The following is a 104,046-nucleotide window of genomic DNA, read 5'->3' on the forward strand; positions in this document are numbered from 1 at the left end:
TTAACTTCTAAGACCTGCATCCTCCAATATTAAGCTGACATGCTGTGATGTTACTGACTCATAGGTCAGAATCGTGTTAAGCCTATATCATTCTTTTTTTTTACATTTTGAATTGTTGATGACCTATTCATGTGAGCTACAGCTCTATTTTTGAAAATATTCATTGAAGAAATGTGATAGTCATTGACATGCTACATAGATTTGTAATATTAACTATAAATTTGGCCTGTTATTGAAACAACTGGATTTAGATCAGATTGAAAACATTCTCTTAAACATCATGCAAATCTAATTAATCTCAAAGCAAACAAATTTCAACGACTTGAAATGGCATCGTTGTGGATGAACATTGGTTTCTACCACTAATAGTAGCTTGTTATAGGATACTGTACCTGTCAATTGCAACTAACATGAATTCATGTCTTGGGGCAAGGTGACATGACATGAAATGACACCGCAGTGGGTGAACATGGAGAAAGACCAACAGTGCAATTGTCACCATGTTTGATACCTTCTCATAATTGTCAATGCTATATGTGTTATCAGCCTCCATGTAAGAAACTATTTTACCAATCGATAATTGATATGTCATCTTAATTGACAGGAATTATAGAACAATGTTACCAAGGATACGTTAGATCACGGGGTAATTTGAAAAGCATTATGACATCAGCCCATTATGACGTAACTCAAAATGTGTATTTCTGCAAAGCACTGTCAGAGCCTTTGAACTTGGAATACACCATGATGCGGCCACATGTATTGTTGTTTAAATGTATAACCATGTATGTAATCTGAAACAAAGTGACATGTAAGAAACCATTTGATTCACTAGATAATCAGCAAAATTACTTCTGAGACATAAAGAATATTCCAAAATACATCCGTATTTGCGCAGAAAAAGTGAGAAGGAGAATCTTTCAATTGCAACAACAAAACTGTGGCTTTATTTATAAGAAATAACATAACAGTATGATGCATGAGGCTTTGCATACAGCACAATCATAAATAGCATCAACAATAACAATAAAATGTCATTTAGAAAGATGTTTGTATTTAATATATATATATAACTTGAAGCAGAACCTCATCAAAATCAAGATCTGTGTGCTTGCGACTGCAAGGGTGTGGATACTGAACGACCTTTCGCAAACTATGACTGACCAATGAAATGACCAACAAGATGTCAACATTAGCCAATCAGAAAGCAGCTTTCTTTAGCTTTACGGCACTAGTTTAAAACTGGTAACTTCCATTCAAGACTACACTTTGAAAACTATTTTGACAAATTTCTTGATTAAAAATTTTATAACTCATAAAAAGAACATTTTGGAAAATCTAATAGATGACAAAGATTGTATAACAGTACTTCCTAGAAGCTATGGAAAGTCTCTTCCTTTTCAAATGATGTCCCATTGGAGTGAGAGATCAACGGTGATTTTGATGCAATTAGTTGTACAGCCCATAACTCATTTTGAATAGCCGGTGTAAACCTTTTCCAGGTTGAATGATTAGAAAACATATTCCGACTGTTGTTGTTTGTTGTTTAACGCCGCACTTAGCAATATTCCAGCTATATGATGGCGGTCTGTAAATGATCTCGTCTGGACCAGACAATCCAGTGATTAATATCATGAGCATCGATCCACCCAATTGGGAAACGTTGACTTGCATTAACCAAGTAAGCAGGCCTGACCACCAAATCCTGTTAGTCACCTCTTATGACAAGCATAGTCGCCTTTTACGGCAGGCATGGATTGCTGAAGACCTATTCTACCCCTGATCTTCTCAGTTTGGTAATTAACGTTTTGATTGGTCGGATGAAAGGTCATTCTGACATGACCTGTATTGGAATGTACTCAGATCTTTGTTTTGTGGTAGCGAGAGCTCAGATCTGATTTTGCTTGAAGCAGATCCACCAATAGTCCCCTGAATGCCCCAAATATTGCATAAAAAAAACAGTTGACAAAAATTATCATTCACCAAAGACATATGCTGGTTTTGTTTTCAACCAGTTGATAAACAAATTTGGGAGTGTATTATGTACTCCTGAAACAATGTAATCTAATTTACTAGCCAGTTGGGTAGACAAACATCTTGCAAGGATCAAATTTCATGGATGCTGACATCACTTCCCAATCAGACCAATAGATTTGAATATTTGGTTTTTGTTTAATGCCGCACTTAGCAATATTCCAGCCACATGACGGTGGTCTGCAAATAATCGAGTCTGGACCAGACAATCCATTAATTGACATCATGAGCATGGATCTAGACAACTGGGATTCGATGACATGCATCAACCAAGTCAGCGAGCCTAACCACCCAATCCCATTAGTCGTCGAGCATAGTCGACTCTTAAGGCAATCATGGGTTGCTGAAGACCTAGTCTAATCCGGTTCTTCATGGGTGATATCCTACTAGAATATCTATTTATTTAATATGATGGATAATCAAGGATGCTCTGGTATTATTTTGATTATTCACAGTAATCATCAGATTCTGTAAGTACAAGCTCCTCAATGAGAAAATGCTTGTAATCCCTTTGTTGCACATGGGCAAAGTGGCCCGTGAAGATCAGGGGTAGAGTATACCTTCAGCAACCCATGTCTGCCGTAAAAGGTGACTATGCTTGTCGTAAGATGACCAAACGGGATCGGGTGGTCATGCTCACTGACTTGGTTGAAGCATGTCATCGATCCCAATTGTGTGGATCGATGCTCACGTTGACTCGATTTCTTACAGACCTCTTTCACGTAGCTGGAATATTGCTGAGTGCGACACTGAACAACAAACAAACATCTAAACATGGGCACAGTTATTAATACTTTGACTTATTCACAAAATGTATTCTGTAACACTGCAAATGCATGAGGGCAGTTTTTACTTCATGTCCAGTCTGTGACAAAAACATTTGAGTCTTCAAGTCCAAACTCAGTTTTAAGTATCATTTTCAGAAGTTTGTAATATTATTTGGAACTTATTTGGCTTTGCCTACTTGATCGAACAGAACAATACTAGAAATGTTCAGTGTATGTTCGCAGACATATTTAAGTCTGTGCTTACTCTGGCTGCAGTCTTGTATCTATAGTCACAGACTGCATATCTACCAAACATGCTTATCAGCATAGTTGTTTAGTTTGATTACGTAAGCACTGTATAACATTGTCATCCATCTGGGTATCACAAAGTCTTCGCTTCCCAGCTCTTCTCATGGGCGGTGCTGTTCTCTGAAAATATATAGTAGTATCTTTTCATGAAAAAAACAACACATTCTGGAAGATATCATATTTCACTGGATTGGATTCTTCACATCCATGCAATTTGTGAAGAAAATTGTCATGATCATCCTGGCTCCATGGTAAAATATACTCCTAAAATTGTGGGTTTCACCGAAGTGGTAAACGTCTAAGACCTGCATCACTTCGGGCTTTCCTCCCACATTAAGCTGACACGCCGCGAAACAACTGTTAAAAGCGGCGTTAAACCTAACTCACTCACTCACTCCTAAAATCCATAATATGAAACTATTTGTATGTCATCGAGACTGCAGCATTGATATTTCATATTTATGTAGCACTTTCTTTTAAGCATGACCATGCTTTTGTGTCACATCTATTAATTTGGAAACAGGATTTAAACTCTATATCATACAGGTACACATATCTTGTTACTCCTAATTTCTTAATGGCTTGTTAAGTGTCAGATAAAGCATGACTCAGAGGTTGTGCTTGGTGATGTAAGACCAAAGGCGAGAATGGGGAGGCTGTCGGCATATCCCCTGATCACAGAAAATGGACAATATGAGCAGAAAAGAAATTAATAGTTGGTTTGTTCCCTTCTACAGACCCTCCGTCTAATCTGTGTGGAAATCCAAAGCTGTTCCCCAATTTCAGCTTGACAGATGGACCCTTTGTGATTGGTATACACAGACTGAAGGTCATTCCATGATAGCTGCATCATACCAAAAGACATTAAAGGTGGTACATGTTGTTACCCTGCCTGGGAGCTTGTCATTACAACAGTGACAGGCCAGTCAGTAAACTGTGTGGGGTATTCATGTTATACTGTGGCATGTCATCTCCATGGACTAGTATTAGGAGAATGATGAAAGTCACAAGCAGTTACAAGCAGCCACACAGGAGCTGTAAACATCCCCAAAACTTTACTCACCAAACTGTGTTGATATGTCCAGAATGTTGGGTTGTTGTGTTTACTGTCAGCGTTGATGGTTGGTGTACTCAGTATATCATAGATTGGTAGTTGTTGATTTCTTGCAAATGTCTCTAATCCGCCTATGCACAAAGTACAGGAATAAAACAAGACCATAAAGTGTAGTAAGAAGTATACTTGTGTTAAAGTGATGAGACAGGATGGTATTGTTAGGTAGAGTTGGATGCCTTGAAGGTTTTAGCAATACTATTATAATCAAAAGACACTCTTATTCTTTAAGATGAGGATCATTGTGAAATTAATCCTTAATTTCAATCACTGGGTAGGTGTCATGTAAGTCATAATTTGTTTACCTGAACTATAATGTCTTAATTCACTGTCCCTCCCCTACCAAACTAACCTGTGTTAAAATGCAGGTTCATGTCTGGTGTTTGCTTGTCACATTTGATTCTCCTCCTCACCACCACTTCAGTAATAGACAATGATGGAGACGAGTCACGGCTCTCATTTGACTGAAATAGCAAGTCATAATATCAATGCAATAGTGATATGACTGTGGGTTCGAATTCCGGTTTGCCTCGATTATGTTTCGAGCTTTGTCAGCACCATACCTGTGCTCGTGGGTTTCACCGAAGTGGTTAACATCTGAGACCTGCATCACTTGCGGCTTTCCTCCCACATTAAGCTGACACGCAGTGATATAACTGGAATATGGTAAAAGCGGTGTTAAACCCAACTCACTCACTCACTCTTGTGTGTGCTGAGCTTAACACCTGAAAACCTTTCTACCTATTTTAGCAAACATATTTGAGTTTAAAATCAATGCTAAAGTATCTTTAGTTAATCAACTAAAGAAAACTTGTACATACGTTGTACTTATCTGGCGCATTAAAATCAAATTGGTAGTATTTCAGACATATTTTGGAACCATGGACTGACCGCCAACCGTCTACCTGGGATGTGGCCACACCACATTTCCATTTTCCAGTGTATCCTCTGTCAAGCAGAGCTCTGCACACTCTCATCCAGATGGTGCTGAAGCCTTCTATTTTATCATTTATCATCCTCTCGGCAGCTTGGAATAATCAGTAATTGCCTGCATCTTCACCGAAGATGTGGTTCTCGGGGAAGTCCTCAACCAAGTCCTCTTCTAGAAACCTGTGTCATGGTTATGCATGGTGTCCCCAACTCTGCCATCATCGTCAGCATGATCCAGCAGTTCATGCAATCAACGCAAGATATATCACCTTCAATCAAGGCCATGATGGATCAGTGTTTGTAAAAAAATGTCTGACAATATATCCACCTTGCAATGATAGGTCGTGTCTTTCAACACATATATCTTTGGACCATGTCTCTCTCCGACATATGGATTGTAATCAACTTTGGTTGCTTGATCTCATCAGTATGAGCCATGCTTGTCCCTGCATAACAAGACTCCTCCTTGCCAGTTTAATGGGTAATTACCACAAGCAAACCAACAGAAGAATATCCAAAATGCAGCGGGAACTTGTGCCGCCGGGGTCAGACATGAAACACAATGCCTACCCTCAGCCAAGGCCATCCGTTACATCTTGTCTTGCATGGGATTAACAGGACTATAGCAGTCTGGCAGGGATACTTCTCCACACGACCGTGGCTCATGCATGCTTGAATAGCAACAACAGGCTAGAGACATGGTGGCTATGAATCTCGACTCTGATCTTGCGCCGATTGCCAGAGGAGGAAGTGTCTGTTGGTTTACACATTTTTGAAATTGATAAAGGAAATTATCATCTGCTGCCAAACTTACAGCCACCTACAGCACCTGAAACGTCACACACTACAGGCCTGAATGCCCAGAGTTCACCGACACATCGCCCATGGCTCCTACATTCAACACTCTGCCTTGGCCTTCATGTACTGACAAAGTCATTTGTCATTACTCACGCTAAGACAGATGAAAAATTATTGCTGCCTCTCATCAACTGCATGATAGACACTACTCAAGTAGTATAGGTAATGGTGATTCTGGACCACTTCCACTAGAGCTAGATTTATATACCTATACCACCCCTACAGGGGGAATTTTTTATGTGTAAACGCTGATGCGATTTAACAATAGTCATAATTCGTATCAAAAGAAACATCAATATGAATTAATAATGAATAAAATTTACCATAGCCCACGAGGATATTGGAAAGGTATAGGAGCAATAAATAAATTAGCCACCGCGGCTAAGGTATCTAAAGATGTGGCCAAGGATTGGTTAAAGAAACAAGCGATGTGGCAAATATACTTCCCAGCATCGTGTTATATACCGAGGAAGAAGTTTGATATTTTTACAAATGAAGTTCATCAGGCTGACCTCACGTTTCTTCCCCACGATAAGGTAAAACGCAAAACGTATAAATATGCTTTAACCGTAGTGGATGTGGCTAGTCGATACAAAGAGGCTGAGCCATTAACCTCGAAAGATTCAACAGAAGTAGCTAATGCACTGAGTCGCATACATAAACGCGGACCACTAAAATGGCCTAAGCTATTTCAAGTAGATCCTGGTCGCGAGTTTATGGGATCGGTAACTAAACTATTAACAAAGCACGATGTCGAAATCAGGCGTGGTGAAAAAGAGGCCCACCGTAGTCAAGCTATCGTTGAAAGATTTAATCAGACATTAGCGGAACGTTTGTTTGGCTATCAGTATGGGATCGAAATGAAATCGGAACGATTGAGATCAACTGAATGGGTGACACGATTGTCAGCTGTTGTATCAGCGCTGAATAATGAAGTAACGAGATTAATCGGGAAGAAACCATCCGATGTGATTAAAATGAAATCCGTGATTTCCGAATCTTCAGCACCGAGGAGAGGCAAAAAACGAAAACTTCAGGATAGAGTAAGCGTAAGATATTTATACCAGCCCGGTGAACTCGAAGGAGGCCTACGTTGCCAAACCGATCAGATTTGGTCCCTTAAGACATATAACATTAGTCAATTGGTTATGAAAGAAGGAGAGCCTATTCTTTATTATCTTAAAGATGGACTGGGCAGGGCATTTGTACGAGAAGAGTTGCTCATAGTTCCCGACGATACTGTATTACCACCCTAAATAACCATAAGCATGGGTAGTTACACCATCCTTATCAATCCATCTCTTTGTATCTAAGGGGGATAATGATGTCTTGTTCATTCTTAATCCATATATCCTATGATTGTAACTTCTTAAAGAGTTCATCTCGTGTTTGAATGTTCTACCCTTGAATAATTCTTCTTTATACTGTTCGTGTTTGATATGCTTTTTTACCACATACTTCTTAACACCCTTAGCTTTTCTTATCTCTCCATTATCAGACTTCTTTATAGAATACATCTTAGGTCTTAATCCGACATTCTCCGCTGTAGGAGTCCCAGCACATACATCCTTCATCTTACCTAACACCATTTTATTTACTACGCTGTGCAGTGGATTATCTTTTGGGTAATCGCTCGTGTCGTACATATCTATTTTTTCTGCTAATCTTTATACACATCCTCGGTTTGTATTTCCATCAACAAAGAATCTGTGTCGGTATATAACACCTCACATCTATCGATGTACTGCTTCTTAAGTTCGTTGTAATACCGAATATCTTGCTTCTGTTAAAAGCCGGACGGGCTATAAGTTTCCTGAGTCTTTCTTCCTCATTAGATCTGACTAATTTAACATCAACACACTTCCTTAGATTCTCCATAGTTTTACCAAATACTGAGTTATTTATGCGCTTATATAGATTCTTTTCAAAATCGCTGGTAGCTATCTTTCTTAAATCTGTGTTCAGCCTTATATAGGGCTCCATCCAAGGACTTTGATCAAACTTTAGAACTCTGTGTATTTTCTTTAGTTTCATACCTGACAATAGATATAACTGATTTCTGTAGTGAACTATATATTTTGTCTTATCCATCAGATTTGGTACGAGTTTTTCTACGTTAGCTAACCTTGTATTACCCATCAAGGAGTGTTGATATTCCAACATCCAATCTTTATTCACCATTAATATCTCAGGAGCTAGCGGATAACTGTTATGATCTTTATGTAACGAATTTGGATATTCCAAGTCAACTTCTAGTATGTATCCTTTATCGGTATCTGAGGGGATATCATCGACCCACTCAAAACCACCCGTGGGTAAAGCTTGACTCACAGCCCATCCGTACAAACTGTTGGCGTCGAGATATAATATATGCGTATCGGGTTTACTCGGATCATATCCTTCCACAAATGTATTATTAGCCTTAGAATACCTTTTCGCTACCATCGATATACCACCTCTTAATCCTTTCTTATAAACAAGTGCATATCCTAATCGGTGAGTAGTTTTAGTTCTAAGCCGGTCTTCTTACACAATGCATCCCACGATAGTCCGGGACTGGAATAGTATCATGCCGGGACCAAGCCGTATTGTTTTAAACATGTCTTTCTAAATATCTCAAATATATCGGCGAGTAACAGTACATCGGTTTTTAAGTACAGATTGTGATAATCGCCTAAATTCTTACAACCTAATTTATCCCACACCGTCAGAGCGTGTTCATAATCGGCATCTGTTATTTTAGATTCTGTTAAGTTACTACAGAATGATTCAAGGGACGGTAATTTAGTTTCATTGAATCTAGACCAATCATCCATATATTCGTAAGGATATACACCTTTTCTAAGCAACAAATGACGGCACCTATCGGTATATTGATTTGTTATCGCAAAGTCATCGGAATTGTTCGCATTAGCTAAATTGTCCAGGGAAGATAACAGAAACTGTAAGGAGTGGATGAACCTAAGCCCATTACTTTGCTTTAGTCTGGCTTTCCCATCCTTGTCTGTATAATGTATAGTTTTAGTCAACGAGAACGATACATATTTTCCCATATTATTAGGAATACACGTTAAGCCGCCGTCGGTCTTTGAGATAGCTTGCATAATGAGATGTGAATCGTATCCTCGGAAGTTATGAAACACAACGGGGATGGGTATTGTTTGAGAATTCATTTTTAGTTTCAAGTTACACTGGTTATGCGCAGCTCCCTGATAATTACTCGTGACGTGGCAATGATCTCTTACGGAATCCCCATTCAGGGGTTTATTACAAACATGACAACTCGTTGACTTCTTATAGGCCCTCCAATCATCCCTCGTCATACACATTGGTTTCTTATGCGATAAATTTTCCCTGATTATTCTCTCTTCATTTTGTAGATATTCTAGGAACTTTCCCGCTGCATCGGGACCTTTGTAAATCACGGGCGTGTTTGTTTTCCCATCATACCTTACAACTATATATCCAAACCCACAAGGAATATGTTCTGGAGTTTTATACGTAAAACTATCTTGATTATCTTGATTGCTACGGTTGGTTTTTTCTATAGGTTTGATAAGCGCTTCGAAGTCGGCGTAAATTACGTACGGTACTGGTATTTGATTACAATAATGTTCAAATTTTAATATATTTTTCCCCTCTTTGGCATATTGATCCTGATAGCAGTCTGTCCAACACCTCTACAGTCTTCTTTATGCGCTTCTAACAGATCTTGTTTGCTGTACCAATGCAGGCATCTTTCACAGAAATATTTCTTTCCTGCATGTTTTGTTTGATCGCATAATAGTCTGCTTAAACTCTTTATCCATGTATAATGATATTTACCATCTTTTTCGATCAGAAATGAATTGATTCTGGGAATACGTTGCGGAGCGGAGCTTATCCTGTGTACAACAATTCCTTCATAAGAATGTCCGAAAACATTTATAGCTAACTTATTTTGCTTTTCCACCTTATCAATTTGTGAGATTGGTGTAGGTTCGTCTGTACCATCAAGGTTTAGTCCATCGTTTTGGGGATCGCTCGAAGGTCTATCCGGATGTTTGTCTACGAGGAACAATGCAGATCTCATCATCATTCTTAAACAGTCATCGGATTTATTTTTTACATTAATTATGGCTTTTTGTCTTTTTATAATACAGGGGTAAATCTATATAAGATCCACCTTAGAAAGCCATATAATTTGCTATATCTAAACATAAACTATCGATTTTATCCACACCCCAACCCGAACCTCTATTAGTCCAGCGTTCTAAAGTTTCCTGTATCCTCTGAATTGATGTATCTAATGATGGGTTTATAGTATTGGATTCGGTTATAACTTCTTGATTGCTACGGAAATATGGTTTGGTATATTCGGTGCTATCGTCTGCACTACTTTTACTCAATGACATTTTAATCGTCAGCTGGTATTTTATACTATGTAAATCATCTAATTCCTTGTTAATTTTGCTTGATATCATAGGCTTAACATCATTAACTCTTTCAACACCAATCAACCAGAAGTGTTTACTGCTGGGACACCGAGTTCCCAGAGACTCTTGTGTGATAGATGAAGCCAACATTTATCAAAGAAAATATCTGCTTGTTAAATATATTTGCTACTACATGTTATACACCATTTGAAAGGTCTGATCCTATGGTTTATAAATATGAAAATTATGTTTTTCACATCATTTAAAATAATGCATTTACAACTTACAGCTGTGATACCAAGCTCGTATTTGATAATTTTCACAAGTTGGCGAAAGATTTTTGTTAAATCGTGTTATTTTGAACATTTTAAGCAGGAAATCACGATATATATTAAAAATATGGAACTTCGTGAATGTATCGTGCTAGGTTACGAGCTGTGACAAAGATTTTTCATGCATATATTTTTGCATTAAACATCGTGTCCGAGCCGAGAATTCAAGGCGACGAAAGCCGAGATGTCATTTGACTTACATTACATGCGATCGCACGAAAAGATGGAAATAATAACTTAGATGTAATTTTGATTACTTTTAGATATATTTTTGTTGATTTTATTTATTACTTTGTATAATATATTTAAAGATTTGTTTAAAACGTCTTTATTTTGGTCTTTGACATGTTCGATGTGGACCCGTTGTTGAAATGTGTGTCCGAGAATTTTATTTTCAATAACATCGCGGGAAATAGTGAATAATTTTTTAATTCATCGATAAAATATGATAAATTGAAATGGAATACGTATTTCAGACATTGTGAAATGTGATAGATTTAATAAATGAATGATATCACAGGTAGGTCCATAAAAATATATACTGTTTTGACGTGACTACGGTGTCTGGGGTCTCGATGCTTCTTGGCCGGATAACCGGCCTGCGGTGTTGAAAGAGTTACCATCCATGTTGGAATTAATATCCATCTTCCAACCTCTTAGATATTTACCAACGCCGGCGGATATGGGTACATATTTTAACTCATTATTTTTTTCAACATCGTCAACTGATTTATTATCAACATCATCAGGTTGATTATTATCTAGTAAAGCGATCAATTCAGCTTTTCTCATTCGAGAATAACCTCTCAGCCCACTGTTTTTTGCCAAAGCTTTCAGCTCTCTGACAACATAAGTCATTGTGATATATAAATACATGTGAACTAATGTCTAATTGGTTTGAATTCTACCCAATCTATTTATCTCATTTCGGTAAGCCTTTTTCCTGTGCTAGCGACTGATTTACGACATCCATTGTCTGAAGAACATTTGATTGCAAAGGCTCATTACCCTGGAGCCATGACATCTATATGCCTTGAAACACTTAATTGCTGTTATTTATTAGATGCTAATCCTATTTGTTAATCCCCATTTTTGTGTACATCGACCGTCTGCCATCCTGAACAGGATGTGCAAGTATGTCACTGATGATTTACTGTTTACATTTATATTTATTACTTACTAAATGTCAGGTGACCTTGGCTATATAAGCCTTGGTCCAGAGAAATTAAGGAGAAGAGAAGGGGTTTGACTCTCTTACCAAGCAGACCTCTCTCCCACAGCCCAGAGTGTGTACCGACTCTCTGTGGCACCCTCAGTTATTTTCTAAGTATATTGAAAATTGTTAATTGTTCTTGTAAATAAAATTGTGATTAGTCTCCTGTGACTCTGGCTCTTTGCTGACTAATTCCCCAAGAAAACCAGCACCTCATTTGAAAGGTATTGTTCACCCAGAACAGTTCCATGATATTCCTCTCATAAATAATTTGAAACCATTTCTTGTCAGCACCTAGACTCTTACATAAACAGTAACTACCTTTGACCCCAATCCCACATACAGAACACGAATAATTAATGTGCCCTTTTATAATTGCAATGGAATGGATTCCACAAAAATCCGACATACAGCTCTTTCCAAAAATTTGTGATTGGCCCAAGCGTGTGAATTTACATCTTGATGTGCCTCTCACCATTGTGATAAATACACAATTCTAGTATCATTTGTCTCAATGCATGTCATCAGCTTCCACTGGTGAGTCATAGCTGTCAGCAGTCAGGGTGACATGGCTGATAAGACTCGCCCTAACTAGGTCATGGTTTATGCGTAGTTATTGTGTAGCTATAAATAGCGATGACTGATAACCTAAACATTATGAATACTATCTCGCAGGTTTTTTGTTCCTCCGATGGTGTATAAAACTGACTTATTGTTGGTCACTGTATTGGGTCAAGTTTTTTTCCATAAACGAGGAAGTATTCGTGCAGGGCAAATTCAACATCCTTAAATGTTTCAATTGAATGTCCTTGCTTACGCAGTTCTTCATTAATGAAATCTAATCTTAATATCCCCTGTCTGGTCCATTGTGACTGGGCTGCTTCGAGTTGTTCTAATGCTTTATTATGTCGTTTACGCTCCTCTTCAACTTCTTTAGCGTTTGATTCACGCAGAGTAGAAAATAAAAATTACTCCCCGAAAAAGCTAGAGCATTAACAACAGCTCCACCGACCATCATCGCAATTGATGCCATGTTTATATGAATATAATATATTCAAATGTTTAATTACTTCATTATGTCTTCCGGGATAAGCCCTTGTTTGATGAGCATATCTTTTGTTGCCATAGCCAATCCAATATCGAGAATCACCATACCGATATCATGACCATTAAAATCTAGCTTTTGTGGTGTGGCTTAAGCAATCATTTTAACTATAAGGGCATAGCCAATGGCCAAGCCGCTGACCACTGCTGAATGATACGTTGCGTTAACCAACATTTTACTGTCTGTAACTGGAGTAATCATCCTTCTCATAGCATTATATGGGGGCTAACCTCTAATTGAACTTGTTGTTGTGTAATCGGGGGTGACGTTTTCTCTTCTCCTGTCTTATAAAACAACCATACCACCGCTATAGCAACAACTCCTACTAGTGCCCAAGTTTTAATTGGACGACTATGTTCAATATTTGAATTATGCATTAGTTTCGCTTTCCTCACCAGTCAGCCCTTTCTATCGGCGGCGATTTTTTTTTGGTTCTTCGCCACTCTGGCTTGTGGTATTTCCTCATTCACAATCTGTTGTGCATTCTCGTTCACTTGTTCCACAATCTGTGGTTGCATCACTTGAGTCTCCATTATTATTAAGTGGGCACGTATGTTTAAATTGACCATACCTAGCTGTTATTAAAGCTGTGGTGAGTGGAGCTAAGAACATTCTGTATCTATGATGAAACTCAAAGCTCACTGAGCTTATAGCGTGTTCGATGAATGGGTCTTTCTCGAGAGATTCGCAGAAATACGGGCGATGTTCTGCAGGGATAGGAAGAAACGTACTAGCTACGACTGTGTATAGTTGTAACATAGCGGACCCTATTGTTTTAGTCATGGTAGCTCCCAGTCTAGACTCGTAACGCGCGTACAGTTTTTTTATTTCTTTGTCGGTCCTGTTATCATATTTTTCGATGGTATAATTTTCCCCAAAATATTTGGAACATTTTCCACCGGCTGTCAAAGGGGCGAGTCTTTCTCTATGTTTATCTAAAGATTTATCTACATCTTGATCTGGTTCTTTGAGCATTTGTACAAAGAGTTCGTCCCATTCCATAATGTAATACCTAAAGAGATATTTAAGTCCAACATAATATAATATGGCATATCCAATACAGCCCGTAGCAATAAAATGTTGCGAAAGAATGAGGATTTCAAGCCACATTATGTCATAATACCGCTAATGTTCAATTTATCGTATTTTTGCTATATTTGCTATATTTTTGCTACATTTTTGCTACATTTCCTAAGCAATGGCATAAGCAGCTGGTTGATCGATTTTTAATACGAGTTTAAAATGCTTCGTTGAAGCTAACAGTTTTCTGACTTTATCTCGTTCGAGCTTGGTATAAATAACATCATTTTCACGTAAACATTCCTCAAATGAATCTCGGTCTTTGCAATGAAACAGGGCTACCCATTTGGTCTGCTCTCTGAGATCTTTCAGGACAGAGTTGTATTTTTGAGTAAGTACCCAAACGCTATGCTGAGTATGTCGACCGGAGAATGCTAAATATGAAAGCATATCTTTCTTTTTGGTTAGTTTTCGTGACATACTCGTAAACAGTCGTAAACGATTGCCCAGATCAACTTTGTACACACCATCGACATTCATTATCCAATCTCTCGATAGGTATGTTTCATTAACGCTTATAGTCGGGCACAGAATAATAATATGATCGAAAACGTCCCGATAATGACTTTCTAAAATATCTAGAATGAAAGCTCTTTTTCCACAACCCGTTTGCCCGCAGATGATAGCGCAGGGCGGTTCTTTAGGTAAAAGATTATTATTAGATTGCATACACGATTCGTCCATTCTGTATATTAAGCTGCGCATCCATAATCACGTACAAATATATGTTTAATTTACCAGCCGATTCCTGGAGCTTCGTTATCTGTATAGTGACACCCTCGCTGGCATTTTCTATTCTCCTCCCACTGCCATGTAGTTGGTCATCGTCCGTGGTTCGCATGTCGAGCCATAGCGCATACTTCGTGGTATTCACTCATCGATACACCCCCGAGAGACAGATCTTTCACGACCGCGTTAACTTCTGGGCTTCGTTTTATAGAAGGGAGTTTTTTAATCTCATTCCATTGTTGTTACGCTAGCATTCCTTGACTATATAGTTGATTAGGAATGCCCTCGATAGTCAATTCTACTTTTGTAATCTTGGGATTGTTGAACTTCTCGGTATTTCTTTTAAATGCATCGGAGGGGTCCTCGAACAACATTAAAATACCCTTCAACAATCTCGTGGGGACGTTTAGATTGATATTCCATGTCATATCTTTTTTGTTTCTTGTGATCTTTCGATGTTGAAGCAAGCGGTCGTATAAAATGGCTAAACTTCAGATATACTGGTTACGAATTTGTCTGGCTAATTCGGGATCTGTTATCATATCATACTCCAGCGAGATATTGTCAATGGAATAGCTAGCATCTTCAGCAGCTCTGATTACTCTACCATAGCCATTAAAAACTCTACCATAGCCATGAGTTCGTATTCTAACCTATCACCTAGGGATGCTTGATAAAAGGGCATGTGGGAATCTAGTAATTCAAAGTCTAGTGGAATATAGAATCGGTTACCTAATGCGCCGGCAACAGCGAGATCTTTTACGACGGTATTATCACCATTCTCAGCACCCACACGCAGTTTCAATGTGTTCTTATTACAAATACCTTGGTACTGTAAGTTTTCCCGCTCTTTATCCGTTCTCCAGAGATCCATGTAACAATAGTATACATCGCTATCGTCGATACTCAATACCTCATTACCGCTTATTTTAATCGTGATTTTCTTAACGATAGCACGACCTATGTTCTGAACAGGCTCCCTGTTAACGTCGGCAGCAGTCAAACTAATCGTAAATGCTAGTCGGACAGTTCCCGGAACTAACACATCGTGTGTGCCGAGATTAGGAAAGAGAACCAGAAGCATTTGATTCTGATCGATGGTACTCGGGTTATTAGTTATAGTTACAGACTGACTAATTGCTCTGCCCCCTAATGGATCTCAAAGCTCTACATTGTGGATTTAACTTGCGTCCCTATTGCGAAGACATTGTTATATTGAAATTATGTAACCTTATGTTTAATATAAAAATGGATGATTAATCTAGATGATTTTAAAAACCCTAGTACAATCGAAGTGGGTACTGATGAAACCAGCTTTGGTGGCATAAATCTTAACGATGAACTTTTACAATCAACCGTTAATGATTATTATGATGCCTTTAAAGATGTTAGCCCAATTGGTCGTGACAATTCAAAGTTTACGATAGATAGTAAAGGAATATTGCGACTGAGTGGCACTCCAGATATTGATCTTATGAATTCTCGTACTCGTAAGCCCCTAGCCTTGTCTATGATAGCCAGTAAACACGGCATCAACATTGTTCGTAATGAATTAGGTTTTGTAGACTACTCACGAGAAACACTTTCTGCTAAGACTGCTATGGTTCTTCGGACTGTGCATGCTGAACTCGGTACCATAGATAATTTGGAAGAAAGCTCGAAGCTGGCCTCGGATGGACTCGGAGAAATCTTGGATACCTACTACGATAATTCCACGGTCAGTGTACCATCCTCAGAGTTCAGTATTTGGGAATTACGAGGTCTTGACAAGGCAATGCAAACAATGCGGGGAGAACTCATCAATAATATAGCCAAGTTATCCGAACTCGACAAGCATATAGCTTATGAGAAAACAAAACTTGAACAGGTGGGTGATGAATTCAGTAGACGTCGCGTTGCAGAAAGATTGCATAACTTAGAAGATGAAAGATCGGCCCGCCTAGAGGCTGCTTCCAGTAATAGAAAGGCCCTTCGTTCACAAATCAGTTGAATTCGAGAAACTATCGATCAAGTACTCAACAATGACACTACACTGGCCGATAAAATTAAAACATTGTTTAGAGAACAGGGGATAACCATTGCCCGTATTTTAACTGCATTGGGATTTATTATATTGACTTTAACTCTCGCGTTAACCGGTGGTACAGGTGGTACAGGTGGTGGTACACCGCCTAGTGATAGGGTGGTATAAAAGAGTGGATAAAAAAGCATTTAAAAGCATTAGGTTCAGCACTGGGAAAGCTCGCTGGGAAAGCCGTGTATGCACTTCCCGGTATAATAGGGAGTGTTGTTTCCTGGCTCTTGAATTTATTAGCTAAGACCACCACTTGGCTTATTCAAAACTTGTGGGCACTGATCGTAGCAATTGCAGGGCTGTTGTACGTATCCGCTAAAGACTATTTACCCACCTACTATAAGCACTGTTTTTTCATCGATATGTTGTTGATTTTTAGCTGCAATATGTGGTGGCATTTGTGGTTGTGCGTTAGAAGATGGTTGTGGTGTCTGTGGCTTGACTATTCCCGTTTTGCCTGTGTTTGTTTGCGTTATTAATTTGGTATTAATATCTGAATTTATACCTGTTTTTTGTTGATCGGTAGCAATAACAATTTTATTATTATAACCTATCACTTGACCGATCTTAAGTTCCATATTACTCGGAGACATGTATACTCCCGGCGCATAAACGTAGTCTACTTTGGATTGAGCGTACTGTAATACATCTTGATAACGTTTATAGAAGATGGTATGTCATTTGGTGAATTAATAGCATCCTCCACGTTTGCAACAAACTGTTTATGTGCATCGAGCGCTGTCCCAGAACCACCGATGATTCCCGTTCGTGTTTGCGATTGTGCACCGAGAATTGCCCATACATAAGTTCTTATTGATTCATTAACTCTTACAACTCCTGGATTAGTAAAATTATTTTCTGTTTTATCATTAAGAAATTCATTCCAAGCATTTCCAGGTGGTTGCTCAACCTTTTGGACAGTGAAAGCAACACCACCCTTAAAGTTCATACGATCATCTCTCCACTCGTTACTCGCGAGAGCAAAGCTCGGAAGAAGCCGACCCCTTTTCAGTAAATTATCGCTGACTTCTTTAACAGAGTGTGTACCAGCGTACGGAATACCTAGACCATGGTTAACTCCACTCAGACGCCAATCTTTACTCGTAGAAACATTAAATTCCTGACAAATATGTTCGAATGCCCACCTATTGTACGGATTATTTGATGCATTCCATGCTCGATCCTGCGGTAATGGGGCAATAATTTCTTTAAGTATACTTCTAATTTGATAGTACACGTGAAATGATAAAACAGACTTATTTAGTTCAAATCCTTGGGCATAAAGAGATACACCACATCCCGTTGTTGCACACCCTATGGCAAAGTTTAACTGATTCTGCAAAAATTGCATCGGATTGTGAAACCATTTTATCACTAGCTGCCGTGAACCTGTATTTTTCAAAGATATCAGGGAATTAAACAAAACAATTAGCACCAGAGGCACTTATAATATTCAACTAGAAAGTCCTTCAACTCTACTCAGAGCTGTTCCAGTCAAAGATGTAAAATACAATAGCGGTAGAACGGAATCTTTCTCATCAGTACAATATAAAAAATTAAAGCGTGGTATTATTTCAGACCTCAAAATTTCTGTATTAGATGTAAAACATCAACCTGTACATATAGGATACTTGAGTGTAACACTCCATATTATAAATAATGGTTGATTCATCAGGCCCTGGAACGCTCAGACAATGTAATACAATTTGTGCTTTCCGATATCGGAGACACAGAAGGATTTGGTAAACCCGGTACCAATGGTAAGTTATACGCCTTACACTTACAAGATAATGTATACAAGCGGAAAGAAGTTACATTCACAGGTAACCTAGGAGATTTAACCGATGTCGACGTTATTAGACTCCATAAAAACACTTCGTATAATATTACTCTCAACGATGATAATAAATGGACTATGGTCGAAGCAAACATCGAGTGGCTATTGAATATCGTCATTAACCCACCGTATGTGATGATGGGTAAGGCACATAATTTAACTAAGATAATAAATAGTGGGATCGTACTTGGGGCTTATATCCCGTCAAAACGAAAAAATGTGTTAGTCACCCCCCTGCCAGAAAACCCAGGTCATATGTTATATAGTTGTCCGGCATAAAAAAATGTTAGTTTAAATTTGGTTACTGAATTCAATGATATTAAACAGAACTTGAGTGCAATACCTAATCTTTCTACGCTTATTATTGAAGTCTTGTTTGGAGATGCACCAGAAGATGCCTTCGAAATATTACCAGGTCTATCGATTAAATGGCTAAAGAAACACCAACATCAACGTTGCAGTATTATTCATATTGGAGCATCACCCGTTGCAACCCTTGAGGGGGTCCAAATTATGACAGCATTTTTCTTACTAAGATTTTCATGCCATATAATATACATTTGATAAGGTTGATGTATACTCTCAAAACATTTAAGCAAGACCAATTAAAGACTATTATATGATATAATAATAATATGGATTTGTATCCAGCGCTCGATGAAGTTGATGATTTCGATTACATCAAATAAGCGACATAAAACATCGAATAGAGAAGGAGAGGGAGTTGAGACTTGGATCGTATAAAAAGTATCGCAGAGCCGTGAATGCTCTCGACGGAGTTGACACCGCGCTTGTAACGGCTAGCATGGGACTTGGTGTAGCCGATGTTGGTTTATTATCAACTATAATCGCTGCACCTATTGTACTTGGCATGCAAACAGCTGCCGCAGTCTCAGGACTGGCAGGAATAGCGATAAAATTCATTTCTCGTAGGTTGCAAAAGAAAGCATTAAAACACGATAATATTCGGATACTCGCTGAAGCAAAGTTGAACAGCATTGAGGATCATATTTCAACAGCAATGGCTGATTGTAAGATATCTGAAGAGGAGTTTCGTTTAGTGTTGTCAGAACTCACCAAATACAATGCAATGAAGCAGTGGTATTAGTAACGAAGACGAGGAAAAAAAGTTCATAGAACAGGGGAGACAACAATTAATCCGTGTCAAAACCAACATTTAGAAGAATGCTTACATAAATATATAATAATGGATTTATGCTCAGGGACAAAATTATCAAATGGAGAGAATTACCACAAGGTATATATTATATCATAATCAGTGATATCAAACCAACCAAATACGGTCATCAATTGTTTCTTTCCAATTACCAAGAAGAGTATATAGTCTGGTCTCCTAGTAAAATGAACGAAGAACTTAGTAAAAATGTTGAATAAATAATAGAAAATATTTTCTTTAAAATTTAGTTTAATCTCATGACAATCGTTAAACGCATCATCATTTACACATAAAAAATTCCCCCTGTAGTGGTGGTATAGGTATATTAATCTGGCTCCAGTGGAAGTGGTCCAGAATCACCATTACCTATACTACTACTCACAACTTGCCGTTCAATAACCAGCTATTGACGATGACTTCTTCAGCCTTCTACCACAATGAGTATCTCTATGACATAATTCAAGGAGATGGAGAGTGTCAACTGTGTTGTAGTACTAAATCAGCCATGCCAATCATGTCCTCTACAAGGACGCGTCCTGAGCGGGATTGGGGACTCACATGGATGGATAACAGGGGATCACAACAGGCATCTTCACATCAACTATCTGGAAATGTTGATGATTTACCACTAATTCAACGCATGGACAGACACGTCGGTACTGGATGCTATGGACAACACCCTAGTAGTATCAAACCTCCTACAATAAGCGGGAAATAAATAAAAATGTTTGCTGAAAGAGAGTTTACATTTATTGGGCTCCCCAGACTTGATCGATTTCAGATTAGAAGCCCGCCACATACCTGGCAAACTCAAAGAATCGATGGATTGTTGTCCTGAAAAAACAATGTTAAATCGACGGAGTGGTATCTATATCACAAAGTCTTCAACAGGATAACCACAACAGACCCACAGATGGGGAGTGCCACACATGGATGTAACTATCCCCATTGTGGCGAGATTTCTTCCCCATCTCCGACAGGAGAAGAATTTTCATCAGCTCCATGAGCTTTGGCCAATCAAATGATGGACACCCATCCCATCCTGAATCGACTCATTTCAAATGGAGAATATCAAAATGACACATACGTACCCAAAGCGGAACTTGTCAATCAAGCTGTCAGCATTAATGGACACACCTTACGAGTTTATGCATAAAGAGACTCTACTACAGACTACAGTGTCACAGCTACGTGCAACTGACTTATCTTTCCTCACTCACACACCAGACTGCGGATTTGAGAAGAATCACCTTGTAATCATGACCAGGAATTCATTGCCAAGATTCAGTCTGTGGTGAGAGGTCCGCAAGGACACTGGCAATACTCCATCCCTGCCCTGCATAAGAAGTTGTCAACAACACTGGATGTGACATCAATGCAACCGGAAGTAACATCATAGAAAGAAGTGATGTCAATATCACCTATAGAAAATTTATTAGAAATGGAATCAACGTTGACACATCCGGAAGTGATGTCACAAGACCCAGAAATGAATTCACAGTCTGGAAGTGGTGTCATAAGAAAGCCAACATACTGGTATTTACAGTGCAAGTATCAGGCCCCGATAATCAGGGTATGGTGCATTTTCCCACCTAACCCTCTGGTGAATTCTGGCTATAATGTAATAGAGGTGAGGCATTCAAAGGAATGATCAAACCACAGTTTAATATCATTGTGTAAAATTCTAAGAATACTACCTCTATTATGTCAGGAAGTAGTCCCTCCCACCTTCCAACAATATCTGCATCTAGTGGATGTAGATTTAGGAAAGAAGTGATGTTGCGTGTGCTGATTTTTTGTGTGTGATGTTAACTAATTACTAGAAAACTGGCTATGATGTAATATAGTTAGCATTTTCACAAGTCCACAAAAGTGATCAGAGTTGCCAGATACCAAATGGAAATAGTGATACTTCACAAGGAAAAGGCACTAGTTCTTCCTGAATTTTAACAGTATTGGACAAGGGGATTTATGTGGCAGTCATGTTGAAACAAATGTTGAACAATTTCAGGTGTCGTCATTGCTGGAAACAAGCATATGAAGTATCAGTTTCATTTTTCCATAGGTTTCTAATTGGAAGTTTACAGAGCCTAGAGCACATTTTAAGGGGAATTTAGGAGCAAGATCAAAATGAAAAGGTTGAAATAAGGTCAAAACTTAAAATATTACACAAAAATGGGACATGTGTTGAGCCTCACTACTTACTATACTTGCAATCAGCAGCTTTAGCTAGTAGTCCTAACACTAGTCTACAGATGATGCCTGTGCCAGATGACAGACATGCAGGTCATGATAAAAGCTCACTTGACTTTCAGTAGGGTTCCAATCCTAACTATGTCAGTACTTAATTTCAATACTTCTAGAAAGTCAGGGCTATGTGACAGTCAAAGGTCACAGCCAGATAAAAAATCAAAATATGCCACTACACTAGAACTGAATAGAAATAGTCCACACAACAGCTGTTGAGTTGGCATAGACATGCTTTCAAAGGCCTGGAGAACGGATGATGTTACAATCAAAATTTGCAGACTGTTATCCTGTGACTAGTACTGTAATATTTTAGTTGGACTAGTTATCATACATGTCTCCTAACCTGGAATCTGAATGACAAGCTCTCACATATCTTGCATTTGCGTCAATATGATTCAAAGTTCATGCAAAACAGGAAATTATGACATGTTTGTCGGTCAGAAAGTATTATGGAGCTAATTGTTATGTTTGTACAGTTGTAGATGTCTTTATAAATTAATGTAATAAAAAACAGTTAATCTGATACAAACTGGTTTCAGTAAAACAAGTAAACGGTACAGGATTTTTCAAACAGTGACTTCCTCAGTTGTTAGCACTTTGCACTGATCACAATACTCACATCTATGCAAGGTGATGTCAGAGGCCTTGGAAATGTGACAGTTTGGCTAAAAATAAAAAAATATATATTGCCTTCATTGAATGACTTTCATAAACAATTGCTAACAAAATCTTCAGCAAACCTTCACATTGTTAGTCTGTACTCATAAAGTTTCTTTTTCAAAAAAGCAAAGTCAGAGTACCCTCACTATCCTTATTACTTAGGTATGAGGTTATTAAAATATATCAAACCTTGTGTCCATGGTCATCAGTTCATTTTTGTGAGAGGTGAACCGATAACTTTGTGTCCTACTGCCAACGAAAGGTTTCTTGGTAGCTCTAGTTCTGTCTCCAATGTCTTCATCTCTAAATTCATACACTGATACATTCTTTTTCGGAGAATTTACAGATGGTGCTGTATGCCTATTTGATGTCAAGGTCGTGTCGTTTAATGAAATTGCTTTTGATGTTGAGGTTGGTCCTGGTGTTGTCACTGAAACTTTTCCTCTGGATGCAGCTGTTTTTGGCATGCTTTTATTAGCTTGTTGATTGATCACTAAATTCCTCTGCCTCAGTACTCTGCCTTGAACAGGTTCAGAAGATGGTGCAAGTTCAGATGTCAGAGGTTTGGATTTCTCAGCTTTTGCAAATTTGGACCTCTTCTTCTTCCTTTTATTTGTCTTCTTTTTTTCAATATGTGTGACAGTTTCAGTTACTATTGCCTCTGTCTGTTGATTTTCAGCATGTAATAGGTTTGAAATAAGTTGAGTTTCATTTCTTAGAGGTTGAACAGTGGCAACTGGGGAGAATGTTGATTTTGAAAAGAAAGATCTGGAATTTAGCTTCTTGTAGTTTGCTGTTAGAGGGGATACAATTGCTGATTCACGTACTGGTAATGATCCATTTGCTTCACATCTTCCAAACACAACAGTGGATTTAGGAAAGCCACAGGCCTCATTTGTACTCTTTCTATCCAGACCATCATACTTGTTTGTGTTTGGTCCTTTGTCCCATCTGAACCTTCTCCCAACATCCGTTTGTACGTTCAACTCTTTATTCTTTTGTTCTCGCTGTTTTACCTGTTCTGCAGTCCTAAGTTGTTGTAACTCCTTTACATGGTTCTCATGCAAACATTCCACCTGCTTCTTGAAATCTTCATGGTATTGACCCATCTTATCCTCAAACTGGGGAAGAGACAAGAAGCTACTGAACTGATCATGCTTACACTCTGAATCTTTAATGTCTTGCACTGCACTCTCAAGCTGCTGCTCTTGTACTTTCAACTGCTTGTTAAACTGAGTTTCAACAAATCTCTCCACTGATTCCCAGTGCTTTTTGAAAAGAGCCTGTATCTCTTTCCTTTGCAGTCCTTGATCTCGGGGATGATATGAGACTTCTGTTGGCCTATCGATAAGCCTGGATATGTGACTTTCTAGCTCTTCATTCTGTTGCTCTTGTGCCATCTTCAGCTGTTCCAAGATATCTTGCAGACAACTACTCTCCTTTTTCCTGATGTCTTTGCGTAAGTTGGAAACTTCTATCATCAATCTGAAACATCGTGCATATACTGTTTCAGTTTGATCCATTTCCTAGAAAAGTTTCTATTTCATAACCATATTCTAGTCAAAAGACTATCTATATTATTTCAGCAAAAATTCAAAATGTTTTTAGTTTTCAATATGTATCAGCACAAATTGTAATATCATTCCTTGAGGAATATTGAGCCCCCTTATGGCAGGGAATATCAACAAAAGTCTTTTTCTTTCGATATCCGTTGCAGTCTCTAGAAAAAAAAGAATTTTTTGTATCTTCTACAACTGCACATTTTTTAAACAAATCAAGGACTAATTATGATTCTTTACATTCATCCACATATGATTTTTTCTAGTGGTTAGATCCCCTGACCGCATCATCTAAAAGATGTTGAAAGATGGTACTTGTAGTTACCCTGTCCGGTGCTCAGCATAAAGGATAAAACAAAAGACTGACTATACGCAGCCACACACACATGTGTATGCCTGCTGCTGTGTAAATGCATTTATATTGAATGTGACATTAAACCCATTTGAAATACCTTTCAAAGCAACATTAAACCAATCGCAACATTAAACCTACCCACTCACTCAAACCAGTTTCACCTCAACTCTATAAGCTTGCATTAATGTTTACTATAAATGCAGAATATCATAAGGGACTACACCTTTTTTCTGTGTCTTTGACCTGAGTCTGATGAGCCTTCTTGAGGTCGGAGTAGAGTTTCTGCTGTTGCTCTAGCTGTTGTTTCTGCTCATGGATCTGTTGAGTGTACTGCTCATGGTTGTCACGTGTAGTCTCCAACAGCTCTGACAGTTTCTCATCCACTTTCTGATGGGGAGGTAGTAATTCTTTTTGCAGGGCACACACAATCTTATTTGGCTTATCTTTCTCCTGGTCATCAATAATCTTCTCCAAAGATTGAATCTTGGCATCTCTCTGTAGACAAATCATGAATAGGTTTGAATCATAAATTAATGGTTCCTTGTTATCTAGTGATATGAAAGATACATTGATTGCATTATCATAACATTGTATTTTTGTAAAATTAGTGTTGAAAGATTCTGGCTAATATCTGTAATACATCTGCTACTCTGGAGGCAGCAGATATTCTATTATCAAGGTCCATTATGGTAACTGCCATAGATCTTTCTCCTTCAGTATACTTAATCAATTCAAAGTATTCAACTACATGTATTTTGTTATATATTTTGTTCAATCTGAAATGGATCAGGTACTAGCTACCACAACTTTAAATCCACTATTCAAAATAGATTTACAACAGAGAATTACATAGAGATACAACTTTTACCATGGCTAGATCTCTTTCCAAATCATGCATCCTGCATGAATTACTGTCTTTCTCCTGAATAGCATTAAGAATCTTATCTTGGTGTTTGCACAGGTCATCTAAGACTATAAACAGAACACATAGTAATTTTATTTGTCATCAAGAAGTGTATTATGAAACTGTTTCAGCCATTCACAATGTCCACACAATCCAATACATTACACAGATTACATACAGTGAGATTCAAACATGAAGGAAGACATGAATAGCAGACTCACTTAGCATAATGTTTTTCATGAGTCACAGCCTGAAAATTCTTAGGAATTTCAACATCATAGACGTAATAGTTCTGAAATATGTTACTATCTCACCACCAAAGCTCTACAACTGGTGTGGATTTTTTTGGTCGTTTAGCAATTGTATCTGTTAACAAAACTACCAGGTACAAATAAATGCTTCATTGTGTTGCATACTTCAATGCAACAAAAACCTTTTGATGGTAGTGGGAGTAATTCCTTTCCCTACTGTTCATTGATAGAAGGAGGTGCAATACTCACATGACGTTATGATTTGTTGTAGATTCTGTTCAGATTGATCTGCAGTGTGTTCCAATTTTTCTCGTACAGCACATAAAGTCAGTCTTACCTGCAAATGTATATACATCTGATGACATCTTGCAATTTCAAGAAATTTTGGAACTGCTTACATATACATATTTTTCCTTGGAATAGCATAATAATTCTGCCCTCTTTCAGGATGGAAACGTTTTATCACAGGTTTGCCATATATTATCCATTAAGTCCACAATTTATTAACAGCGTTAGAAAATAAGTGGCATCCCATGGTTTTGCTGCTGTGTTTTTATGGGGTGACCTCACTTTGCTAGCAGGATTTGTCGTGAAATCAATGAGAACAAACCATTTGAATTTATGGACCCCCTAAATCTTTCAATATTAGGGCTATGACAAGAACCCCTTGGCTTGACTTTCATGCAAAATTTAGAACACTGATAAATGTATTAACTCTCAACATGCTGTGATAAACAGCACATTAACATTAGAGCAGAAACTCCAGTGTTTCTCATTAACAGAAGCTAAGACATGTTTCAGAACAGCTTGTCAAACCTCTTTGGAGCAATCTTGAACAGTATTCACCACTTGTTGTAGGAAGTCCCTGCAAGTGTGCATGTGAATTGTTAGAAGACTTTAATTTCATAAAAATCATTTGTGTTGAGTCTTAATGTTTTCTATGAAATTGTTGTGAAAAAAACCCCAATGGGGGCAAAATAGACCACTTGGCATAGAAAGAGCAAATGTTGGTAAACAATAAAAACATCAACATAAACTCATAAGTTTGATTGTTCTTGCATTCATATGTTGTAAATAATCTTTTTGTGTCTATAATGATGCCTGACCTTGAAGTAAAATACTCATTTTCACTCACATAAAGAAATATTCATCTAAAATTTGTTTTCTTCTTTCTTTTCATCGAAAAAATATCTGACATATTTCAGTGTCAGAAACTAACCGTTTTAGTCCACTAGTCCCTATAATGATAACATAAAACCCTTAAAAAGGGCATTTTTCTACAAGTCCTTATGATACTTTAGCTGTTGGACAGTTTGGCAAGGACTATAGGACTAGTTTCTAATGCTGATAATTTGTTATGATGCCTTGAGTTTTTACAGTCATGCAATAGCAATGTATGTATGGAACTTCCCAAACTATCAAAAGGCACCAGTTCACCACTAGACCTTTCTATGTGCCAAGTTTGCTGAAGAAATATTGTATGTTTTTCAAGATCTGCTCCAGAAACTAGCACTACCCCCATTTTCAGGTGAAGTCAAAATCGTTGCCATAGAAACTCGAAAAATAAATTTAAACAAAATCCCAAAGTATCAAAAGGCCCAGTTCACCACAAGGCCCTGATTTACGGTCGAAGTCAAATTTGTTGTAATGCCAACTTATATGTATATTCTTTTTAAATCCTAAACTATCAAAAGTCACAAGTCCACCACCATGTGCCAGTTTGGTGAATAAATATTGCACCTTTTCCAAGATTTGATCCGGAAACAAGCACTTCCCCCTTGGAATCTTGACAAATAAATCCCAAGCTATCAAAAGTCACCAGTTCATCTCAATGTACCAAGTTTGGTGAAGGCAAATTGTATAGTTTTCAAGAACTGTTTCAGAATCGAGCACACCTGCTGTTTTCAAAGTAAATGTTGTTGCTATGGAAACGCAAAAAATGTTTTTGTAAAACTTCTTCAACTACAGTGTATCGCTGTTACCAAGGCAAGTATATTGAAAGTTTTTGCTTTACTGTTTTGGTCTACTGTCTTAAGTATTAATAAAATACATGGATCCAGAAAACAGCTAACTTGGTTAATTTGGGTACCCACAGGACTACCCAGAATCTTGCTTAATCATGATATATTGTTGAATGACAATAATTCACTATGACTATAGTTACACTACAAGTCACTTATATATGCATTTCTTTCTGACTATGCGCATATTTGATATTAACATTTCATATGAGTTTAGATGAACTTACGAATGGCTGAAAAATGTTCACAACACATAAAGTACCTTTCATCTCTCTCCTTGGCCCTTGTTTTGTTTATCTGTAGCTGCTGAATACCAAAGTTAGATTTGGTCTGCACAGGTCTGCTGGTGGTCACAGTGCTAGTGCTGGTATTTTGTTTGCTTGCAGGCACCTGCTTGAATGCAGCAGTGGCTTTGTTTTTCCACTTATCATACAGAGTGGGTTTCCTGCTGTGGGTACCATGCATCATCTGCAAGCAAAAAGTTACAAATTCTTGCTTTGTGTATCCTAGAATGAGATTTTCCTTTTCTTGTAAAACTGTCTTTCAGTAATGTTACAGTAACGATGTTGTGTTCGAAATTAAACAGTCTACTTGTCTGGCAATAGTACAATACAGAAAGAAATATTTGAACTTGCAGGAAAGAATTGTTTGAACTTACAAGGAAGATTAATTTCATTTTTATTTTAATGTCCTTTGTATGCGGAAGATACGGATGCGGAAGAAATACACAAGATAAATGAAAATTGTCTACAACTGTATAGAATTGCCCATAACTGATCCTAAAAGGCACCCTGTACATACTTCTTGTTAAACTGTCACTGTACTATTGGCCTCATGGCCCGAAAATATGAATAAAATGTCAGTCTGTTTGTCTGGTACTATGCATCATTGCATGCATAAATAAGTTACATATGCATTTTTTGTGTCCTTGTGCAGAATGATATGTTCCTTCTTATGTGAACAGTTTTTCTGTTATGTAACAGTGATGATGTCATGTTCGAAATTAAATAGTCCACTTATCTGAGAATAGTACAATACAAAAAGAACTTGCGACATTTCCTTGTGAATTACCACTTTTACTTTAAGGCAGATCTAAACTAAACAACAGATCTTTTTTTTCTTAATGTAGTGTAGTAATTTGCTTTTCTAGAACTGGACAAAGAACCATGCCAGTTTTGGGTGTACATATCTTTTAAGGTCTGTGTCAAACGGGAGAAGAAATGCTGTGGCATATCTACATGTTGCTGAATAGACTGAGTATATGTCACAACTTGGAATTCCAAGCTTGAAATACTGTAGTGGAAACAAAACTCAAGGACCTAAGATCACCTAAGGACCACCTGTAATTTTTTTATTTACTGCCACAAGGATCCGAAGCTCACCTTAATATTTCTGGAATATTTGCAATGAGTTAATGACAATATCACAAAATTTGTAAAAGAAGATAGAAAACATGGTTTAGAGTTCAAAACACTCACAAACAGAGCAATTGTTTGTCTGTTAGCAATTGTATCTGTCAACAAAACTACCAGGTACATATAAATCTTTCATAGTGTTTTCATTGGTTGTTGTCACCAAAACGCAGGAAAAGAACCAATCTCAAAAACATCTTATTTCTCGAGTAAAGCATGAATACAGCGAGGTGTCATTAGTTCTTCATTCAGATATTGGGTATAAAGTTAAGGTATTCAAAGGCAACCTGAATTATCACTGTAAACTCAGCAATGTTTGGATGTCCCCCCATTGTGAATACAAGACTGTGCCAGTGACGTACCAGAGACTGTTATGTCCAGGGCAACGTGTTTACTGTTACCACAGCCAGGGAAGGCTCAAGAACAGCAGCTACAATCTTGGGTCAACAAGAAATCAAAAGCACCAATGATGTATGCCTTTGACTTAGTAGCATTGTATTACATGCCCCATGTCCTTATGTAGGCCTGATTATGACCAAAAGGAACCACACTGCCTGTCAAATAATGGTTGCTAAGGCACAGACATTGGTTATGTCGATGCTGGCATGGAGTTCTCTTCTCTAATAAGTCCAGATTTCTGAGACAGTATGTTGTCCTCTGTTTCTGGCAACATCAAGATATGCATACATACCAACAGGACAAAGCCAGAGCACACAGCAGGTGCTTCTATGGACTTCATACCTGTTATGGCATGGCCTACATCACCCATCGAACACTTGTGGAATTACCTTGGACAGTGCATTGCAAGTCAATCTCAAATCGGCAATGTTGGAGAGCTCAACCATGCCCAGCAACGTGAGTGGTGTAGTATACCACAGGACGTTATCCAGAGACTGATTGTTTTGTGGCATGCATTGCATGCAGAACTGTTCCTACCTGATCCTGACTTTGTCTTTTGACTTGTGTTTCATTTACAGTTCAACAGAATTGTGCACTTTGCAATACAGTTTAGCAAAACTAACTTTTAGCTAAGTTATCTGAGTGATTGTATGACTTGTGCAAAAATATAATTTGGTTTTGTGTCAATTTCGCTTTTTGCCTCTGGTTTATTTTCAATGCAGGTAAGCTAACATAAATATCTGTATTATAATTCTCATTATGAATATTTGACACATTCCTTGTTCTCCCTATGATAACGTGCCGAGCCCATTGTATTGACATAATGTCCAATCATAAGAGATCGGTATAGACCAAAAGGAAATGATTCGAGCTCAGTCAAAAATAGATACTGTGCTGACAGACAGACAGATTATTTATTAGAATATTCAATAAAAATACACATATTTCAAACAGAAATATAATGTATAAGGCAGTCTAACAGTGTAGGCTACAGTCTACCCAGTGGACTATATAACAAAAATAAATACCTCATTCTGTGAGCCACTGGATAACTGTTGAGTAAACATATCCTGTGTGCTGACTTGTGAGAACTCTTGTTGTGAATATGGAAGTTGAGAATACTGCTGTGACTCATATGACAGTTCACAGGTATCCTGTCGTTCACTGCTGAAACATTAACCAAGGTACCAGTAACCACACATCTTCCCGAGGCAAGAGAGTTCACTGACTTTAGAAGTCCAGTTTCCACCATTGCTGAACTAGGCTGGAATTACTGGACTTGATTGCAGCGCCACCAATAGCTATTACCAGTTATGTCCCTTCTAAGCCTCTACCTATGGACCAATCAGATTCCACCGCTCGTTTCACTTGCATTTGCTTCACACAAAATAGTGGCGCCCAGTCAGGAAGATCGGATTGAGAATCAAGATCTATACTGTGATAAAACGGGTCTCACATTGCGAAATGCATCAAATCACATGAGTACCTTGATTAAAAACATGAAAAGATTTGGAAAAAATCTGCTGACAACAAGTTGGCGGTGCACATGCAAATCCTGCAATTGATCGAAATCTGCACGACAATTTACGAATTGGATTTTGATTTTGGCGCACGATTTTAATTGGACTATGCATAGACTCGTTAGTCCAGCCAAAGTGTAACTCCATAATACCAGCCTAGTTCGGCAAGGGTGGAAACACAGTTACAGAAGCTTACATGACCACAATGATATAATGATGAAAAGAAAATTTTAAGGGTTTTGCTATGTTAACATCATAAGGACCAGTGGAAAACTGTTAGTTTCTAATGCTGTTGTGGGAGGAGAGCCTGAAGTGATGCTGGTTTTATCACTTTGGTAAAACCCAAGAGCACAAGTATAGTGCTGACAGATCTAGATACATAATCAGGGTGAACCTGGATTTGAACCGAAGACTATAGGTTTTTGGCGTGCCCCAGGGACGCAAGTCTGCACAACAAAGTGCAGTTACAGTTAAAATTAAGAACACAAGAGACAGTTGAATTTTCAACACAAAATTAGGACAAATGTCCTTCCCCACTTTCTGCGAGTTGCCTGTGAGGGGTTGAGAACGCTGTGTGGTATGATCAAGGTAAGGGCATATGGAAACAGGAAGCCATTTGCTTTCACTTTGTGAATAAAGCTGAAGGTTGAAATGTCAGAACTTAGGATCACCTTAGGCCTAAGTTTGTTTTGTGGCCCCAGGCTTCCGTTCCACAAAGCGACTGTCGTAGGTCAATGTAAGTCTTTGTACAAAGATCGCTTTGTGGAACATGGCCAAGGAAATTGGTGCACACAACACCCATGTCCAGCCCACAGATGTTCAATTGGGTTGAGAAAAGGATCTTTAACTAATCAAGGCAGTACTCAGATGATCTTATTCAGAAAAAATATTCAGTGACACACAAGCTTTGTGTGGGCAGGTGGGCATTATCCATCTTCCCGGGGCAAGTGAGTTAACTGACAATAAAAGTCCAGTTTCCACCGTTGCCGAACTAGGCTGGTATTATGGAGTTACATTTTGGCGGGACTAACAAGTCTATGCATAGTCCAAACAAAATCGCGCACAGAAATCAAAATCCGTTTCGTAAAGTGTCATGTAGATTTCGGTCGAGTGCAGGATTTGCAAAGCATGTGCACCGCTAACTCGTTGTCAAGAGATATTTTCTAAATCTTTTCATGCTTTTAATCAAGGTGCTCACTTGATTTGATGCACTTCGTAATGTAAGACTCGTTTTATCAAAATATAGATCTTGATTATCAATCAGATCGTCTTGACTGGGCGCCACCATTTTGTGTGAAGCAAATGCAAGTGATACGAGAGGTTGAATCTGATTGGTCCATAGGAGAGGCATAGAAAGGACATAACTCGTAAGAGCCACTGGTGGCGCTACGACCGAGCCCAGGAATTCCAGCCTAGTTTGGCTGGAGGGTGGAAACTGGACTTTTAAAGTCAGATAACGCTCTTGCCTCGGGAAGATGGGCATTATCATGTTGGAATTTAAACTGATGATCAGTCATACATGCAAAGGGTAGCAAGACTGGCATCAAAACCTCATCACCATAATGAACACCTGAATGAAGTCTGTCCTATTGCTGGAGGGGTGATCCCAGCCCACGTCACCATAAAGGCCAGGTTGTGCTATGGTACACTGCTGGTAGCTAAAAGACAATCTGCAAATATCACAAAGCCGAGATTTGTCACTGAACATGCTGCGCATCCTCTTTATCCCCAGAGCTAGCATTTCGGTAAATATACAGTAACCCCTGGATCCATTTCCATGTTTCTTGCAATCTCAAATTACCTTCCCTTGATTTCCATATGCCAGTTTATGGGTACGCTGCTAGGTCTAACGTACCAATCAGAATGTGAGTTACAAAACCTCAATGTTGGGATGGCCAGTCTGATTGATTATGATCGAGTTTGCGAGAAATTCAACATTGAAAAACTGACTGACACTCAAAAGAAAGCCCTAAAAAATCTTTTGATGGAAAGGATGTTTTCATGGCCATTAAAACTGGCAGTTGCAATGGTTTCTTGATAATACAAGTAACCTCCCTAATACCATATTCCTTTCCCTTATGTCAACGTTTGATTGGTCAGTAATATGTCAGTGAATTCAAGGGTGGGTCATTGAACTACTTGCATGGAACCAGGGGTTAGTGTAGGTTTACTGAAATAGTGGATGCCAATAACGCAATTGCCTGCTGCTATGCCCACTGCATCTTGGAGTGATTCGCTGTGCGATGACTTTATTATCCTGGAGCTTTCAATAGATTGCGAAACAGTTCAATTATTTAATTACTTGTGGTTGATGGCTCTAAGCTCAGCATTTTTGCATGATGACTTTTCTTTAATATACTGAACTGCAAAAGAAACATCACCATGGATAGATCTATCAGAAGCCTTATTTGTCCAAACACTGTAAACATACTTTGAGACATAATAAAAAGATGAAACTTGGCAAAACTGATCAAGGTTGAAATTAAAGTGTCAAATGTTCTTTAAGTGAAACACAATACTAGTCGACCCTCTGTGCAAGACCAATTCCACCCCACACCATGATGCTCAGACCACCCCACGAGTCTCTCTCAACAACACAAGCATCCGAATAACATTCCCACAGCATCGCCAGACTCTCTGCCATCTGCTGTTGAGATACAGTAACGGCTCTCGTCTGAGAAGAGGACTCTTCTCCACTGCTGGTGGTGCCAATGCTGTTGCTATGTTGCCTACTGAAGATGGTCCCGGCGAAGACGTAGTGTCAGAATGGGTCCTCGGTGTGGCCTGTGACAGTGGAGGTGTCTGCTCGTCAATCGTCAACACATGATGTCCTCACTAATGTGTTGCTGGTGTGTCCCCGTGGTCTGTCAAGCAATTTCCGCAGCAGTAACAAAGCGACCTTGAAGATGCTGTTGCACAATCTGATGATCCTGATGTCGGGTGGTGACCCTTGGTCTTCCATGTGGTCAGTAATCTGTAGTGCTGGTGGTCTGGTACCGTTGCTGGAGCCTGTATATGGTCCTTACGTTGACTTGAAATGCATTGGCTACTTGCCCGGCGATTTGTTCAGCTTGCAATCGTCCAAGGGCTTGGTGTCGCTGATTTCTTGTCAATCTTGGCATTTGATAGCAATTCAATAACAAATAAATGTTATCCGATCTGGGTAATACATGTGCATTTCAATTTGCACAGAACTCACGAGCATCAGGTTACCATGGCAGTTGCCCTGATGCGTTTGGGCGATCGGTTTTATTGTCATCTGCTTTGTTTTTTTATCATCAAATTTCAATGTTCCTGACTAGGTAATGTCAAATTTTAGAAACTTTGACAAAATTACCCAGATATTTAAATGACAACTTTTCATGCAATGTTACTTGGGGTGATGTTTCTTTTGCAGTTCAGTATAGTTTGAGGCCTAATTTGATAATCTTCAAGGTTTGTTGATTTTGTTTATGTCTACAATTGGCTATATATTCCATAAACTTGAAATCACAAAATGAAAAATCTTGTCTTGGATATTACCTGAAACTGTCTGACAATAACTCTCTTGTTGACACAACATTTTGAAACATTCTGATCAGCAGTAGGTCTATGTGGTGTCTGAATAGAAATGCAAGTAAGATTAATAAACAAACAAACTGATGAACAAATCATTCAATATACATAATCTAATCAAAAGGCCATAATTAATTATTAGATTTTCAATCTTGCCTTGCCTGCTGGCATCACACATGAAATCACATTTGTACCTACAGACATGGGTGGTGGAGTAGCTTAGTGGTTTTATACTGTGTGAAGGCCATTTCTCCTGTCCCCTGCCATGATATTTCTGGAATATTGTTAAAAGCGGCGCAAACCCATACTTATTCATTCACTCACATACAAAGTAAATCACCATGTGTTGCCTGGTTTGTTCACTTGATAAACTACACCACATATACAGTGTCACCCAATTTTAAAGTTCGTTAAAAAAATATAAATATATTTTTTAAATTTCACCTGCTTACATATTTCGAAACTTTGGATGAACATTTAATAATTAACTTTGTTTGTTTGCCGCACTCACCAATATTCCATCTATATGATCTAAATAATCAAGTCTTGACCAAACAATTGCAGAGGTAGATTTAACAACAAATTCATGTATAGCCAGCTGGTCTTGCTCCTTTCAAAAGTTACTGGCCCTTCTCCAAACTAACTAGCCCAAAACTAAATGTTACGGGCAATGACTGAGTTTCCTGGTCCCTGAAAATTTAAGAACTCCTCACCCTTAAAATGTCATTTCCTGCAGCCTGAGATTAAATCATGGCTTCCAACTGCTTCATTTTGTGGCAATTTTAGGAGCAAATAAGTATGTTCTTGTACAGAACATTACAAAATGGCCGTCGGTTGTGTCATTCTACTGAGATGATCTTTGAGCCAATCATCCCCCCTAAATATTTTCTCATCAAAATTATGTGATACCCAAACAGTGTCCAATCAAAAAAATTAAAGATGAACAGAGAAAGGGTGAAATTTTGCCAGCCAGACGGGCCAACTACTTTGTTTCAGCAAGCCTTTCATAATTTTAACTGGCCATGGGCCAACAGACCTGCAGTTAAATCGACCCCTGCAACTGGGATCCAATGACATGCATCAACCAAGTCAATGAGCCTGACCTCCCGATCCTGTTAGTCAGTCTCCTCTTATGACAAGCATAGTTGTCTTTCATAGTTGCTGAAGATCTATTCTAACCCAGATCTTCACAGGTTAATAATATTAACTGATGTTTTTTTAACAGACCCAATTTTTAAAAAATGTGCCACAGTTCTCTTGCTCTCAGATACTTTCAAAATGAGCTGATTGTTATGTTGTGAAACCTTAGTGAAGTGTTCCCGTGTAATGTGATCTGATTGATATGAGTGGACAGAATAATCTCAGTGTGTTATTAATATTGCTATCTGGAAACAAACCTTCGTTCAGAGTATCACCATAACATTGGTACAGAAATATCTGAGATCTATGAATATTATTAACAATAGCCCCAATGAGTGCAGATTGTGGCACATGAAAGTAACTTTCCTGTCATGTTTGACTCACAAGTTCCAGCTTGATCATCATGATTAAGGCCTATTCTTAAATTTTCCTTTCATTTTCAATTCTAAGAAAAATATTTATGCTTAATCTGAATGCCATGATTTAGGTGGTGCTGAATTAATATCCTGTCATCATACCAGATTTCTGAGCCTTTATATTTTTTAGAAGATATGATATTGGATCTACATTGGATGACACTGGAATATGACAAGAAACAAACCTTAGTCTAGGTTTCTAGATCTATAGGCTCGCCTATCAGATTCTATTTCACGTTTCAGTGTGCAGCAAACATTTTGAACTTTATATTTGTCATTTGTAATGCATGTCAAGTTCATTCACAATGATATAGTTAGCCTTAATGTCTCTGACTAATTCTAAGTGCTTCTATGATTAAAAAACGATAAAATTTTGTCCCATGAAATCTGCCCATGGACATTTTCGTCAAACATTTTATAGCTGGATCTGCTTGCTTTCGGAATGTTCACGATTTTCGAGCCATATTCGATGCTTTGCGATTGATCAAGATTGTTGTTTTTGTCTGTTTTTTGTTCAATGAAATTTTATCTTTTAAAATAAAGATTTAACATCAGTTAACATCCCTTCACTTACCTACAATATATTTAATGTCCATGTGCAGCAGACGACACAAGTTTGACCCGGAAACACTATATTCGAGCGGAAACGTACGGAAATGGCCGAGTAAACAACCTTATGTCACGTGATAGAAAGCACCTGTTGGGATTGGCTTTGATGTGACCACATGACCAGGTAAATCGTTTGTATTTACATACGAAGGGGTTGACTAGCTACCGTAAACAACGGATTGTTTATTCCGCCATTGCTTGGTGGTACCTGGTTACCCACATGCTGGTTAAGCTGGATATCAGAAAAATAAATTTTATGAAGTCGCAATGAACTGACGGATAGTAAATCAAAAATTTAAGATGGCAAGCGAAATTGCTGGAAGTTGGGTAAGAACTTTAAAACAAAAATCATATTATATTGATTATTGCTATCATTGTCAAAATGCAGGATCGAATTTTCAATGCAGATCGAGTGATCTACGTGAAGACGTTAAACTACGATAATGTAAAGATATTATTTATACTATAGTGTTCAAATGTTTTTCATGCTGTCATTTAGTACAGCACTTCGGTTGTTTGACATCATTATCACCACATTTGCAAGGTAAAATAACAGAAAAATATGAATATTTAAATAATGCCAAGTATAAAAAATAACACATCTAACATATAATGTTTACTTTCTAAACTGTTTCATCTCTTGATCAAAATCCTAACTGATATAACAAATTATCCTCATGGCTGTAGGCCTATTTCATTTGGATGAACCCCTTTTCTTTTTCAAAGTCATTTTGTAATGGCTCTGGTTTTCATCCAGAAAGCAACTTTCATGGTGCTGTCCAATGTATTTGTGCTATATTCTTTGTACGTCAACTTTACTTTATGATATCTCACTGCAGATGCTGATGCACCTTTATATAGCAAGTCACAGCTCTTTCAATAAATTCATTCACAAATACTGTTGGGAAGTTTACGATTGTATTGTATCTGAGAGTATGCACATATGCACAAAAGATGAATACTCATCAATCATGTTAATTAAGACATGTTATATCATTTTTAATAATTGCAAGAGCAGATTTTCACATTTTTCGACTTGGTTGAAGGATTTCTTGAGTCAGTGGCTGTTAAAGGGCCAGTATGTCAACAGTTTATGTATGAAATAATTCTGGAGTGTGACATAACACCTTTTGTTCATGCATGTTTTAAATTCTGAAACCAAAACAACAGAGCTCTGCACAGTGAAGCTGACAACATAAGCGCTGCGCAGAATATTTGGTTTTGATCATGTTTTTATTGGAGGCAAACTGAAGAGAAAATTGAGTGTTCTTCTTGGAGACAGGTTACAAAATAATAATTGCCAGCTTGATTTGATTAGAAGCCAGTATTTATCAAAGCATGGATTATAATATTACTTCCTCAATGTATGAATCTAATCACGTTCCCATTCAAGATACCGTATTCGACATAATAAGCTCCCAGGGCGCTCTCAAAATTAGTAATAGGGGGCTCTTATTAGAACATTTTTTTGGTGGAAAACAACAGAGATGAAAAATTGTAAATTTCGTGGTATATGCTGACAGCCTGGAATGTTTATATACGAGAGATTTATTTTTTCCAGATTTTTCCATGATTAAGGATGCATATAACACACATATTATACACAAATAAATATGTCTTGTGTACATTGATCAATCGGAAGGGGTGCTAATTGGGATTGTTCACTTGCCAATATATCAGCAAATATCGCTGTGGGTGCTTATAACAGCGGGGCGATTATTACGTCGAATACGGTATTTCCATTTGCGTATTAATCCTTTGTTTACATTGGTTGTACGGCTCCACATGATGTCATCAAAGCCCTATGGAGAGCTAGCCATACAGCCTCTGTGATGTATAAAGATATATTGCCATGCACCTCACTGTCGCAGTTGTAATAGCATATCTATTGCAAAACAATATGTAAAGCCAAAGAAAGGCATACATTAGGCACATCTGTTCTCATTTGAAATAAGTGAATATGTTCACAAACAAGAGTATAGTCCAGTCACATGATCAGATATGAGAACAGCAAAACTTGTTTTTGGAGGAACATTGTCATTCGAGGGGTGTTTGGGTGTTTCAGTCCACTAAGGTAATGGGAAACAACTACAGGGAAAGAGCTTTATGACTATCCACACAGATAAACTGCAGAACTGCACAAAATCTTATGAGAAAAAATCACATTGGAGATAGATATGAGTTGTAGTTGGGTTAAGAGTTTCGGGGGGTCCAAAGGTAGAATATTCCAGCAAATGAGAATGATGAATACCGGTACTTTTAATCATGTTTATCAAAACTGTCTCTGCAAAAGAATATGCAGAAAGTTTTTGGGTCTCTTTATCAGAAGATGAATGTTTCAATGTGGTAGTTTGATGAATGCAACTGGTGTCAAATTATTACCAAGAAATGTAAGGTACATGGCAGAAAGTGTAGGTTTTACATGTATGTGTTCAGTGACATAAAGCATGTGCAAGGCCAGTACGAAAACAATGCCATACCACATGATCTATTTTTCAGTTGATGTCATCTTATTTTGATCCTATATTCTTCCAGTTTCCCTCCGGCTATTATGGGCATTACCGCAGTAAGTCAAGGAATGACTTTGTGTGTGAATATCGCCAGTTAGCCAAACCACAGCCACCTGAGAAGTTCTACAGAAGAGCAAAGGTAACAGTTTTGAGTAACTAAGGCCCCTTTTTTTCACGTGCTTTACAGATTTTTGGAGGTAGGTGGGGGAAAAAGTAATTAGATAATAGCAATTCAATTTTTCAGTTTTCTGCTCCACTTCTGGTTGGCTGGTATAAACAATGAAAAAGGGTTGAATGTGGGAAGAGAGCATGGCAACACAGCTGTTGCTTATAGCAATGCAAACCTGCTGAGTCAAGCTGGAATATGCTATTTTAGCTTTCTTTCAAGCCGTTTAATTGCACAAGAAGAACATTTTTTTGTTCTGTCAGTGTCTTGCATTTTCCTCTTTTGTCAGATCGTGGTTCATTAAGGAAAAAAGACTGCCTAATTTGAAAATGAAAAATATGATTTGTAATATTCAGTATGCGGTGATTAGTAAATTGCAATATTCACAGGCTTTGAAATCATAATCAAGTTTGACTGCTGCTGTGGTCTCGTGGATAGAGCGTTTGCCTAGAGAACGAAAGGCCAGTGGTTCGATCCCCGGCTGCATCTACAAGCAGACACACATGCATCACACTGGCACACACACATCCTGCAGCAACAGATCCTGTAGTTGTTATCAAACCAGGACTATTTGCAGGTAGAACCAATTCAGAAATGGTTCCATAGCTTGGTTCTGTCTGACTTTTATCATGGAATGGACATGTCCACAACATATTTGTCTATCAAAGTTGACACACAGCAGTGGGAGATCATTTATGTTCATTTATGAGCAACATAGTTTGATAACATTTCCTTGGGCTCCTCAAAAGTTATTTGCCAAGAAGGTGGGAAGACAGATATAGATTAATCTATCCAACATGGCAATATAATGACTGCCTCAGGCCCTTGACAACTAAGCTGTCTATTTCAGTTGACAGTCGTATTTCCAGCATGTTAAGCAGGGAGTATGCTCTTGTGTTAAGCTCTAGAAAATCCCTCAATTTGTCAAAATATTCCTTTTCACCTGACTGGTCAATACATCTTCCCTCTCACAAGCTGCTACAAGTGATCGGAATCTATATGCCACTATTTTTCGCAATACTGAAATCAAACCATTGTTGGTGTCCCTGTAGTACTGTGGTGGAGTTTCGACATGATCTATGGCAATCAATACATGTATTGATCTGCCTGGTATTCTATAGTGCTGGTCCACAGCTTTCTACCGTGTTGTTCCATATGACCCCAATAGACTGATATCATGACACCTTTATCAAACAGAAGTAAATGTTTTCCTTTGTCCTGTTTTGGTTGGATTCACAGAGTGATAATAACGAGAGCTTTATGATCTTTGTACAAAGTATGTGCAGCATGTATGCAGCATGTATACAGCACACTATTCTATAGTGTTTAGTTAGTCCAACAAATATGTATTTGTTGTGGGTCCTTTTGGAGTTTGCAGCAGGTCATTGCTTCTAGGCTGTGAATTGAGCATAGCAGCCAGTGTAATTGACTTTCACTGTGAAGGACAACTAGACACATCGTAGACTACAAAAGATGTTGTAGATGCCAAATCCATTTGATCTAAAGCTTAAAGAGTTTTGGGACATACCTCACAAAACTTCTTAAACTTAATTGTAAAATGATGATATGATCACCTGTAATAGTGATGTTGTTCATTTTCAGTGTATGACAATAAGAGCTGCTATTTATTGCCTAAAAGGGTAAATCCCCAGCAATGTTGATTTTGTCTGATGGAGCACTTGCAGACCTCTTAACCCCCAACCACCAAATAAGGAATTAATATTTCATCTGACATGAAGAATTTGAACTGCTCCCTACCCATGCTAAGAGAGTTTAAGTCGCTGTCCTATGCGTAATGCTACAGTATTGATTAAGGACTTTCACATGGCTTAAGTGCTACCTTCTATGCAAGTGGTTGCTGTGTGAATAAGGTCGAGTCACCCAGGGAAGTATGAATGCCTGGTGTTCTGTGTCATGCCAGATATCTGCACTTACTAAAGTTACCGGGCATGTTTGGGTTTGACAGTGTCTGATATGGGTATGATAAATACAAAAAAATCATTGTTGACATAATCATGATATTGCCTGTGAAAAAGCAGGGTGATTGTGTGAACCAAAGGTAGTTTTCAGCTTTGCCCTGACTTACATAATAAGGCCTTGACATGCAAAGAATTTACAATGAATAGTTAAATCAGTACCTTTCTTACATTTGAAAGTGAAGCATGTGAAGGTCGGAAATTACTGCCACACACAATAACATGTATGGAATTAGATAAGTTACTGGGGAATTGTTTTTCAATTTTGCATCATAAAACATTGCACACTTGACATAGCCTACAATATTCAATAAAAGGTACAGTGTTGGGTTTCAGTGTTTTTCACGCTTTGTATTTAATTTCATATGGGAACAGTAATAAAAGGTGATTATTACCCTGCCCTGTGCAGGGTTTAGGTGGTAATCAAAAAGGAAAAAATATAGGGTTGTCGACTACACTTTACCAGTCATAGTAGGTTTTCTCTCCTTTGAACTTAATGCAATGTAAAACCTACCCAGAACCAGTGTGAAGTGTGTCACTCCTTCAAACGTAAAGTGTACTATTATTCTACAGCAGACCTAGATGGCTTAAATACTCTCATACTGAATATTGATAGTGATATATTATTCACATCAGGGGATGTGAACACAATTACTGACAAACTTACATCTCGAATTATAAAAGTTTGTGATAAACATATTCCTAATAAAATTGTTACCATACAATCAAAGGATCCACAGTGGATCAATAATGTAATACCTTTCTTAATAAGAAAACGAAATCGCCAACATAAGAAAGCTAAAAGACGTAATACTCAAGCTGATTGGGCAAATTTTAGGCTGTTAAGAAATAAGGTAATTGACTATGTCCATAAGGTAAAGAAGGCACATGCATCTAAAATTGATACTGTAATAAATAGTTCTCATGGTACAAAGACTTGGCGGTGTTTAGTAAAGGAATTTCTGAAACTTAAAACTGCAAAACACAACTTTCCCCCAATTGTATTTGGGGATAGGTTGTATGATAATTCCATGGATATTGCTAATATTCTCAATAACTTCTTTGTGGACCAATCTCGCATATGTAATCCTGATATGCACCTTCCACCCGAAGAATTAGATAAAGTAAAAAATCCATTAGTAAATATAATTTTGATGGAAGATGAAGTTAGTGGATATACTACTGTCCGTGGACACCACAAAGGCAACTGGCCCTGATGATATTGGAAATAAAGTACTTAAAAACACAGCTAACAGTTTAGCCCCAATCCTTACTAAACTATTCAGTTTCTCTCTTAAACGAGCAATATTTCCATCACTATGGAAAGAAGCTCTTATCATTCCTATTCATAAGAAGAACAGCGTGAATGAATGTACAAATTACAGACCGGTTGCGCTCAAATTTAGTCCCGAAAAAACTGAATCTATTCAATTTACTCGTAAAGTAAACCCTAGTCGCAAACCTAACTTATATATGAATGGTACAGAAATCAAAGATGTACAGAGTCATAAGCACCTTGATATGGCTTTACAAAGTAATTGTACATGGAAAATGCACATTGATGATATTGTAAGGAAATGTTGTCCTCTTGTTATAAATATCGTCTATCCGGAACTACCTTAGAAACTATGTACAAATCATTTATTTTACCAATTTTTGATTATTGTTGTCATATTTGGGACAACTGTACTAATGAACAAGCTAACTTATTGGAAAATTACACTTATATGCTCTTAGAACCATATGTGGCGCTGTCCGGGGTACGAGTCATCAGAAGATTTACAATGAAACAAATTGTAAGTCATTAAAAGACAGACGATACAATTTAAAACTGGTAATGTTTTACAAAATGAATAACCATTTCTCCCCGGAATATCTTTGTAGGCTTATTCCTAATACAGTTTCGGAAAACACAAATTATGACTTAAGGGATAAAACTAATCTTCAAACAGTGAAGTGTAAAACAAAAGCTTACGCAGATGCATTTATACCAGCTACAACACAATTTTGGAATATGTTACCAGAAAATCTAATGGAGGCAGAGACCGTTACACAATTTAAGAATTTGCTTCACGTAAAGGGAGATAATGGTATACACTGGGATTTAAATTATGGAAGCAGATTATGCCAAATCATTCACAGTCGCCTCAGGCTTGACTGCAGCGATCTTAACGCAGATCAGTATAATATTAATAGATATATCTTTGATACAAAAACTTGTTCCTGTGGATATCATACCGAAGATGCTCTACATTTCTTTTTTGTGTGTACAAATTACTATGCTCTTCGAAATGAAATGTATTTTTATCAACATGGTTATTCTTTACAAACAGTGCTATGCGGATATTCGGATTTGAGTAAGGAAGAGCAAATGCTAATATTAGACTCTATTCAACACTTTATATAAAAAACTGGCAGATTTTCAGTTAAATAATTGTTTAAAATAAACTGCAAATAGATTTATTAGATTTATTATATGTACACATCTAGCTTGGCATGTACAATTTATTTGTTACATCTAACCTTCATTGATGTATTTATTGTAATATGTCCTATGTGTAATTGAGCGGTATTAACATAAGTGCTTCGCTTGTTTACCAATCCATTTTCACACTTTTGTGAAAATAAATATGTTTAAACCAAATGTATTGGAAGTCTGAAATGTTCGCTACAATAGTGGCAGTGTTAGTTACAAGATTATTCCCTCTTTCAAGTGTGCATACCAACCTTCTAGAAAGTAGTACAATATACTTGAAATCATACATACTATTGTATTTGTGAGTGAGTGAAGAAATGTTTATTAGCTATAGTCAGTAAGTTTAGTTATATCACAGGGGATTGTGAATAATATCTGGACCAAATACAAGCTGTATAATGAAGCTGTCATCAATGTGTGTTTTGAAATTGTTACTTTGTGTGAAACATGTCTTGTATTTTTAAAAAAACTTCTTTTCAGCAACCTATTGCCAAGCATGTGTTCTCCCACCATGATAACCGTCACTCCTTCCTCAACAATGCTCTCTACTTCGAAGAGGTAAGGATAAATCGAAGTGCATGTTGCAAATAAATGACTAAATATTACATTGAAGTTCAGTCCAAGCATACCATATTTCCTCAATTAAACTCTGGACCACAAATAAATACTGGGGTCTTGATAAAATGCTGGGGTCTTAATAAAACGCTTGGCCTCGATTAAATACTGGCTAATTTTTATGTGTGGAATTTTCCTCATTATTAGCATGATTAGTGTGATGTGGTGTGGTGTGGTGTGGTGTGTGGAGAGTGTCTGGAAGAAATATCACACAGGCGTTTAACCTGGGGAAATATGGTAACCTAACTTTATCATATGTACTATCTTCCAAATTACACCAGCTTCTTACAAAGGTAGCTATCAAGGCTCTCTATTGTCCAGTCGGGGGTGGTCGGGTAGCCTAGTGGTTGAAGCGTTCACTCGTCACGCTGAAGACCCGGGTTCGATTCCCGACATGAGTACAATGTGTGAAGCCCATTTTCTGGTGTTCCCCGCCGTGATATTGCTGGAATATTGCTAAAAGCGGCGTAAAACCATACTCACTCACTCACTCTCTATTGTCCAGTCTGCTAGAGGCTAAATGTACTCCAGTACTATGTGAGATTGCTTTTAAGCATTTTCAAACAGTTCATTGGAATTGAACATCATGCAATATGAACATCGTTCATTACCACAATTTTGTAAAGAATTGTACATTGGCATTTGAATTGTAGATGAAAAAGAGAGAGATGGACCTAAAGATAATAATTTCTTGTCGGAAGTGTTATCATCACCACAATATTAAATATATGGGTACGTTTGCTTTTAAGTCATATATGAGGTGCTTCTTGAAACAGGACAGTGTTAGGAGATAAAAAGGTTTGTCTATACTTTTGCTGAATTTATAACAGTTGTTAACATGTGAAATGTCTTTTTAAATAATGACTTTCTTTGTGAAGATAAGGGGACTATAATCTTTGGTATGTCATAACTTGAGCCATAGTATGCTTGTAGTAATTTGCAGATATTTTCATTTTTAAAAAAAATTGATATCTTTTGAAGTGTACAAAATGTCTCTGTTCTATAACTGTCTGTCCACAATCAGCCTAATGTAAACATGGTAAGTGGATGTTACATGTATAAGTAAGATGTGTCGCCCCTGACAGTGCATAGGGTATGTTGTGGTAATTACATTCTCATCTGTCATGCTGTCACCTGGTCTAATCCAACATCGACCGACCTCCATATGTAGGAGTGGTCTCAAAAGTATTTTTAATCCGTGGCCCAAATTAACAGACCATTCAGCCTAGATTGGTGTGCTCTAACTCCCTATATTTTAACATAGACTTAAGTTTGATTTTCAGCTTTTCTTAGATATACACTGACAGTTTTGAAAGTGTTCAATTGAGGGTGTGTGTGTGGTGGGCAGGACATTTGTTGCCAAGTGTTCTTAGGTCCTTAGTCATGCCAGAATCCTAGGATCATGGGTTCAAAACCCTGATTCGCAATTATAATTATGATCCTTGGATTGTCAGCACCATATCCATGCTCCCTGTTCTTCAGATTGAGCTGAAACACCTTGACTGACTGAAATACTCTTCAAAGTGGAGTAAACCCCGAATCACTTACAGAATTATGGTGTTATTAGGGAATATATCAGAATAGTTGGTTTTTATCATTTTCATTTTCGCTTTATTTGTAGATGAATAAGCTTTGTAGTACAAGAATTATTTAAAAAATACACACAGTAAATTTTTTGAGTTAAGTATTATGGCCCAAATGTTAAAGTACTAAGGCATTTTGTATGTGAAAGTACTGAATGAAAACTGACAGGAATCAGAAAAGAGGGAATTAAAGGAGGATTATCGTTCAGGTTGTTAGAGAAAGTCCCACTCTCCAGTTTGGTATTACATGTTTGGTCATGTGTTGACCCACACAATGCTGGCAGTATCAGCAGGTGTAGAGTGAAACCAAGCATTACTTATCTGGCACATCTGATAATGTCCTGTACAGATCTACTCATGTGCAGCTGAGTGGCACCTAGTCGATAAGCTCTTTAAGAATTAAATACCAGCAAAGTAACCTAATCTCCTTGTATTGTTTATATGTCATTGTAAGGAGCCTGTGTTGGGTTGTAGAGTAATAGCTGTTGGATAGCTGTAATGTCTTTGTTATTAGTGGATAAACTATAATACATGTAGTGCATAATTTACACAAATTAAATTGCGCTTTGAATTTATATTTATGTTACAGCTACAACAAAGTAGTCACAAGGCGTTACACAGTCAAACTTAGAGTTAGTTACTAGAGATATTACAATTGATCCAATCTCATTAAAATCAGATCTCGTGCTCGCTCCCTTACATAAAGACCTGAGGTAATCCCTTTACAGGTCACATCATAACACCTTTTGTGAACTTAAACTGACCAATGAAACAACTAACATGAAGTCAACACTAGCCAATAAGAAAGCACCTTCTTGGGCTTATGGCACTAGTTTTAAACTGGCAACTTTCATTCCAGATTGCACTTTGAAAAATATGTTGACACGTTCTCGATACAAAGTTTGAAAACTGAACAAAAGAAAATTCTGGGATGTCTAATAGATAGCTGAGATTGTATGGTAGTTCTTCCCATGCGCCTATGGGAAAATGTCTTCCGTTTCAAATATTTATCCCACTGAAGTGAGAGATAGACTATGACAGCCATAAATATTCTTCGGAATACCCAGTGTTAGTTTTTGAGATTGTATGATAAGAAAAAACATTTGAACTGTCTTGATCTGGTAGGTGACACTCTGATTGGGTGGATGAAAAGTCATTTTGACATGACCCATAATGGGAAGTCCTCTGAACAAAGATATGATTTGAATGAGATTGCAATTTATCTTATCCGTTTTTGCCATGTTTACCTTTTCAGTTGTTGAATAATTGTTACATGTGTGTTATTTCAACCTTTCATCCTACAATTGTTATGTCATCCTCCATGTGTTATTTCATCCTCCATGTGTTATTCACCTTTCATTATACAATGGTTATGTCATCCTCCATGTGTTATTTCATCCTACATGTGTTATTCACCTTTCATTATACAATGGTTATGTCATCCTCCATGTGTTATTTCATCCTACATGTGTTATTCACCTTTCATTATACAATGGTTATGTCATCCTACATGTGTTATTTCATCCTACATGTGTTATTCACCTTTCATTATACAATGGTTATGTCATCCTCCATGTGTTATTCACCTTTCATTATACAATGGTTATGTCATCCTCCATGTGTTATTTCATCCTACATGTGTTATTCACCTTTCATTATACAATGGTTATGTCATCCTCCATGTGTTATTTCATCCTCCATGTGTTATTCACCTTTCATTATACAATGGTTATGTCATCCTCCATGTGTTATTCACCTTTCATTATACAATGGTTATGTCATCCTACATGTGTTATTTCATCCTCCATGTGTTATTCACCTTTCATTATACAATGGTTATGTCATCCTCCATGTGTTATTCACCTTTCATTATACAATGGTTATGTCATCCTCCATGTGTTATTTCATCCTACATGTGTTATTCACCTTTCATTATACAATGGTTATGTCATCCTACATGTGTTATTTCATCCTACATGTGTTATTCACCTTTCATTATACAATGGTTATGTCATCCTACATGTGTTATTTCATCCTACATGTGTTATTCACCTTTCATTATACAATGGTTATGTCATCCTCCATGTGTTATTCACCTTTCATTATACAATGGTTATTTCATCCTACATGTGTTATTCACCTTTCATTATACATTGGTTATGTCATCCTCCATGTGTTATTCACCTTTCATTATACAATGGTTATGTCATCCTCCATGTGTTATTCACCTTTCATTATACAATGGTTATTTCATCCTACATGTGTTATTCACCTTTCATTATACATTGGTTATGTCATCCTCCATGTGTTATGTCATCCTCCATGTGTTATTCACCTTTCATTATACAATGGTTATGTCATCCTCCATGTGTTATTCACCTTTCATTATACAATGGTTATTTCATCCTCCATGTGTTATTTCATCCTACATGTGTTATTCACCTTTCATTATACAATGGTTATGTCATCCTCCATGTGTTATTCACCTTTCATTCTAAATGTGTAATTTCATCCTCCACCAGACCTGTCAACCCCTCATCATGACAATGAGAGAGATTTTTCTCCAAAGGGGGGGAATTTATTTTTAAGATAGTGAAATTAATTTAATTAAAATATATAGTATTTTCTGTCTGTGATAGTCTGTTGATACTCCGATTACAACACTTCATAAATTTCCTGGAAATGTTCATGTTATTCAATTCCTGAGAAATGTATGCTGTATTTGTAAGTATTGTTACCTTTTTCTACAGTTTATTAATGAGGTGAGCCTCGTTGCCGTTGTTAACCTTTCTGATGTTGACATGTATTAAGCTCATTGGTCGATTAGTACTGTTGTATGCACATTAGATTGCTGAATATCATCTTCCTGAGGCAAGAGAGTTAACTGACTATAAAAGTCCAGTTTCCACCCTTGCGGAACTAGGTTGGTATTATGGAGTTACATTTTGGCTGAACTAACAAGTCTATGCATAGTCCAATCAAAATCGTGCACCAAAATCGAAATCCGGTTTGTAAACTGTCGTGCAGATTTCAGTCGATTTCAGGATTTGCAAAGCATGTATACCGCCAACTCGTTGTCAGATATTTTCCAAATCTTTTCATGTTTTTAATCAAAGTGCTCATGTGATTTGATGCATGTCGCGATGTAAGACCCGTTTTATCACAATATAGATCTTGATTATCGATCAGATCGTCCTGACCGGGTGCCACCGTTTTGTGTGAAGCAAACGCAAGTGATACGAGAGTTGGAGTGGAATCTGGTTGGTCCATAGGAGAGGCTTCGAAGGGACTAACTGGTAATAGCCACTGGTGGCGCTACGATCGTTGAGCCCAGTAATTCAAGCCTAGTTCGGCAAGGGTGGAAACTTGACTTTTAAAGTCAGTTAACTCTCTTGCCTCGGGAAGATGGCTGAACATGGAATCTAGCAAACTATTTGTCAATCAATTTGTTTAAAATAATCACGATACATTTTTGTGAAATTTGATACAGTTCTGTGTGTTGATATTTCCGTCAAGTTGTCAGTCAAAAGGAAGTATATGAGTTTTACTTAAACATTGACTTTGAAACCCTAGCTCTGAGGAACCCTGATTGTGTAAGTTATTGTTATTTGGACAACCGAATCAACCAATCACACAAAGTGTTGTTTTTGGAGATTGATTTTGCTGGTCATATCTGGTTTTCATTCCCGAGAGTTTAATAGCGTAACCTCGAGGAATATTGATGTTTTAACAAGGTTTCAGAATATCTGATAACCAATAAAATCATTTATATCTGGGCAGAGGAATAACACGCTAAGAACATGAAGAGAACAGTTCATTTCAGGAAGTGATAAGTACTCAGCTGATTATTCAGTTTAAGTTCAACCCTTCAGGCACCTGTGAGGATTGTTCAAGTTTTCTTTACAGTTTACATTGTTAAATCGTTCACCACATGAATTTTATTACCAGTTGATTGTTAGGCAAACGTTGTAAACTTTGTGTTCTTTGTTTATACTCAAGGAACAACGAATGTGATTTTTTAAGATAATGAAAAATGCTGTTTTGCAGAATGTCCCACATGTCCCACCTCATCCTACATGTTATTCCACCTTTCAACCTATATGTTATTCAGTCTCTTATCCTATGTGTGTAATTTCATCCTACATGTGTTATTTATACTTTCTTCCTAAATCTGCAAGTGTTATTCCACCTTTCATCCTACATATGTTATTTCATCCTACATGTGTGTTATTTCACCTCCTTTCATCCTACATGTGTTTTATTTCACTTTTCATCTTACATGTGTGTTTATACTTTCAAGGGTCTTGGAAGGAAGCGTGTCACAAACAGTACCTACAACTTCAAACCAGAGTTTATATCATGGATGCCTGAACGAGAATATGTAGCTAGAATGCGGCCATTAACTTCGACATACAAGACAGACTTTATGCCGGAAAGACAAAGTCATCAGTTGATAGTTAAAAGACCTCAGACCTCTTTTGATGGCGTTGCTACAACAACTTATAGATATGCCCATGGAAAAGAGTCACCAAATAGGGACTGCATAAATGCTATGAACAATCAAGCATTAATGTTGTCAACACATTCAAAGCGTCTGAGGTCAAAGTCTGCTCGGCCACAAGTCCGAGAAACTGTAGCTTCATGTTTAAGTTGGTATGTGCCTCGCCCACCCAATAAACCTCAGGTTCCTATGGCAACTGAAGTGATGGATTGCAAAGAACCCAGGGCAGCAGGGGAGAGTACACAGGGGTTGTCTCCCCCTGAACAAACATCCCCAGAGATGGCGCCTCAATCACTGCCTGCATTATCCCCGGTGCAAGACCCAGCCATGTCAGAATAAGGCTTCATCGATGATAGTTTGTCACTATCTTAAGAGCTTGTGGTCAGAGATCTTCAAATATTACATTGACCAATATCGTCATGTTGAAAAAGGTCCCCAAATTTCTTTCTGGCACCTATTTGGGTGGAACAAAATCAGCTGATCATATCAAATAAGTCGTAACAGACATGTAAAACCAAATAAGTGGTTATCAAGCCTTGTTATGCTGAATCAATGACAGTAAAATGTGAGGATATTCCTAGTGATAGCTGAGTGGTGATTAATGTTCCAGATAGCCTGGTATAACCTGGGTAAATACATGCATATTCTTGTTAATAGGCCAGATTAATTTATTTAATATACAATGTTTCTCGGTCACTATGCCTAGATGCAGGAGTAAAGACAAAGATTACAGATTTTACTTGGTCTTAATTGAGGTAAATTAGAAAGTAAAAGCTTAATGGAAAGTTACAATCATAGGATTTGATGTTCTACTATAGTCAGCCGGTTGTTCTAGTTTCCTGGATAACATTGTCTATCTATTTCGTCTTTACAACTTCAAAAATGTACAAGTCGTAAGAACAAAATTGATTTGGCCTTACTCTTATGTATTGGTATATATGGTGTAATCCTTGTATATATTGTAAATGAATCCTTATGGTTGTAATGTTTACCCGGACTGCATGTTTTTAAGTCCATGGACTTGAATTGAATCTCCCTTACCAGATGTTCTTCATATTGTGTTGTAGCATATTTCATTTGGGCCAATTTGCAACAATATTGCACATTAAGAGCTGATAGAGGTTCAAATTAACAAGACACTGTGGACCCCTATTGTAGGTGATATTCTGGATGCACAGTGTGACATATTGAATGCATATGACACACACATAATGGCAATATTGGTTTTGTCATTTCAATTTTGAAAGTGTTCTTGATGCATAATTTTTAAGTTGAAAAAGATAATCATGTCTTAGGTTCAAGTGTTGCTCTGTTATTCCATTTGTGAGTAGTTTCATTACACTAAAATGGATAAAATGTTACAGACAAAATCCATGATTTAGCCCAGGGCTTAAACACGTGCAGTCCCGGTACAATGAATGATTGTATAATTACATGATAAAGATAGTAGTCACATTTTATACTTTGTGACAGTGCCTGTGATAACTGTACATTTATGGCTATTTACTACTTACCTGCTCTGTAACAATATATTACGCACTGTATCATGTACTACAGCATTGACTGCATGTTATCAAAAGATAAATCAAATATGAAGCTGTGAAAACTGCTCCTGCACTATCCCATGAAGCCTTAATATCTTTTACCTCAAATGTTTTAATGAAATATTTGTTTCCCCTTCAGCACAACAAGTCAGCATTATTGTACTTTTACATTAACATGATTAAGAAATGTGATAATAGTAATGTACCAGTATCGCAAAGGGGGTATTTGAGTCGCAGAGAGAGTTTGCTCAGCGAATGAGTCACGCCCCACAAAGTATCTCTAGCTCCATCAGCAAACCATGCGATAATTAACTAGGTGTGTACATGTTGGAGGTCAGGGTGTTTTGGTGTTATTGTATTGTCACCTGTTCATTTTGATTTTTAGAAATACTGCTCACTGGACAAAGACCATTTTCAAGTGAAGAAGTGGTTCAACTTCCTTAAACATGATAAACTGGAGGTTTTATTTGTTCAAGGTCACATAACATTTTCTTTTTGTGCTGTGATTTCTTGATATGGGTGGATAATTTCTTTGAATGATTTCATATGCTTGAAGTAAAACATGAAAAATGCGTCCATTTAGACCAGGTCACAACACAGCTTATTCTGGAAAATGCTGTGGTCATGCTACAAGATAAAGTGTGAAAATGATTGTCAAAGCTGGAGGTAGTTTATGAGAATAAGTGTGGTGTATATTTACTGTCAGTAGTGTAGATGTCTTTTCCATGTATGTTCTCTATCAAAGCACAACTGTGATGTTACCTTGTTCAGAGGAACACTTTACATAGTCTGATTAATATTTAGTGTTTGATGGAAATACATACCTTAGATAAGAATCAATATCTTTAACATGTATAAAGAAATTATTCAAATATGCACATTTCGGATAGAAATCACATAACATTTTATATCTTAGGGTGAACAAGCCTTTGTAGTGTCTTATCTTTCACACCAAAGAAAACTCCATACAATGTACTTATACCATGTACTGTTTCACATCATGTTCATCAAAGGCCTTTTAACATCAGATACTATTTTAACTTTTACAAAGATTTATCTTTTGCCTCTGTCCTCATATTTATCAACTTAGGCTACTCCAAAAAACTGACATAAAATGATGTCATAGGTGGTATAACAAGCGTTTACAGTTATGCACTTGTGGCGACCCTGTACTGGGCTGAAATGTCCATATAATAATGCAGTGTTCTATTTTGTGTCTGATCAAACACATTGCATTAATTTTGCAATACTGTTTTTCAACAGCTAATACAGTTTCTCCAATTGGGAATGTAGCACCAATTAATGCTTAAGTTTTTTTTCCCCAAGGAGAACTTTTGTTAAATCTAGTACCTAGAGATATTTAACAGTGTTGAGCCATAATGCAGTTCACCCCAGCTGCTACAACGTAGGTGTAGGCAGTTGCTTCCTGGCTTAGTCAACTCACTGGAAGCAGCTGGGAGGACTGCTATTTTTGACAAGGGAAAGTGACATTGAGATCACACAGTTATCATAATTAACTGAGATTGGTGTTCTTAAAAAACAAACTGAACTTATGTTGGTTGTTCTGATTTAGAGAACTTGTGTGAAGTAAAACACATGAAGTGTGTTCAAAGTTCATGCATGTTTTCATGTTTTGTATTTGTCCTTGGGACATAATAAGTAGTAGCAGTATCACTTTGGGTATATGTGTTTTTTATGGGCCAGCATTAGGTTTTATGCCAAGAGCCCCCTTGTTAAACTCATTCACTCAATTGTTCATTTTTCACATTCATCGAACAGAGTTATTCTCACCAGATCAATTTCATTCAGAAAATAATGTAACTATCTGGAGAATGGCGTCCTATATAATTAATTTGAGATACAAAATGCAGTTGGTATGTCGCAAATGTTATGCCAGCTGTACAACTGCCAACAGCAGGGAACATAAGAAATGTACCTTGCATGTTAGAGGTCTACATTAACAGAATGGGTCTTTGCCAATTAGAATCCTACATTCCTGTGTAAGGTGAGATATCTGGTCAATTGCATGTCACAGTGATGTCAGCAGTCCTGTTCAAGCTGCTGTAGGAAACATATTCAGTTCTTAAAATGTTATAAATTTTGACTATCATAAACATGATAAAACATAGTATTTTATAGGTCGTTTTATGATACAGCTGAGGGTATTTCTACAACATGCATCTGTCTGTATGGATCAGTAAAGCCTCCTGATGACACTACCCATATCTTGTGTTTTATATTTGTACAGATGGTGCATTTGCTTGACTCAGGACATAAACTGTGAAGCAGTGGTAGTAGGAGATCTGCCAAGATAAACAATAGATAACTACCAACAAGCCAGACAGATACATAATGTATTTGCCTGTAGCTGTGCAGGTCAGATCAGGAGTTAACGCCCCTGAAACAAGTATCCTTGTGATTGCTGACAACGTAGATTGTCTTCAGTTTATCAATTATGAAGAAACTTTTCATGGCACAGCCAAAGAACATGATGGACAAGAAAATGGTTAATATTTTATTCCTACTCATCTGTATGTACAATTCTATGTTAGTTTTGTTGATACACTAAATGAAACTATCAGGTTGGAGGCATCAGCACTGGAGACAATCAGACTCCTCCAAACCTAGAGGCCTCCAACACCAGCCACCAGAGTATTCAATACTTGATTAACACAGCACAGTCACATGTCTCATTCACAGTCATTCATAAGCAGATACTAAATCCTGTCCCTGTCTTTTGGAGTTCGAACTTTCCTGTACTTCTTCTGTGGCCTGTAAACATAAGGAGGCACCATACATGAACTGAACACAGCCACACTATCTCCATTTTATACACATCCCCTACATCTGCCCAGTGACAACTGAGTTACACATAGATGCACAAGAACACTTTGGGGAAATGATCAAAGAAGCTCAGTTGATAGATACACTTTTAGAGATATACAAAATGGCACAATGACAATAATTCCTCGTGAGTCTCTTGCTGACGGTACAAGACCCATCCTGGGGTAGGTCATGTACCAGCCAAGCTGTACACTAAGATCTGTCAATATTCAGTAAAACATGAAACTACATCATTTTAATTGTTAAGAGATCAACACCAAGAGAGTATCAGTTCATTCCCATTTGGTATGTCCCAAACAAATGGTATGACTAGCAGGATATTTGACTTGGTGAAAGTGACATGTTTGTCGTGTTCCTTTCGCTGAATAAATGCTTATATAAAAAGTAGGAAAACTCACTGTGGATACCACCGATGTTTGGATGTGAAGAATATGTTTGCTAGCTCTTTGTCTGTTGGCCCATCCTCTCGATGTTTCAGTTTCTCTGACATGAGATACTGCACCTTCAGCACCGACTCCCCCTGCACATGGGCAACAACTTAATCATAAACAGCTCAAGAACTACAGACAGACAGACAGACAGACAGACCAGGATGTCAAAATGACTTGAAAAAGAAAAGCATTCAAATCGGTTAGATCAAGGGTACGTCATTGACCTTCCTTTCAACATTGAACTATAGTTATCAAGTGACATTTTCTGTGATTCTAAAATACTCCCAAAACCTGAGTATTATACATATGTGATCATGCCAGGAATGAAATCTAACCTGTATGATTATCATGATAACCTACCTCTGCTAATTCTTCAATTTTCCTTGGAATAGGCTGGAAAAGAAAGATTGAAATAGATAAATAAATAATTATGGTAACACTGAACCCAGGTGCACCCAAACTGTGTGCTGTATTAGTTTTTGTTCGTTCTACCAGAGATATGCGTCATTGTGTATCATCTTGTTATTGTATACTTGATGATGTAGTACGCCAGTAAAACACTTTCTGTGATTGACAGTTGTTACACAACAAGAAATATGGACAACTAGAAAGATGTTAGCATAACATGCAAAATCAGAGCAGGCCCATCCTGAACTTTTCTTGAAACTTGTGTCTCAAACCACTTGATCTTTACCAAATAAGATGACAGCCGACCTCACCAATATCTACCTATAATCATGATAATCATTTTTTTGTCCAGCTACCCTACAGTAAGTACTTCTAGTTTAATGATATTACTTCCAGGTTGGGAAAACACAAGTCTAATGATAGACAACCTCAAAACAGAAAGTCTCGTGCCTCTTGCCTACATAACAAGAGTCATCAGAAAGATGACATATCCCCCCATCAGCTGTCTGTAAAGTAACCACTAGTAAATGTGCAATTCTCTATGTAATGAGTCAACAGTTGAATGTTCCTTAAGAAGCATACATTGTTTACCCACTGAATGGTTTTCGAATTCTGGCCCGGAAACGAACCCATTCCCCAATGGAGTCTAGGTCCAACTTCTTTCCATAAAAATTGTAAAAAATAAAAATTTGTAAAAAAAAATAAATTAAAAGGCACCACTTCAGTATGTGCCTGATAGCTTTGCCAAGTTTTGATCAAATACACTGAATGGTTTTCGAATTCTGCCCCGGAAACGAACCCCATCCCCAATTGAGTCTATGTCCAACTTCTTTCCATAAAAATTTAAAAAAATAAAAATAAGAAAAATCCCCAAATATCAAAAGGCACCACTTCAGTATGTGCCTGATAGCTTTGCCAAGTTTCGATCAAATACACTGAATGGTTTTCAAATTCTGCCCCGGAAACGAACCCCATCCCCAATAGAGTCTATGTCCAACTTCATTCAATAAAAATTTAAAAAAAAAATAAAAATGAGAAAAATCCCAAAATATCAAAAGGCACCACTTCAGTATGTGCCTGATAGCTTTGCCAAGTTTCGATCAAATACACTGAATGGTTTTGGAATTCTGCCCAAGAAAAGGAAATGATTACGGGCGGACGGACGGACAGACAGACTGGTTGATCGCTATATCCTCCCGCATTATATGCCGGGGGGATAAAAAAAAAGAAGTTATATGTGCCCTTACAGTGTTATGACCTTGACCCTCAGTTTCAGGTAATCACGTGCTTGAATATTTCTAGTGAAGAACATGGGTTTAGTTCTTATGCAAACAACTTTGAAAGATCCAACAATTACTCAAGTCTGTATAAATGCTACAGCACCTGGTAGGGCTAGCACGGGTAATTTGGGTAGTAAATTTGGACATCTCCCAGCCCTAGTAACTGGCAATAAATGATACAACCATGTTTCCCAATAACCTCAAACGTGACCTTGACCTTTGACAGACATACCACCAACATTAGATGTAGAAGGAGTTGTAAAGATACATGAAAATACTACTCACTACTAACCGCAACTTCAACAGATTTCATGAAACATGAAAATAGCAATATTTTCTCAGAAAATCCACTTATCAAAATCAAACATTACACTGCACCTCTCCTATTAGTTAATAGAAACTGTACACCCAATTGGAAAGAATCCATGCAGTAGTTTTTAAGTTATAGGCTGCACAAATGTTGAAGTAAAAAGTATTCTAAGTTCAAAATATGAAAAAAATCCTATTTCTTGTTTAGAAAATACACATATCAAAATTACACTTCGCACTTCACCTCTTCAATTAGTATGACAACTCTTCCCTAAATTTGAAAAGAATCCATGCTGTAGTTTTCAAGTTATAAGTTGCACCAATGTTTAAGTAAAAAATGAAAAGAAAGGGCTGTTTTTGTTCAGAAAATTCAAATACCGAAATGAAACTTTGCACTTTACCTCTCCTATAAGTATATAAAGTGTTCACCAAGTTAGAAAATCCATTGGGTATTTTTCAAGTTATAGGTCATTAAAAATATGTCCTTGGAAGGACAGACAGAAAGACGTGGACAGATGGAATTCCGTGGTTTAACAAAATACCCCCGCCCTATTTGGGCGGGGTATAGTATTATAAACCAGTTTGAAAGATAATTCTACCATGACAGTGTAGAAGCCTTCATTCTGACAGGTCAAAATAAGATTAAGATCAGGTATCTAATTCCATTCAATACCTCAAAACTAACATGCCACTTCACACAAAAAAAACTTTCATTTCAAAACATTGATCTATTGATAGCCTACACTTCGATGCATTCAAAGCCTACACTTCGATGCATTCAATATCAGAACAGCAGCTTATCAAACATTATGAAATCTATTTCATAACACAATGAGTAAAACACACGCTAACCACTGTGTGAGGGCCACACAATCATCGGTCACAAAAATACACAAAAATGATAAAGTACTAACGGAAATGAAATATTATGTTTTTACGATCTCAGATTTTAAATAAATGCAGTTAATATACAAAATATATAAATATTCAAACAACTCAATTAGTACTAATTGGGCCTTGGCACAAATACAGCGTATCAAAGGTTTTTATGTCTTTTTACACGTAAAAGTGTGTAAAAATATGAACAAAACAGACTATTGTGAAACTGAGCATAACCAGGTGTTAGTAGATCAAGGTGAATGTCCACGACCTATGACAGCTTGACGACAGGTGAAATCAGGTGCTTGAAACCCACGTGCATGTGATTTGTCAGTGGTTAGTGATTTGTGAGTGGCTTTGTGGGATAGTGAATCATCGTCAAAATATCAGAACGTAAAAGTAAAATTCCCTTCTCAAACAACAAATTACATGTCATTATTATTATGTACACAAACATAGCTGTTATTTTTATTGTTGTTTTGAAAACTTTTTTCCAGGCTAATTTGCATAATGCCTATAGCCTGTTTCTGCCATGTCAATTTGGACTTTATTTGAATGTTGAAAGTGCCTACAAATTACCTCCTGTAAAGTACATTTTGTATTGATATAAGTTAGAGATAAAACTAGCAAATCCAGACTAGTACTTTTCCAGTTGTTTTGTTATTTTGTATTTACATCTACGTAAGGCTTTGTGTCGATTATTAAATCCAGCAAAACAGTCTTTTTCCATTTCCATGAGTACTTAAGTGTCTTTGATTCTCTAATGTTGTACAATGCTGACTCATCTTCAGCTAAAAATGACTTTATGTTGCCATATTTAAAGGAGTTTCCATCGTCTAAAAAGTTGTTGAAACGAAATGAAACAAATATGCTGGGATCACCCATCAGCCGGTCTACATTTAAGGTTTGCTGCATGTGGTATTTGAATCACATGATCCTGATGATATGTCTTTAGTATTTAACACTTGAGTCAGGACCCCCTTGACTGACATGCTTTATTTCAATCACTGCGTATGGATGACATCACGTTGTACATGGAGCCACGACTTGAACCTTGTCTATCCCCACCCTATTGTCCATAATGTCTAACCTTTGTGTGTTGGTACGGGAACTCCATTGCTGGGTGCCAGCACAGCAGAGTGCTGCCGTCTGGGGACATGCTCACTTCAGGCCTTCTACAAGACAAGTATGAGTCAGCATCAGACAAGCAAATAACTTGGAAAACACAGAATCATGCAGCACACATCGTCTACGGTACAGAAGGTGACCACTGATCATGATACCTTGAATCAAATTATACATACTCCTAATATCATACACAACTGGTTTCAGCTGTCTACCCCTTGTGGTCCTAGGGAAACATTTTTAAGATTTTTGTTAGAGGTTTGAATGATTTGAACACAATATGTCATCATTAGGAGGATTATATGCTTTCCAAGCTTATTCCCAGTAAAGTAACTTTGCATCTGTTTTGTCTTGTGTTCCCAGGTAGGTCTGATTGGAACATGGAGCACATCGCTTTCTTACACAGGTGGCATCCCACTACATATAGTTCACCAGCTTATTTGGGAAGACAAGCTTCAGTTTTTAACTTTCTTTTTATCGACTATTACTTTCTGTTCTCAAACAAGTGGGAAAGGCAATCAACAGACAATGTACTGTTAAAAGCACTGAACTGCAATATGTACAACAATGTACAAAGAGAAACAATATTTGCTCAGTTTCAGTATTATACGTCGCTGCTATTATTCAGCTGTACTGTACTGTAACATGAGTGAGTGAGTGGATTTTTACAGTATTCCAATTACATCATGGCATGTGATCTTAATGTGGGAGGAAAGCCCCAAGTGATGCAGGTCTCAGACGTTTACCACTTCTGTGAAACCCACAAGCACAGGTATGGCGCTGACAAACCTAGAAACATAATCAGCATGATCAGCGCGAACCAGGATTCGAACCCTAAATCATTGGTTTCTGCCCAAGGGACGCAAATCTGCACAGCGAATCGCGGCGCCTTAGTACTGCTACATGGATAGACTGCTCAGTTTAATTTCAATTCCCTCTTTTTCTTTCGCATATACCTCAAGGTTACATAATATATTGTTTTCATTAATTTGATATGACATTAATTAACACCAATTTTTATATATACTCATGTCATGTGCATGTCAATTTGTCTTGTACTACCATCAGTTGTCATACCCTTTAAAAGTGTCATTAGTGATATACTTTATGTCTATTCATATCTGAATATGTAATGTTTACTATGTGCTGTCATGTGGTTGTTTTTATGGAAATACTTGGAAATTAACATGTAAAAAAACAACGACATAATTATCACATTTAGGACTGAACAAGGAATAGTGCAAAAGCAACTGGCAATGATAGAATAGAAAGATACAACCATATTCTAAATGCCCTCAAAGATGACCTTGATCATAGACATTGCGCCAACATTAGATGTAGGATTTGTAAAGATACATGCTAATATAAAGTATCAACTTTAATTATACATGCATTAATACTCTTTGAGAGGGTGAAACCACAAACTCGCTCCATGTGGAAAAAGTCCCAACCTGGATATCTTCTAATCAATCCCATTAAAATCAGATCTCTAACTCTTATACCTCTCCGTATAAAGATCTAAGGCCACCTCCATAGGAGTTTGTGTCAGATGGGCTTACTAACTGCTTGTACTAGTCTGTACTGATGCCAGTTTATAGTGCCAGCTCACTGAGGTAACAGGGAGTTCAACGACCAACCTTGCTTCTCCTGAGAGACACTCTATCCACTGGCAAAGATGTAGTTAGTTACCCAAAAGGGTGTAAAATCAAAGGAATACTAGTCTATGTGTACTGCGTTGGTATTCTTTTGTTAAAATCAATTTTTTTTTAATTGAAGTGGTAAAGAAATAAAACAAAAATCCATGTGGCAACTTGAATTTTGTTTCAAAGCTATATTGCAGCTAAACATAAAATATATGTGATCATAAACATGATGAATAGCTTGTACAAAAAGTGACTCGTGAACATGATAGAGATCTGCATCAAAATGGTACCAGCAGACCGTCTCTGCTGATCAAGATTGTGCATGGAGTCTTTCAGGATGAAACCCTTGTTACATCAATGTCAAATAAGGGTTAACTACAAGTCAGGCCTTTGGATTTAAAAACAAAATCTGTTATAAACACTACTGGTTTAATGACATCACATCACAAGAATACACATTTCTAATGAAAGCAACTTAAAAACAGGAAGTCCTATACCTCTAAAGACATTCAAATTGAAATCATAAACACTTCCAGTATATTGACATCACTTATATTTTGGAAAAAAGACAATCCAAATGCCGTACAACTTTGAAACAGAAAGTCCTATGCACCAACCTATTTTAATGACAAAATTATAAACACTTCCAGTTTAATGACATTAATTTCATTTGGGGAAATCTATGCCCAGTGCAGCACAACCTGGAAACTAAAAGTCCCATGGCTGATGCCACCTAACAAAGTCATAAGCACTGTACGTTTTAGGACATCACGTCCAGGTAGGGAAAATACTTGCACAATGGAGTACAAACTTTCAACAGAAAGTCTAATGCCTCTAAGTCTAACCATCTGAATAAGAAGGTTAAATAAGGTCTTCAGGTTTGATTACCTTGACCCTTAATTGCATCCAATGACATTCTTGATTACAGCTTGTTGACAAAATGGCTGCTTGCCCTTACAATCATTTGGTACAGTCACAAAGGGTAGGTTCAGTACACAAGTACCGTATTTCCTCTACTAGACACCAGGCCTCTAATAGACACCAGCCTCTATTAGAAGCCGGGTCAATTGTTCAGTACAAAAAATAGAAGCCGGGCCTCTAATAGACGCTGTGTCGATATATCTATGGATATCTACGAACACCAAATATTTCCATTTCCTGATGATTCGGGACATTCGTGGTCATAGAGAAATGGGGGTATTAATAGAAGCCGGGCCTCTAATTGAAGCCGGGTCAAAGGCTTGTCCGAAATAACTAGAAGCCTGGGCGTCTAATAGAGGAAATACGGTAAGCAATATTATTATATATTTACTTTAGGAATGTCTTTTTTATGAAAGTCTTAAAACCTTACCAATACCCCATCCTAAGGATGATATGTACCCACATATGACATTCTTTAGTGTAAGACCTTGAGAGTGAATTTGACATCAACATGTGAAAATTATTTCCAAAATATTCCAAGGAGTTATCCATCACATAAACCAGGTGGAAATCAGCAAAACAATGTAAAAATAGCACATGATACTCACTGGAAGTAGCTCACAGAGACCGGCCACTGATATCATTCACTATAGCATGTCATCACTTGTCATACATAAGAACATGTATTTAAATTATATACTCACCATCAAAAGAAACATGAACCATAGAAACATAGAGAAAAGTATGTACATTAATATGAGATGTTTCCAATGTGTACCAATTAATGACAAAACTAACAATCAGTCAAACGTTACCTCAGAATGACTTAATTCTTATCACGATATGCTGCACATGAATTCCAAACTTTTAACACTAATCCTGCATGAGACAAATGGTGCATCTCGAGTCATGGATCAATGACGTCACACGTGACGCGTTCATGAGCATCGGTTCACACAGCATACCAGGTTGTTCGTTAGTGCATCAAACCAGCCTAATATCTCTTATAAATGAGTCTTCATCTATTGACCAACATGTATGGAATTCCCGTTTCTTTTGGCAGTGAGTATATGACCACTAATGGTATACCTGCAGAAAAGTGCATTTTAGCAAAATGACAAACATGCTTTATGAATGACCTTCCCTGTGAACTAGACCTCACACTTAAATCACTCATTTCACGATCTGGGCCCTACCCTGACACTTCCTGAGGAAGACCTGTGCCATATTCTATTTTATTACCCATGTGGTGAAGATACAGGTGGTAAGATACTAAATCCATACGTCACACGTGTGTCGTACAAGGTTGACCTTGTTTTATTCGTTTTGATTGGATAACCATGACCTCTGTCACACCGGGACTACTTTTTTCATTCATAACAATTGCGAGACGTCATTCCTTTTGCAACCACAAGGCAGAACTGAAGAAATTAATGAGAACAAGAGATATTTACAAACACTTTATTAAACCAAACAAAATAGTCACAGGCATCAGATTCAGTTTGCATTCTATATAAGTTATGCATAGAGCTTCTACAAACATTATATAATCGAGCGATATACATTACAATGTACGACTACCGATCAATAGAGTGAGGGATGCACCCGACCACTTTTGCAACTTTCAATTTGATTTAACGTAAAGAGATAAGCGTTGTGAAATGAAGTATGTTTAAACTATCTGGACAGATATTTAGCCTAACTTGTGATGATCCGGTTGTGCCATCAGTTCCCCTTCGAAGCGTATTTTGTGGCGCTGTTTCGGGAGATGTTGTTCATGAATGAACGTACACGACTGCACTACCATATCACTAAAAATTGAACAGTTCTGATAAAAATCATTCGAAAGCTCCTATGAAGTGTGCCTGACTTCTGATTTTCTGGCCCCAAACATCCCAAATGTGAACAATTCCCTATCTCTAGCGTAAAACGCTGTGAGTAGGCCTAGATCACGGTTGTCTTTTCTTATTCTGCTGGTGACCTTGCCCTTAGATCGTTCGAAGCTGTCACTGACATGCAAGCAGACTTGAGTTTGTTGATTTTCACGTCTTCAGTATAGGGTGGTACAGTTGACATGATGTCTTCGGCGAACACTCTGATTTCCCTCTTCCAAAATGGTACGATGATATAAATTCTGCTGATAGATCAAGGAAACCGAACCATTTTGATTGCACAGACGGGACACCGGCAGTGCGAGTGACCGACTGTTAGTCCAAAACGCGGCGCTAATGTGACTTTTCGTAAAGGTGTCCTTCGTACTAACAACATGGCCCTTGAATTACCTTAAGTTGAAGAATTTCGTTCATAAGGATCTTGAGCGTCGGTGCTGTTTTGTTTGCAAACATAACTGCAGGGGCATGTTGTTTATGCGTATGCATAGACATGTCAACAATGCCCATATTTGGGCATATATCAATATTCATGCGCAACCAGATTTTGCAACCGGTTTCAGTTTGGTCGGTCAACAAACGAAAGTTGTTATGTATTATCACTGAAATATATATTTAATGTGGGTAATAAATAAAATACCACACTCATTCTCGCTTTTGCTCTGTCTCGCTTTTCGCTCGGTCAGATACCATAGAAAGTCCACTCGTTTTGTAAAAATGGTATCTAACGAGAATGAGTGTAGTATTCTCTATGACCTGCAGCATATTCTTCTGAGTGTTTAACCTTGAATGTGAATTTTACCTTCAATATCATTGAGAAGTATTCATGAACATTCCAAAAGTATACCCAGCATATACACCAAATACAATGTTTTCTTCAATCTATGACCTTGAAAATGACCTTGACCCCTGACATGACATACAACTGTGCGAAAATGATTACCCCTGATTATTAAGGAGATATGCAATACATGATACTCACAAGCACCTTTAGAATACAGTACTACAACTTCTCGTGAGGACGATCTTTGCCGTAGGTCACACGTCTCAAGACAAGCAACCAGTTTTAGTGAGATTCCGTCGGACGCGAACCCGTGACCTTCGGATTGTTAGCCCGACAGCTAACCGACTGAGCTACGTCCACACTGTTAAACGTAGTGCAAATTTACCTAGTCATGCCTATGACGTTACGGAACTGAACGAAAAGGGTCAAATAGGTGACGAACACTTACAAAGGTTACGGGTAGGCATGGTGTCTCGTGACTTTAGTCTACGGACACTTACAAATGATCCCGATGCCATTTGGCACACTCGTCCCATTCCGTAATGTACAAGATACCGAGTGGTGAGGAATGAGCCGATATGCTGCGAACTGAAAACGGCTCCAGGCGTCAGACGTCGAACTCGCGAGTAGTCATAAATGATATGGTATTTAATAATTCGTAGGGTGATTTTTGTGACAGAAAAGTGTGGTAGGGAACACTGTAAGGATGATGTGGATAATAGTAAGGAACAATGGAGGAATAAGCATGACTAGTGACAACACAACGGTGAGTTCGCTTTTGAATCAGTACTGAAAAATTGTAGCTGGTGAAAGTGGCTTGTGTGAATGTTCCAGGACAGTTTCCAGTTGCCAAAATATTCGACACAAAACCTTTTCATCCTTTTTACTCCACGTTTTTGTGTGAAGAATATTAGGAGCCGTTATATAATCTATAATAGCCACTAAACGAGTACCTAACCCTAATGATCGTAAAGGGGTGATTGATCATAAAGGGGATCCAAGGGCTAAGGATAGAATTTGGGGTAACCTACCCTAACACTGGCGACATTTGAATGTGTTCAGCACCATAGAGAATCTATATAATATCCCTAATAAACTGCATTCTTGTGCATAATAATGAAAATTAATGAACCGAAAAAATAATATATGTATATTAGTTCCCATTTATAACCATTTTATCCACTTGAACTACGACAAAATGAAATAAAAAAAATAAAATAAATAAAAGTGCTTTCGTAAACTAGCGCTTGCTCTAAAATGGGCTGCCGCAGGCTATTATTAGTAAACAAATTCTCAAGACTCTAAACACCGCTGGGGGTATTCAATGACATTGCGTGTAGAGATGATAGATCACTGGGAGGAGCTTATGCACACTCGATGACCCTTGACGTCACAGGGCATTATTTCGCTGGTGTGACTGGCAACAAAATACTACAAATTACATCATAGGGTATGATCACGTGTTTGAAAAGTTTCTGGTACTGTATTCTAAAGGTAGGCCTATTTTCAGATATCCCAAGGATTAGATGTTTCAATTACAATCCAGAAAACAGACTTACCTGTCATCTTTGTTGTGAACACTGCCAGGTAGCGATGTGCTGGCAACCCTTCTATATGTCAAGCCTGCTGGAAGGGCTAGAATGAGAAAGAAAATTCATAAGTCATGTATGTTTCACAATTATCATTTTCACAAATCCTTTGGACCTTTGTCAGTATGGCAAACCGAACATGAATTTCACAGCGAGGAAAGGCAAAACTTTCAACTTTCATCTGAACTCTCTGTCATTGTTAGTTCTGATTTGCAATTCTATCATGGCTTTTAAAAATTATGAAAATACTGCAATTTACTGGGCTCACTTTTCAAATTCCAAATAGCAGGCTTAGATAAACGCCTGATTAGTGATCTTTACCAAGTCATCAGAACCTGTTTTTCTTCAAATTACATTGCAACATTTGTCAAAAAGGAAGAGAAAGCTGACCCATACTCTGACACATGCTGAAGCAGTGAAGGGTTCTACAGATATATACCCCAGGTACTTTTTGGTATACAGAAATATACCCGAGCCAAAATCAGAAACCAGAACAGTAACTCTGGGATGAGTACATTTCACAGTGCACTAAATTGTTCATTGCATTCATCTAAATGACTCTGTTTCTTCATTTTCTGAATTTTAACTGTCATACTCTTGTATGAGATGCCTGCCAGTTGCAGTATACAAAGGAGCATACAGTATGAGATGCTGTATGGACTGTAATTCCGTGATGCACAACATAATCTCACAATCAGCAAGGCAAACCAAACTACAACATGAACTGGTTTCTGTGTGAGGAATATGGACTCATCCGCCATTTTAAGTACCAAGTACCTTCCTGTATTCTGATTTTGATGAGGGTACATTTCTGCACATCAAAAAGTACCTGGGATAAATATCTGTACTACATGTGCTGACAAGATCGCTTCAGAGTAACTCACAACTAGCTAGTGGTGTAACAATTAATGTACAGTGATACAGTATTGTATCGTGATACAAGGCCATGATATAATACATCAACTTATGACCACATACGATACACAGATGATTTCATTACAAGTTATACTGGTGGAAAACCATGAATAATAACAGATACTGTTCAAACACCACCTTATGCAGATTCCCTGTTATTTCATAGTTGGACATAAATAGCACATTAACAGTGCCCTCTACCAACATGACTAACATGTTTCTGTCCTACAATAACCCTTGTTTGATCACTGAAATTTAATAACAAATGATTTAGGGTTGTGATTCACCTGCAATATGATGGCATGTTCAAGAGAAAGATGTCTTTCAATAGTGAATGAAATGTTTAACAGTTGATTACACATTAGAGAGAAAACAACGAATGTTTCTTCGCGTCCGAAAACCCATAATATATAAACTGCATTGTTGCAGTAACCACAGGACCATGTAATAATAGTAACAAACTGGCAGACGAGGCCTCTTCTACGATATTTTAGCGATTTTTTTTTATTGTTATTAATGTTAGTTACATGGTCCTGTGCAGTAACCTACCCTACACCAAACATAACTATAGATCTAAACCTTAGGATCGAAAAAGCACTCGACATCTATTAGTGCTATAAGCTGAAACCATTAAAATGCAGGGGTCTTGCCAGATTAGCCGATGGGCATTTATGTAAATTTTAACTGACTTTGTTTACCATTAGTGCATTTGCGAAAAAACATCTGACAAAACACACTTCTCATGGGCGCCGCCATCTTTATTTGAAATCGAGGCTTCTATGAAAAGATCCTTGCAGGGTTAATAGGCATTACTGCCAATGAACTTCTACATTGAAACGGACTAACAGTGTCATGAGTACAGATACAGTTCAGGGTTCGAAGATGGTTTCGAGAAAGGTAGAACGGAGTGTTAATGACTGAATGTATTCTCAAGACATCTGATCCCATGACAGTTATTTGTAGCTGATCTCTGAAACTGCAAGATAAACCTACGTTCGTTATAAAAAAAACCCAAATCACTTTGAAAAGTTCTTTGTAATTTTGTATCATCAGCTGACCATGCATAAGGACAATTTAGAGCTGGGACGAGTCCAAATTTACCATCCGGGTACCCGACCCAATTTCTACGGTACCCACTGCAAGTCTCAAGAGTTGGGAACAAGATGTCTGATTCTGAATTGTTTCACACAGCCCTGGTAAAAAGTATTTAGATACATGTATCAAACGATCAGTGAAGTTGACTGGCTTCGGCTCTATCGTTACTCAAGCATGTAAAAGTAAAAGGAATGTGTGCATTGTCAGAAAAAATTGCGAACGTTAGCGACTTGTAGTGTAACCACTGAGCTATCCTATCACGTAGTCCTGTGGGTACCTGAGTCCAATTCAGGAACCACCCGACCCATGGACCCGAGACTGGCCGAGTTACCCGTCCCAGCCCTACCATGCATGTGCATGGTCATACAATTTACGAGCTTTGTGATGGGATTCGAACCATGGACCTTCTGATCCGAGGTTGGACGCCTTGTCCAAATGACCAGAGAGGTTAACACTGTCAGCAAGCTGACAAGGTGACGATGGCATTTGTGGGATGAGTCCATGCCCTGCTACACAAGACATTGCAGTTTCTTTTAAGCCAACTCATGGCCTGTTTTTATGTCGTTCTTCATCTGTTGTAACTATCTCATCAGAATTCACTGAACTATATGGGCGGCCATTCGGTTAAAAAATACAATGTTAAAAATAAAGGACAAAAGTACACAATACACAATAAAGGTCATATTTTACGAATAAATAACTAAAAGTTACTAATAAATGTCAAAATACAAAACTATGAGATGCCGGTTTAAAAAATACAAAGTTGAAATAAAGGTCAAAAGTATGGAATATTTAAAGTCAAATGTTACGAAAAGACGTCATAGGAAAAGAAAGAACAACGTGTTCGAAAGAACGTCAGTGATCACGAAAGGACGTTTACAATAAAGAACTTCAGTGAACACGAAAGGATGTTTGCAATAAAGAATGCCAGATGGCGCTGCAATTTGTAAAACATTCCGAGTTTAACCGGCTTGTTCTGCTGTGTATATGATAACTGAATGCATGCCGAGGTGCACAATGTATTACGTCACTCCTCGTGCTCTCACCGTCTGACGTCATATATATAATGTATGCATGTATAATGTATAATGTACACATTGTGTATATACACGTTGCGTTTAACTTTAAGCATCATCACCGGCCAAGGGCTTTTCATAAATACAGTATACTGTGTAATCTGACATCTGCCTAATTAGTACATGTATTTTGTATACAACCTTCAATCAACATTCATTAAACGCTAATCTAGGATTAATCAACAATGATCAAATTAACTGTACATGCACGGTGCAACACGAGGGTGCTTCAATGCCGAGTCTTGTTTCAGATGCACATATTGTCATAACATCTGAACAGTGAACATTGTGGAAGAATTTGTTATATTTAAAAGCTTTTCGGAAACTCTGTGCGAACAAAATGCTGCCTAATATCTGAACGTCAAAAATTAATATCATATAGATTTGTATGCATATGTATCACATTACACATTCGTTAGGAAAAATAACTTGCCATAAATAAAGAAAATTGATTATCCCTATGACACCAGCGTTCGTTTTCACACCAGATTTATTTCGCTTATTATCCCCTGCCAAGAAGTGGAAGGGGGATATAGGAATGGGTTTGGGATTTTTAAAAAAGTTATTTTTCGAGTTCCGGAGCAGATCTTGAAAACCGTACCATATTTCTTCACCAAACTTGGCACATAGATAGATCTAGTGGTGAACTGGTGCCTTTTGATAGTTTGGGATTTTAAAAAAAGTTATTTTTCGAGTTCCGGAGCAGATCTTGAAAACTGTACCATATTTCTTCACCAAACTTGGCACATAGATAGATCTAGTGGTGAACTGGTGCCTTTTGATAGTTTGGGATTTTTAAAAAAGTTATTTTTCGAGTTTCCATGGCAACAACTTTGATTTAGACTGAAAATGGCGGTAGTCCTCGTTTCCGGAGCAGATCTTGAAAACCGTACCATATTTCTTCACCAAACTTGGGACATAGATAGATCTAGTGGTGAACTGGTGCCTTTTGATAGTTTGGGAATTTTTAAAAACAATATTTTTCGAGTTTCCATGGCGACAACTTTGATTTAGACTGAAAATAGCAGTAGTCCTCGTTTCCGGAGCAGATCTTGAAAACCGTACCATTTTTCTTCACCATATTTTGCACATTGATCGATCTAGTGGTGAACTGGTGCCTTTTGATAGTTTGGAATTTTTTTTTAAAGTTATTTTTCGAGTTTCCATGGCAATGACTTTGATTTAGACTGAAAATGGAGGTAGTCCTCGTTTCTGGAGCAGATCTTGAAAAAGTACTATATTTCTTTACAAAGAGGCCCAGTGAACATAGTTCAAAGGAGCTTATGCATTGCACACACCCGACATGTCATATTGGCGGGGGATGTGAGTATTTCATGCTTGTTTTTATTGTGACAAAGACTAGTATGTTGATGCCGAAACGTACACATAATTCAGGGATGTATGTATCACAGCTGTGTGTGAAATATATGTGATGTTATAGGCGTCTCATAACCGGCATACATGAAACATGTCTTTGTATCCAATATGGCAGAAAGTTCGCTTTTAAACGATTCTATAGTTAATAAAAATTGGCATATATATAGATATATGCATGCATGCAGTTATCATATACACGGCAGAACAAGCCGGTTAAACTCGGAATGTTTACAAATTGCAGCGCCATCTGGCGTTCTTTATTGTAAACGTCCTTTCTTTCTCACTGACGTTCTTTATTGTAAACGTCCATTCGTGTTCACTGACGTTCTTTCGAACACATTGTTCTTTCTTTTCTTATGACATCTTGTAACATTTGACGATTAATATTGATACTTTCGACCTTTATTTTAACTTTGTATTTGTTTAACAAGCGTCTCATAGTTTTGTATTTTGACATTTATTATTAACATTTAGTTCTTTATTCGTAATATTTGACCTTTATTGTGTACTTTTGTCCATTTTTCAACTTTGTATTTTTTGACCGAGTGGCCGCCCATACAACTAATGAAGCTAAATCCCACCAAGCTGTGACTATAGTGAAAAGGTCAAATAATCAGCTTTATCTGCATGTATCTTTTTAAAATTTTATCTGATATTAAATAAGCATATGTGCTGTGTGGAATAAAATATCATGTATATATGCTTTTTGTGCATTTTTATATTTGACCCTGTTGTCATGGATATGGTATCAGACTTCATATACCTCTGTGTATATGATGTAACTATATTTGCCACTTCACTAAAACTTCATTGATTATGAATCTGAAAATATGTGATCTAAAATACCCTGAATTCTTGTCTAACTTTAAGCAGGTTTGGAATTGCAGCCATGTTGAAAATGACATTTTTCTCATTTTCTTGAGAAACATCTGTCTAAATACAAAGTCTTTTGACTCTATTTTGGTTTTTGAGTTCTATTTAATTCTCGAAAACAAATACATGTACCAGTAAATGACATTCATTACCTTGTTGCTTATGAAGTCATTACATGGGCTTTCAATCCTTTTAGGCTTTAATTAGCATTTTTCTGATTTCAGTGATGACATATCTGAATGAGTGATCATTGTAGTTGAAAACCACATTGAATGGCATTTAAATTATATGTTTTGGGGTCAAGGTTGCTGCATTTGTCAAGCCCTGTGACGAAAGCTCAAGTACATTTCCAATCTTAATATTTTTGTATCTTTGAAGGTTTGCAATCAAGGGAGTTATAAAAATGTTCATGATATTACTCCAGTGTACACATTGACGGCATTTGTGAAGGCCATTGCAAATCATAATTGGACTTGATAAGAATGTTACTGTATGACATCTTGCTGTGGCAAGGGAGTTAACTGGCTGTAAAAGTCCAGTTTCCACGTTTGCCAAACTAGGCTGGAATTCCAAAGTTACATTTTGGCTGGACTAACGATTCTATGCATAGTCCAATCAAAATCGCATAACAAACTAGACATTCGGTTCGTAAACAGCATGGATTTCAAATTGCTGATTTTGGTCAACTGCAGGACTTGCAAATCATGTGAACTGCCAACTGGGCAAATTTTGCAAATCTTTTTCAAATTTTAATCAAGTTGCTCAAGTGATCTGATGCACTTAGCGGGGTAAGACCATTTTTATTACAATACAGATCTTGATTTGCGATCAGATCTTCTTGACTGGGAGCTGCCATTTTGTTTGAAGCAAATGCAAGTGATATGAGGGATGGAATCTGATTGGTCAATAGGAGGGACATAACTCGTAATAGCCACTAGTGGCGCAACAATCTAGCCTGGAACTTTCAGCCTAGATTGGCAATGATGCTCGTGCCTCGGGAAGATGCTGTATGATGGACATGATAGGGTTCTGAGTTATTTATGATGGAAGTTAATGAGTTTATGGCTTGGTACATTGACTATATCACATCATGCACTTTTTAACATTAAAGCACATTCTGTGGGAAAGTGGCACAGTTGTCTAAGATGCTGCAGTTCACTGTGTAGTGTTGCATAGTTTAGGCATGCCCAAATGCTTTGATCATGGGTGGGACTTCCAGATTCATCCGGATTATGATTCTTGGTCCTTCAGCACCATACCCATGCTCGTGGTTTCGTGGAAGTGGAAGTGACTAAGACCTACATCATTTTGGGCTTCCTAGCACATGAAACTTACACTCCATCATATGGCTGAAATATTGTTCAAAGTGGCTTTAAACCACATTCACTCACTCCATCACAATTGAACCTGGTTGATCAGATTTGTAACAAATGGTTTCTATTGTTGTCAACTGATCCAGAAATCTATGCAGATTTCTTGCATTTGAATTCCATTTCAGAATGTTTATAAACCAATCAGCTTGCTGCACACATATTATACAATTGGCATTACTCTACAGGCAAAGGATATAGTTTCTGTATTTCGAGAGTTGGCAAAACAAGCACAGCCGACTTCAGCAACATTCAGCAATCAGTCTGCAGGGGATACACTTATCGCAAACACAAAATGGTCTCAGAGGGACTTACTGAGGGGAGAGAAAACATCTTTCTCCAAAACATACATCCTGTCTCCAGATGGTCCCTCAGGTCTACGTGTTGTCATGGCAACACCCCCACAGGAATTCTCAAATGTGTAAGACCTTGAATTGTGACAATATCTTCAGTTCATGGATTGAATAGATTTATTAGTTTATTATCACCCGCTTCTCAATGTGAAGAGATCTTCTCTGAAACTCTTTAAGAGAAGTGAAATTTTAGACACTTTCGATACTGGATACGATCTCAAATGAGTTTGAAAATTGATGTGGTACATCCACTTTTTCAGAGTTAAGGCCCTTGCTCCATGCTTTTCATCTTAGTGCATAGTATTTGCAATGGGGACAACTTTTCTCAGAAACAGCTGAGGTTGCATGAATGAAAGTTTATCTAAGACTAAGAGATACTTGTCAAGACTGAGTTTGAAAATTAGTCCCGTAAATTATTTGTTTACCGAGCTACGGCCCTTGATCCATGTTATTTTACATAGTGCATCCAGTCTGCAATGGGGACACGTTTTCTCTGAAACTACTGAAGAAAGCTTATCTAAGAGATACTTATCAATACTTATCATGAGTTATTTTTCCAGAGAAGGGGTCTTAGTGTGTATTAATTTCACATTCAATATTTTTTTTCCATTTTTAAACAAAAAAACCCACAAAAATCCTATTTAGCCTGCCAGGTTCAGAATCCTAGATATATCTCTGTCATATAGCATGTTTTGAATATGTAAGAATAATTTAACCACAAGTGTCCGGCCAGAATGCACAGTAACATGACACATATGCTGGTCACAGATTATGGAACCGGGAATCCCCATCTGGTCGACTGCGAGCTGTTGTCTGCAAAGTGAAGAACAAGAAAGGGGAGGAGAAGCAATACTTTGAGGTAAGGCGTTTGTAATGCATGACATGCTGTCTCTCTCACTGATGGCAGTCATCCAGGTAGCCCAAATATTCACATTGTATACTGAGTCTGTCATGTCTTTCCATTCATCTAAATATATGCTCCAGAACCTCTTGCTTTTCCCACTAAAACTGGAACTGCTGAAAGAAGCTCTTCCATACTTAAATTAGGAGAAAATCTGGATACACCTTGGAGATGATTTGATCTTGTACATGTAGTGTCATAAAGGAGGACATATTCTGCAGTGCACAGAAGGAAATAGAGGGACTCAAAGTTCACACTGAGTTTTGAGAAAGAATGACAGGAAACTTAGAAGCTCTAATTGTGTGATTCTTCTAGGTTTTTTATTTCAAGATATGGAACTCCAGTCGGAAGGTGAAAGCCTTTGACATACAGAGTTGTGAGAAACATGGGAAGGTTTATGAAGCAGACGGTAAGGAGAGGATCCTTTCTCCATTCTTCCCCCATAGGTATACATGTGTCATGCAAGTACTACCAGCAATTATTGCTAGCCTGTGTGGGTAAAAACAATTGTAATATAATGTGATACAGGTATTTGTATTGTGATATGTATTGATGTTTTATGGGAGCTAAAGTGTTGACAGTGATTGTTCATGCAGATCCCAGTTTCTACAAACTGAAGTAACTATTACAATGTCAAATTCAGCATAGTCAGTCGCTGCCATTTTGTAGTCATGGATTCTGGGGATAACAACATGAGAGAGAAATAACACAAATCCTCTGTTTTGTCAATCAATTTCTGTGTATATTTTAGGTTAAATGATACAAATAATAATGAAACTTGTTTTGTTTTCTTTACCCAATATACTGGAATAATGAAAATATGTTGCGACATAAGTATCATTTGAAAAGCATATTGCAAAATACTGGTGTACTGGTAAAACCATGCAGTCCCACTAGGATGTGGAGAGAAACAGTAGGACTGCTTGCAGGTTTAAGCTGTATCCTCCCTCCATTGTTCCCCATTGTGTCATGTGTCATGCTGGACTGCAGGGAGAGACTGTTGCTCTTCCAGGCCAGTTCGGCTGCCTGGAGTGGTCTCCCTCCGAAAGGTACTTGGTGTATATAGCTGAGAAGAAAGTCCCCAAGACTGGAAGCTTTTTCGAGGAAGACAAGCAACCTGCTGATGAGGGTGCTAAGAAAGAGGAGATAATACGAGTAAGAGGGTTATGTTCTTAAATCAACTTCCTAAGGATCAAAATGTTTGTATGGATGCTGAATAAGTCTATCTTAAGCTTTGAAGTTACAAAGACAATGCATCAAGAGTTGATGTTCTTTTTCCTTTGAAATTCCCAAGTATATTGGCTGTTATAGCTTACCTTGTAAACCATAAGACCTATGGAGTAGCTTCTGTCTACAACCCAGATTTGATTTCCTTCCATTTCTCTGAAACTTGATAAATAAACAGATTAAGAAGCAACACCTCTTTTTTGATTTTATATACTGTCACACAAGTTTTATGTTCATTTTCTATAATACGGGGGTTAAACTCTATTCCGTCCAGCAGTAGTATTGAAAGCATTTTAACGGTGCTTCAGTAAAGCCACATTTAGAAGTGGCAGGGCATGCTAATGATGGGCGTGTCCTCTGCAGGGGAATGAAAATGTGTTCCGAGGAGACTGGGGTGAACAGCTGGTGGACAAACATCATCCTGTGCCGTGTGTGATTGATGTGAGGTCGGGCGAAGTCACAGTGCTGGACAACATTCCGGGGGATATATCTGCTGGACAGGTAAGACTTCATGATGTTGTGGTTAGGTAACGCCATAGAGGTCCGACAGTACTGGAGGAGATCACTAATAAGACGGCGTTATGTTGATCCTGAAGGCTAATGTTTGTGTGGCCACTTCTTGGTGTTGGTAGTGTCTAGTGTTAGGCAGCAGAACAGGTTCCAAGCACCCTCTGTTTGTTGTAAGAGTTGACCAAAATGACATCGGTGGTTAGTTATTTATTGTTGCAGTAAGCACAGCATTATGCCCCTATTTTGATTGTATCCAACCACAGCGATGTACTGTTTCAGGCAAGTTGGGCCAGTGACGATGCAGGTGTGGTGTTTGTAGGCTGGAACCATGATCCATGGAGGCTAGGACTCATCTACTGCGTCCAGAGGAGGTCAGTCCTTAGTCCTGCACACTCCATGTAAAACAGTTGTAGGCTGGCCATGAAGCAGGAGTCAGTTCAGACTGTGGTTCATTGTTACAATCATTTGGATGATACATCCTGAAAATATGATGAGAATAACACTGTTCTAATCATGATAATCAGCACTCTAGAAATACATGAGGTGAATAAAAATAAATAGATATAAATGCAGTTACCTTATTATATATCAACGAAATATTGGTCATCATATGCACTATACTTCATAAATTACTTCGTGTTTTGTTGCTGTTTCAGGAGTGGAATTTACTTTGTTGATCTGAAGAACACAAAATGTTGTAAGTATTGTCACATTAATTGGAAAAAAGTAGTGTCAAGGTATCCCTGATGTTACGTGTGTCCGTGTGTTGTGCCTTGGTATCCCTGATGTTACATGTGTCCGTGTGTTGTGCCTTGGTATCCCTGATGTTACATGTGTCAGTGTGTTGTGCCTTGGTATCCCTGATGTTACATGTGTCAGTGTGTTGTGCCTTGGTATCCCTGATGTTACATGTGTCCGTGTGTTGTGCCTTGGTATCCCTGATGTTACATGTGTCAGTGTGTTGTGCCTTGGTATCCCTGATGTTACATGTGTCAGTGTGTCGTGCCTTGGTATCCCTGATGTTACATGTGTCAGTGTGTTGTGCCTTGGTATCCCTGATGTTACATGTGTCAGTGTGTTGTGCCTTGGTATCCCTGATGTTACATGTGTCCGTGTGTTGTGCCTTTTATGCCTGATGTTACATGTGTCCGTGTGTTGTGCCTTGGTATCCCTGATGTTACATGTGTCAGTGTGTTGTGCCTTGGTATCCCTGATGTTACATGTGTCCGCGTGTTGTGCCTTGGTATCCCTGATGTTACATGTGTCCGTGTGTTGTGCCTTGGTATCCCTGATGTTACATGTGTCCGTGTGCTGTGCCTTGGTATCCCTGATGTTACGTGTGTCAGTGTGTTGTGCCTTGGTATCCCTGATGTTACGTGTGTCAGTATGTTGTGCCTTGTATCCCGGATGTTCCATATGTCCGTGTGTTGTGCCGTGGCAACACGAAGCCCCTGCTGATGGAAGCAGTTGTTTTACCACCATGTCCTGTTACATCCAGTGGTACTGAGTGAGGAAAACCGGTCAGTGAGGAGTCCACGCTTCAACCAGGACCGGTCAAGACTGGTATATTTGGACAGCCCAGCCAGAGGAGGACACAGCCAGTGTTCACGGCTAATGATGGTCAGTTGTTTCCCCATGTGGTGTTCATGGTATATACGGAAGAATCTAATTGGCATCGAGCAAGAGGCCATCTTACTTTTCTATTGAATCAGATTTGATTAAGATGTTTCCTGATTAAGTAGCAATAGTATAACATGATGATGAAGATGATAATGAACAGTTCAGGTAATGACAGCTATCTCTTGTCCTGTTGAGAAACAATTACCTATTTGTACCATAGTTGTGCTTCACTATGTAGATTATTTGTTTCAGTATGACTGGAACACGAAGAAAACAAGTGTAGTTCAGGACATTGTAGACTCTGCAGCAGGTTTGTGATACTCTCAGATTTTGCTATAAAGATTTCATGTTCACGTCGTACTAACTAGTCCCACCGATTTTTACCTGAAAACATGATTGTAATTCAACATGTGTAATGTCTACTTCAACAAAATGTCATCTTTTTGTCATCTTGCAACTGGTGCTCAATAAAGCATTTTTTGAATTGATATATAGGCTTATATAGACAATTGATGATACTTACTCAGTACAGACAGATGTTCTGATACAAGACATAACTTCAACAATGGCTCCATGTAACCCAAGTCCAGTTCTTCAACTCAGATAAACAGGCTGATAAACTAAACTTGTACTGGTGTCTCTTTACAGGGGAAGAGTTCCAAGGTATCTTTACTGGCAACCTTCCTAGAAGACCGTGGCTACCTGGAGGAAGGGAGATAGTGCTGACTACCTTCTGGAGGAGTAGGCAGGTGAGCAACCTAGACGAGGGTGTTACCTGGAGGGAGAGAGATAGTGCTGACTACAATTTGGAGGAGTAGACAGGTGAGCAACCTAGACGAGGGTGTTACCTGGAGGGAGGGAGATAGTGCTGACTACAATTTGGAGGAGTAGGCAGGTGAGCAACCTAGACGAGGGTGTTACCTGGAGGGAGGGAGATAGTGCTGACTACCTTCTGGAGGAGTAGGCAGGTGAGCAACCTAGATGAGGGTGTTACCTGGAGGGAGGGAGATAGTGCTGACTACCTTCTGGAGGAGTAGGCAGGTGAGCAACCTAGACGAGGGTGTTACCTGGAGGGAGGGAGATAGTGCTGACTACCTTCTGGAGGAGTTGGCTGGTGAGTTACCTAGACAAGGGTGTTACCTGGAGGGAGGGAGATAGTGCTGACTACCTTCTGGAGGAGTAGACAGGTGAGTTACCTAGATGAGGGTGTTAGGTGGAGGTGTAGACGGGTGAACAACCTATACAAGGGTGTTACCTGGAGGGAGGGAGATAGTGTTGACTACCTTCTGGAGGAGTAGACAGGTGAGTTACCTAGACGAGGGTGTTTCCTGGAGGGAGGGAGATAGTGCTGACTACCTTCTTGAGGAGTAGACAGGTGAGTTACCTAGATGAGGGTGTTTCCTAGACGAGGGTGTTTCCTGGAGGGAGGGAGATAGTGCTGACTACCTTCTGGAGGAGTAGACAGGTGAGTTACCTAGACGAGGGTGTTTCCTGGAGAGAGGGAGATAGTGCTGACTACCTTCTTGAGGAGTAGACAGGGGATTTACCTAGACAGGTGAGTTACCTAGACAGGTGAGTTACCTAGACAAGTGAGCTACCTTGACGAGGATGGTCATCTTTGATGATACTCCTAGTTTCAGATATGTATTGATTTGAAGGATTTTGATTTGTTTGTTTGTGACTCCTAGATATGTTATGCCATAGTTCATTATCTGGTTCTGTGTTACCTATAGCATTAACAACTGAAATGATCAGATATGTCTGGAGATCATATACTCCACTCAACTTGTTGTCACATTCATTACTTGTTTTTGTGTGAGATCTGAAATTGCTGTTAACATGACTTGGGTCCTCATTCAATCCAGTGAGGGAATAGCAATAGAATAAATAATGTTCTTGTTATGACTGGCAGTAATTTCTTTGTTTACCAAGGTGATGAAACTTTTTATCTTCTTAAGCATACACTATGGTTTCATTGTGATTTTTCTCGCAGGTGCCAGTGATCATTGACATCAACGCAAAAACAGTGAGGAAACTTGATACAGGTATTTGTCTCATGATTATCAAATTGAGGTATGAATGACACTGTATTGTTGTGTTGGTCGGCTGCCTGCTTGGAAGAAACAACATGAGTCGGGATTCAATACACAAGCAATTTACTCAACTTATTAAGATGGTGACATGATGTGGTGATGTCATCAAAAGCTGTGCTCACTGTTGAAGGACAAGGTTCAGTCTCTGATATCAATTATGCCACAGTCTCCACATGTTTTAGGTCATCTGTTTTTAGCAACGGCCATATTCAGAAACCCATTAAAGTCTTTTAATCAGCCATATTTTGTTTAAATGTATTGAAATTGGGCACAGGTGTAGTTATTAGTGGGGCTTATCATGTATGTTTGAGAGTCCACCTGTACAGCATACTAGTTGTTGTCACGGAAGTGAAGATACTGCCATGGCTTGGAAAGTCAAAGCAACAGCAAACTTAGGAATCATTTATAAGCCTATCAGGGATATTGACCATTGGTTCTAATGAGACTTGTATTTTCATAATAACCTCTAAGGAGTACACTTTCCTTGTAAGACCTGTCATGACACTGCAGTTGAAAGACCTTCACAAGTTTGGCATGCTATTAAATATCTCTCATACTGTTTGACTGATGAAGCTGAAATTTGCAGGTACCCTTCTTATGAAGACCATTCGTCACCAATCGCACCTTTCCGTAACCTGCAAGAGGACTTGTCCCCCTATCGATGAATGTTAAGCGTGAAAATACAACAAACCAAACAGAATGCGCATATGATTTCAAGTTCTTTATCAAAGAATCCCTCAGAAATAATTTTTGATTTTACACATGTCTTGCAGTGTTCCCGCTGGCTTTTGAAACTGCCAGTCCTTGCCAGTCCTGGCATCTCTTAAAATTACCAGTCTCCCTTAATTTATGCCAGTCCCAACTTTCAACAAATAAAAAAACATATGAAAAGTATTTGGTTTTAATTCTTGCAACATCATGTTCAATGTAAAGATGTCATCTCTGAAGTAACTTAGGTAAATCTATACGTCATTCACACAAACTTCAGTCACAATTTTCTCTTCTTTTTTTGATGTATTTCGAGACAAGTCACTATAAATGGATATATAACCTAGAAATAGACAGGGGGAAACCCTGATGGTAACAGACAAGCCGACTTGAATATCACCGATGTTGTTCAACAACAAAGATTTTTAAGGTACTTTATTTGCTGGTCCACAGGGACTGGCAGTCACATGAATTACCGGTCCAAGCCTAATTTTACCGGTAAAAAACTGGTTATTACCGGTAAACGTGAACGCTGGTCTTGCATCTAAAAATATACCCAAGACACAGTTAAATGTGTTCAATCATACTGTATGATTCCGCATGCTTAGTTGTGCTTTAAATTGCATCTGAATTATATATAATATATGGGGAAATATATGTGAACCATTATGCAATGAGTTGACAATTGTTTTAGGTATGCCCATATGGGCTAAAATGGAACCCGGTCAAGAAAATGGCCACGAGAGGGGCATGAATTGCTATTCGGCTTGTCCCGGAATAACACGAGTTGGTCACAAATGTATGAAGACACCTAATCATGTTCAAATCAATGTGATTTTATTGTTTGAATATAAATAACTTCAAATTTTACACAAAGTTTTGAGAAAAGGGGTACAGGGCTTAATGTGATGTCGTGACTATAAGCAGATCTAAGTTTCTTCAAGACATGACATATTTGCTCTCAATTTCATTGTCCTAAACGATGCTGCAAACAGACTTCTTTACCTCTGAATATTTTGCACCAATTTCACATTAACTCTCTGTCAATATTTGTGCCAAAATAAGGTTGGAAGTGTCATGAACTTTGATGTATGTACCAGATACTAGTATAGCGGTAGTATACATCTATGTTTCAGATAATAGCTTATTATATTCATAAGTCAGGTGAGCTACAGAGCTTTGTAACTATTTTTTGTGTTCAATTCTTCTGTATTCCTTTTGTTGGATTGTTGATTGTATATGATTGATATTAGTGGCATATTTTATTGTGCTAAATGTATCATACATATTTAGTGCATTAACTGTTTGCTGGTTTCCCGTAGCGCCTCACACAGGCTCCAGTGTGGTGTTGGATGTGTGGAATAACCATGTGATACTCCAGTCGTCAGCTCCAGACCAGCTCCCGTACCTTGTATGTATATAGTGTGCTCAATTGTATCGATATTATATCATCCTTTAAGTTTTAGTAAGTTCATTTTTGTTCTTAACCCTCTTGTGCCTATTGTAGCATATGCTACATAACACTTCACCCAGTGGGAATGTGTACTGTAAGGCTGTAAGAGTTGTCTCCCTTCAATGACCTTAATTTTGTCAACATTTGCAAGTCATCCTGTTTGTGACTCTCCCCTAGAAAATCTAAGATGGCCACTTCCATGTACAAGGCTTGCTTCACTTCGGCAGTGTATGTACAGAGTAATATACATTCTTTCAGGTTAGAACACATTATGCAAACTGTTTCTTCTCCTTCATGGGATATCTACACAACAGTTTGTGATGATTGTGTGGTGTTATTACATTTTGATCTTTTCACGCATATTTGTGTGTAGCATAGATGCAACAATGGGAATTAGAGGAACTGAAAAGGCAAGATAACTTCTCAAGTGAAGTTAAAGGACACATTAATTTGGGGTTAAATTATTAGGTTTAAAAAAACCACAATTGGTTCTCAGGCAATGGCTCTTGAATACTGTAAATCTGGAAATTAATGCGTCTCCAAATTAACATCACTGCTGACCCCTAGCCAAAAATGAGACTCAATATCAATGCGACTTCCCCACACCCCATCCCCAGTGGAATGATGCATAGCCTTACCTTAATCCAATGAAACAGCATATAGCACCGCTTATTAGCACTGAGTAGAGCAGTTCTGTAAAAACAACAAACAGGCTATATGTTTACTCTGTTGCCTGGCATTAAGGAAGTTCAAAGGCAATAGAATAACTGAACCAACAACAGTTCACTGATTGGTATGTGGAAAAGGTGTCAACAAGCTTGACACGAGTGGGTAGAACTCTTGACCCCAGCAGTGATAACTCACCAGATGTCCATTGTGTAATTCCTAGTAATATTCCTTTAATGACATTGTTATGTACTTGTTACAACTGCTGCTCAATATACCGTCTTTGTGTTTATATTCAAGTTGGTATTTATACTATTCAAAGTGTGCAGTGAGGCCGTCTTTTTGTTTACATTTGGAGACATAAATGTGAAGTTAATTAATGTGAGCAAAGACCACTCGCATATTTTTATTTAATTCATGCTCGGGTTAATTTCAAGATTTACAGTATATAGCATGGGCAGGAAGTGTATTTTTTGTTGTTCTTGTTCAAACTAGTACGTAACCAAATAAACGGTTGTGTACAATCAACCAGGGAAAAGGCATACAGTACACAAATACCATTGAATTTGTAAATCATCATGTCTAGTGATGTTTTATTGTAAATATCATGTTTTCATTGACCATATTTGCAAACGACAAAACAAGCACACAACTCCTATTGCCGCAATGACCGTAACACAATGATGCAGTGGCTTCAGATTCATCAAATGCTTGAATTTTGGACTCCATTTGTGTCCAAACAAAGACAGAAACTGTGCTCTGTCGAAACTTTGATGCAGACCTTATTGAATTTTATCTAGAGTCGGGGCGGGGGATATAGAAACGGGCTCCGTCCGTCTGTCCGTACTTCCGTCCGCCCGTCACGTTTCTGGAGCATAACTCATAAACCGTTCAATATTTTTTCATGAAACTTTACAGGTCTGTGAGATACATGCTGAACTGGTGCCTTTTGCTATTGAGGAATTTTAGAAATATTCATTTTTACGTTTCCATGGCAACAAGATGGACTTGGGTTCTGTGAGGGTAGGGTTCGTTTCAGGAGCATAACTCATAAACCGTTCAATATTTTTTCATCAAACTTTGCAGGTCTGTCAGGTACATGCTGAAGTGGTGCCTTTTGCTATTGAGGAATTTTAGAAATATTCATTTTTACGTTTCCATGGCAACAAGATGGACTTGGGTTCCAAACTCATCTTTTTTTTACAATTTCCATGACAAGTTCCACCTCGGTTAAAAAAGGTTAGGGTTTGTTTAGATTCAATTATGTCATAAATTCTGCAACAGGGGCGGGGGATATAGCCACGTTAGTGGCAAACTCTTGTTAAGTTACATTTGTGTTCTGCATTGTTGAATTCTTATTGGTTCTTGTTATTAAAACAGTTAGATAGAAGAAAACACATTGTTTGAGTTCACTACATGATTAAATGCAACATTTATTGTCACAGTAAGTATTAAAAAATGTGACTAAAATTTCAGCTGGGATGTTCAAATATAACCATAAACAAATATTTGAATTTTTAGACTTTTGGATCATGATGTGGACATAAGAGGGTTAACCAGAAATGTACCTTAATTGTGCACAACATCTTCACTGTTTTTATGAATCTTATCAATTCTTTTTTTTAACTCAGATGATGGGTAAACTGGATTCAGCTGAAACAAAATGGCTGACATTAGTGGCTGAAGAAACAAAGATTGATGGACTTGACTGGAAGATTATCCAGCATCAGCCGTCCCAGGAAAGAGTCCATGTCCAATACAGTGAGCAGTGACAGACAGACACAGGATGTAACTGGGAAACCCCAGTAACTGAAAGTGCATTGTATCCAGTGTAGGGATGAGTTTCCAAAGTTCACCGGCCAGGAGGGCTTGTTTACAAAAAGTGTTGCAACCCCTTCTCATGTTTTACTAGCACAAAACACAGCAAAATGAAAACAAATTGACAGCAGACTTTGACATTAAACGATGACTTAACTGACTTGATGATTCATAGAAACATAGGTGTATTGAGTGGAATTTCCTCATGATATCAGTCACTGGATTGTCTGGTCCAGAGACTATTATTTACAGACCGTCGTCATATAGCTGGAATATTGCTGAATGCGGCGTTTAACAAATCAACAAACAAAGTTTGGTTGGTGTTCCCAAGTTTTCCTGTACACTTGTGAAGGAGGATCGTGTTGTACGAGGCGTTTTAGTGGTGGACTGAACTGACTCAAATCAAGCAGGAAAAACTCTTCTATGGCTTGGGCTGTCATTAATGATGTTGCTGTGTGTTGTAGGTGACCTGGACTACGAGAGTGTGTTGTGCATGCCGACATCAGCGACCCTCCCCGCAGACTACAAGCCACCTCTCATTGTCTTTCCACATGGTGAGGTTACAACAGGGTGTATCACCCTGGAAACATTGTGTCTCCTGAAATGTAGTTCATAATTACATTGTAGGTTATTTGTTTGCTAACATTAAAGTTGCCATTGAAAATGATGTCACATTGTGTTATGCAATATGATGCTTTTGTATACCAAGATCAACACACATTCCAACATACCGCATCTTAAGTATATAAGTAAATCCACCATCTACATATAGTTAGCTGCATAACAGAAATTATAACTTTAAATTGGTTCTGATTTTATCATAGATCAATATTTTGTATGTTGTAACATCTTCTTGATATCTACAAATCAGTTGTTTCCCACAGAAATGTTGTTCTGAGTTATTTATTGTTCGTACCCTGTATATGGGAAGTCTGTTTGTTGTTGCATTGAGATGGATGTGTGTGAAGGCTAGTCATCTGTTTCAGGTGGCCCACACACCACGTTTGACTGCCAGTTCCAGATGTACACAGCAGGCTTCTGTCAGTGTGGATATGCTGTGCTCATGGGTGAGTAGGTCATGGATATGCTGTGCTCATGGGTGAGTAGGTGAAGGACATGCTACGCTCATGGGTGAGTAGGTCACGGATATGCTGTGCTCATGGGTGAGTAGGTGAAGGACATGCTGTGCTCATGGGTGAGTAGGTGAAGGATATGCTGTGCTCATGGGTGAGTAGGTGAAGGACATGCTGTGCTCATGGGTGAGTAGGTCACGGATGTGCTGTGCTCATGAGTGAGTAGGTCAAGGATATGCTGTGCTCATGGGTGAGTAGGTCATGGATATGCTGTGCTCATGGGTGAGTAGGTGAAGGACATGCTGTGCTCATGAGTGAGTAGGTCAAGGATATGCTGTGCTCATGGGTGAGTAGGTGAAGGACATGCTACGCTCATGGGTGAGTAGGTCACGGATGTGCTGTGCTCATGAGTGAGTAGGTCAAGGATATGCTGTGCTCATGGGTGAGTAGGTCATGGATATGCTGTGCTCATGGGTGAGTAGGTGAAGGACATGCTACGCTCATGGGTGAGTAGGTCACGGATATGCTGTGCTCATGGGTGAGTAGGTGAAGGACATGCTACGCTCATGGGTGAGTAGGTCACGGATGTGCTGTGCTCATGAGTGAGTAGGTCAAGGATATGCTGTGCTCATGGGTGAGTAGGTGAAGGACATGCTACGCTCATGGGTGAGTAGGTCACGGATATGCTGTGCTCATGGGTGAGTAGGTGAAGGACATGCTACGCTCATGGGTGAGTAGGTCACGGATGTGCTGTGCTCATGAGTGAGTAGGTCAAGGATATGCTGTGCTCATGGGTGAGTAGGTGAAGGATATGCTGTGCTCATGGGTGGGTAGGTCAAGGACATGCTGTGCTCATGTGTGAGTAGGTCACGGATATGCTGTGCTCATGGGTGAGTTGGTCAAGGATATGCTGTGCTCATTGGTGAGTAGGTCACGGATATGCTGTGCTCATGGGTGGGTAGGTGAAGGATATGCTGTGCTCATGGGTGGGTAGGTGAAGGATATGCTGTGCTCATGGGTGAGTAGGTGAAGGATATGCTGTGCTCATGGGTGCGTTGGTCAAGGATATGCTGTGCTCATGGGTGAGTAGGTGAAGGACATGCTGTGCTCATGGGTGAGTAGGTGAAGGATATGCTGTGCTCATGGGTGAGTAGGTCATGGATATGTTGTGGTTATTGGTGAGTAGGCCACAAATATGCTGTGCTCATGCGTGAGTAGGCCACAAATATGCTGTGCTCATGGGTGAGTAGGCCACAGATATGCTGTTCTCATGGGTGAGTAGGCCACAGGCAACTTCTATGGCAGAATATAGGTTCATGATAAGGTGACCCCCTTACACATTTGAACGCAAGAAGGTGACGTGGGCTTGGGTGGCCAGGTGCTTGAACCTCACAACTCTCGCAATGGAGTTTTTGAATGGACACTCCTGATCTGTAAAATTTTGAATTTCCTGCACAATTGGTTTATGTTATGTTGTCTTTTAATGTTTTAGTGAACTACCGTGGCTCTGTTGGGTTTGGTCAGAACAGTATTGACTCTCTCCTTGGAAATGTTGGGGATCAAGATGTGAAAGATGTCTGGGTGAGATGGGTAACAGATTTGTTACCTTTCAACAGCAATAATTCTTGAAGAGTGACTGAGAACTATTTTCATGTTAAACTGTCAGCAATGTTTCAGCTATATCATTGTTGTCTCTTATAATCATGTCTGGACAAGGCAACCATGTTGCTGACATATCACATATTTAATTTTTACTCCTCATTTAAGTTTTTATCCCCCGCCGGGCCAGAATGGCCGAAGGGGGATTATGTCGTGGCGCAGTCCGTCCGTCCGTCCGTCCGTCCGTCTGTCTGTCCCAGTGAAATCAACTTCTCCTACAGTTTCCAGAGAATATCCCTGAAACTCTAAACACAAGATGTAGACATGTTGATGATACGCTTATCGCAGTCCAGTTTCATTTCGACTAATTTTGACAGAGTTACTGCCCTTGTTTTACGGAGCTTCATTTGCCTAATTGTGAAAGAGGTACTAAGCTTGTCAAATCAACTCCTCCTCCAGCTTTTAGAGAATATCCCTGACACTCTACACACAAGATGTTGACATGTTGATGATACGCATATCTCAGTCATTTCGACTAATTTTGACAGAGTTACTGCCCCTGATTTACGGAGCTTCATGAAATCTACTCCTCCAGTTTCCAGAGAATATCACAATATCTAACTATAACTATAACTATAGTTAGTTTCCTTGTATAAGGCTTTTGTGGGTGAGTTATACATCCTTATGGCATTAGCATTCAGACTGGATTACTCCCTACAAAATGTTCTGCACAATTTGTTTCAACTGCAGTGCCATCTACTGTTGTTATTTCATAAAGTACAAAGAAAATATAAACTTGTTAAAAAAATTCATGTGGGGGATGTTGTGCTCTCAGAGCACTCTTGTCTTATCTTGAGTTAATCTGCTTTGATATCATACACTATTCAGGCTGCAGCCACGTCTGTGATTGAGATGGGCTCTGTGGACCCGGAGAGGCTGCTGGTATTTGGTGGTTCACATGGAGGCTTCCTCACAACACATCTGATAGGCCAGTATCCGGTACGTAGATGTATGCTAGCTTCCCCACAACACATCTAATAGGCCAGTATCCGGTACGTAGATGTATGCTAGCTTCCCCACAACACATCTAATAGGCCAGTATCCGGTACGTAGATGTATACTAGCTTCCCCACAACACATCTAATAGGCCAGTATCCGGTACGTAGATGTATACTAGCTTCCCCACAACACACCTAATAGGCCAGTATCCGGTACGTAGATGTATACTAGCTTCCCCACAACACACCTAACAGGCCAGTATCCGGTACGTAGATGTATACTAGCTTCCCCACAACACATCTAATAGGCCAGTATCCGGTACGTAGATGTATGCTAGCTTCCCCACAACACATCTAATAGGCCAGTATCCGGTACGTAGATGTATACCAGCTTCCTCAGTAGGTTTGATAGGTCTGTGTCCTGTTTGTTTGTTGGTTGGTTGGTTGGTTAACGCCGCAGCAATATTCCAGCTATATATATAACGGCTGCTATATTCAAGTCTGGACCAGACAATCCACTGATTGACGTCATGAGCATCAATCTACGCAATTAGGTTATGATGACCAACCAAAAGCAATAGTCACCGATGATGACAAACATAGGAGCCATTTACAGCAAGCATGGGTTGCTGAAGACCTGTTCTCTACTAGGATGTCCAGGGGTCTGTCCTGTTTGTAGATATAGATGCAAGTGAATATTATGCAGACCAAGCTCCACAGGCATACTGTAACTTCTTCAGTAACATGAAATGGCTAAAGGAATTGAGGAATAAAGGATTGTTTTAGTCTGTTTTCAGTCGTACAAATGGGTATCTCATACCTCTAGTCGCACGTTAAAAGGAAGCCAGAGCTGGTCGCTCGAGAAGGACTTTTGCGATAGACTGCTAGTTTGTATTCTAATAGTACTTATCATGTGTCTACAGTTGATGTTCTAATACAGTAATAATAATATGTCTTACCTGTAGACTCCTGGAATGTAATCCTTGGTAATCCAATGTTTGTGTTCAACACATGTTTCACTGTTTGACTTGATTATACACGTGGCAACATGTCGGGCATTTGTGCCTCGTGTCAAAGTATACTGTCTAAAGTAGATCCTCACAAGTATTGTCCTTCATGCATAATTAAGGACAGATTTTCAACGTGTTCTTGGGATAAACGTAAAGAATGTGATCACTTTAATTGGTATCTTGTGCGTTGGCGAAGCGGGCTACTGACCACCGCTACAAGCAGAGTAGGTCATCGGGTGGATCCCTCTAGGGGTGGTGCGTCGGCCACACCCAAGAAATCAGTTGATAACGACCCGCCCCAGTCAACTTATGTTTTCGACAAGACACGTGACCGTTCGCCTGCTGATGATACTACCCGCACGACAGATCTTCGTGAATCTGTTGATCGAGAGCGTCACTCAGCCACCCCCGTTACGACGGGACTGGCTCGTGACGAGGACATGAGGGGACTATGGTCCCCAGTCGGTCCGTCTCTCGTCCTACCAACGACGATAGGTCGACAGTGAACACAGATCCCACTCTACAAGTCGTTCCTGCCCCGGGACGACAGGTCGAGTGCCTCGTCGTCGCCTTCGAGGTCGTCAGGAGTTCGATTCGGACGATAACTACGATGGGGATAGTAGTACTTCTACAGTTAGAGATCGTAGCCCTCGTCCCCACGGGATCGTGCAAGGCTCTCAAAGGGAGTTTTTGGGAGATCAGCGTCGTAGAGATAATGATCGATCGTCACACTCGTCTCACTTTCATATCGACCCGGCTTTGATAGGCCAGATGACGGCGGCGGCACTCGCCTTGACGGCGTCGACCGAGAAGGGTTTGACTACGTCGGAGGTCCATGGACCATCCTCCTGTACACCGGTTCTTTCAAACTACGCCTACACAATGGACGTCGACGATGGATTGTGACGACAGCGTTGTAGAGATAATGACCGATCGACACCCTCGTCTCACTTTCATATCGACCCGCCTTTGATAGCCCAGATCACGACGGCGTCGACCAAGAAGGATTTGACTACGTCGGAGGTCCATGGACCATCGACCAGTATACCAGTACCTTCATCTACATCTACACAATCGACGTCGACGATGGATTGTGACGACAGCCTGGCTATGGCTTGGCTATCTCACTTTTCTGCCTGAGTTATCAAAAGATGACAACCCGACGTGTGCTGGCTTTAAGGTTGGAGATACGCCGCAGTCTCTTCAGTCTTCTCCTCCCGATGTCTTCAGAGCCATGGCTCACGATATGGAACAGAACTTGTCTCTGCTCTGCCGGGTCAGAGTTTCAGCAAATCACCTGTTCGATAGCGTTACCCGACCTCTGGCATGCCGTTTTCATCACCCAGGAGTAGGGACTTCGATTGGGGGCTACTCTTCAAGAAACCAGCGCCCTCCAAGATTCTTGTAGTAGACAGGCATTGGGGATCCATGGACACTGCTGTTCGTCACCAGCTACACCAGCTATGCTGTCGACAGCAAGCCAGCAGGGGAGGTAGTGAGGTCCCTTCCCCCGCTGTCACCGTTGTCGGAGTCTACTACCTTTAGACGAGCTACCGGTAGGGGGAAGACTTCATCACACGGATCATGAAGACGGTCGTAGAATGGCTCCATCAGCAGGCGATCAGGGTCGCCTTCTACCTGGACGAGCCATCTCCTACGGGCGACAGGCTCACTAAAATACCGGAATTGCAGAAAATTCTACGTGCCTTCATGGTTGAAGATGAGTCACATTAATTCCGACTGCCAGCCTGGGACCTCGATATTGTTCTGCGCTACCTGTCTAGTTAGACTTACGAGCCTCTCGATCGGGTCGCGTTCGACATTGTCTCAGAAAAGCCCAGTTTGTGCGCTTCATATTTGCCTGCAGTGATCTGAACAGTGACGACAACATTTTCGACGGCTGTTCATACCGCTCTCAACCAATGCAAAGAAAGAGATTAGACGTAATACTCTCTCCTTTTGGTTGAGAGCGGTCATTCTCAGAGCTTACGAGGTGCAAGGACTCGCACCTCCCACCTCCTCTCATCTGCACGAAGCTCGACACTTCGTGCCAGATAACAGGTTACAATAAAAACTGTTGGTGAATGTACGCATTCTTATGGTTTTTGTTGCATGCAGTACTTCGGCTGTTTTATTATGGTTATTCGGTGTATGCATCGTCTTCCCATACTTTATAGTACTGCTCGTATTTTCTAGTTACCTTGTATACTGCGAGTTGCTCTGTAACTAAATTATGTGCCGACCACACTTCGATCGCAATTCAACTGACGTGTGCAGTTGTCTTGTCGCATCGATAATTAGTTGTGTGTCGAAGAGCATTAACCCTGCTATTTTTCCTTACCTTGGATACGACGAGTCGTTCTGTAACTACATTATAAGCCAACCACACTTTGATCGCAATTCAACTGACGTGTGCAGTTGTCCTGTCGCATTGATACTTACTTGTGGGTCGAAGAGCATTAAACATGCTGTTTTAGTTACCTTGTATACTGCGAGTTGCTCTGTAACTAAACTATACGTCGACCACACTTAGATTGCAATTCAACTGACGCGTGCAGTTGTCCTGTCGCATCAATAATTAGTTGTGTGACGATGAGCATTAACCATGCTGTGCGTTCATGATAAACAATTTGTCTCGTCTGTGCATCTGGTCGAATGTTCTATTGTCACTACAGGGGTGAGGAACTTGGTACATTCGACGTGAAAGAGGTCACTTCCTGATTACTTTCCCGACCCTCCTTCCAGTGTTCCGTCGATTTCTACCCATTTGTACGACTGAAAACAGACTAAAACATGGGTTTTTCCGATTAAAAACGATGTTTTATTGGTCTGTTTTCAGTCGTACGTTCCCACCCAGCCATCCCCACTGGGAAGTAATCCAGTCCAGTCCTGCTTGATGGCTTATTCTTCGAGATTTGTGACATGTCATAGGGAGGTGCGCTCGCAACTGGACGGAAACAAGTTTATTGTTTACATTCCAGCTTCTGGCTTCCTTTTAACGTGCGACTAGAGGTATGAGATACCCATTTGTACGACTGAAAACAGACCAATAAAACATCGTTTTTAATCTGAAAAACCCATATTTTGCAGACCAAATTCAAGAGTGCAGCATGCAGAAATCCTGTGACAGATTTAACCAGTGAGTGATTTAACTGAATAGCCTTTTTTGAAGTCATATCCTGTATTAATGTTTTTGACAAAGCTTATTTGTATTGTATGGAATACAGAAACTGAAACTGATTATTTAAATCTATGGCAGTAGTTACTTGACAACCCTTTTAATTGCTTTTTCTGCTTCTATGCATTTGCTGATATAATTGAGTTCTTGGCAACAATTTGAAGAAATATGATTAAATGTAACTTTTAGTTTAAACATATTTTGATCACATGTTATGGGAACAACTGGGCACAAGTTATTACATCCCTTGCCTTCTCCCATAACTTTTCAGAATGTACCTGTGTTTTTTGTATTTGCGGTAACCTAGGGGAAGATTAGGTCAATGTCATGTATAAATATTACAAAAGATACATGGGTACAATGTGTGAAGCCCACTTCCGGTGTCCCCTGCAGTGATATTGCTAGAATATTGCTAAAAGCGGCGTAAAAACCAAACTCACTCACTCACTCACTCACTCACTCACTCACTCACTCACAAAAGATACATAGAAGTTTGGGATAAAAGAAAAGTAGGAAGGGTTGATCATGAATATTTTCCAGACCCATATTATGCCCAGTCTAGATCCATGCAGTGGGAAACATGGCCGTTAACCTAGTTATGATGCCTGCATCACAAGTGTTGACCTAGTTATAGTTATGATGCCTGCATCAGGGGAGTTAACCCAGTTATGACGTCTTCATCAGGATGTTAACCCAGATATGATGCCCACATAAGGGGAGTTAACCTAGTTATGATGTCTTCATCAGGATGTTAACCCAGATATGATGCCTGCATCAGGGGAGTTAACCTAGTTATGATGTCTTCATCAGGATGTTAACCCAGATATGATGCCCACATAAGGGGAGTTAACCTAGTTAAGATGGCTGTGTCAAGGGAGGTAACCTAGTTAATGCATACATCAGGGGAGTTAACCCAGTTAGGCTACTGTGAAAAGGGTGGTTGTTGAGGAATGTAACATGTGTTTCAGACAAAGCTGCCTGTGGCGACCTGGCAGACAAGTGAGTTCCGTATCACCTAGTCTGTGTCACACCCACCAGAGCTACATTTAGTGATATGCTGAACGCCGTGAATAACAGACGGCTTTTACTATTCATAATGACAGTACCAGCTGTTCAGTATACCCCTTGAGCTCTCTTGGTTGGTGTATGTGAGAAATGGTAGTTAGGGCTGGGAAGGGTAACTTGGGTCCTCGGGCTGGGTGGGTCCTGAGTAGGACCCGGGTATCCACAGGACTAGTCATGTGATATGTTGTTTAAAAACTTATGTAGCTAATGTTCACATTTCTTTTCTAACGATGCACACATTCCTTTTGACTCCCATATGTTTGAGTAAAGATAACGCTTCAGTCAAGTTCCGTGTACGCATCATCTGATTGTTTGATACATGTATCTAAATAGTTAAGGGCAGGGCTGCCGTAAAGCTATTCCCAATCAGACATTTCGTTCCTAACTCCTGAGACCTGCAGTGGGTACCTGGGTAGGGTTGGGTAATAGGGGGTCTGATACCTAGTAAGTAAATGTGGGTTCATCCTGGCCCTAATGGTGGTATCAGTGGGACCTGTACTGATCAAGGCATTGTCCAGCAGTACCAAAGGTATGTGTTCAATTTACCACATTGGTACAATTTGGGAGGCCATTTATTGTTATCACCACCACATACATGGTTTATTCAAGCAACTCATTGAAACTTGTACTATAGATCAATTTTTTGCAGATGTCTTAAGTCCACTCAAAATTATATGGTGAGGAATTTTCCAATGATATCTATGACAGCTGTGAGTATTGAATGTAGCTCTGGTGGTGGTAAGACCTTGTTTGGGTATTACTCAGATAGTTGACCAGTTCTGCTTGTGTTTCAGCCATGTATGGAGTGACTGATATTCCAGACTGGTAAGAAAGCTTCTTGTCAAGCCATTGTGCTGGTGAAAACTTATAGTTACCTGAGCAATTACACTTTTTTTGTTTTCTTATTTCATTCATTGCAAAGCTTTAGACATATTTCCAAACATATAACCAATATCATAAATGCCATTGTTATTAAACAATCAGGGGCATTCTAGGATATTCCATATGCCAGTTGTAAGGGGGTATCACTAGTCAGTAGGATGTGTTATAACCTGGCTTCCTAACCTCACAGCTGGGTCAGTTTTAGCTCACCTCACAGCTGGGTCACTGTTATCTCACCTCACAGCAGGGTCAGTGTTATCTCTCCTCACAGCTGGGTCAGTGTTATCTCACCTCACAGCAGGGTCAGTGTTATCTCTCCTCACAGCTGGGTCAGTGTTATCTCACCTCACAGCAGGGTCAGTGTTATCTCTCCTCACAGCTGGGTCAGTGTTATCTCACCTCACAGCTGGGTCAGTGTTATCTCACCTCACAGCTGGGTCAGTGTTATCTCACCTCACAGCTGGGTCAGTGTTATCTCACCTCACAGCAGGGTCAGTGTTATCTCACCTCACAGCAGGGTCAGTGTTATCTCACCTCACAGCTGGGTCAGTGTTATCTCACCTCACAGCTGGGTCAGTGTTATCTCACCTCACAGCAGGGTCAGTGTTATCTCTCCTCACAGCTGGGTCAGTGTTATCTCACCTGATAGCTGGGTCAGTGTTATCTCACCTGATAGCTGGGTCAGTGTTATCTCACCTGACAGCTGGGTCAGTGTTATCTCACCTGACAGCTGGGTCGGTGTTATCTCACCTCACAGCTGGGTCGGTGTTATCTCATCTCACAGCAGGGTCAGTGTTATCTCACCTCACAGCTGGGTCAGTGTTATCTCACCTCACAGATGGGTCAGTGTTATCTCACCTCACAGTTGGGTCACTGTTATCTCACCTCACAACTGGGTCAGTGTTATCTCACCTCACAGCTGGGTCCGTGTTATCTCACCTCACAGCTGGGTAGGTGTTATCTCACCTGACAGCTGGGTCAGTGTTAACTCACCTGACAGCTGGGTCAGTGTTATCTCACCTGACAGCTGGGTCAGTGTTATCTCACCTGACAGCTGGGTCAGTGTTATCTCATCTAACAGCTTGTTTGTTTGTTTGGTGTTTAATACCACACACAATTTCAGCTATGTGACGGTGGTCTGTAAATGATCGAGTCTGGACCAAACAATCAAGTGATTGACTTTGTGAGCATCAATCCGTGCAACTGGAATATGATGACATGCATCAAACCCAGTCAGCGAGTCTGACCGCTGAGGTATTGCAGTTGATATCCTATTTCCCTATTCTGTGCAAAATTTCTTTTCACATGCAGGGTGTTTGAAGAGATAGGACAACAGTTTAAGTTCACATCACTGTCCAGTGCTGAGATCCTAGAGGAGCTATGGAAGAGATCTCCCCTCAGCTATGTCAGCCAGGTATGGTGTGCTTCCCTCAGTTACATCAGCCAGGTACACTGTGTGTCTCCCTCAGTTACATCAGCCAGGTACAAAGTGTGTCTCCCCTCAGTTACATCAGCCAGGTACACTGTGTGTCTCCCCTCAGTATATCAGCCAGGTACACTGTGTGTCTCCCCTCAGTTACATCAGCCAGGTACACTGTGTGTCTCCCTCAGTTACATCAGCCAGGTACACAGTGTGTCTCCCCTCAGTCACATCAGCCAGGTACACTGTGTGTCTCCCCTCAGTTACATCAGCCAGGTACACTGTGTGTCTCCCTCAGTTACATCAGCCAGGTACACAGTGTGTCTCCCCTCAGTCACATCAGCCAGGTACACTGTGTGTCTCCCCTCAGTTACATCAGCCAAGTACACAGTGTGTCTCCCTTCAGTTACATCAGCCAGGTACACTGTGTGTCTCCCCTCAGTCACATCAGCCAGGTACACTGTGTCTCTCCTCAGTCACATCAGCCACGTACACTGTGTGTCTCCCTCAGTTACATCAGCCAGGTACACTGTGTGTCTCCCCTCAGTTACATCAGCCAGGTACACTGTGTGTCTCCCCTCAGTTACATCAGCCAGGTACACTGTGTGTCTCCCCTCAGTTACATCAGCCAGGTACACAGTGTGTCTCCCCTCAGTCACATCAGCCAGGTACACTGTGTGTCTCCCCTCAGTAACATCAGCCAGGTACACAGTGTGTCTCCCCTCAGTTACATCAGCCAGGTACACAGTGTGTCTCCCCTCAGTTACATCAGCCAGGTACACTGTGTGTCTCCCCTCAGTTACATCAGCCAGGTACACTGTGTGTCTCCCCTCAGTAACATCAGCCAGGTACACTGTGTGTCTCCCCTCAGTTACATCAGCCAGGTACACAGTGTGTCTCCCCTCAGTCACATCAGCCAGGTACACTGTGTGTCTCCCCTCAGTAACATCAGCCAGGTACACAGTGTGTCTCCCCTCAGTTACATCAGCCAGGTACACAGTGTGTCTCCCCTCAGTTACATCAGCCAGGTACACTGTGTCTCTCCTCAGTTACATCAGCCAGGTACACTGTGTGTCTCCCCTCAGTTACATCAGCCAGGTACACTGTGTGTGTCCCCTCAGTTACATCAGCCAGGTACACTGTGTGTCTCCCTCAGTTACATCAGCCAGGTACACTGTGTGTCTCCCCTCAGTCACATCAGCCAAGTACACTGTGTGTCTCCCTCAGTTACATCAGCCAGGTACACAGTGTGTCTCCCCTCAGTCACATCAGCCAAGTACACTGTGTGTCTCCCTCAGTTACATCAGCCAGGTACACTGTGTGTGTCCCCTAAGTTACATCAGCCAGGTACACTGTGTGTCTCCCCTCAGTTACATCAGCCAGGTACACAGTGTGTCTCCCCTCAGTCACATCAGCCAGGTACACAGTGTGTCTCCCTCAGTTACATCAGCCAGGTACAATGTGTGTGTCCCCTCAGTTACATCAGCCAGGTACACTGTGTGTCTCCCCTCAGTTACATCAGCCACGTACACAGTGTGTCTCCCTTCAGTTACATCAGCCAGGTACACTGTGTGTGTCCCCTCAGTTACATCAGCCAGGTACACTGTGTGTCTCCCTCAGTTACATCAGCCAGGTACACTGTGTGTCTCCCCTCAGTTACATCAACCAGGTACACAGTGTGTCTCCCCTCAGTTACATCAGCCAGGTACACTGTGTGTCTCCCCTCAGTTATATCAGTCAGGTACACAGTGTTGTTTATTCTGTTGAGATGATTCAAGTTGTTTTCTAAGAGTGACTACAATGTAATTGACATTACCACTTGAACAAGCCTACCCACCTATGTGTTTGTTTTGTATGTGAAAATAGTGTTTGTTTCCTTTCTTGGTACTTTTATATCAAAGCTAAATGACTTGTGTTATATCTTCCCAAGAGAATGATTTTATTGTCAAACTGGATTGACCCTGGTGAGTTGATTCAACATGTTGCAGGTGACAACCCCGATCCTGCTGATGATTGGTAAGGACGACCTTCGCGTGCCCACCACTCAGGCTCGTCAGTACTACCGGTGTCTGAAAGCCAGGAACAAAACTGTCAGGTTTGTCAAGGAGTATTATGTCGTTGCCTGCAGTCCGTAAACGTTTTATATTTTCAGCACCAAATTCATTCAGCTGACAGTTTGTGTGGTTGCTTGTAATAAAAAAGTTTTTCAAGGCATCAAAATTGCAACTTCGATATGGCCTTAATGTAAATGGCCCTTGTGAAACGACAGTAAACCAGGTGCCTCCACACACAGCTCTGTAATACATCCCCTTGTGATACTGTAGTGAACCAGATGCCTCCACACACAGCTATGTAATACATCCCCTTGTGATACTGTAGTGAACCACACTCCTCCACACACAGCTCTGTAATACATCCCCTTGTGATACTGTAGTGAACCACACTCCTCCACACACAGCTCTGTAATACATCCCCTTGTGATACTGTAGTGAACCACACTCCTCCACACACAGCTCTGTAATACATCCCCTTGTGATACTGTAGTGAACCACACTCCTCCACACACAGCTATGTAATACATCCCCTTGTGATACTGTAGTGAACCACACTCCTCCACACACAGCTATGTAATACATCCCCTTGTGATACTGTAGTGAACCACACTCCTCCACACACAGCTATGTAATACATCCCCTTGTGATACTGTAGTGAACCAGATGCCTCCACACACAGCTATGTAATACATCCCCTTGTGATACTGTAGTGAACCACACTCCTCCACACACAGCTCTGTAATACATCCCCTTGTGATACTGTAGTGAACCACACTCCTCCACACACAGCTCTGTAATACATCCCCTTGTGATACTGTAGTGAACCACACTCCTCCACACACAGCTCTGTAATACATCCCCTTGTGATACTGTAGTGAACCACACTCCTCCACACACAGCTCTGTAATACATCCCCTTGTGATACTGTAGTGAACCACACTCCTCCACACACAGCTATGTAATACATCCCCTTGTGATACTGATACTGTAGTGAACCAGATGCCTCCACACACAGCTCTGTAATACATCCCCTTGTGATACTGTAGTGAACCACACTCCTCCACACACAGCTATGTAATACATCCCCTTGTGATACTGTAGTGAACCACACTCCTCCACACACAGCTCTGTAATACATCCCCTTGTGATACTGTAGTGAACCACACTCCTCCACACACAGCTCTGTAATACATCCCCTTGTGATACTGTAGTGAACCACACTCCTCCACACACAGCTCTGTAATACATCCCCTTGTGATACTGTAGTGAACCACACTCCTCCACACACAGCTCTGTAATACATCCCCTTGTGATACTGTAGTGAACCACACTCCTCCACACACAGCTCTGTAATACATCCCCTTGTGATACTGTAGTGAACCACACTCCTCCACACACAGCTCTGTAATACATCCCCTTGTGATACTGTAGTGAACCACACTCCTCCACACACAGCTCTGTAATACATCCCCTTGTGATACTGTAGTGAACCACACTCCTCCACACACAGCTCTGTAATACATCCCCTTGTGATACTGTAGTGAACCAGATGCCTCCACACACAGCTCTGTAATACATCCCCTTGTGATACTGTAGTGAACCACACTCCTCCACACACAGCTATGTAATACATCCCCTTGTGACACTGATACTGTAGTGAATCAGATGCCTCCACACACAGCTATGTAATACATCCCCTTGTGATACTGTAGTGAACCAGATGCCTCCACACACAGCTCTGTAATACATCCCCTTGTGATACTGTAGTGAACCACACTCCTCCACACACAGCTATGTAATACATCCCCTTGTGATACTGTAGTGAACCACACTCCTCCACACACAGCTCTGTAATACATCCCCTTGTGATACTGTAGTGAACCACACTCCTCCACACACAGCTCTGTAATACATCCCCTTGTGATACTGTAGTGAACCACACTCCTCCACACACAGCTCTGTAATACATCCCCTTGTGATACTGTAGTGAACCACACTCCTCCACACACAGCTCTGTAATACATCCCCTTGTGATACTGTAGTGAACCACACTCCTCCACACACAGCTCTGTAATACATCCCCTTGTGATACTGTAGTGAACCAGATGCCTCCACACACAGCTCTGTAATACATCCCCTTGTGATACTGTAGTGAACCACACTCCTCCACACACAGCTCTGTAATACATCCCCTTGTGATACTGTAGTGAACCACACTCCTCCACACACAGCTCTGTAATACATCCCCTTGTGATACTGTAGTGAACCAGATGCCTCCACACACAGCTCTGTAATACATCCCCTTGTGATACTGTAGTGAACCACACTCCTCCACACACAGCTCTGTAATACATCCCCTTGTGATACTGTAGTGAACCAGATGCCTCCACACACAGCTCTGTAATACATCCCCTTGTGATACTGTAGTGAACCACACTCCTCCACACACAGCTCTGTAATACATCCCATTGTGATACTGTAGTGAACCAGATGCCTCCACACACAGCTCTGTAATACATCCCCTTGTGATACTGTAGTGAACCACTCTCCTCCACACACAGCTATGTAATACATCCCCTTGTGATACTGTAGTGAACCACACTCCTCCACACACAGCTCTGTAATACATCCCCTTGTGATACTGTAGTGAACCACACTCCTCCACACACAGCTCTGTAATACATCCCCTTGTGATACTGTAGTGAACCAGATGCCTCCACACACAGCTCTGTAATACATCCCCTTGTGATACTGTAGTGAACCACACTCCTCCACACACAGCTCTGTAATACATCCCCTTGTGATACTGTAGTGAACCACACTCCTCCACACACAGCTCTGTAATACATCCCCTTGTGATACTGTAGTGAACCAGATGCCTCCAAACACAGCTCTGTAATACATCCCCTTGTGATACTGTAGTGAACCACACTCCTCCACACACAGCTCTGTAATACACCCCCTTGTGATACTGTAGTGAACCACACTCCTCCACACACAGCTCTGTAATACATCCCCTTGTGATACTGTAGTGAACCAGATGCCTCCACACACAGCTCTGTAATACATCCCCTTGTGATACTGTAGTGAACAACACTCCTCCACACACAGCTATGTAATACATCCCCTTGTGATACTGTAGTGAACCACACTCCTCCACACACAGCTCTGTAATACATCCCCTTGTGATACTGTAGTGAACCACACTCCTCCACACACAGCTCTGTAATACATCCCCTTGTGATACTGTAGTGAACCACACTCCTCCACACACAGCTATGTAATACATCCCCTTGTGATACTGATACTGTAGTGAACCACACTCCTCCACACACAGCTCTGTAATACATCCCCTTGTGATACTGTAGTGAACCACACTCCTCCACCCACAGCTCTGTAATACATCCCCTTGTGATACTGTAGTGAACCACACTCCTCCACACACAGCTCTGTAATACATCCCCTTGTGATACTGTAGTGAACCACACTCCTCCACACACAGCTCTGTAATACATCCCCTTGTGATACTGTAGTGAACCACACTCCTCCACACACAGCTATGTAATACATCCCCTTGTGATACTGTAGTGAACCAGATGCCTCCACACACAGCTCTGTAATACATCCCCTTGTGATACTGTAGTGAACCACACTCCTCCACACACAGCTCTGTAATACATCCCCTTGTGATACTGTAGTGAACCAGATGCCTCCACACACAGCTCTGTAACACATCTCCTTGTGATACTGTAGTGAACCAGATGCCTCCACACACGGCTCTGTAACACATCTCCTAGTGATACTGAAGTGAACCACACTCCATGCATGGCTCTGTAATACATTTCTTCTGATGGTGCTTGTGTCAATTGTTTTTGGTACGTGAATACCAAACTCAACATTCAACCTACTGATCTGAGTATGTAGTTACTAGGGTTGATATTTGTGGCATATGTGTGGTTATGTGGGTTGACTGTTAGTGATCTTTTGCTTATGGCGCTCGTGATTTCAGATTCCTGGCATATGAAGACAACTCTCATCCCATCATCACCGTCCCTGCTGAGTCAGACGCCTTTGTCAACATCATGTTGTGGTTTGCTGAGCACTTAGAGACATGAAGGGAAACTACCGGTTGCCATAACCCATGTAGTCAGCCTCTTGATGCACCTTGTGATGTATCTGTACCCCAGTGTCATGTAATCAGTCCTGATGCACCTTGTGATGTATCTGTACCTCATTGCTATGTTATATGATGATGTTACACAATCAATCAAATAAATCATTGGATAGGAATCCTTCTCAGTAATGTGTATCTAGCAAAGGAATGCCACTTTAAAACTATCACTGTTCAATATTCAGGTGCACTGCATTCTAATTGTCAAGTTGTTTGTCAGCAGTATTCGAGCTATGTCATGTCGACTTGGTCCAGACAAACCAGTGAATGATATACTGTTCTCCCGGGTTGTATAGCCACCTTTCATCCAGCGGAAAATACGGCATTATAACCAAGGAGGTGAAAACCAGACCTTATTGACATGATATTTGCAGGAATTAAATAAGAACCAAGACAAATCTATTCAATGCAAGCTATTTATTCAAACAAGACTTTGTCATATACTTTGCAGGCGTTAAGCAATATTCACTCACTCACTCACTCACTCACTCATATACTTTGCCAAACCTGGGGTCAAATATGGACGATAACAATTGAGAAAGTTTGAAAAAAGACTTTGACATAAGTCAGCCTTGAGTCTGATAGTTGTGTCAATCAAGTGTGAGCGGTGCTCTAAATCCCTAGTGTGTGGATTTGCCAGTGCCTACCTTTGCGGGGTATTAATATTGATACCAACTGTCCATGCAAGATGTCGTTTCCAGAACAGATCTTGAAAACCATACAATATTTCTTCACCAAACTTGGTACTCAGATAGGTCTAGTTGTGAACTGGTGCCTTTTGATGGCTTGTTTTTTTTTAAAATAAAAAATATTTTTTTGTATATATCATAATAATAATTATTTACCATTTCACAGGATGTTGATGACTTTGTTCTCTTATCTAATTTTATAGAAAAGGATATTACCATTAGCATCAAACTAATTTGTTTGCTGTTTCAAGAAAGTGAATGGTTCTCTGAAAACGACTGAGATCAATGCGATAAGTTTGTTGATATAGGAGAGGTAATTACCTTGTAAAGATACTACATTGGCAAATTTTAGCAGAAAGGAAAAAAATCGTAACAGCATTATAACCAGGGAATTGGAATGATTGTTGTGAAAAGCATCATAACCAGGGCATTTTGCACTGCGGAAATCCGTTTTGAGAAGAACATTGCATTATAACCAGAGAGGGCTATATATATATTTTGAACCACATGTCACGTTGTTGCGGTACAATGACACATAATTAAGCAATCCTCCGACCCCCTGATCCATTTGGTCAACCCATAAGACAAGCCTTGATTACCTGGGACCTATGCTGACCTAGAATCTGTATTGTTATCATCCTGAGTGAACAGAGCTAGGAAATAGGTCAAGGTATGAAAATGGTATATCTTTGACAGTTTGTCACCAATAAAGATGACGGAGTGACTTTCAGCCATACATTCAGTGCACAACAGTCACAATGCCAGAAAGTCTTACATGCATAGTTGCTGTTGATCAGAACGTTTGTTAAAAGGAACCTGTTCTATTGGGGCATTATTGTCTGGCTTTGCCATTCTTTTTATATCATTGGATATCCAAGAATGCCACTTCTAAATAGTAAAATCCAAATTTCACCTCTACGAAAGTCATTAGCTACAGCGTGTATATGCACTCACATGGTTTAGTGTTAGTGCTGCTAACAACCAATGTATTTCCCCTGGTATGTGGCAGTAACTGTGTGTAAGTGATTTAAGCTACTTTGTGTCAAGGGGAACAGAGAATTGAATTCATTTTCCTTGTTTCATTACATTCATGACAGTATGTGACAGATAGGTAACAAATAAACCTGTTTTTAATTTGTTGAAATATATTTTGTCATTCTTGATAAACTAGTCCTTGTATTTCAGCTGGTACAATGGAAACCAGCCATGATCACACAATACTGAACTGTTATAAATCATACAACCAGCAGACTGTGGGAACAATCCACTGTCACAGATAAGGAGTGGGTGAGTGAATGATATTCATTTTGATGTCGGCCGATCCAGACAAACCAGTGAATGGTTGTGTAAAACATCT

The 104,046-nt window shown here is 39.2% G+C and overlaps 4 protein-coding genes across 5 annotated transcripts; 2 read left to right on the plus strand and 2 right to left on the minus strand.

Moving 5' to 3' along the window:
* Positions 1 to 3,122: 3,122 nt before the first annotated feature.
* On the minus strand, positions 3,123 to 36,013 carry LOC139446464 (interaptin-like). The gene is made up of 13 exons (XM_071227776.1): positions 35,961 to 36,013; positions 34,825 to 34,902; positions 30,811 to 30,949; positions 28,234 to 28,439; positions 26,767 to 26,815; positions 26,200 to 26,287; positions 25,664 to 25,767; positions 25,019 to 25,290; positions 23,071 to 24,366; positions 22,841 to 22,886; positions 4,574 to 4,685; positions 4,174 to 4,295; positions 3,123 to 3,230 (listed from the first exon to the last, which is right to left on the minus strand). The coding sequence occupies exons 1-13, from the start codon at positions 36,011 to 36,013 to the stop codon at positions 3,123 to 3,125; spliced, it is 2,673 nt and encodes an 890-aa protein (XP_071083877.1).
* Positions 36,014 to 37,232: 1,219 nt separating this feature from the next.
* On the plus strand, positions 37,233 to 54,595 carry LOC139445791 (uncharacterized). The gene is made up of 4 exons (XM_071227015.1): positions 37,233 to 37,349; positions 39,558 to 39,671; positions 44,631 to 44,708; positions 50,649 to 54,595. The coding sequence occupies exons 1-4, from the start codon at positions 37,323 to 37,325 to the stop codon at positions 51,186 to 51,188; spliced, it is 759 nt and encodes a 252-aa protein (XP_071083116.1). The 5' UTR covers positions 37,233 to 37,322; the 3' UTR covers positions 51,189 to 54,595.
* Positions 54,596 to 54,904: 309 nt separating this feature from the next.
* LOC139445793 (large ribosomal subunit protein mL42-like) lies at positions 54,905 to 68,176 on the minus strand. The gene is made up of 6 exons (XM_071227016.1): positions 68,109 to 68,176; positions 66,466 to 66,541; positions 59,635 to 59,719; positions 56,029 to 56,061; positions 55,636 to 55,757; positions 54,905 to 55,165 (listed from the first exon to the last, which is right to left on the minus strand). The coding sequence occupies exons 1-6, from the start codon at positions 68,164 to 68,166 to the stop codon at positions 55,111 to 55,113; spliced, it is 429 nt and encodes a 142-aa protein (XP_071083117.1). The 5' UTR covers positions 68,167 to 68,176; the 3' UTR covers positions 54,905 to 55,110.
* A 63-nt stretch (positions 68,177 to 68,239) lies between these two features.
* Positions 68,240 to 103,795, plus strand: LOC139445815 (acylamino-acid-releasing enzyme-like). 2 transcript variants are annotated; one of them, XM_071227042.1, is made up of 23 exons: positions 68,240 to 68,307; positions 73,390 to 73,622; positions 74,323 to 74,413; positions 74,786 to 74,864; positions 75,468 to 75,610; positions 76,046 to 76,183; positions 76,472 to 76,563; positions 76,849 to 76,889; positions 77,691 to 77,812; positions 78,065 to 78,122; positions 78,461 to 78,561; positions 79,806 to 79,857; positions 81,936 to 82,024; positions 84,364 to 84,493; positions 85,015 to 85,104; positions 85,537 to 85,617; positions 87,116 to 87,204; positions 88,111 to 88,221; positions 92,321 to 92,369; positions 94,268 to 94,298; positions 95,667 to 95,769; positions 97,764 to 97,870; positions 101,839 to 103,795. In XM_071227042.1, exons 1-23 carry the CDS (start codon positions 68,263 to 68,265, stop codon positions 101,942 to 101,944), a joined length of 2,181 nt encoding a protein of 726 aa, XP_071083143.1. In that variant the 5' UTR covers positions 68,240 to 68,262; the 3' UTR covers positions 101,945 to 103,795. The 2 variants fall into 2 exon arrangements, with proteins under 2 accessions (XP_071083143.1, XP_071083144.1); XM_071227043.1 differs by lacking the exon at positions 68,240 to 68,307 and adding an exon at positions 68,325 to 68,606.
* The last annotated feature ends 251 nt before the right edge of the window (positions 103,796 to 104,046 follow it).

This window comes from Haliotis cracherodii, unplaced genomic scaffold, assembly GCF_022045235.1.
Source record: "Haliotis cracherodii isolate W230 unplaced genomic scaffold, xgHalCrac1.p SCAF_6, whole genome shotgun sequence".
NCBI classification, from domain to species: domain Eukaryota; kingdom Metazoa; phylum Mollusca; class Gastropoda; order Lepetellida; family Haliotidae; genus Haliotis; species Haliotis cracherodii.

What these genes read in the sequence shown, in the direction of transcription:
- LOC139446464 (XM_071227776.1), bottom strand. Translation starts at nt 36,013, where the DNA reads ATGAAAGACAACTATGCTTGTCATAAGAGGAGACTGACTAACAGGATC. An exon ending in TTCAAGATTGCTCCAAAGAG is followed by an intron (nt 26,288 to 26,766) that starts GTTTGACAAGCT and finishes ATACATTTGCAG; the next exon opens with GTAAGACTGACTTTATGTGC. An exon ending in GTCAAAGACACAGAAAAAAG is followed by an intron (nt 24,367 to 25,018) that starts GTGTAGTCCCTT and finishes ACGATGTTTCAG; the next exon opens with ATTGATGATAGAAGTTTCCA.
- LOC139445791 (XM_071227015.1), top strand. Translation starts at nt 37,323, where the DNA reads ATGGCAAGCGAAATTGCTGGAAGTTGG. An exon ending in GCGAAATTGCTGGAAGTTGG is followed by an intron (nt 37,350 to 39,557) that starts GTAAGAACTTTA and finishes ATATTCTTCCAG; the next exon opens with TTTCCCTCCGGCTATTATGG. An exon ending in AGTTCTACAGAAGAGCAAAG is followed by an intron (nt 39,672 to 44,630) that starts GTAACAGTTTTG and finishes ACTTCTTTTCAG; the next exon opens with CAACCTATTGCCAAGCATGT.
- LOC139445793 (XM_071227016.1), bottom strand. Translation starts at nt 68,166, where the DNA reads ATGGCGGCGCCCATGAGAAGTGTGTTTTGTCAGATGTTTTTTCGCAAA. An exon ending in TCCCGTACCAACACACAAAG is followed by an intron (nt 56,062 to 59,634) that starts GTTAGACATTAT and finishes TTTCTTTTCCAG; the next exon opens with CCTATTCCAAGGAAAATTGA. An exon ending in AAATTGAAGAATTAGCAGAG is followed by an intron (nt 55,758 to 56,028) that starts GTAGGTTATCAT and finishes GCCCATGTGCAG; the next exon opens with GGGGAGTCGGTGCTGAAGGT.
- LOC139445815 (XM_071227042.1), top strand. Translation starts at nt 68,263, where the DNA reads ATGAGTACAGATACAGTTCAGGGTTCGAAGATGGTTTCGAGAAAG. An exon ending in AGTGAGGAAACTTGATACAG is followed by an intron (nt 79,858 to 81,935) that starts GTATTTGTCTCA and finishes GGTTTCCCGTAG; the next exon opens with CGCCTCACACAGGCTCCAGT. An exon ending in TCCTGTGACAGATTTAACCA is followed by an intron (nt 92,370 to 94,267) that starts GTGAGTGATTTA and finishes CTTGTGTTTCAG; the next exon opens with CCATGTATGGAGTGACTGAT.